The sequence below is a fragment of the Passer montanus genome, unplaced genomic scaffold, assembly GCF_014805655.1.
Source record: "Passer montanus isolate IOZ18808 unplaced genomic scaffold, ASM1480565v1 scaffold2, whole genome shotgun sequence".
NCBI lineage: Eukaryota > Metazoa > Chordata > Aves > Passeriformes > Passeridae > Passer > Passer montanus.
In genome coordinates this window covers 24,418,615-24,562,793 of record NW_024366591.1, presented here as the reverse complement: position 1 = coordinate 24,562,793, position 144,179 = coordinate 24,418,615, and the positions used below count along the sequence as shown (strand labels likewise).

At 37.7% G+C, this 144,179-nt stretch overlaps 2 protein-coding genes across 17 annotated transcripts; one reads left to right on the top strand and one right to left on the bottom strand.

Annotated features, from left to right (window-relative positions):
* The first annotated feature begins 22,142 nt into the window (after positions 1 to 22,142).
* Positions 22,143 to 27,146, top strand: SMLR1 (small leucine rich protein 1). The gene is made up of 2 exons (XM_039707246.1): positions 22,143 to 22,385; positions 26,090 to 27,146. Exons 1-2 carry the CDS (start codon positions 22,253 to 22,255, stop codon positions 26,242 to 26,244), a joined length of 288 nt encoding a protein of 95 aa, XP_039563180.1. The 5' UTR covers positions 22,143 to 22,252; the 3' UTR covers positions 26,245 to 27,146.
* A 3,486-nt stretch (positions 27,147 to 30,632) lies between these two features.
* On the bottom strand, positions 30,633 to 142,094 carry EPB41L2 (erythrocyte membrane protein band 4.1 like 2). Of its 16 annotated transcripts, none has more exons than XM_039707793.1 (25): positions 142,013 to 142,094; positions 138,346 to 138,427; positions 93,611 to 94,086; positions 92,399 to 92,605; positions 79,260 to 79,364; positions 74,663 to 74,705; positions 68,498 to 68,573; positions 66,812 to 67,030; positions 66,274 to 66,361; positions 64,875 to 65,027; positions 64,398 to 64,495; positions 59,859 to 60,031; positions 56,743 to 56,921; positions 54,558 to 55,208; positions 52,597 to 52,629; positions 49,427 to 49,573; positions 47,947 to 48,051; positions 45,149 to 45,292; positions 44,119 to 44,172; positions 43,350 to 43,910; positions 41,372 to 41,494; positions 40,792 to 40,890; positions 38,686 to 38,766; positions 35,952 to 36,090; positions 30,633 to 31,866 (listed from the first exon to the last, which is right to left on the bottom strand). In XM_039707793.1, the coding sequence occupies exons 3-24, from the start codon at positions 94,070 to 94,072 to the stop codon at positions 35,983 to 35,985; spliced, it is 3,909 nt and encodes a 1,302-aa protein (XP_039563727.1). In that variant the 5' UTR covers positions 94,073 to 94,086; positions 138,346 to 138,427; positions 142,013 to 142,094; the 3' UTR covers positions 30,633 to 31,866; positions 35,952 to 35,982. The 16 variants fall into 16 exon arrangements, with proteins under 16 accessions (XP_039563727.1, XP_039563721.1, XP_039563733.1 ...); XM_039707787.1 differs by having other exon boundaries at positions 56,743 to 56,903; positions 142,013 to 142,050; XM_039707799.1 differs by lacking the exons at positions 52,597 to 52,629; positions 54,558 to 55,208 and adding an exon at positions 52,298 to 52,360 and having other exon boundaries at positions 142,013 to 142,087.
* Between the last annotated feature and the right edge of the window lie 2,085 nt (positions 142,095 to 144,179).

Here is a 144,179-nt window from a genome sequence, read left to right as displayed (position 1 = left end):
TGGAATCAGTAACTTAAAATACTGCTCTTGCTTCAAGCAAGAGCAGACTACAAGGAGGTGTTGTGCCACATAAGTTGCCTTCATTCTCTACACCTATTGTCTTCTGAAGATTTTTCAAGTTTATATCAACCAGAAATACATCGCTGGAAAGCATACATCTTTTTGTAAGAGCTGCATTGTCTGAGTTATGTTTGTTTTCCCTTTTTTTTTAAGTTCCAAGTATCCAGATTCTTTTGTGTATGAGAGTCCTAGAAAAAAAATTTAATTTCAAGAATGCCTTTTATGCTCTGGCTGCCAGATACCACAGAGAAAACTGGATTACAAACAGACTAAGCAGCTGTGTGTATTTAATCCCAGAGCAGCTTTTTTTTTAGCTCTGAGATTTATGCTAATTTAATAATTTATTTTTCAAAACATGTTTAGGAGGTTGACATCTTAGGTTTACCGAGTTGCTGTGGTTGCACTTTGATATCTTGAAAACAAATCTTGAAAAGAAGAAAAATGGTTTAAGACAGAGTTGTGCTGTGACTCTACCTGGCATTGTTCCACTAAGGATAAGTTAAGGGGGGCTGGGCAGATCTCTTAGGCTCTTTAATGGCAACAGGAGATTCTCTGCCCCTTCACTGGGACTGAGCTTTGACTCAGATTTAGGGATCATCATTAGGAAATGTACATTCAAACACACATTTTGTCCTCCTTGTTGAATCAACACACAAGACTACAGACGTGTGTCTGCTTCACAATAGCTTTTGTAATAGAGAATACAGCCAGAGAGGCCCTCTGTGGAAAAGCACTATCATTCCCTGGATCCAGGAACTGGTTTTGCATGACTCCAGGACACATGTCATATGGTAAATTTCCCAAATCAACTTGAAACTATGATGTCAATGTACTAATGTTGCTCTGAGAATTTGTTTAGAGCATAAGAGCAATTATTACAGCATTCCAAATTTATTCAGACATTATGACCTGTTTGCCCAGAAGTACTAAAAGAAAATGTGCAATGTGATCATTGCAAGGAAATTATAACAGCATTTAATCCCCTTAGTATTTTCTATACTACTTAACGATGACAAATCACATATTCCCTTGAAGTCACCATGCCCAACAGCATGCCTGGAAGACATACCATTCCACTCTTACAAATGGCAGAACATGTCAAGTCAGAGCAGAAACACAGTGGAAATACACAGCAGTCTTTTCAGGGACAGAGCCCTACTTTCTCTGTGGAAAAAGTTATTGTCACCAGTTCGTGCATCCATTGCTATTTTTGGCACTTAGCAGTGACAGTAGCGGAATAAATTCCCCTTCCTCAATTTTAAGACCACAGCATGACACTCATCTCCTCACTAATCCTGATGGATTTGTAAAGTCACTTGGACTCCTCTTGGGGGCTGATCCTTCTGAGCAGGAGTTTCTGAAGGAGAGCAGAGTTATTGCTCCTGTGTTGCCCCACATACACCTTGTGCCATGCAGCATCTCTGGTTCACCAAGAGAGCACAGAGACTGCAGAGACGAGCCGTCCCATTTTTTCGGCAGTAAACACATCAAGATTTCCTATCCCCACACATACAGCACAGCCAAGAGCTGCTGAGAGCTGCTGGGTGAGCTAAAGTGGAACAAATGGACAAACTAAGATTTCTCCAGACAGTTGAGATACCAAGAAGAAGAGAGCCAAAGAAGGGGACTCGTGAAAATCCCCAGAACTGCTGCTGCCATTGAAGTGGCAAGGGTTAATTTGCACAGAGCCCTGTTGGATATGTTGACTTTTGCTTTCAGTTTTCAGCTTGAGCCTGGAAACAGCCAAGGAAAGCATCGTCTCAGGGCTCTCCCTGTGAGATGAACAAGTATGAAGTTAGGGCAGAGTGAAAGGAAAACTTTGCCATAAGAGTCAGGGATTCAGAACAGGGTCAACCTTGGGCAGTGGAGGACCAGAGCTCTCCTTGCATCCAGCTTCCAGGCACTTCCTTCTCAGGCTGAAAGTATTTCCTCTGCTCTCAAGGGCTGATTTTCCAGACCCTGTACCACATTTTCCCTGTACACTGTCACATTAAGATACAGACTGGGTGGGCATGTGCCCAAAGAGGGAAACACAAAGCAAGCAAGGTCTTGGGCAATAGTGAGTAAGGTGGAATTAATGGCGGGTAGCCATATTTCCTGCACAAAAACCCCCTCTTTGCTTCAGTGCTGTATTTCTCAGTACATTTAGAAGGATAAGTAAGAACAGTCAAGACCACTTTGAGTTTTGATAGGTACCCAAAACACGTTCAGAGAACCACACAAACATACTTCACTACTGTGATCTAAATATGAAATTTTGTGCTGCATTCCCGGGTTGTAACTTGTTAAGGAACCTTCCTCCACGATAGTGTTTCAACGTTTTGTTAAGTTGGAATTTCACATAATTATGCTGACTTCTTGTTAGCCTACCTTTCTGTTACTGATGTAAATCCCCAAAAAAATAAATAGAAGCTGGAGTAACATTTAATAAGCAATTATTGCTGCTGATAAAGACATAATAAACTCCTCAACAGCAATAAAAATAGTTTCATAGTTCATACAAGACATGTGACTCATAGTTCATGCCAAGATGTGATTTCAAAGACCAACTTTCTGTGTCATCTGACAACTGTTAGATCAGAGGCCAGGGGAAGGAGCTTCTCTCTTGGATTAGGATAACACACAGCTGTGGGTGGGCAGAGCTCTCCTTAGGAAGCTCACTCTATAGTTGCAGACTTTTTAGTAGAGCAGATCTCTGTGGGTCTACAATTTATTAAGGGATGATGAGCTTCAGCTTTCACTGCAGTCATAAAAAAAAATCAAAGGGATAATTCACTGATTCAGGAAGCATCTGTCTAACAGCAACTTATTAAGTAAAAGAAATCTCTTTTTTAAGTCAAACTCCAGTCCTTGTCTGCTTAATTGTCTGTGAATAACCTTGCTTGCTCTTCAGGTGATACATCAGAAGAATGAGATGTACTAACAGTGTAATTGCTAACACCTGTCTGAGGCAAAGGATATTATTTAAACACAGAAATACTATGGGGTTTTTTGCATGTAAAAAATTGAAAGGTGATAGAGGGGAAAGAGGTTCTGCAGCAGTTACGTCATTGCCAAAGAGTGTTGTATTTCCCTTTAAACATTCACCAGAAGGTGAGGGTAACTCAGGCTCTTGTTAATAGAGCCCTTGGGGCAGATTAGAGTGAAACGACTCTAAATTATTTATGGATTTAAAAAAAAAAAAAGTAAGGCTTATTTTAGAACAATTTGGTTGCAATGGAAAGCAAGTATGTAACCATTTAAATTATTATTATATATAGCAATATTGCAATATGAAAGCATAAAAATGTCCCTTTAGAAAATGTGTAAGGGGAGAGGAAGGGAGGATCCCACCTTGCAGGATCTGCCTCTTATCAGCCTCAAAGCCCGGTTTTCAGAACCCCCTCTGTCTTATGCAAATGGCCACCACACAAAAACTCACCTCCTCCCCCCACTAAGGGTGCAAATCTGGCCTCAGCAAAGCACCCTGGAGCCTTCACAAATAGGCAATTGGTTTGAGCCATTAACTATTACCAATCCAGTCTCTCACAACATGCAGAGTTTATACAGTGTCATGGCATGAATTTATGGTTTTAGTCATTTAAATGTACTTGTGTTACAATAAACCATGGGGCCTTGACCACAGAGAAGGAGCATTTAACATCCCATAAGTCTGTACCCAGAAATACAACTATCAAATAAGATATTTCAGACATAATCAAAGGAGATCTTGGCATTCAAAGGACAGAAAAGGCAAAGAAGCATTTTAAGGTTATTTTTAAGGCCAGTGCTCAGTAAGGATAGTAAAGAAAAAGCAATCATTAGAGCACATCTAATTTCGATATTCCCAAAGGCTTTGTGGAGGAAGATTCTTTTTCTGCACATGTAGAAACCATATCTGACCAAGACACTTCCCCTAAGAGAAATTTGCAGACAAAAAATTCCTCAGAGTCCCATCCCTACCCAAGAAAACTCACAGCCTTCCACAGGCTATCACTAAATACGATGCGAATGGAAATGAGCGGGTGAGTAAGAAGAGATCTATGAGGACTGGACAACCGGACTGAACTAATGTTACCCAAAAATCAGAGAGTGATACCCAGTTCTTCCTGTAGTTTGACTGGCAGAGAAGGAATGCAGTGCAGTCATGCTACAACCCTTAAGGAAATCCTGCCAGGAGCAGTTCAGCTGAAAATGAACAACAGCAATGGAAAATAAATGGCTCATATTAGACAGCCTCTTTCAGCAGATGCTGCACTCAAACACACCAACTCATCTCTGCATCTCTCTCATAAGTGGCTTTTGTTCTTGTCCCTCCCTAGCAGTCTGCCTTAGAAATGTCTTCCAGATATTTTGGCATTATGGCATTTCTGATGCCTAACAAGAGGGGTGAGGGTGTTTTGAGACAAGGTAGGAAAGTTAAGTTTAAACCCACCAATGAGCAGGACGTGAGTGTTTGCTTTGTGCTGGAGCAGAACAGAACAGGTTCAGCAAATCGCGGTCTCTGGTTGCTGCATCCTGCAGTAGGAGCCCATCCCCAGTGCATGATGGCCTTTTGCTGAGACTTCATTGGGTGAAAGAACCTTTCTTCCCACGTCCCATCAAGACATCTTGGACAACACTACTTTACAAGCCAAGGAGGATAACAGCTCACCAAAGAGAGGCAGGAAAAGCGCTCAATTTCTTTCCAGTGCAAGGGGGGAAGTAAAAAAAGTGAAACCAGAGTAACTTTCACCAAAATCTGACAGATCAAATCATAATGGTGTTTGAAATTTAGTTTATTCACTTCACATTATCTTTCATTTTCATCCCTGTTAGCTTGCTCTCCAGTTTGTTTCCAACTGGATTTTAAAATACAGAAACATTTTTTAAAAAGTTCTTGCAAGACATCCCCTTTGCAGGCTCAGAAGAGCCAGGAAGTTTGAGTTAGGCTGAGATAAGCTCTCAGAAGAATGAATGCTTATCTGAACCAACATTTCTGAGGTTTTTCATGTAACAAACAAATGCCTTAGCTGCAATCAGGATTATAAGAGAGCACAGATGGCCTTGAGACTGGATGGTCCAGCCATCGTGCTTCTATTTCTGGTTCTCACTAAAGTCCACCTATCTCACCTTTGGCCAGTCAGGTAGTCTCCCTCCCCCATTCATTGCCCTTAAAAGGAGATAGCAGTGCTTCCTTTTCCTTCAAATATTGGTGTCTGCTATCTGTCCTTCATGCAGCTGGAATGGGACAGCTGTTAACTGCTTAATATGGAGAATTTCCCAACTCTGCTGGACCTTCCCCAAGACATTGCTGTAATATTAAAACCATAGTTAATTAACAGTGTGGAAAATTGCAAGACCATTCCCTTCCTTGGGGAGTTCCTTAATTTCCTTCACAAGTCTGTTTGCAAAATGTTTGGGTGGGTTTTTTTAAGTGACAAACCATGCTTAATAAGGCCATTCAGCAGAGACTTTAGAATTTTATATTCAATTAGAAATAAATTCTTGAGAGTTTTGGGCACTGTTTTTTTTAAGTGACAAACCATGCTTAATACGGCCATTCAGCAGAGACTTTAGAATTATATATTCAATTAGAAATAAATTCTTGAGAGTTTTGGGCACTGTTTTTTTTTTCAAAGGAAAACATCAAACATGGTCAGGAAAGTGGTAGTAAATTGTGTAGTGTCTTTTCATGTCATTTGATCATTACATGTATGCAAGCTCATGTCTCAAAGTGGTGGTTGCCAGAAATTTAGGAAAGTCTAAAGATATGTTTGAATGCCTAATTTGTGAGAGCATCAATTAGAAGAGATGTGTGCTGAATTTCCCTCTCCTAGAATTCCTACCAAATTTTACTGATTTTTTTTGTTCTCGTTCCAAACATTTTAAGTGTTTTGGAAGCCAATGCAAAGTAACTAGTGGTTGAAGCTAAACTGAGCTTAACATTAAGCTTTCATACTGCCTCTTGATTTGACACATGTTCCAATAGTCATAGGAAGACTGACTGATGTGACAACGATGGGAGTACTTGCTGTTCCAAGACATATATTCAGGATTTTGGCATATGGATACCATGAAGAAAAGTCTTAACTTTCAGCTTCTCACGTGTGTTTTATACTTTATCTAGGTCAATAATCTGAGACAGGGTATGTGTCCATTCAAAAATACATCATTGGAAATATTAGGTCAATGCAGGTTTTCGGACACATGTTTATTTTAAAGCCAAGACCTTAGCAGAGCATAATAAAAAAAAATTGCAAAACCAGCTTTTTTTTAAACCAACTGTATGTATGAATATGAAATTCTCTATTAACTGTGGTGCATTTTTTATTTTAGAGGTAGTAAAGTAGGTTGATGCCACTGGGATAAAGAAAAAAAGAAGCAGATTGTCAGAGTTCCATAATTTACCACCAACTTCTTTGCATGGCAATGAAAAGCTCTGCTGGTGATTGAAAGCAATATGCACATCATGTGGGAGCTGACAAAATTACCCAAATAAAAGCATGAAAACAGGAATTTAGTCAGAAATTGTACTTAATAGCAAATTTTCTTTAATTCTTGGGTTTTCATTCACAAAGCATTTTTTTTCACAGATTGTGCAGCTTCAATGAGCAGTCAGAGGGAGGGTTCTTTTCCTTCCTACCACACGTGCTGCCTTTCAGCACAGCAGTTGGTGAACTTTTATGGGGTAAGTGCAATGTGAAATTAACTCCTCCTATGCTGGGGAAGCCTCAAATCCACTTTGTCACTAGAACTTCATTCAGGAAAATTTGTATCCTCTGAGGAAAACAAAGTCTGTAACACAGAAAGCTAGCAAAGTAAACTTTGCAATTTGCTTTGCAAAAGAATGTAGATATTGTGCACAATTTACATTTTTCAAGAGATCTTTTCTTTGTGAATCTCTAAAGAGAAAAGTCCAAAATATCCCACTATGAAATCTCAACTTGTTTATGGTTTAAAAGTAAAGTGTAAATACAACATTGTGATCTCATCTTGGCGTTAATTGTCTCTCTGGTGACAGAGGTTTAATCCATGAAAGATTACTGAGACAGCTGAAGTCTACACTTTAAGCCATGAAAATCTAACTAGGTATTTGTAAGTGTGTGTTTAGGACTGGAGGGAGAGGTTTTCATTTCCGTGCCTCTGTTTCTGCAGCATCCTCCTCCCTGGCTCAGAGAGACACAGCCATGCTCTCTTCCCCATCTGCTTGTGTCCCTGCAGAGCACACCTGCAAAATCTGCTTTTCCAGACCATCAGTTTGGAATCTCTAGAATCATCTAGAATCTTGCAATCTATCCATGCTGCTGCTTCTGTATGCTACAGAGCATCCAGTCTTGACTACTTCTTTTCTCTTCCAAGACTTCCCATATTCTGACTCACCTGATTGACCTGTTTTTCTGAACGCTGAGACTGAGAGGCTCACACTGCCAGTTTGTATCACATACCCACTGAGTTTGAAATTACTATGGTTCTGTGTCTGGGAGGTGACCAGAAAGTAGCAACTTAAAACGGCCTCAATGACTGAGTTCAGATTACTTCTGAAAACTTTCCTTGCTAAAACAACCACCACAAGCCATGGTCTTCGTGCTGTTTGTTAATTATTACAATTATTACAATGACTACTGTGGTCTGCTCTTTGGGGTTTTTTTCCTCTTGCTTGGGTTATGCAGTCCCCAAGGCTGCTTTTCATTTAGCTCTATTTAAAGCTTCCAGAACTATGTATATATAGTCTATGATGGGCAGTAGATTGATGCAATCAGTAGAATGTTTTTAACTAATGTTGCAAGCTGTGTTATTGGTGTTGGTGTAAAAAGGCAGTATGACCCACCTATAAAGTTTTTAAAAAGTAAAGCTCTGCTGTTTATGGGTAAGAACACTTTTCTTTACAATACTGGAGAGAAAAATAAAATACTCAATTTCCCACAGCACGTATTTCAAAAAGAGATGAAACTAAGAATTGAGAAGGGGATCACTACAAAACTAAGAACTGAGAATGGAATCACTCTGTGCATAGAAAACAACCCAATAAAGAAAATTAAACAATAAAATATTACTAAAATATTTCTCACGATTTTACCAGATGTTGGATATCGTGGCCATGTTTCAGCTCATAGCTGTCTCATACTTGGCTTTTAGGAGAAGGTGACCACATGCCTATATGGAAATACCTAACCAATTTTTTTTTTTATTTGCAGGGCAAGGCACATTTCCATGGCAAGTTTGAAATTAACTGAACTTTGCAAGATACACCATATAATTCTATTATTATACTTTTAGATTTTCTTTTTATTTGTTTGTTTTTGTTTTTTTTTTTTAATTCCTAGTGTATTACTAAAAAAGTTTTAGATTTTCTTTTTATTTGTTTGTTTGTTTTTTTTTAATTCCTAGTGTATTACTAAAAAAAACCTTCCAGTTTTATGATGAAGGGATGAATAAAGGGAGCCAATGGGGATAACTGGAGACCTAGAAACTAGAGCACACACTATGTTCTTGCAAATACTAGCACTTAATTTAAGAGCATCCTATGCCATCAAAGGTGGTGTTGGAAGGCCAATGTTCCTCCTAACAACTGTGATTGCAGACAAAGGATAAATATTATGCAGGAAAGCATAACAGTAACACAACCCATTAGGAAAGGAGAAACAGGAGGCACTCCAAGCAGCAGTGTGCTCTTTGGCAGGAAGATAGGCTTGCCCTGGAACTCAGCCTTGCCTAGAAAAGTTCACAAGCTACCTGAGCTTCACCCCTTAGGTCTATCTTGAAAATAGACATTGTTGTCCTCCAAAGCGCACAAACACACTGCAGACTTTATATTTCACCTCAAAGTGAGGTTGAATAGACACACAATTAATTTTCAGTGTTAATGACCTGTACCAGATAGTTCCAGTCCATTCACACTCCCTGGCAACACAGACCCTGACCAGATGGTACCTACATCCAGGAGCGATGAGAAAGCCCCAAAAGCCCCTGAGAAGCCAAAAGCCACTTCCTGCACCAGAGGGGCCAGAAGAAGTTGCACCATGAAAGCATCAGCTTTTGAGAGCAGCCCACACCCCAACATACACAAGAGCATTTGGGCTCTTCTACCCTCCACTGGCTGTAGGATAAACCCTGCAACCTTACTGCCAGCTGAGCCATTCCTCCAGCTCCTGGTACTTCCTTTCCTGCCACTGTGCCAGACCAGGAACAGACCACAGCCAATCCACTTAACTGAAAAACAAGAGGATGAGAAGGGAAGAGAAACTAAACAAAGCAACCCCTAAACAACAACAACGAAAACAACAAAAAGGTGAATGGAAAATATATGAGAAAGTTTTTTTATATTTAAGAACTGCCTGGGCTTTGATGTTGCATTCTGCCATACAAACTGGACAGCCAATGCTATCACATGGGCTAATGGAGAACAGGAAAAGCGTGTAAAGTTACTTTAATTCTTTGCTTACTTGCTTTTATTGCTAGAATATCTCTAATATAAAAAGATGTATTTTCAGTTCATTTGTATTATTTATATAGTTTAATATCAAGGCCAAAATAGCTTCAAAACCGTTTTAGTTACCGCAAGATAAAATAACTATTAACTGAACCCATATAGGCTAAGATAGAGTAGAGCTACAGGGTTCAGCTGCAGCTGCCAGGATGTAATATTTGCTGAGTGCCACTATTGTTTGTGCTGGCATGGAAACTGCTTTCAGCTGTAGCCAGCTAGGCTTCTGGCCAATTATGGCAATAGAAAATCCCCCGTTAATGTCAACGGGCTAGCTAACTTATTCACAAAATGGTTGTAGTTCAGCTAGCATATGTATTTGACAAGAAATTAAATAGAAAGAGCATGTCAAAACTGCATCTGTCAAAAGACATGAGTGAAGAAAAAAACCCACTATCTTTACATCAAGGGAGCTGATGCTGTACAATTTTGACTGATGTCACTGCAGAGTTTCCAACCCCGAAAGCAGGTCCTTCCTCAACAACACTGCATTTGTCAGGAACAAGCTGTAAGAAATCTCTTCATCTTTTTCTCTGAAAAAAAAGAGAACATGGTCTCATGTAGGGAAAGAGACTATTGATGCAGTATGTCTTGATGTTAGCACACCTTTGATGCAGTCCCATTTCTGTTCCCAGAAAAGAGCTTGAAGTAAAGCCTATAAGGTAAATGCACATTTATATGTTAGACTATCTGCTTTAAATGAGAGGGTCATTCAAGGCAGGTCACACAGTCTGTCCCAAGACAAATCTATTTCATATCTTTATCAATGACTTGGGTGATGAGTTAGCATGTAGGTCATGCTGAGATGAAAAGATTAGGATTTAAAATGAATGTGAACAATTGGAGCGATAGTCTGAAAATTATAAAATTCAAAGTACAAAGGACCATGCCACAAGTAAAACTGAATGATTCACATACACCCTGGAAAATAGCCAAGGTATGTTCCAGTCTGGCAGCTTTTGTGGCTCAAAACCTGAAAGTGAAGAGACACAGCTGCAAAAAAAAGGATATACTGGAAGTATATCCTAAATGAACAGTTCCATCCTGGGTAAGTCCTCTATGAGAAAAAAACATTGCCAGACAGAAAAAGACATTACAGTCTGGAGAACACTTAAGACCTCCAGCTGGAGTTTGAATGGGTTATTCCCAAAAAGTTGGGCATAATTCAGAGAAGGACAGACACAACTATAAATCTTTCAAAAACTAGGTAGGGAAATAACAACAAAAAATGGCAGGGGGGAGGTAAGAATGGCTTTTCCATAAATGGAATGAAAGAACACATAAACCAGAGGACAAAACTACAGAAGGTGTCCAAAACAGGGAATAGGACTGCTGTTGAAAGATGGAACAATAATTCACTTAATTTGCAGTAAGAGCCGCTTAGGCTAGACAGCAGTCTAGAAGTCTCAGTGTACCACTCATTACCTGGTGCCCCAGGGAAGCAGTACCTCAGGAGGTTACTGGAACCTCAGCCTCAAGGGGTTTTAAGGACAGGTTATTTTGACATGTTCAAGAGACACAGCTGCTCCTGACCCTTCCCCAGAGGAGGGATATTGGCTAGACAGCTTCCTGAAAACGTTTCCAGTGATATTTCTTTGATTTCTTGTGTTACTTCCAAATGCTGGAAAATACCTACAGTGAGAATTATGGCTGTCCAGGGATTGTTATCTATGTGCTCATAGCAGAGGGACAGTGAATGACAAAGACCATCTGGGGTGTTTGTGAAGCAGTTAAAAGAAGAAATATTCTTAGGCAGCACAAAATAATTCAGCAAGTAAAAAGAGCAGATCTCCAAATGGTTACTAGAGAAACTGAATGTTCATCTCAGCCTCCCTTCAGCAGTAACCTCCATAAAATTTTTAATGCAACAGGAGAAAGAGTCTTTGATCTTTATTTCAGCACCATCAGTAATTTTATAAAGAGAGAAGAGTATTTCATATTCTCTGAGACAACAAGCCAGTGAGAAGGTAACAATACCACCTTTTAAGAGTGTTTTCAAATTAAGCCTAATGTTTATGAGTAATTTTTTTTCTCTAAGACACTCTTGTAGCCTGAAAATCTTTCAATACTTTGTGAACTTTTATAATGGTACAGAAAATTACTTCAATTAAGTCTTTTTTTAGCCCGATGATGCTAACTTCATTCTGTAAAACACAATCAACAGTCACAGAGGACTTGGCATTCAGGTAAATTTCCCTAAGTTATACTGGAATATTGCTAATATCTGGAACAGAGTAATCATCCCACATTTTTGGTAGTGCTTCTCCCAGTAACTCCAAATAATGGCTAGAGCAGTAAACTGAGTGATTTACTTTCACTTTTCCTGCTTTTTTTCCTTGTAATTTTGGCTACTAGGGTTTAAACCCCATTTTCTTACTCCCAGAGTTTCTTACTTCTGTTAACTTAACAGAGTTAAGTTAACAGGAGCAGCATATGAGCTCCTTATCCTCTTTTACCAAGTAGGTTATAGGATACACTCTTTCTGTCTCTTTACACTTCAGCTGGTACTGAACACTTCCAAGCTACATTATTATTTAGAGTAGTGAAGTAGGGATAAAAATGTTTATTTATATTTGAGAAACATCACCCTTTTTAGTAATCAAAAGATAAGTGGACTTTGCTTTTCCAAATTCCTGGTAGCCAACAGTGCCACTAACACAGTTTCTCTCAGACTTAAGAGACTAAAATTTCTTCCAATTCATCTTCCCAGTTTGCCTACTACCTTCTGCTTTTGTTCTTCCTCGCTCAGGCAGAGGAAGAAAAAAACTCCCCTAGACAGAACATTCGCAGTAATTATTTTAAATCACCAACCCAAGTAACCTGCAGCCATTACCCTCCCTTGTGTTCAGAGCCCAGAGAAAGCCCCAGCTCTTTTCTGTCATTGTGCCATCCCACCTTTTTCCCACTGATCTTTGGTATGGGAGATGTTTCTTAGTTCTTTGGGTATGACCAAAGATACACGAAGTTACTCTGCTACTGATTAAATGAGATGATACTCTGCCTCCATCCAGCTCAGGGAAATCTGCCAACTACAGCTGTCCATCAAGGCAACCTCAGAAAATGCTTAGAAGATAAAGCAGTTGCTTTCTTACTAAAAATTTTTGAAGACGGGGTAAAAATCTTAACTTCTGTTGCTGTAAAATCAGAATTGTGAGTTCCAGCATTCCCAGGAGGTGCTGAAATCCCAGCACGTTTAAGGGAGAGAATTCATCAGTGCTTTGCACACTGCCTGGGGACCCTTGGATAGAAAGCCCCATTAGAACTTCAAATGTCGATATCATGGCTCTGCCAAATGTGCAAATAAGCACTGCAGAAAGACAGGAGAACTCATCTCTCTAACGTTGTTTGATTGTAACCCATTATCTGAGTATCCCTGAGTGCACTGTACTTCTGCAATCCACTGATTGAAGAAGAGTGCTAGATAATAAGTGCTGTTGGAAGCCATTGAAAAATCAGCAGGTCGCTGTCACACAACTAACTATAAGTGAAAACAGATAATGCCACCAAGATAAAAACAGCATGAATGAAAGAAACAGTGTGTGAGTGATTGGAAAAGAAAATTAATCAAAAAACTTTTAAAAATGTATTTTCACTAATTTCTCTCCAGCCTTTCAACCTACCAAAGAAGAGGCATGCTGCAAAAATAATTACAGATGATTGCAGCTCTGCAGATGCCATGTTGTTTCTGTTTTTGTAAACAATAAAACTGCCCAGATATTCAAGATTGATAAATCATAGCCTTCAGATCCATGCATGCACACACCATAACACAAAAATATGTCTCCAGGCAGAGTAGGCTATGAGTTCACAGCTACTCCCTGATTACTGCCCAGGCAGGCACAAGCTCACCAGGAGAGTGATTAGCCACCACATGTTGACAGGGCAGGTAAAAATCTGCTTGGGGCACATACCTACTGAGTAGCCAGAGTGCTACTCTGTGTTCATACACTTTTCAGTCCATACAAATGAAAATTTTCTTGATAGCACACTGTGAGGTAGAGTCCTCAGTGTGTTTAATACATTAAACATACCTGCAGCTCTTCCTGCCCATCTGTTTTATTTGGTTTTCTGGACATTTGTGACTTCTATTTTTTCAAGGAGTCAAAGTACTAAATGTATTTTTTGAACAAGGATCAGACATCTGTACAAGGCCAACCCCTGGCAAAGCCACTGCAGGGAAGCTAAATGAATTCCTTTAGTAAATATTCACTTTAGAATAAAGTGGGGAGACTCCCATGCTGGAATTCCTAGGTGGAGAATAATGGGGAGCAAATATCTGAAATTTGAAGTGACTGTAGACAAAGTTGCTGATCTGTCTGTGAAAATGAACCCTAATGTATCCCTTCTATTCCCTGAAGACATCTAAGAGAAATCAAGGATGAAGTAGGTGAGGCACCAACAGTGGTGGATAACTGTTTAAAACTGTCTTTGCTATCTCAGAGCTTGATGATGTAAAAAACACAGTGAGCTTTATAAGAGACATTGGGAACTCCAGTGTAAAAGGCAAATTAGTAAAATCGCTATTTTAAGCAAAAGAGATTTCATTTTCTCTCACTTCAGGATCAACTATGCCATCAATACCTTGAGGTACCTACACAAATCAGCTTAAGAGTCTTGCCCCCTCTTACAGACATACTGGCCATCATATCAGTCAAGTCTTATAGGGTCTATCAGCATTCTCAATACAATGTGAAAAGTCAGCAAGTTGGGGCAGCAGATGCTGAGAGCAGCCATACCTTTTTCAAATAGAAATTATTGTCTCATTTCCCTTCTTTCTATTTTACCAGTTTGAAGCTCGTTTTATTCCATTTCCATGACTCTGCATGGTTTAACATTCATGCTAGAGAAGCTGCTGCCTATGGGGCAGTTTTCTGAAGAGGATAGACTCTCTTTGCCTTATCTTTCTCATAAGTAAAAGACCTTAGAATGCATTCCTCATTCAGGAAAAAAAATCAGTTATTGTTCTCTTAAAACACTACATAAAACTCCCCAAGACAGAACATCCACAATAATTATTTTAAATTATCAAACAAGGCAGGATTAAAAACTCTTTCCTTGGTTTTACATGCTTGCATGTGTAAATTAGCATTTGTTGATGCTAATGTCAGTATTAAGCATAAGGTTTTCTGGATATGTTAGAGTATAAGGAAAAACATGAAAGGTGGTCTGTCTATCTCCTTTCTGGGAAGAGGAAAAAAAAAAAAAAGATCATTTCATGCCAGCAGATGGCTACAACTCATTACTGTGTAAATGTTCAGTGTGGAAAGTGGAATGACAATTAGCACTCACCAGAAATACATAACAGAATGATATGTGCTCATGCCATTTCATTTCATGTCACATTAATTGAGTACTAGATAGCTGACAAAATGTGTTAAACTAACCATAGCTTTTCCTGGCAGCAGCTGAAAATTTGTCTCACACAGAGATTTCATTTCCTTCCAGATGCTGTGACAGAGGAGGCAGCTTTGCACACACACTCACTTCCCCAGTGCTGCTGATGGCTGCTCTGTTCATTTCACTGTCAGGTATTTTCACCCAGTTTTTGATTGCCCCTATTCAACCAGCAGCTCGGATCTCTCTCTGGAGGAATCCTTTTTCTCCAGAGAAGGAGCCTGTGCTACAGGAGGTGGTCACAGCTCAGTTTCCTATGAGGGAATCTCGCAGGGAAAACCCACATAAAACGTCTGCCAAACCTGTAATGAACAACTTGACACAACTTGGCTTACTGGCAATAGGGGCACAGACACTTTTAACACAGATCTTGCGTTGTCTACAGCTCTATCTACTCTATTAAACTCGGGCTATTTCTTAAGTATGTCTAATAAGGTACACACAGATACTGCAAAATCCTCAGGTGCCCTGCAAAGTAGCTGAAGTGTTGTGGCTCCAACCACTAAGGGCACACAAGTAGGCACAAATAAGCCAACATGCTCTAGAAATCACTCTGAGGAAGATGCCAATTTCATACTTTGCAGAGCCGTGCTTCAAATTCAATATAGCTACACATTTGTTCATGTTTAGCCACCAAATAAAATGCTTCTGCATTAGTCCCACCCTATAGCTTGCTCACAGGGTTCAAAACCTACCTGTGGTGCTGAGCAGCCTCCCTCACTGTCCACACTGCAGCTGCCCCAGCCCCATGCTGGGTCATGGAACCATAGAATATCCTGAGCTCCAACCCTGCACAGGACAACCCCAAAAATCAGCTGGGGCTGGGGTCAGGCTGCCCGAGAAGCAGAATCTGGGGAATTTCCTGTTCAGCCTCTTGAGCTGGATGGGCACAGCCACTTGCCACTGTAGCCTGCTATCCATCATCTTTTACTACGGGGAAGTGGGAAAAGAAACAGTGCATTACTCCACAGCTACATGGTAACTCAAAACTCCCTGAGGTATGGTAGGGTAGCAACACTAGGGCAGCAGACATGTTGTAAAGTAATATAATGAGGTATTAGGTAACCAAGAGGCAACAAATGGCATAATTCAATTGAAACAACAAAGAGCATAACGCATTGGGAATCAAGCCAGGTAAAAAAAAGCCAGCTTAGATTTTACAACTGCTGTGATCACTTCTCTGGACCTTTACCTAGTGGTTTCAGGATCAGTTACACATCAGGACACCAACTAAAAGTTGAGCCTCTCCTAGTTTCTAGAAGCACATCTTCTTGCTTTGTTTGTTGCTGTGTGAAAAGTGAGCTGGCAGTGAGCAAACAGTGATACACCAAACTGCCATCACAGCTGGGGCCATGGGATATGGGTAAGACAAAAATACAGCCCTGTGTTACCACTGTACAACCACTCCCAGGTCAACCTGGCTCTGTCCTTCCAGCATATCACAGCAGCACCGTTTTTCATCACTCACTCACTTATCCACACTGCCTAAAGGTTACATTGATTTTATCTTTACTAATTAAGGAGAAAAGCACACTGACAGGCAGCCATGAGCTGTCTGAGGGATGAGACAGAAAGAGATTCAGTTTATTTTGCATTGTTTAATTAAAAAGAAAAAGATACCCTTCAATTAAATACACTGCTTGAAGTCTCATGCAGAGAGCATTCATCATATGGCTTCTAAAGATCCATGATCTTCCAACAGAAAGGGATTCAGCTGTCAGGAGGGATGCTGCAGGACTAGGTTATGCCAGGTACAGCTGAAAGAGTCTCTGTGCTGGAACTGGTGAAGAGCAGCTGGTTGCAGAGACTCATTGGGAACCAGGCTCATTAGATACAGGTGAACAGTGGGCAGCTCGAACAAGAAACTGTACACACACACACACACACACACAAAGTGGGTAATAGAAATCAACTCATTTCCAAAAATTTCACCTAAATTGTTCAGTGGAGTGAGTCAATATTTATTAACTTACAATATCTGACACAGTTTAAAATTTGTATTTAACAGAGATACAAATAATAATTCCAAAAGAAAAATTTACTGGCTCTCTGCCTGGTCATATTTCAAGTCAAGGACAAGCATGACAAGCCATGAATATAAAATATGGACTCTATGGAAAATGCCATAGTCAGAGGATTAGGAACAATCAGATTTTTTATTCTCTCAAAATTGTACTAGAAGCAAGAAAGATGTTGGCAGCAGCTCATATCAGGGTGGTTTAAGCAATAATGTGTAGAATGCATTACTCTCAATGAATATTTTGGTTTGTGCACAAAGAAAAGCCTCATCCATTTGTACCACTGCCAGATGTCTGGGCAGAGGTAGATTACTATTCACCTGTACAGGTGATTAACTACAAAACTAAAATTTAAATAACCTGTACTGAACTTTGAAAATCAAGAAGCCTGAAAGAGGCCTGGAAGTTGGCCAAGAAGGTCTTTGGCATTTTTTTCACTTTAGCTAATTTTTCATAAATCTTAATCATAATATTGAGAAGCCTAGAAACCCATTATTTTCATGCCAACACTCAAATGATCTGGCCTAGTTATAGGTAAAAAAACTAAATACAAGCCATGAAGAATGCAAAGATTGTTCAAAGAGATATAAAATTAGAATATAAATAAGCTACTTAGCATAGTTTATACAAAATAGATGTTACTTTGTTAACGAGATTACAAGTCGCTTTGATAAAGTCAACCACAGCTTCAATACACCTAGAAGTCCTAAGGCACTTGAATCAATAGCACAAGATGTGCTCATTAAAAAGTAATCACTTTTCTATATGAATAGAGCACACAAGTAATGAATTAGGAATTGCTGCAGGGGTCTTAAAAGTCATATCCACAGGGTAGCTACTGCAGTGCTCCCAGTGAGGTGGTGGTTACACATCTGGCAGCAAAGCCATCTCCAAACTCAACCAGAAAATGGATCCAGTTTCACAATAATCTCATTAACACTTTGAGGGATCAAAGTCCAGAAACAGTTTATGCAGCTTTTCAGCTGGATCAATAACTTAAAGCAGTTTACACCATGTAGACACAAATACTTGTATTAGAAATGCAACAAAGTAGAAAATCAGCAAAGTAGGAGAGGCGAAAAAAAAACCCCTCAGGTAGAAATTTTTCCAAAATCATCATTTCTAAAAGATGCAGATAATCAAAGGCTTGATGCTAAGGAGTAAGGAGAAGTAACAAGCAGTTAGGCTGTGTGATCTGGATCATTTGTTGGGTTTATCATGACATAAGCCCATTATAACATTGTCAGACAAAAATTTTCCATCTAGAAACAAGCTTAAAAGGTCATCTCTAAAACTTGCCCTGGGCAACCACAGTCCTGAAAAGGACTGAGACAGTGAGGAGGTGTGTAATCCAAGTGCCTCCAAAAGCTCTAGCAATCAGGGCCTCACAAGCCCACCCAGTGAGTGAAAAACTGATTAGCAAGTCAGAATAGAGACATGAATTTACCTCTAGGAGTGTCTCAGGTGACACTGCTATGAGATTGCAATTGTCAGCATGCCCACATTTCAAAAGATACCTTTAAAAATTAGACAAAGAACAGAAAACCTGCAAGGAAGTTTGGTGCATGGGCGAAACCCCCATATTTCTTGCTGTAAGGAATTAAGAGACCAGAATGGGTAGCTTAACAGGAAAGAGATTGAGACATGATACTTCAAGGCATAAGTACTTTCACACGTGAAAAGTAACAGGTCTCCCAAAACTCCCTGATGCCCTGAGGAAGGCACAGGCAGAACAAGTGGCTGAAAGCAGAGCCATGAAAAACTCTAGACCAGACATGAAGTGGGTGTTTTACATCATTTACATCATGGAGAGGGACAGATGATTCTCTGTCTCCTGATGTTTTCAAACAAAGGCTAAGTGCTTTTTGGGAAAACAAGCTTCAATCAATTTATTGGATTCTGTGAAGGACATGGGAGGAAATGAAATTGCCTGTAGTAATAAAGATATCAAACTACCCGATCTAATAACCTTTATTGAATTTATGTTGGAAAGGAGAACAGACAATTTTGATGTTCTATCAGAACATCCAGGAGAAAGATAGATCTAAATGCTCATTTAGCACTTAAATTTAATAACCTTAATATACATTTCAGGAAACCTTGTGCCTTGAAACCCCCAGGAACTAAAGACCTTTTTCATCCAAAATGTTTTAGGAGCTGTGCAAACATATCAATTTACCAACAACCTTACCCAGCTTACCAACACCCATCCTGGGCTAGGGACGCTTCTGGGAACATCCACTCCTCTGGGGCCAGTTCCAGCCCTGCTTCAGGGAGGAACAAGAGTTTTGACCCACTGGTGTGTGCTGGAAGGCTCTGTCCTTACTGAGCCAGGACCGAACTCCTGCTTCCTCTTTCCACCATAATGACAGAAATATTGGTTTTTTTACAAAAAGTTTCAGTCTTACAGCAAATTTTACAGGGTCTTCTCTAATAAAGAGCAACCTCAGCTCTGCCAGATCATCTGCTGTGCATGTTGGCAATTTGCCTGTACAAAACTTGAGTATCTTGGCTTATGCCATGGCTCTTGAGCACCTGCAATAACCAGGTTTTCTTTATTTATTATGGTGCAGTCTTCCCAGGCACATCTTACTCTTTCCCCTTAGCACCAATAGGTACTTCTTTGCCTTTTTATATTCCCTACTAAAGCCATCTAGAAATTTTAAGAGAACATTTTCTTTTGGAAACTGTGATTGAAATGAAATATTCAACAAGAATGTGTGTGAAAATGTGTGTCCTTAATGCACACACACAAAGATGAGCAGTAAAAGTAATTCCTTCCAACAATGTAGGTGTGATGTTTGTAATTTCTGGTGTTAGTTGGCAAGTTTGGAAAATAGAAAGTCATTTGAAGTTTGAGTTAATTCATTTGTGTTCACATTTCTTGCAAATAATCAAAATGACACAGCTGAAATAAGAGTTTTATTGGCTGTAAAATTAATGTTCCTTAAATTCCTTCTCACAGGAAATTAGGTTTCTGATTCAAGCCAAGAGACAAACTTTGAAATGGCTGAAATCCCTGTTAACCATAAAGCAAACTTTGGGCAGGCCCACCCTGCAGTGTCCCAGGGGTAACAAGCAATCAGTTCTGTTTTTCCAGTGGGTGAACAGTCAGTGGCAAGTTCACAAAGCCTGTGAATCCATCTATTTTCCCAAACACACCCAAGCTCCACAGAGCAGCCAGGAAACCGTATGTTCCTGTGTTGGTAATCCATGCCTGGCCCATATTTCCCAGTTTTCCCTGGCTGTGGCAGACGACACGCGAGGCATCGCTGCTGCTGCTGCTGCAAACACCACTGCCTGCCCTGCAGCAGAGCTCCCCTTGCCTTTACACAAACCATCCCAGCCTACCCAGGTAGGAAATCAACTGCCTTCATGGCAAAAATGCATTTGACCTCCTTTCCACGGCATTTGTCCTGCTTCAATATGGAAACTTGCATTACATGTCAGCCGCACTGAGCAGCCACCAGCCAAGTTTTGTTCCTCACTGCTGAGACCAGCGCTGGCAGCTGCCATTTCACAAGGAGGTTGTACAAATGTGGAGAGTTGAGAATTTTCTTATTTTTCCTCAGCAAAAATTAACCACTTTCAATCCACCAAGCGCCTGAAACCACCAGAGGCAGGGTGTGACAAGCAAGTCAATCTACTTACTTCACCTCACCTAACTCGTATTTGACAGAAAGAAATTGTGTCACAGGCACACAAAGTAACCCAATTTTAAAACATCCAAGTATTTTGCCCTTGAATGCAGGTATTTAGTGCCCATAAATGTCATTATGGTCCATACCAGGTGTACCAAAGAGAAGTATCCCCCAGATCATTTTGTAATGTCACAGTGCTCGGAATTCAGTCACAGAATTCAAAGAGCTCTCTGACTACTCATGATATTTTTATATAAGGACATCAGTTAGGGAGGAATTTAAAAAATGTGCCAGAAGCATGTTCATCAATTACTGCAACTGTTTTGCAAAACCGAACAATAACAATCACAATAGTCTAAAAAAAACAGAATTAACTTTTCATGCACAAAGAATAAAAGCCTAAGGAATTTATTGATCACAGCTGACAGGTATCTATTCAAGGAAGGAATTATTTGGCAACAGATGGGTCTATAATAATATTAATATCTTCACCATCTGGCTTTTAATCCATTCTTTTCATCAGTAGATCATAAAGCACTTCATGAATGAGGTCAAACATCTTGTAGATAAAGGCAGAATAAGATACAACGAAGCTGAAGCTGAACAAGGATAAGCAAGAAATAAGACACATTCCATTTGCTCTTTTACCAGTTACAACAGCAGGTAATTAATAAAACAACGAATTCTCCTTGTTTTGTTAATTATCTGCTGTTTTCTAAACATTATATTGTCCATCACTTGTTAAAAAGATATCAAATATCTTACAGTACCTCAAATATCTTACAGTTCAAAAAACTTCAAATGGTTTTTAGGTGAGGTTGTTTGCCTCTTGAAAACAATAGGTGAAGAAAACAAGGTGAACACAGAAATACCTCTTTGTCTTGAAAGTCTAAAAATCTACTGCATTTCCCCTTGGTTCCAGCCTACCCACCTACCCAATTAGTGAAGCAAACCTTGTACAGTCTTTCTGGATGCTTGGACAGAACTGCTTAGAATATGATTACAAATCTGAAGGTGTAGAGGACTATAAAATGACTAATCATCTTTAAAAAATTGATTAAGAAGATCAATGCACAGTTTTGCCATAGGCTGGTGATCAGATGGGAAAAACAGAACTACTTGAACATTTAAAAGGTTTTTGAATTCTCTGGCACATCTGCCTCCCCAAAAATCGTACATTTTCAACTTCACTAAGAAAGAAACCTTCCTGAGTTTCACTGCTCTGCAGCTGATCTTAGGAAAGAATGCTGTTAGCACCACATCACCACAGCTCCTTGCCTCACTGGTTTGGTCTGAAAACTCTTCAGAGCTGAGACCACACGTGTGCCTATCTAGAAGAAGGTGCTTATTATTCAGAATGGCCTGTACAGTGTTAACAGATGACAGAACCCACACTGCACAAAAGGCAGCAGCAGCCTCACATATTGAGCCCTGCCTAGCCCAACATCCAAAGGTTTCAAAGCTCTGTGTTACTTCAACACATACTTTTAAACTTTGTTGTTGAGTAACTTTGTGAGTGAACTCCAGCACTACTGGGATCACAGACGCACACAAACAAACCAAAGTCCAAAAAGAGATAATGGCCTGAGCAAAGGGCAGAATGCCCATCAGGGAAAAAAGGAAGAAAGCAGAATAAATAAGGTCCAAACCTGGAAACCTTAAAGATCTGTCTTGGCACAGTTTCCGAGAGGAAAATGACTGCAGGTTACGTATTGTCAGTGTTTGTGAGGGAGCTACCTGCTTCTGTTCTCTTTGCTGGGATCTTTATGCCCGTGACATTACTCCTGCTGCTGCTAATTGTCTACTTCAGGATCAAACTAAGAGAAGGTGAGTCAGGACTTGGGGACAAAGACTGGGGAGGGAGACAACATTCAACAGGCAACTTGGGCTTGTACCATTAACTAAACTGAAGACAACTATGATCAGAAACAATTTTATAAAATTGTACTGTGTTTTAGACCATTTTCTGTTTGAAAAACACTACCAGTATTTGTTTAGAACTTGAATTGACCCTCATTTAAAATACAATAGTTTTATATACTATACTATAGGAGATTTTACTGTTTTACGCTATAGACAGGGCAACCAGAATACAAAGAAAGGCAGTTGAAGTACAGATAATTTTCTTCTGTGCTTACACCGTGCAAGTCTTCAGTGAGACAGGTAGCAGCAGTAACACCCTATAAGTAATTGGGCTTTGAGTATGTGTCTGTGTCCTTTCAAAAGTACGCATCTGCTCTTACTTTGTACCTAACTGCACATTTGCCAGGTTGCCTTTTCTATTTTAAAATCAGTTTAAACTCACTTCAAAAATCCATCTTCTGAGTAAAACAAAAACAAACCCTGATCCCAATGCAAATGTGCAGTGATTCTAACACATCTGTGTACTGAGAATTAAGGCTGCTCACCTGGCCCAACTGGGCTACCCTTGTAGAAGTAGGGAGTTTCTTTTAGACAGGAACATTCTGTAGTTCAGACCATCCAGTCTTGATGGGATGATCTCCATGTCCTCCAGATTCGGGTCCCAGCTGCAGCAGCAGATCCCCACATGCTCTTGCTTTAGGGCTCCAGCTGCCAGTGCCAGCCTAGGGGCACATTCAAATCCGAGGCCTCAACCACTCTATCCTGTGGCTCTTTGAAAGCACTCTTGCTGACACTGGGCTAAAATTTTCTGTCTTTTGAACATTTTCTCCATATGGAGTGCCAGGAGAGCTAAGAGGACATCCCAGGTTTTCTCTGTAAGCTGCAGATGCTCCTTGATACAGCTTGGTGAGAACCCTACCTGGCAGAATGTTTCTCCCACTGCAGGTTTCAGCTCTGGCAGGCCAGACTGGGGCAGACAAGCCAGTCCTGTCCACAGGGCTCTGCAGATCAGCTGAGGCCTCACACCGAGCTGGCCTGGGGTGCATCAGCCCAGCAGGAGAAGGGTTTACCCACCAGTGCAAGGCCAGGAAAGAAATCTCACTTAGAAATCTCACAAGCCAAACACTGTAATTTGTACACTCAGATTTTACTCCATCATGAAAATTTGGCCACTTAACATAAGAAAGGTCATATGCAGCCAGAAATGGCCTGGCAGAATGTTTCACTAATGTTTCTCCCACTGCAGGTTTCAGCTCTGGCAGGCCAGGCTGGGGCAGACAAGCCAGTCCTGTCCACAGGGCTCTGCAGATCAGCTGAGGCCTCACACCGAGCTGGCCTGGGGTGCATCAGCCCAGCAGGAGAAGGGTTTACCCACCAGTGCAAGGCCAGGAAAGAAATCTCACTTAGAAATCTCACAAGCCAAACACTGTAATTTGTACACTCAGATTTTACTCCATCATGAAAATTTGGCCACTTAACATAAGAAAGGTCATATGCAGCCAGAAATGTAAAATAAACAAACTTTCTGTTTTGTATAACATCTCCAGGCATTTAGATCCAAGGTTTAACAGAGGAAAGGTGTTTGCATATGAGCACAGACCTCAAGTTACCTTCAGGCTGCTAAAACTCGAACATTTCCTCTTCAAGATGTGCTTTCAGATGCTGAATTAATCTGCAAGGGAAGCCTGCTCCACACGCCCAACCCAGCCCTGCCCTAGGTTATAGATTATTCTTAGAGTAAGGTGCTGATGGTTTTTCACATGCTGATAAAACAACAACAAAAAACAGTGCAATGCCAAAACATTGTGCAATTCAATATCTGTAAGAAAATAGGAAGGCTAAGTAATAGGAAAGTACTTTTCTTACTTGAAAGTGGTTGAAATGAAAGCTAGTGACATTATTGCATTTGACATCAGATAAAAGCAGGGATTTTCCCTTTCAGTAAATTATCAGTAAATTACGTGAGCTCTGTGCCCATATAAAGTCAGACATTAGTTATTATGAAGTAATACTGAGCTGCTACTGAACTCCCTGTTACATGGTGATGCTCTCACTTTTCTATTCCAGCTAGGATGAAGCAAGCCAGGAAAAACAGGTGGGCTATTGATCCCATCAGTTCAGGTATTTTGCTGGGGCTCAGACAATACTTTCATTAAGCCAGATGAACCCATCTGAAAAAACCCCACAGACATTTGTATTTGTGATGCATGATCAACTGCTGAAACAGACTGTCCTGCCTTTTTCCTCAGCACTCATATCCTCCTTAGACACACTTTCTGCAGGTCTGTAAATAATCTACAGCACCAGATGTTAAATTCTGCTTCTCTTACAGCACAGAAAATTTAGCCTTGGATTTGTAATGAGTTTAAGCAAGCAATGGTTTCATAAATTTTCTGAGATTAGTAATCAAGGGTGTAAGAGAGAGGTGAATGAGGTAGTTGGCAGACTAATTTGCCAAAGGAATATTGCTGCTGTGCTTCTCTCTTTCAAAACCAAGAAGGATGCTTGAAGGGACTCATCTGGCTTTTCAACGCCTCAGGAAAGGAGACACTTTAGTTTGCAGATCACAGGTGTTCTGGCTGGGATTCTCAAGAGGATGTGAGATGAATTCCTGTCTATGTAATACTTCAGGCATTGCATTCCCAGCTCTGTCTCCAAGATCTTCTTTTTTCTTGAGCTGAGACTGTCAGAGACCAACCTACTGTTTTGGCCTCCAGCCAACTTACACAAAACATCCTGAGCAGCTCTCCCTGTACAAGCAAGTGGAGCCAGCTTTAGCTTAAGACCATCAGGTGAGAGAAACAGATAAGCCTGAGAACAGACTCCTTCAAATGCTATCTCTCCTACAAAACAACAGAAATTCTGCAGGTTTCAGCTGCCTATTTTCCTAGATCTCTTTTACTGAAAAAAAAGAAAAAAGAAAAAAGAAGAAAAAAGGAGAGAATTTTTTTGTTACTGAAATCAAGGCTGATTGCTTTGTTGTTAAATAAGAATTTAATTTTTCTCTGTGAAGCGAGAGAGAAGTTCTGCCTAAAAATATCAATATATAAATACCTTATAAATAAAATGAAATTATCTAACAAAACCAGCCCACATTTCTTCTGAACAATTAGCAATGACAAGTATTTTATAGGGTTGTTTTTTTTTTTATTTTCTCTGTTTCTCCATCCTTCTTCAAATAATCTCCAAGCCTACAACAGCACAGTTGTGTTCTGAAGATGTCCAGTTATGTGGGCAGCAAGCATTTTTCTGGTCTGTCTGTACCACAGGCAGCATCAGGACAATCAGGCCAGATCAAGGTTTTCACAGCCCAGTCACAGTTCTGTAAAGCAGAACATGAATTTCCAGTATAAACTAACTATGCTCTCTGCTGCTCTTTAAGGGTTTTATTCTGATTGAAAGCTGCAGAGGCAAATGAAAACAGAGCATTTCTGCTGATGTCAATAGTCTGTGTTAGCGCTTCACTGGGCATACCAACAGCCCCAGACCCACACTCAGATTTCCTCTAGGATCATGAGCCAACTAATAACAGTGTGCTCTTTAGACACCTTCACCTTAGCAAGATTAGTTTTTATTAATGTAAGCTAGCTCTTTTTCTTTATCAAAACTCACCATAAGAAATCAGCATATTCTTATGGAATATTTGTGTTGTTTGGATTATGTTTCAGTTGAGGAGGAAATAGCCATGGCACAAGATTCTAGGAACACCGTCATGAATCACCGTGGCCAGTGGAAGAAACCCAGGAGATCTGGACAAAAAGAGAACAGATACAGGAACTCGAGGACATTTAAGGGAGCTTCACGTCTCAGGAAGCAAGCTTAAACCCAGTACTCAGGCCTGCAGGTTTAACAAGAACCAGCTGTAAATAAATACCACACATGAAAACAAACTGGAGAGCGGAAGCCAGTGCTGAGCTGTCCTAATGAAACAGCTGCTGCCATCCAGAGCTCTTGCAAGTGGCCTCCTACGTTGGTTCCCTTGTGTGACCCGGGATTTGGGGGGAGGGTCCTGCTCACCAGCCCCTCCCTGGCCTACCAAGGAGAAAGGACATAATGAGCTCCTGAGAGAGCTGGCACAGCCAAGGCAGGCAGCCTTATGAAATCCACATGCATAAGTAACAAGTTGATATCAAGCACTGACATCTGGGAAAATTGAAAAGGGTTTTGAAGGGGAACTGACATTTATTAGCTTGTACACTTCGGGAAAGATTGTGGGCTTTGTAAAGTATCCTTTCCACAGAATTTGGAAGCAAAATGTAACAGTAGCAGGAAACAAAAGGATTTCTCTCTGTTGACCAAAATTTTGAAACCATGGAAAGATTTACTCAGTATTCTGTAAAACAGCTCTTACGCTACTTTAAGGAGAAATTGATGACTTTTGCAAATAAAAAACTGCAGAAGCACGGAGTTATCTTTTATCTTTTTTGTGTGTCACTTGACATACATTTTTTTAAAAAATCTTCCTCCCTGCTCCCCTGCAGCTGTAGCTGTACAGTTTTTAGTGCATCTCAGATTGCCTGTGGCAGATGGCCCACAACAACGCAACTCAAATTGTTTGCAAGTACTACTGGCTGTTAGCTTCTCTGATTTTGACTCTCAAGTTTAAACCCAAACTGGCAAGGAATGAGAAGTGACTGTCATTACTGTCCTCAGTGTTTACTGTCTCTGTCTGCTAATGATTGCTGTCTGCATTTACCTTTCATTAAAGCTGTTTGTCATTACTCATCCTGCGAGAGTGGATAATGCCTTTTCTGAGATTGTGTGGTTTGCACAGTTTCAGTTCTCACAGACTTTTAAGAACTCCTTGGAATCATTTTATAGAAATACTAATAGGGCCATGACCACAGGTTTAAAAAAACACTGTAATTTATCAAAGTCCGTGGAGAAAAAAAGAATTTAAACAGCAAGTACCCTTACACCCTCTCCCCCACTTTAATACTACCCAAACTAAAAAAGACATAATTCATCACACTGGCTTACATCTGTACAAATAACACAGAATACATTGCACAGGTAAAGAGGCAATTTTTTGGAAATGGAAACACAATCTTTTGCAAGGAAGTTGAGACAGCTGCTGCAAAGAATTTACTTTCTACATTTAAGAAGGATGCTACTTTCTTAAAGCAGTGATCTGGGATATTGATCAGATGCTAAAGGAATTCTAACATACAGAATTGCAAACACTCACTCTCTCACTGCCCAAGAAAAGATTGGCCAGGACCACATGTAAAAAATACAGAATGAAAATTGGTTTTGTTAATTCCACAGTGTGTCTGAGAATGGGGAAATTTGAAATGTCAAGTGGTAACAACTCTTAAACAGCACTTCATTGTAAAATAGTGGTAATGGATACCAAAAATAATACTATATACATACACTCTGTGCCTTTGACAGAACTGCTTATTGAGCTGTAACTGCTAACATGTAGGAGGATCTGACACTCACGACGTAGTAACATGCAAATGAAAATTCTAATTTTTCCTTCTCGTTTTCAGTTCCATTACTGAACAGTGTCAAGAAATAAGTTTTCATGCTACCAGCATGAAATACACCATAATACCCCATACAACTCCTTCAAAAAGGGACAATACATATTTAAATGACACCATAGAACAAAACCTTTGTCTAGATAAATTGTACAAGCACTAGCTAAATATATATGGAGAGTAATTGCAAGTGAGCATTCTAAACACATGTCTTCAATTACTGCTGTCAATGAAGAGTCCTCTCTCTTCCTGTCTCTAGCAATGTGAAGTTAGACTGTACTCCATCTACAACCAGTAAGCACATTTAAAACCTTCCTGCCTGGGACTGCTTCCCCTTTGCTTCCCAGAACAGAATTTCAAGTCTCAACATTTAAGTTGGAAAGGTACTGACAGAGATGGTAAAGTGATAAGGAACTGAGAAAGCACTTTTGGCTGGGAAATGACTGAAGAGAAAGATTGACAGGTGTCTATTCCAAAGTCTGCAGTGATGCTGTCCAAGGATGCTAGAGCAGGGGCAGGTTCAAAAGACACACAGAAGGGTTAAAATACCTGCCAGGAATTTTTAAAAAGCAATTAGCTAAAAATCCAGAGGCAGAGAAATACTAATAAAGACTGATACACCAGCAAGTATTTGAAAATCGCTCAAGGCTGGAAGAATATTTGGGAAAGCACTACTTTCTAATGTAGTAATCACAGTTACACACACCCCAAGGCAAACACCACTAGCCTCAGAGATCTGGGAGAGTTAGTCACTTAGCCTGGCCCAGCAGATACCAGTAGCTTCAGAGACAGAGATCTGGAAGAGTTAGTCACTTAGCCTGGCCCAGCAGAGACATTCATATAGACTTACCTCCAAAAACTCTGGTAGGATTTGCCTCAAACCAAACAGAATATTTTAACACTACATGAATTATCATAGCATTTCCAATGCTTGTAATTTGTATTAATATTACTGCTCTATCTTTTTTCAAGTACAATGTGAAAGCCCCAAACAACTGAGCAGCCTGAAAATCAAAAGTTTCAAATCTTCCAAAGGTGTAGTCAGTATTTTATTCCATCTGTTTGATGTCTTCTGTGGCCCAATTAAAAGTTGCTATTCAGCTAGACTGTCAAATAGAAGAACACTTCAAGAAACACTTGATACTATAGTTCCTCATTGCTCTGAGCAATAAATCTTTTGTTTAAAGTTTTTCATTGGAGCTACATACCTGCCATTTACAAAAGCTTTATCTGGGAAATAATCTGTAGAACAAGTCCAACGTTCATTATGAACCCTGAGGTTATCATTATTAAAAAGGAAGATGTATTAAGTGTTTTTTGTAAGACCCACATGACTCACTGTTCTAAGTATTTAAGCAGAATTAATTACTGTAATTGTATTTGAAATTGCCCATGTATTATAAAGCTGTTTTGTGAAGTGCCTTGAGAACAATTTCTTTTTTTTTTTTGCATGTTACAGTTTTTGCTGTAGATATATTATATATAAAAAGGTAACAATGAGACTTCAGAATTGCACAATATTCCAGATAATTTGAGTAACTAAAATCAACCTATTTTTACGACTGATCACACTTAGGGCTTAGGTTTTTCTGCACAACAATGGCTGTTTAATTAGTACATATTTAATCAATGCAAGTGGTAGCTATGCACAAGCTATGCTGACCTGAAAATACTATTAATTTTTCATTGACAAAAGGTTCTATTAGTATTTGAAGAAAGACATATCTCAATGAAAATAATATTGTTTCAAGAATACCATATTTGCAGTTTTAAGGATTAAATACAAGTGCAATTAAACCAATATTGATCTACTGTCTAACTAATCAGACCAATCCAAAATCAATGAATTCAAACATCATGCTGTCTACCCACCAAACGAGATCTACAATTAATACTACACCATATAAAAAATACATTAAAGATTTTTATATAGCTTTTTCTATACACTTTTGTAAGAAAAATCCACTGAGACATTCTTCTAAATGTGTGTGTGTCCATTTTGACCTACATTTACATATCCCAAACTTGCCACTTTGACAACCTCCCTACTCACCCAGTGTTGTGGCAGTGTTATAAAGCTGGATGGGGTTTTCTTCCCCTTTTTGAAAAGCAGTATACCTCTGGTTTTGAAGGAAAGCAGGTAAGACTGTTACCTACTAATTCTCCAGGTAATGTGGATGCAGTTGAGAACGACTACATACATATAGAAATTAACATTTCTGTTACTGTTGTCATATGTTATCCAAACCATGCAGAGCCAAAGCCAACGAGAACTTCTGTTACACAAGTGTGCTGACAGATGGCAGCCATCTAAACTGAGAATAGCACCAAAAATACACTGCTCAGAAGTGAAGGAGAACGTAGTGAGAAGTTTTATGATTTGTTTTGTTATCTGAAAACCACAGTAGGTCCTATCTCAATGAACTCAGCAGAACCACTTGTGGACTGAGGGGCATTTCAACTTCCAGTGTGATGTTCAAATCTCCTCTGTTCTGGCAGCTGAAGATTTCTTCTTTTAACTACAGAAATCAGGAGTTTATTGGAAGATGTTTAGAAAACACTGGTACTTAAGTACCAGGCAATTGTGCCACTCTTCTGCATCCCTGCAGACCACTTGCACTAATTCCTTTTTTTTAAGGTTCTATGACCTCTAGAATTGCAGTTCTCAGAAGTAATCTGCTCAATTCAAATATCCTCCAAGCTTAGGTCTGAGTGCCAAAAGTCGTACAGAGAATAAACAACTTTATTTTATAACAGAATTACAGAAAGCAAAATATCACTTAATACAACTTTAAGCTACTATAAATCTAATTTGGCATTTTAACTATACACAGCGTCAACAGCAAAAAAAACCCCAAACAACCCCCCAGCAAGAACAAATTAAAAATAAACCCCAATATAATTAACAGGTTTTTCCCATGGCAGTCTCAACTGATGGTAACTCTCGTACTACTTTATGAGTGGAGTTCATTTTACATCTTTTATTCAGTAGCCTAAAAACCTGCATTAACCATTAGAGGAAGCATGTGAAATATATACCTTCTCTGTAACAGAAATGTCAGTTCTAACATGGAGACACAGTGAGGTTTAATAGCAAGCGAGCATTCTACACATGTATCCAAATAATGAAAGTACTGAAATTGGGACACAGTAAGAAAAAAAAGCACTACGGTTTTAAGCTGCCTAGATCATCTCTTGTTGGAAAAAGAGAAAGATATTTTGTTCTTCCTTCTTTCCTTATCTGGAATGCTGCAGACAGCAAAAAGTCTGCAAAAAGTTGAGCATTGGCACCAAAGTGCAAAAAGAACACAGTGCTCAGTCAGAAGAAATCTGTCTGCAACTCCTTCTCCTCTACAGACTGCCACACCATCTCTGCTCCGCAGAGAGAACCTTGGAAAAGAAAGAGTTACAGAGATACCAGTATAAAATTTATCCAAAGAAATATATTTTTTCAAATTTTAGCAAATGTTTTATTTTTATAAAAAACTTCATTATGTGATATCATATATTTACCTGAATAATCTGAAAAAAATTCTGTAAATTACTCCAGTAAGAGATTTCACATGAAATATCTGAAAAAAACTATATCTAAATTAGTAAAGACCCTCCTTCCTGCACAATTACCACCTGCTCCAGTGAACAATGATTTCCAGACTTTTTTTGTTCACTTTCATATAATTAAGAATCAGTTTCAAAAATACAAGTATTTGTGCAAAAGAAGATAATACCCTCTAGAACTTCATTTAAGAAAACCCAAAACTCTAAGATTGTTAAGAAGTGGTTATAAAAATAAACAAGAAAGACTGTAAGGGAATATAGACCAAAAATGTTAAAATGGAGTTTGGTATTGGCATTTAAGTTGTGAACATCTGGTCATTGTTGCTAGTCCTGGTGGATTCAGTGGAGTCATGATGACTTGGAATGACTACAGTTCTTCGTGGTCAGTGACATTTTTATTTCTGGAAGAAAAAAAAAAATATATGGAAGGTTACATAAGCATTTGTAACAGATACTATGTCAGTGTCACATCAGAGTCAGAAAGTAATTTTCTCTATGCAGGGTTCTTTAGGTTTTTTTACAAAGGAAGGTTATTTCATTTTAAAAAATGTTGCATTGCCTAAAACTCCCTTCAGTCATTAGGCATACAGTACCACACTTTGTCAAAGTACTCACTTTATAGCTTTTTTTCCCTTCCAATATTCTCATGTTATTTTAATTGCAGGCCCTTGCAGTTTACTGAAAATTTTAATCCACAACTCAGCACATAAATAAAAAAGGAAGGTATTTGTTCAATTCAGTAATCCTTCAGAATCAGAATCCTTTATTAGAGAAAACAAGTCTACACCAAGAATACTGCTGTAGTCATCAAAGCTTTCATCTCCTCAGAAACAAGTATGCAAAATTCATTGCATGACTCCATTGCCTTAGCACAGGAGAGAAAAGGCTCTTGACAGATACTCAAGGCACTTCAGGTGGCTTTCTTTTGTTCAGATGACTAAATTTTTTCCTTAAATTTTAACTGAAAGGCATCATCAGCCAAACAAGTCTCCAGGTCTGACACAAAAGTAGCATGGAGAAATGTCCTCCTTTATTCTCTCACAAGCATCGAAGACCAGGAACCTGTAAAGCAACTGACAAACTCAGACATGAACAACTGACACACTCCAATCCTTTGCAAATAAGCATTCCACAATGTGTATGTTTCTCTAAAATGCAAAAAAAAACCCCAAAAAACCCTCAGACAATGGAAGGAATTCTTTGAATGTTTTTTCCCTAAATAAAATTTTTACAAAGTAGTTAATTTTTGATGAAGGAATAGAATCAACTTTGCAGCTGGTCACCAATGTAGAAACGTAGTGCAAACCTGCCAAAATTTTTTTTTTCCTCCCATACACCAGTTGCCTCTGAAAAGATGTCATTACTTCTATGGGATATATTGTGTTGAACACTGATTCAGGATTAAGGTAGCATAAAGAACCTGACACATTCTACACACATATAAGAGAAGAGGCAATCCCTGCTTCCAAGACCTTTAAATTCACACTGATTAATAATGAATTCAAAATATGATGGTAGCACATAGAATAGTAAAACCCTGCAAATCCAAACCATCTGTTCTGCTGTCTCAGTGTATCTTTATACCTTAGTTCCTATGATGGAAGTGCTGAAAATATGCAAGGGGTGGTTTGAGAGTGCATGTTGAATGTTGCTGTGTACCAATGGACCAGTGAAACCACCCAAAGCACAGGCATTCTCCTTACTGCAAACAGCTCTCACAAAACTGATGTGCATTTTTCCAAGCCTTCTAGAACATTTATGTGATGTGGACACTCATCAACACCCCCCTATCTCACAGTTCAGTACAGTTCCCTGTCTTCCCCTGTGCTTTTAAACCAAAACTGGTGCATAAATGTTATATTCATTTTCAGTGAAAATGGCTAAGCAACGAAGCCATGAAACAAACCCAACCGAATGCTGAAATACAGGTACAATGAAAAACCAGACATTTGTGCAGTGTTCCTTATTTTTGGTGCTTTTCCCCAACTGTCCCTCATAAGCAAACCCACCTCTAGTGTTATTTTTGGTTTCCAGCATTATCTAATGTGAAAATAATTTTTAACAGTATTAATGCTACAACATGAATATCCAGGTGAGTGCTCATCTAGCACTTCCTAATGTGATTCATGTTTTCTCCTGGTTTGTACATTTATACACAACAAAAATATTAATTTCTTTTTCAAACACAGAATAATCTGACCAAATCTGAAGAAATTTTCTGGAGGCAGCCCAAACTCAGTTCTACTGTGTTTTACATCCTGAAAAATTATGCGAATTTACATGCTGAAAAGCTCAGAGAAAAACCAGGCAGAAAATATTGTATGAACACACATGACCAAAACAAACACCGCAGTTCTAGCACAATCTGTACAAGGTCAGGAAGGGAATTGGAACCACCTTGACAAAGATGGATAAACTTCCTGTCTGCAGACAGAGGGCAGGCCATCCTACTCTCATGCTCGTATTCTCCACGGCACTCAACATTGCTGCTCTATGCAGTACTGCACACAGCAGGAGTTCAGGACAAACTCTCAGGAGGGTTATGTGTACAGTAATGAGACCCAACAACTCTGCCAGCAGATGTAAAAAAGTCTTGCCCCAACACCCCACCACAGGCAGTCTCTTAACTGACCATATCCATGTCAACTTCTGGCAATGGATATTAGTCCTCCCCTTCCTCAGCCACACACAGGTACCCTCACTACTACACAGTTGTTAAGAAAAGAGACACTTGTAGGTAGATTAAATAAACTAAAGCTTTAGTCTATGTCTTTCAGCTGAAAATATGCATCTGTGATCAGACTAGCTCAGGAAGAATCCAATTCCTTGATAACAGTCATGGTCCATGGAACAGCATTCAATAGATGCACTTCATAGACTCTCAACTGATACTTGAATTTTTTCTCTTCTGGATCCCAGAAGTGGTACTCAACAGTTAAATCTACAGCTTTTAGGAAATTCAGGCACAGCAATAAAATTGATCTTTTTAACACAACAGATTATCAGGCTTATGTGGAAAACACCCTCCCCTCTAGTAGCTTACACCAAATTTGGAATCAAGTCAGTATCTCATTTTTCATATATTCTGGCCCTTCAGGGCTGTGCTCAAGTCTGCTAAAGCCACAGGCTGAAATGTATAATGGCTAGTTTCCTTGGGTAAAGAATTTTGTTCCATACTAGGGGAATGCTTGCCTCCACAGGACATAGAAGTCTCCCGTCCATGGGGCCACAACCACCGTTGTATAAAATACTGAACCAGGGAAATAAGAATCATGACTACTCCCATTTCTTTAAAACGTATAAAATGTATTTCTTTTACCTTGTTTGAACCTACATCAACATTGATCAAAGTGCATATTAAAAGCTCGAAGTTGTACTAAAACAATTTTCCTTCTTGAGATGTTCCAGTAACACTGCTGCTCTTCTAGCTAGATACAGAGGCTGGTCAGTAAAAAATCAGAGGTCTCCTAGTGAAGATTTAAACCACTGGTTTTTACATTTCTTTATAAATCTCTCCCACTGATATACCCATTTATCCATTAACAAAACCTTCTTCTTGGATCTGAAGCTACCATTTACAAAACCATCAGTTTTGAAAAAACCCGAAGCTTGAGTTTCATACCAAGAGCATGACAAGCACAGGAAATCTGAAGCTTTACACCCCCAAATAGTTACAGAGCTTTAAGACATTAATCTATAATGAGTGCAAGGGCAGATTTATTGAGTGTTCATCCTGCTCCTTCTATTGAATACATGAAGGAGAACCATACTGTGTTTTTTTCCTTTTTTTTCCTCAGCCTAGGAAGGAGAGTCTAATAAATGACTCCAAGCAGCTTTTTCAACTGATAAAGGGCTTTAAAACTTGAGCTTCCAATACATGTACCTTATTGACTGGGAAAATGATAAAAGGCTAAAAATTTCAGTGTGTTTAGGATTAAGGATTAGCTGACTAAACTGAAACGTCAAGTGTGTCCTTTCGCTACTGAAAACTACACAGTCTTCCCACTAAACAAGCAAGATGTTAGGGAACTATAATTGTGCAGGTAAACAGAGAAGTGTGACACATCCCTCATATTTTGCAGAAATAGCCCAAACCCACTTCAATATAAACTATAACAACTTGATCAGACATTGTAGAAAATGCTGTGTGAGTACTGTGACAAAGCTGGGAGACATTTGCAACTGAAATTAATGTCAGATTAGACCTAAGATAAAAATTCCTATACTAATAGTTTTCCATTAGCACTGTGTGAGTACTGTGACAAAACTGGGAGACATATATAGGAACATTTGCAACTGAAATTAATGTCAGATTAGACCTAAGATAAAAATTCCTATACTAATAGTTTTCCATTAGCATCTGTTTCAACTCAACCTTCTCAGAATCCCTATCTTAAAGGTGTCCATATTTTTCAGCTGAAAAAACATGAATGCAACAGCAAACTGATGCCATGTTTTCCTGTGTTAATTACCTCCATAAGCTTACCTGAAGTATTTGCTTGAGGGCATTTTTGATTTTAGTCTTCATCTTCCTCAGCAAGTTCAGTTTCTTTGTGCACCACCACTCTCGTCACAGACATGTCAGGGTGCTGTTCTTTGGCTTCTTTGATTGCCTGTGCCAGGGCCTGCAAACATATTTGAAATATGGAACTTAACAAAACCAAGAAGGCATTCATGTGGGGCCAGAGAATGGGAGAGTGTCTTTGGAGAATTTGGTTATAATTTTTCAGAACCGTAAATTCCTGAACTTGAGATCAAAGATAAAAAAATGAACCAAACCAATTCCCAAAACACAAAACCCAAACGAAAGAAAAAAAAACCAAACACCCCAATCAACCATCCCCACCCCCCCCTACCCCAACCACCACTATGTTAAAAATTTACCAAGATTTCCAGGAAGTAACAAGTAACCATAAAGTTTTAAGATAAGTTTCTAGCTCATCTTAGGTAAAAAAAAAAAAAGTATTTCTAGATCCCAGAACTTTGTGAACTTTTGTGAAGGATCTAACAAATACGCCTTAAGAAGAGTTTAAGATAGTACAGAAAAACAAGAGAGCCCTTCAGTTTCCTGAACAAAACAGAAAGATACTTTGGAACGTATACTACGTGTGGTACTGAAACCCTGGATTAAGATCATAATAAATTTCTCAGCATAAGAATCCCATTTTTCTCCGTGTACTAGTTTAAGAGAAATTTCTCTAGCTTAATTCAGGGAAGTGTAAATGCAAGTATCATTCAGTTGCTTATAATCCCTCCCCATTTTAAGAAATTTTATTATTTAAGAGATGTACCAATATAGCCAGTTGGATCAGATAACCATCAAAAGTCCCTTACAACTGAAATGTAATATTTTATTCTACATCATAGTAAACCATATAAGAGCACACTCTGAATCATCACAGGTGAAATAGCACCTGGAGCCTTCTCTTTCTTGCCCACATCTTAGTACACATCTTATTTCAGTGAGCTGTATTACTGCTGGAACCTAACACAAGAAAAAAAAAACAAACAGAAGACATGGGAAGAAATTCAGAAGCAACTAAATACAACTAAACATCTCCCCGCCACAAAATACTAGAAGGAGCAATAAAAAATAATGCAACAAAAAGGTTTATCATAATTTAGAAAAGTGACTATTTCCTGAGCTACCTACAGGTATTGAGAGAAGATATAACTAACTCTGAAGAGAGACTGAAAACACCAGCACCCTATTATGTGACACTGAATTTGAAATCCTATTAAGGGAATATGTACAGGACACATGATGTGCATTGGTACAATACTGACATTTGATGTTTGTTAGCAATCAAACCATAAACCCATAAACAATGAAAAAACCCTAAGACGCTAAGCAAGTAATAAAAACATTCCTATTCTGAAAATTCACACTGAAATATTGTTTTCTTGTTGAAAACTGTATTAATGATATAGGGAGCTAATAGACAAAATAAAAAACATGCAGCATTTAGTTTGGGCATTTAAGTAGCTCCACATTCACTTAAGAAAATGTGATAGATCTTTCTTAAAACTTTTAAAAGCTGCTCACTGCTGTTTTAAACAGTGATTAAAATTGTATTTTGTATTTCCTTTTTTATAATTTCACTTTTTACTTCATTATTCACTTATCCCAAATTAAAGAAGGGCTTTGAAAATTGTCTGGTATACTAAAGCTATTTTGTGACCTTTCCAGACATTTGAAGTGCACTGAATGTGTGTCAAGGCAAACAAGATCCATCCATGCCTGATGCTAAGCAGCCCTGTCATTTAATTATGAATTTCAAGAAGAGATTCAACTTGCCAAAAGACACTTCCTGGACACATATCAAAACATGAAAATAAATGCCTCGAAAACTCTTGATATATTACAATTCATAAGTTAAACTGAACCCTATTATGCTGATTTGTGAAGCCTTCACAAAATTAGAAATGTACTCACTGCAAGGTAGGTTTTTCCATTTGTATTAACCAATGACTGTTGATTGCCTTTGTTACTCTAGTTTCTTAGATGAAAAAAACACCTGTGTAATCATCACTACAAAGACTAGATAATTGAGCTTTCTCAATTATTCTTCTGTGTAGTGCTCAAATTCAGCCTTAGTAATTTGGCACATAGAAGTGATCTTAACCTTAGTTACTAAGATATTGTAAAATACTACTTTAGTACTGATGGAGATAAAAGGTACATACAATTACAGCAGATCAACAATTACTTTTTTTACACATAATTCTACAAATATTGGCCAAAACCTAATTTTTAAATTCAAGCAGTTAATGTTCTAATGTATTTCAAAGCTTTCAATCAAAATGAGCACTGCACTCAGATGTTGTTGAAACAATGCAGTAGAGACTCCCATCTATCCAGATCAGTGTATCAAAATAAGATTATTTCAGTAATGCTTTTCCTCCCAGTACAAAAGCTGCACTAAATAAACTGGGTGTCTTCCAAAAAGAGTAATCCCTCTAAAAATAGCAAAAACCACATTCACATGATCTATGATGCAAATTTACAAATGCTGGTTTTCTTTCACATATATTCAAAAGGCTTCTTAACAGCAAAACACAACTGCTTAATAACTATGCCACAATAAATAGTCTCAGGTTCTTTCTATATTGTTTTATTCAATTTTTCTACCTTTTTCTTACTTCAGATTTCTGAAACATCATATAGATCTCACCAGAGTACAAACCCCACATTTTAAGTGTTAAGTTTGTATACTCACCTCATCATGGTCAATATCTGCATCTCCAGTAATGACAATGCGCTTCTCAATTCTTGTTTCTGATACTCCACCTTTTACCATCTACAGATGTCAGAAAAAGAGAAAAATAAAAAAACCCAACAGAATAAATCCCTGTAGTTATTCCATATTTCCACAAAGCACAGCCTTCTGCTGCACTGAAGCAAATAGATTTCTGCATCTGAGTTGCATCAGTAGTAAATGTGTTCAGTGCTAAATCATCCTCTCCTTTTTCAGCTATGCAGTTGGTCACCTTCTAGCAATTGTTAAACTTGATAAAAATCAAGCAATAGAGAATTACTCCTGTTGCTAGAGCCCATCTTTGGTAAACTGTAATTTCAGTTTTGTCTGCCATATAAATCTGGCAACATGGAAATTCCAAGAGTCTTTTATTTCAACCCATCTATCATGGGCCTCTCCAAAGTCTTATCATAGTCTCCACTAAATACAAAGATAATCTGATTTTCAGTTTTGTCATTCAAGGACCTTTATCAGATATTTTCAACATATTTCACACTGCTGAACAGTTTTGTGCTTTTTTTCTTCACTTCTTATTCTAATGATTAAAACACTTCAGCTTATAAAAAATTCTCAGAAAATAACATTATTTCCCATTTAAATCAGTCTGAGTATGAGGAAAGAATAAACTACTACTTAAATACACTGACCAGGTAAGAGCCAAGATGACTCCATTAGGAACACCATAAGAATATTAAAACTATTTTGGAAGGTCCCTTTATCAGTAATGAACAGTTTGCAATGTAAAATAAAAAGTCAGCTTAGAAAATTCAAATAATATTGTTACTAACTGTTTATCATCAATTAAAAAAACACAAGGTTCTGCGGCATCATGGTAATTCCAGTAATTTTTCAGTAGAAGACAAGACTGAAACCATTTTCTTTAATTGCTTCCAAGAAGCAACACTATTTGACATCTGGACTTGACAAGAAAATGTACACTTCCAGTCAAAACTGTGATTCAGTTAATTGAATAAAGATTTTTTCCTAAAATGATGGTGCCTTAATGATTCCAAAAAGGAGCAGGAGTCTGAAAAGGATCTGCTGACTAGTCTTTATAACATTTTTAACATATATATTTTTAATTCTGAGCTTACTTTATTTCATGTGACTCACTTTCCAACATTATTCTTCCACTATCATTTTGTGCATATAACTTTCAATCTTCAGAATATTTCAATCTTTAGAAAATATATCCAGTGAGCAGTGAATTATTACTCAATTCTGTCATGTTGTAAAAAATCCTGAATTCACACTTTGTTTCCCTCTTCCATTTTTCTTTACCCTAAACAATGCTTTCTATAATTTTCTTCGAAAAAGATGCTAGGAGTTCAAAGAGGAGTTGAAAACTGTGTTGTTTAGACATGCCGAAAATCTGAGAAATATTTACATAAATTAGCTGTAACAACAATCATCATCATGCTTTGGTAGTTTTGACACGCTCTGGCATGAAACATCACACGTTTCATGTTTTCCATGAAACAGATGTGATGTCCTGTTCACACTGAGTTTTCCTTTCCTTTTCAAGCATGGAATGCAGAGGAAATAATTCAGCATCCAAACACGCTTGCCAAGTTGTGTAACAGAATGATCTGTTTTTAAATATACCCTAAACCTAGAAGCAAGAGGACGAAAGTCTGGGAAACATTGTTTCAGTTCATCATGTTTTCATTAACAGGTCTCCCGTGGACCTCAGACAACTTAGTCACACTAGCAAAGATTCTGTAGGATATCAGTGGGTGAGGACAGGACTGAACCTGTAAAAATTTAGTTACATACTCATTTGTGAAATACTGAAATAAGGCCTATATGAACTACTGAAAAACCACGTGTCATATTTTTCCCCCCTCCCATGTCCTATTCCCAGATATTCCTGCTTATTTATTAGGACTTCTGTCTTCAAAATCTGCACAGAAAGATTTAATTCTCACACATGCCTGGAATGAATCCCTTCCATTTCAAGTTAGTTTTCCTCAATAAATTAGCAGATGTAAAAGAAACTTCATGTAAAATTGTGTTTTGAGGGTCTGGTGTCTTTTTTGATTAAGAAAGACATGAAATATAATTTACCTTTGTGATGTGTGTAGTTGTGGTAGTAGAAATAGACTCTGATGTAATTGTCTGTGCACTCACCAGCACACCAGTATCACCAACAGCATTGCCATCAAGCTATAAGAAAATAAAGGTATTATTGTATATTGGCATTTAAAAAACTTTGTTTTCACAGGAGAAAAGCCTAGTTTTCTTGCCAAACACATTCTTTAATTCAGCTAGAACTGAAATCTAAACAGAAGCCAGGCAAGTTTACAGAGTCAGGTAAGGCTATTATTATGGTCCATTCCTGTGGAGAATTCATGCTCACAGTTACATGTTCCTTTCAGGAGAAATGAGATATTTTAATCAAGTTTCAAAACTGGATTAAAGTGAGTTATACTTTTGCAGTCAGAAACTAAGTCTTTATATAACAAAAGAAAATTAAAACTTAAGTAATATGGTTTTGTAACACTTCACTTACCTAATTCATAGCCAAAGTATAATCTTATCTGCTAGGAAAAAGGTATATGCTTTTGAAAAGCATTTTTTGACATTATCTATGTTGATCCACATAACTGTAATAAAAACAAGATTGCAAACAAACCCGCCACCGTACCTGTGAAGATTCATACGTGATAGTTTTAGTTTCTGTTTGAACAATTGGAATTTCCTTAGTGGAGATTTCAGTTCTCTGCGTGGCATCTGAAATGGTTACCATCTCTGTTTTCACTACTGGAGGCTGTGATGCAAGAAATAAACAATCAATTCAAAAGACAGAAGAAGTTTTGTAAAATGGCCCAAGAAAACACAACCAAAAGCTCAAGAAAAGCATAACAGTAAGATAAGTATTTGACTGACTTCCCATACAAAAAGCATGCAATAAATAAGCAAAATAAAATGAAGATTAATACATCAGCCCTCTAGGATATCCATAACATTGTAGGAAAATTTAATCTCCTAATAATATTGTCAAAGTTCAGTGTTTCAGTTAACAGTACATACCAAAGAGCAATTGCTAAAACAAAGCTGCAACATGTGTACTGAAAATGTGTAAAAGCATGACTATGAAAAAAGAAAAATCTTCATTTGCATAAAGAAATTGACAGCTAGATCAGACAGATAAACTTTGTATTAGAACTAATCTGGGAAAACACCTATCACTTGTCAGTCTGCAAATCAGGACTAGAAATTCCATAAAGATTTAACTTTCTAATATGTATTATACTTCTGGAAAAGAAAAGCTTTTGCAAACTGGTTTTTAAGCAGTCTAAATTTATATCTAAATCAATGGCTTCTTTTGGCAAACATTCTAAAAAGCTACTTCAACAATTCAGAGTAAACTAGTGGTGTTCTCTGCAATATCACAAAAAAAGCAATTAACCTGGGGTCTGTAAGCTAGTGAACTCATTACTTATCTTATTGGAGCAGATTTTCATTAGATTTAAGAACTAAAGCCTTTTGATATTTCCTTATCTAATAAGAAAATTTCTTATATATTTTCTTAGCTTCTGTCTTATATTGATTTTGAATACACATAGGGTAAAATCCCAGGAAAAAGCCCCAAATTCCTTTTCACGCTTGCACACACAGCAGCACTTCTTCCCCTTTCTCCAAACTATCTATGCTTTTAGGAAGTGTGGGAACTTGCAAATTTTAAAAGTCTGATAAACTAATTCTTTCACATCATTAATCAGAACAGCTGTGTATGCAAAAGACAACAAAAGAAAGAATATGAGTTATTTCAATTAAAAAAGTGAAGAAAAAAAATTTGCCACCATTACAAGAACAAGCAGGTAGAGAACTACAAAAACTCACCAAACTGGTAAAAAACTCAGCAGAAGATCATGACAAATTTACTAAGACATACATGCCTGCCTTTCATTTTTTCCCTTTCTGCTTCTTTATCACTTGCCCAGTAATGAACTCTTCAGCCTTGTGTGGCTTAAAACAACTGGCTGTGACAGGAACTCATGCGTGCTCCCTAAGTACCTACTGCACTAGAAGACTTCACAGAAACATAGTGATACGAGCCTCACCACTTAACAGTGCAGTGCTCTCACCTCTGCAATTTCTAGCCATACATATTCTGACCTACAAATCCATAATGCTTTATTGAAGGAGGGAAAAAAGGCAAGAAAAGTAGTAAGTGAGTACGGGGAAAAAGGAACAAAAATTTCTGATAGGTGCCTTCTGATTTCAATTTGCAATAGTTTTCCAATCACAATTACATGTCATGGACTTGTCAAAAACAGTTGACAGACAAGACAAGACTTAAAACACTGGAAACATGCAAATAGTAAATACACATTATGTATGTGCATATAAAATACGGAGGAGTTAAAAAAAAAAGAGATCTCAGTCTTCGGAAGGTTTGCCTTTACTGGTGATTTTCACTCAGTTCTAGCAAAAAGTCAGAAACCATAACTGAGGGAGACAGAATTTCACTGCTCATCAATGGTTTCCCCTTCCAAATGATCTGAATCTTGTTGGATGCCAGAAGACGTGGAGGAATAGGAGAAGAAGAAAGGCAGGTATATTTTCACCCCAAGAAATAGCTCTGCTTAATCTAGTTGTCATACTGTTCTACCATTTACCTCAGAACAACAAATTAATTGTGGTGCAACATCAATGTCAACATGAGACACATCTCCATTGAGTTTCAGCTGTTCCTCCTCTTTTTCTTCACCTACATCTTGCTTAATTTGCTCTGACAAATTCTTCTCTTCTGTAGCTACAGTAATTGTATTTTCCTGGACCAAATCTTCAGCTGTAACTTGTGTGTGCTCAACTGGTACATTTATTTTACTGCCTTCTGGTATGGCTTCCACATGCTGCGTGTTTTCTTCATGTTCTTTCCTTTTCATGTCTTCCTCTTCTTCCTGTTCTTCCCTGATGACTTCCTCAATTGCCCTATGATGTGGATGGTATTCTCCCACTTCTTCATCCTCACTCTCACTACTACTGCTGCTGCTGCTACTATCTGATGGCAATGATGAAGAGTCCTTTTTTGACACATGCTCCACCTTACATGTCTCCCCAGCATCAGTGGCAACTTGCATTTTCCCTTTGTTGGTTTCGTCTACGACTAGTGTTTCTTCTATCCCAAACTCTGCCTGCTTCTTCTCCTCCACTATGTCCAGAGTCTCATGTGAACTCTGCACAAAAAACATGGATGAGGATAAACAAAAGAAGAGTATATGAATAAATTAAAATGATGAAAATAACATTAGCTGATAGCTGGTTCATGTCATGTGGAAGACAAAAGATGATTGTGATGGTTAACTGAAAAAAGAAGGAAGGAAAGAATGAAGATGGATCGGAAGAGTTAGAGCCAAATTTAGTCATGGAAAAAATCTGCAGAACCTTATCAGCATCGCTGACTCCAGTACAAGGCCCTTCTGCTCTGGAAGCATGTCTCTGTGAAACAAAAAGCAATCAGAGGACAAAAATCAATGCATAATCCTTTTCAACAGTGCGACATCCTCCAAGCAAGCTTTTAAGAATATATACGCAAGATACTAGAGAGATACTACATATTCACTGCAAGATGCTAGTTGCTTTACACTTCATCTAAAAATTCAATCAAAAGTAGGTAAGAATTATAGAATTTATTATTGATGTAAGAATTGAATTATGAAAGCCTGAAAATGAAAAGCATGAATGTACTAGCCAGTGATGCTACCAAGGCAGTTATTTATCTCAGTGAAATCAAGAATTAAGAATAAATAATATTAAACAAAAGTAAACAGAAAAAAGATGCTCTACTACCAGTTTGCCATAATTTAAAAAAACAGTAAAAAGGCATTATTGCAGGGTTTTATTAGTTTTTTGTCTTTGGTCTGTTATTTTATGCAACTTAATAGACAATGAGAGGAAGACTGCTTAGGGTAGTGTGTTGTCAGAATAGCAATATATGATTACAAAAGAAGGTCCTATAGGAATGCAGTTTGGAGCCAAAAGGATGCTATTAAAGCAGCTTTACTAGTATTTGTTCCATAACAAACTAATGACAGCTATCTGAAAGCCTGCAGTAAATGATGTATTAAGGTGTCAGGTTTTTTTTTAATCGAACATACATTTAGTGAAGAGTCTGCAGCAAAATTAAGAGCCCAAATGAAAAGAATACAAAAATCAACACACCATCTGTGACTTAATCCTAGCTTTTATTGCTGTTTACCCAGCGCAGCACCTACGGAGCGTTAGCCTAGCCAAGCACTGATTCCTCCCTGCTTCTGGCGTGCTGCAGATGCAGAGTTACGCTGTGAGCAGGCACGCCGCTCTGAGGCAGGCCGGGACGTACGGGAGCAGCCCGGACCTGTCCCTGTCCGTGTCCCTGTCCTTGTCCCTGTGGGATCCCGTCCCCGGCGGGCCCCGGCCCGCGCCCGAGCAGCACCTGCGGCCGCGGCGCGGCGGCGCCCGTCTGCTCCCCCGCAGCGCCCTCTGCTGGGCCCGGGCTGGCGGCGGCGAAGGGCCCGCTGGTGCCGGCGCCGAAGCGCTCCTTACTAAACAAAATGGAGGTTATCTCCTCTTCCAGGCTCTAGACGGGTCAGAGAAGCGAAAGGAAAGAATTAGACAGCGGCGAACGGAGCGGCAGCCACCTACAGTGGGAGAGGATGGGCAAGAGAGAGACGTGACAAAGGCAGCGGCTCGGCAGGAGCAGGGGGCGCGGACAGGGGGACAACACACCGTGCAAACGGAACACATCGACATTTACACATCGACATTCACACGGACCTCCCAAACAGCACAGTTTACTTAGCTGCTAACTCCGTGTTTACTACTGGGATTTTTTTTCCCCTTTTAAAATCCATTTGTGATACCGTCTAAAGCCCAGCTGGATCAGAGCTCTAGGGCTGTCAGACATACTTGCTTAGAATACATACCCACAGCGCTGAAATGTTAAAATATTTCTTACTTCTTTATAATAAATTATATATATATATTTAAATATTTAAATATGCTAAGCAAATTAATGTTGATCAAAAATCTGTTTTCAAAAAGCCTTTCCCATTTCAGTGGGAAAACTTGTATTTTTCAAACATACATGAAAGGTGACACACTGCTTTAAAGCATATGTTCATAATCTGGTCTATTTTCTGTAGGGCTATAAATCTGTATGGTTAAGCAGACTTTGAAAGTTCACATGGGTGCATGACTGAAAAGGCTACAATTCTTTACTCCAGATTTCATCCCACAAGCTCTGGTAAGAAGTTAGAAGTGAAAGTGGTTAAAATAAAAAGCCAACAACGTACAAATATATAACACAGACATAACACACATGTTGACAACATTTCATGAGATACATTTCAGCCTTTCCGGAGGGCACTACAGGGAATCATGCCAGAAGCAGGTGCCAGAGGAAAGCCGAGGTGCCAGGCACACAAGTGCAGCCCTGGTGATGGAGAGTGTGAACTGACAGAGGTGACACCATGCTACTGCACGGACACTACAACGCGTATGGCATGCAGAAGAACAGAGAAGGGAAAAGAAAAAGACCCCCTAACTCGGTTTTTTCTTTTCCTACGCTAAAATTCCAAGTTTATTTCAATGGTGGCTAAGAAGAGTTAATAGGAATGCAAGTGTTTAAATCTGCCTTCATGCAACATTGAATATCTAATGGGGGAATATGTTTCTTACTCCTACTTTCTTTCCCTAGATAACTCCACCCAAAAAAACATTCATCTATTAACAGATTACATCAAAAAGCAAAAATGTTCATGATCCTCTTTTCATTGTACTCTGGTACCTTGTTTTCTTCTCTCTCAAAGCAGTAAAAAAACAAAAACAAACCCCAAAAACACTGCAGGGGAAGACCAAAATCTTTATGTGGTAGGTGGTCTGACAGTGTGCATCTCTTTATATCCCTGCTCCCCCTTATATGTATATAATTAAAGACAGGCACGTATCACCCATCTTTTAGCATTTTCCCACCTTCAACTTATTGGGTCTTCCAGTCTTTTAAAATGAAAACCCCAGTCACATAATTTGTTTGATAATGTAACCCCTGTCCCCTGGATCATTTAGTAAAAAGGATTAAATGTATAGATAGAATTAATAAATTTTTTATCAGCCTGTGTTTAAATTCTTGGCAAATTCTTCTGGTAAACAGTCATACACTCTAACATGAAATACACTTTACAAGCTGTGGGGGATGGATTAAAGAAAAAAAATATTGTGAGTATCCATAAAATAGAAATATTTCTCCTATTTGCAATATATATCAATGTGTTGGTTTTTGTTTAATTAAGTCACAGATGCTGTGCACTTGCAGGAGTATGGTGGATCTAGAAGTATAGTGACACAAATGAGATGTACCCAAAATAACATTTCTAGGACACAGAAAATTACTTGTAAGCATTTTTGCTGAAGCAAAAGAAGAAAAAGAATATTAGCAGTGGTATCCCTGCTATATTCTCATTTATCCTGAAGGACAGGCAAGGATTAACAGGCATCCATCAACAAATAATTCAGGATGGAAACACAGTTCCCCAAATGTCGTATTTATATACGTTAGTAAAATAGCACTGCCAGCTTCACATTAACCTAGTAGACCAAAAGTGACGTAAAAAAGCAACATCACAATTGCTACTCCTCATCACTATCACACTGCTACTAGTCCCACTGGTTAGAGTGCTTTTCATTGCATATATGTTACCAGGGACAACACCTCCCTCTTTTCCTTAATGAAAAGAGAGGTACAGGAGTGCAGACGTTTTCAGAACAGGTTGCTTTTGAAATGAAGCTGCTTACACAGCATTACTGATTTGAATAATCATTACATAGTGAACATACAAAGCAAAAGTTCTTGTGTGAAGTGTCAAATAACTGCAAGCAATTACTTCTGTACAGAATGAAAATACATGTTTTGCCATCATCCTAGGCACATCAAATACAGTAATTTTCCAGTATTGAACAGTAAGGAAATGCTGGGTTTCTTTTCAGTGGCCATTCAGAACTTCAAGGTTAGTTTGATGTTTAAAGTAAAACATTGCTGGCATTCATATATATGTGTATCTATACACATATACATACAGAAATCCTGGTTTACAACTCAACATTCTCCTTTCAGTATTGACTTTAAAAAGTTTTTTCCTTCAAGGGAAAAAAAAAAGAAAAAGAAAGAAGTGCTCAAGCCACCAAGCTAGCCCACAGCAGATACAGCGAAAAAGCAGCAGGTTTCAGGGCAGCCACCTTATCAGTTTCCTCTGGTTTTGCTCCAGCAATCCACGGCATTGCACTCCATTGTTTCTCCTTCCCAGGCAGTGTTTTCACTTGGAAAATGTGGTCTCCTTTTTTCTATTTGGTTTTCATTTTATAAAGCCAGTGTAAATCAACAAGCAATGAGACAGACATACACTATACATAAACATAAAACCAAATCATCTGGAAGTGACAGAACATATTAGATGAGCAAAAAAAAAAAAAACCAAACTGAACCACCGGATATAAAGTAACTTGCAGGGGTCTCAACTTCAAGAGAAAGAAATCAACACAGAAAATACACACAACCACATAATAAAAATTAACTTACACTTTTACATAAATGTCTGTTTCAACCAAAAATATATTTATAGTTACTAAATGAATCACTGTGTCATGAACGTTTGAAAACATGACGAATATTTGTACCTGCGCATATACCACTGTAGGTAGAAATATTAAGGTACTACTCAGAAATTTGAGGAATTTCTTGTCAGTAACCACAAATTAACAAAATAAAGAAGTGATGCATAGTTAGTTGCTGTGTTCTCTGTATGAACATACTCACAGTTCAGATCGCTTACAGATCTTACTGAAATAATGTCCTATTATCAAAAATAATTTTGTAGCATCAGGCCTGCTTAATTGAAAGCTCACTTTTCTGTGGACTAAAAGAAAGCTGGAGAATTTAAGGGGATAGGACAACAATACATTTAAGGAAGAAAAGGTGGGAACCACGGTGATAGACAAGTACAAAAACACAACAAACTGATTTCTTTGAAAGACCAATGTACTCATCTACTGTATGAAAGAAACAGTTAATAACCCAATAGAACTAAAAGTTTCACAACTTGAGAAATTTGGGTAGGTTTCTTGCTACAGGCATTGTGGGTGATATTTGTAGAAAACTGTATTCCATACTGCTGTTTCAAGGTTCAGTCAGAAAGGAGAGGTAGAGAGAAGTAGATAAATTCATTTTACAGACTTTTAAAGACTAAGACAGGTAAATTTTAACAACTGCATTAAATGTGTCCTGAAGTCAACACTGTAAATTAACTGATCACATAAAGTCCTTCTGAAACAAAACACAGACTGTGTGTGTATTTATGCACAAGCTGTCTATGAAGAGATAAAGATACAGAAAAGGAAGGAAAAGTTCTACTGTCACTGAAAAATTATTTCTATCAATCTGTGTAAATCAGCATGAAATTGAAAATATCCATAACATACTGGAAAATGCTGCCATCACTTCTATTTTCTTCTAATTCAGTTGTTCATGAAGAAGAATAAAATTCCACCCACTCATTAAAGTTATGTCCAATAATAATGGTAAAAAAGTTAATGCATACTTAGTATAAACAAATATTACATCAGACAAATAAAGTGTTAACCTGAAGAACAAACTGCATTTGCTGTACGACACAGAGGGTTGTATGGGAAGGCATGCAGACAGGTGTGTGCAGTGACATACCCCTTGTGTCTGTAGGGACAGAGGTGTGATACGCCGCTTTTCCCACTCATTTGGGCGTGGTTCGGGTGTGGATTCCATGAAATTGCGCTTGAGCTCACTAATGCTAGCCTGGTGTTTCAGTAAGTCGTCCTGGGTCTTATCCAGGTCCTAGCAACCCGCAACATAAAACAAAGTAGGACAAAACACGACAACAAAAGCAAACTTAACTGGAAAAAAAAAATAAATAAAAGCAGCCAAGCCAAGAAAAGTGCCTTGTATCTAAATTGGTGACCTTCTTTGTAGTGCCTCAAAATAAAAATGCTTAAGACTATAAGGGATCAAAGATTTTCTGGTTTTGTTTTTGTAGTGAAGGTCTTCGTCATGCACTGTTTCTTCCATATTTTAAAGCAAAGGAAAATAATGCTGTACATGGTTTTAGCAAAGAGCTACTTTCATCAAAAACATGACACTGCTAGTTCTTTGAAGCAGTAATTTCCAGGAGCTGTTTATTTTCGCCTAAAAGTTGTAAAACCGGGTGCAAATATTTCAGGATACTGTGCAGCTAACTTAACTGATGGTAGCTGTAAGAAAGAATAGTTTAACCCAAGGAGTATAAAAATGCATCTTCTTTGCTATTACAAGCTTCATGAAAAATACTTACATCTGTGAACACAATACTACAAGGCCAAATATCCAAGCAGCTAACACCTGCTTAGCTTCAGAGAGACAACATCATCTCTCATGCAGGCTTAAACTTACTGGAAGAATCAGATTTAAAGACTTAAAACCTGTAATTTCACTTTTCAGAACCTGACAGTAGACAGTCAAGTAGGAATAGTTTTTGTGCATGCCAGTACCAAGAAAATGTTCAAAATTGCACCTCATCAGTGCCAAAGGGGACACCACAGTGGGAACTGGATTTTATCATGACCATTGAAGCCAAACTGCAGCACCTTGGATCAAATAACTGCAAGGTATTCTTTCACTTTTGACCAGGTACAGGGCAGAAGTAAAGTTCAGGAGCTATGCCAAAATGTAATTGCTCTAGTAACCAAACAAAAATATATATGCTTAGCTTTCTTATGAATTGTCTTCTAAATACAGTGGCTGGGATTTGGTGAGGGAAGCAGATTTCACCCTGCTTTCACAATTTGTCCTCCTTCCAGCATTCCAGTCTCAAGCCCATGTTGCTTATGCTCACTTTAACATAAGAATATTTTTTCGGTAGTATTCTATAGTTATATTCAAGTTTAAGCCTGGGATCCATTTTTAGTAAAGAACTAAAAGACTGAAGATTGAAGTGAAATATTATCAATTCAGACATAATAATAAGGAAGTTTTGTCAAAATAATGTAATCAGAAATAATTATGTAGGTATAGAATCTGGATTTTTTACAAGGATTTTAAACACTTTTTACCAGAATATTTTGAAATCTACCATTTAGGTTAGGATTTTTATTGTCAGTGATAGCAATGCAAAGATTCTTCACATTGAGTCATAAAAAACCCACACCCCAAACTCCTCAGTTTCTAATTTCTTTTCACTTGCATGTTGAGCGCCAGTAAGGGTATGGTGCTGCACATCTATTTCCTAACCTTGTGGATAAACCTGAATGCATTTTGAACATTTGAACCTCTTCCCTTCTGGCAACTCTGTAGGTTTGTATTGTCATAGGACCACTTTTCATCCTGAACTAACAAATGAGATATTAAATATGTCCCCCTAAAGTTTGTATTTTCGGAGTGAAGTAAAATGTTATGCCAAAGGCATACCACTGAAGCTTGTAACAATCCTGTCATTATTTTAAGACCTGTCTTGGCTTGACACAAGGCACATTTCTTGGACTTGATCAAAGCACAGTTATGCAATGCACACTTTCAGTGCTTCAGTCAGTTATACACAAGCAAAGTTTCAATAGTGATCAAAAAGCTGCAAAAAGCCATAAAACATTAGTTGGGTTACTGCGATCCACACATCTCCTTATTACTGAACAAAACCAATGATTTTTTAAAAAACTGTTTTTGTGACAAAGGGAATTATTTATAGCCCCATCTGGATGAATGAAATAAAGATAGCAGTAAGATTTTTTAATATCTTCGGTTAGCTTAGGTTATTGACCACAACTTAAATGATACTAATAATAACTACAGTGACTGATAAAATAATTGAGATCAACAATCCATACAAAAATTCTTATAATAAAAATCTCTACTTCAGTGACAATGCACTACACATGAACATACCATTCAAAGCTCTTTGCTATTGCTCATCTGCAATAAAAACCAACATTCAAGAAGCAAAATTTACTTCCATTTGAAAAGGAAGAAAACCCAGAAAATATTTCCAAAGATATCCAAACATTCCCTTTGAATATCCGATCCTTGCATCATTTTTCAATATTCCTAAAACCAGTCTCAGAACCAGAATTAGTTTTCTATACTTCTACTGCTTGTCCCTTATGAACTCTATTTATTCAGCTGATGTATTTGAGGAAGGTTGATTAAACTGGCAAAAGCTGAAAACTCTACTCAACTGAAGATGCAAACATTGAGGTGCAATGTACAAAAAAATCTATTTAGAATTATGAATTGCACCCATGTGTCTGCTGTATCTAAATAGGGCTATTATTCCCAGTTGCCACCTTGAAAACATTTAGCAAAAATACACTAATTTACATTCAGTGTTCAAGCTGAGGGTTGGTTGTGGGTATTTTGCATTTGTTTGGTTTTTGCTTAAACTCAGATACTAGAATGGTAACATGCAACATTTCCAAGCCAGTTTTCCCCATGCGCTTCATGCAGTGTGACCGCAACAGCCTGCAGGTGACCTCCCATCCCATGCAGCCTGGCAGCCCGTGAGAATGGAGAGCACTTTTTGTATTACATACAAACCTCCAACATTAAATTGCTATGTCTGACATAAATATTTTCCCCGTCTACTCTCAAGGAATTGATCTGTGAAATTGAGCCACAGAAACAAAAAGAAAACAAAAACGAAACAAAACATAAAGAACATAAAATGGACCAGCAGCAAGCAAATAAAAAAGGACCCTTACAATCAGACAGTTAAATAAAGGAAATAAAATGGTGAGGTGAAAAGGCACTATTCAGACAAAACCCACAGCAAATTTAGGGTGCTAACAAGGCAGGCAGCCACAGCCGGGTTCAATTGTAAAAGAACAACCAAGCACCTTCTGCTGTGCTTCCTCCTCTTCGCATTCCACCTGTGCGAGCGCATGACAAATTATCAAGAAAGGGAAGTGTCAACATTGGCTTACAGACTAACACAGAGCCTTCATCTCTTTGTAAATGCTGCAAAGCGTGCTGGATTTTACAGACCTTTACTTTTTCGGCCCCAGATGTTGAAATTAAGCGACTTGGGTCTTCTTGCACCTACATTGTTGTAGAATGGCTGAAGTAATTTTTGGCATAAGTGGCATGAAAAATGGACGTTTCACACTGTGTCCCTTTCTTGCTGTACTTTTTATTGTTTCCCAGGTGAAAATTTAAGAATGAGTAACAAACAAAAATGATATGCATAATTTCTATGGTAGGTGACTCAAATTCTCTAACAAATTGATGGGAAAATGGTATCTAACCCAGGAGTTCTTTTGGGAAAAAAGTTTAGGGTTCAAGTCAAATACTTAAACACTGTATTTACAAACTGTCTTAAATTTTAGGAACATTGTTGTCTTGGGATGAATTATTTGCACACACACACATATACCCCTTTTTAAGTGAATATATTTGTTCTTAAACTGCAATTCATTGTGTTGATAATTTTCTGTAGCTAATCTTCATATCTCATCTCCAATTATTCTGAATGCCTTAAGGAACAGCATTCTTTAAAAAGTGAACCACTTCCCAGTTATCTTTCCAAAAGCACAAATATCAACTGGTAATCTTAGGAAAAGATGCATTTACAAGTCAACACTGTGCAAATCCATAAATTTGAAGATGGATTTACTGCTCATACTGTTGCATTTTGGATTCTGTGTGAATGATGTGGTACGTGTAACATTTTTATTATTTTCTGACTTATCTGAGGTTGCATCTTCTGTAACTACACTAAAAATTATTGATTGGATTAGGCTATGGAAAAATGGAGAAAATCTTACAGTCATATGTTTTTCATTATTTTATACTTAGTCAGGTATTATAATGGCATTGTGTGAAATTTAACAAGTCTTTAATATGTACATCGGTTTAGAAGACTTTGTTAAATGAAACATTAAACAGATCCTCCTCCATTTTGATTCTGTAATAATTGGTTTAATATTTTCTTTCAGGATCAAAATAGAAGACCTTTTTCTAGTGGTATTGCTGTAACATGTGCAGCAGACATAAGGAAAGGAGGCAGTTTGTCAGCCACTCCAGATGATCAGAGCAACATGCTGGTGTGACTGAGGCTTCTGTACATTTTAGCAGTGTATTCCAAAGAATGCTCAGATTTCAGTGATACAGTCTGACATAACCTGCAATCCCAGCTAATGAATGAAATCGTCTCAACTGCTGCTAGAGATTAATCAAAGCATGTAAAAAAGAAAAAGTGCCTCGGACAGACTCAGCTTTGCACACATCCTTGTACAGCTGAAACATCTGAAATCAAAACACTGATTTTAAAGTATCTGTGGTTTTCTGAATTCAGCTTTTAGGAACTTCGTTTTTCATATCTAAACAGAACTTCAGAGATGTGCATTCCAGTCAATGCATGCGGGAGACAGGCATTTTAAAAGCAATTGACAGTGCAAATAGAACTTGCAAATAGTATCAAATAACATCTCTATTGTTACATAGCGCACTTTCAGTATTCAGTTTTATGTGCTCTTTAACGTTTTGAATTACAATGCAAGTCCACCTGCAGGTCAGTATCCGTGGAATTTCATGAGATTATGCATGCTGTAGGAAATCAGGCAGAAAAACCATAAACTATCTATTGACTAAAAACCCCACAATGGCAATTTTTCACAAATGAGAAATGCTAAAAAGATACAGATATACACATGTGCATTTGTGTATTTATATATGTATTTACAGGCATGTACACAGACACACCTCTAAACCAGGAAGTGTGCAAAACTGAGCAAGCCTCTTGAGAACAAGCATAAATGCAATGTGCAAGTGTCAACATTTAAGCAGCAAAATTACACACCTCCTCTTCCTCTGCTTTGTCATTCAGGTCATTGCCATTAGAGCTACTAAAGGAAGTCACCTTAGGCTCCAGGTAGCAGAGGGACAGAGCGAGAGGAAGGGAAAATGTGAGTGAAAAAGGAATAGACTGGAAAGCAGACAGAAGCAGGACAAAGACAAGGAGAAAAGAGGGGATGAAGGAAGGAGAGGTAATAGGAATATAGTGCTGAAGGCCAGGTGGGAGGAAAGAAATGCAAACATCAGGAAGGCTAGGTAAAGTAATATAGCCATCCTCATCAAGCAGCGAACGGAAACTAAAAGAAAGGCATCTGAAGAAGCTGAATGAGACGCACAACTCGGTGCTTTTGTAGTCATTTGCATGGATTCTTCCCTCAACAGCAGGGGAGCCTCGACTAGCTAGGGGTCTCATAGAGGTATCAAAGGTATTAATTGGTGAAGCTGTTCTGGTTTTATTATGATCTGATGTTTGTTCCATGGAATTGCACTCTGAAATGTCTGGAATGGTAAGGAAGGGCTCTTCAAAGGGATCTTCCTCTGAAATATCTGAAAGCATGTCGATCTCGGGGACAAGTGACAAGTTTGTGAGATGGGATGACACAGAATGGATGGGCAGTGATGACGGGTGTACGTGAGTGAGCTGAAGAAAAAAATTCTGTGCACAGTGGAAAATGAAAGCACAACAAAAATGCAAGTTTGAAGGCACATGAAGAGGGGAAAAAAGAGAAATTATTAGTTAGTGAAAACATTTACTAAGAAGAAGGGATAGTTTTACTAACGCAATAGAAATAAAAATAAAAATCCCACTGTGTTTTACAAGCAGCCAACTTGTTTACTTCTGTGGATTATGAAAGGAACCCATTACAAATGTTTTGTTCTCAGGCTGTAAAGAACTGTGCACTTTTGAACTGTAGTAGTCAATTAAAACAGATGGAAGCAGACAGACATTCAGAGCTTTGGCAGAAAGGTCAGAGGACAGTGCAGTGTACGAAAGACAAGCTGGCACTTATTGGGTTTATAACTGTTTTCTCTAAGACTTAAAGAGAACCAGAAAGGAAAAGAAGCATCTGCATTAGGGGAAAGAGGAAAAGCTGTTCACAGAATAAGCATGTGTAACGAAACTGTACTGAACAGCTTCCTGGAACAACCTTCTGAAATACTGCCTTCCCCTCCAGCACTGTTTTGGTTAAAATATTTAAAGTTACACCACTTTGAAAACACGGGAGAATCATCATTTTACCAAGCCCAAAGGCAAAACATCATGATTTATTTTACCACTTTTCTCCCATAAAGAAACAGTGTGTGCCTTTTTTCTCATCTATTTCAAAATTATTTCAAGTTGCCAGCAAACAAAAAAATGCAGCTGTGGTACTTGTTCTCTTCCTACACTTGAATGCAGTGGGAACACATGAACTGCACAGAGAAACTCAGCAGTCTCACCAAGAATAAAATGGGTAGCTAACTTGCAAAAATGTTTAAGGACAAAATTACTCTTTAAATATTAAACTAAGTTCTAGAGAATTGCTAAAATAGATATGATCTCCAAGAGAGAAAAAGCAGCAGATTTTACCTGGCACTTTGGGAGGGAACTTTGACATCAAATCATACTGAATATTATTTTTTTTTACCTATTCCCTCAGTAGCTCAAACAAACAAGACAAGCAAACATTTGCAACAGGAACAGATCACAGTACTTAACCTTTCACAGAAATCTATACCTTAGTCAACATACAAGTTTTTAAAGGATGCAATAGTTCAGCAATGGCTACTAAAACAAAATTGTTACCTATGGTAATTAAACTGAATCATAATATACCCAACTTTGCAAAGTGTACACAACCATGGTATATTAGCATTTTTATTCAAGTCTAAACAAACTAAGGAAGTGAATAAAACATGATTTACCCTTTGAAACATTTTTTCAAGAACTCATGCAAGCTTATTGAACATTTAAATTAGATTTCCAGCAATAAAAGAAACTCTAGGTCAGTGCCATTTAGAAGTTTGTATTGTCTTTTGCTTACATATGCTTACACTAAGTTAAACACACAGAAAGCACTTGACAATTTTCCTTTAATATTTTAATAGAGTGTTCTATATGATACTCACAACTGATAGACACTAAATAACCTCACATGGATGCACACATTCAGATGAATAAATAATTTTCGTGTGAAAGTCAGACATACCTTTCCATCCTGAGTCAATTCTAGTTGTGGAGTTTTGAGTGGACTTTCATCTTCTTCTCTGCCTTCTTTTAACTTGGCCTGACCAGCAGCTTCAAGATCAATGATTTTATCTCCAGCAGCCTGCCCTCCAGTAGCAGAGAAGTCTCTTACAAGACTTTGGTCTGAAATACCCATGGGAGCTATTATAGAACAAAATAATTTTGGCTAATTTGGATAAGCTCAAACATTTTGGTTTTACATCTTAGGAAAAACACTTTATGATTATATCAGCAATGATCAATACAGGCTAGTATTGATACACTGTGGGTGATACAGTATTTTTCAGCTTCTTGGCTTTACAAAATCACTCCATCATAAAACTTGCATTTATTATGTATGGAAAAGACCCTCATGGTATCAGACAAGTATTTATCAACTTCTTGATTAGTCTTGGAAGAGAAATTGAAGGTATTGCTCTTTTGAGTGTATAAATCACCATGAAAAAAAAGAGAGAAATATGAAAGAGTATTCTGTGGAAATTCACTATTTGAGAGGACTACTTCAATGCAATCTAGAAATAGCTATGCATATAACTGTCACAGTATTCTTCACTGTAATCTTAGCACAACTGCCCAAACAGCTCAGTGGAAGTAAGAACTTTCCTCCCAATATGCTTGTAAAAAATGGAGGGGTAAATACTAAGGAAGTATACTTGAATACAGTCAAAGCACAAGAGAGTGAAAGGACTTAAATTATCTTCCTCTTATTTGACTCAGCCTACCAGGACTCATGAGCAGGATGGCTCTTTTTTAAAATCATGATGACTGGCTTGATCAAAATAATAGTAATGAAGTAGAAGAGAATACATTAAATGAAGGAGTTTTAATAAATAATACTTTGATACAAACTTAATTCATTTAGTAATATTCTGTAATACCTCCACATGCCTTGGCTTTACAAAGCTGAGGTGGAGAAAGTTGAGAGGAAGATGTTTCTTGAGTACATTTGAGGGGTATCCTCTTTTAAAAAGTGTAAGCTTCACACCAGAGACTCCCTTAAGATGCTAAGAAGCCAAGCCAAGCTAATGGGAAATGTGGTATTTGGGATGTAGGGCTTTTGGGGAGCCTCTGTAAGTTCTGTAACTTAATCTTCTGATCCCTTCATGGGTGGCAAATAGAGCATTTCTTGGCTATACACCACTCAGGTTCCACAAGTCAGTTTCAGAGTAACTTAGGTTGGAAGGGACATCCAGAAGTCAGCTAGTCCAAACCCCTGCTCAGAGAAGGTCAAAGTAGACTAAGCTGCTCAAGGGCTTGTCCAGTTGAGTTTTAAGTACCTCCACGGTCTTTTTAAATAAGCAAAAATTTGTTACTTGTAACTGAAATCTGCTGTGTCTCAACTTGCAGGCACACCCCACTGCCTTATCACCAGGTGCCTCTGAGAAACACATGGCTCTTTTTTTCTATAGGTCCCCTGTCAGCAGCTGTGGACAGCAATACCTCATTGCAGCCTTCTTTTAAAGCTGAAGGACCACAGCTTCCTCAGCTTCTTCTGATATATCACAGGCCCCCAGGCCTCTGGTCAGCTTGCTGCTCCTTACTGGGCTCTTTGCAGTATGTCACTGGCATCTAGTACTGTGGAGCCCAAAGACGAACACAGTATTTCAGGCACAGTCTCAGAAAGTACTGAATAGAGAGGAACAAGAATTTCTTCTGATGTGCTGGCTATGCTTTTGCTAATATAGCCCAGGATAGCGTAGGCATTCTCACGTTGACTCGTGTTCAACATGTTCCACAGGAGTCTCCAGATCCTTTTGTGCAAAGCTACTTTCAGAACAATGTTTTATCATGCGCAAAATTTTGACCCTGATGCTTCTGTAAGAGTGAAAGTTAGGGCCTGAATACACATGCCTGCTTGCCTGTATTCTGTAGATTATACACAAGGGATGCCAGAGAGGCTTCATTATAAACCAGTTGAGAGTTGTGAAGCATTCAAATTGTTTCTAGCCAGAAGAAGAAGGGGAACAAACAGGCTCAGTAACACTGATGTGGTGATGGGTTTTTTGGTTGACACAAGAAGTCATCATATGTTATACTGGTGCAAGGACTTTTGCCTCATATTTTTACTTCAGTTCTTAGAATGTAAGACTTGGTAGGTTTCTCAAGCAAGTGTCACAGTTTAGTCATTTGTTGTAGTACAGAGAATGAATATTTGCAGAAGTAAAACTTTTCTAAGTAAAAGATTTTTTAAGAAAAAAAGATAAAGTTGACAGTTCAGTTGTATCTAAACTCACTGTCATGGTTCACTTTTATTCCAGTAAGGTTGTGCATGCCTAAATCTAAGTCAAGCTTCCTGTTATTTTGCTGAAGTTTTTTTTTTCTATTACACATTATTGCACAAGTGATTTTGAGTAAGACATATGCTTTTACGTCTCTCACACACAGTGCTGCTATACCTGCCTTTGGACAGGATGCCTGTTTCCAGTAAAGGAAACCAGAAGGTATTTCTGCTAAAAAAGACCAAATACCAGTAATGACAAAAAAACCTTTAGCTATTCAAAGTGAACATAAAAATGTTTAACTAAACACTGAAGTACTGAATAAATATACTAGGATACTTTAGCTATTCAAAGTGAACGTAAAAATAAATGTTTAAAAAAAAATGTTTAACTAAACACTGAAGTACTGAATAAATATACTAGGATAGCAATATACTGAACAAAATGATGGAAAACTCTAAGAAACAAGTCGTTCAGCCTTTTCTGTTTAGAGAAGCTCAGGCCAGCCCACATTTCAAAAAGATGCCACAGACCCAACAATTTTATCAAGAGCTTGTAGTGTGTGCCTATGCCTTCAAAAAGGTATGGGTAGTGTGTACAGATGCTACATACCCAATATAATGAACTCCATATATCCACAGCAGTGCCATGCCATTTAGGCAGTGACTGAACTTAATGTTTAGGTCACCTAAACATTACACTGACAAGTACCTAAAGTGGCTTTAGAAATTGAAATTCATAAATCTGCCAAATGACCTTCTGGCCATCCTTAATGTTAACATTTCTGAATGTTGGTCAGGTCAGAGTGACAACACATAATGTAATCACAACACTGAAAAAAATAACTGGAATTTTGTACCTCCATCAAGGCTTCTGGAAACACGTTTGCTGGAGGTGCGTTCGAAGTACGGAGCTGGTCTGTCTATGAGGTTGCTGGCCTGTCGTGTCTGCGCCTGCGTACGGCCGCTGTAGCGGAACTTGGAACCCAAGGTCAGAAACTTCGCTTTTGGAGGCTGTTCTGGTGATAGAAGTCTGAAAGGGAAATATGAGGAAAGTCAGTTTTAAAGGCTTTATTTTAAGTATTTAATGAGGCAATTTGAACCTACTTATTGTACTTCAGCTTGTGCTCTCTAAGAGCACAAGCTGAAGTAAGCTCTTCAAAGACCTTTCAAACAATGCATGTTATTTATTGTTTGCAGTTGGAGTGATGCTGATAACCATCACATTCTTCCACAGTATGACTAAGCATCTGGGACTCCATTATTTTGGTGCTATCTTGGTTAAATTTTAATTTTTTGTAGAAAGCTGAAGCTAATATAGGTCATGTAGAATACCTCTCAGATCTCTCCTTAGAATTCTACTTCTAGTAAAAGCTATACATTCCACTACCACTGCCTTTCCTATATTCCGAGGTACCAACACAGCAGCTGCTCTTCCTTAACATTGGGAAATAGTATCTCAAAGCTGTATAAAAGGGAGTATCGAGTGAAAAGAGATTGAGGAGACTGGAGAGTTGTTACCCAACAGCAACAAGTTTAGCAGTTTACATTCAGACTCTAGTTTCTTTGCAATGCCATTGGTAAAATTATATAGGTTGATGTTTGCTGGATATAAGGAGTGGGGTGAAGAACGATATTGTGAAAAGGGTGAGAAAGAGGGTTACATGTACTGTTAATGCTGGCTATGTGTGTTTGTACTGTAAGTGTTGGAGTTCTTGTCAGAAAGTTCAGAATGGGGTACCCAGGGAGCTGGTGATGTCACTGTCCCTGGAGGTGTTTAAAGAAATACTGGATGTGGCACTTAGTGGTTTAGTTGATAAGGTGATGTTAGGTCACAGGTTTGACTTGATGATCTCCAAGGTCTTTTCCAACCAGGTTGGTTCTGTGATTCTGTACCGCCATCACATGAGTTTGAAGACAGGTACTTTCTACATCCCTGAATTTCCTTCAGTATGAGGACTTCAAGTTTATACTCATCTAACCCTATTGCTTGTACTTTGTTTCTGAAATCTGACCATCAGCTGCAACAGAGGGTCCACTGCCATCCTTGCTGATAAGGCAAACAGTCATCACTGCAAGAACTCTTCCCAGTCCCCACTTCTCTGGAAAGGTCTTTGAAGTTGTTTCCTGGATCAATGTAATGCTGCAAATACACGTTCACCCATCATGGCCTACTTCCTCTCTGTATAAAACTATCAGATTATTGCAGACAAAGCTTCTTGATTTGAGAATTTGCAAAGAATGAGCAGCTCACTGAACATCAACTTCTTTGAAGCAGAACCAGCAATTCACATGTCATTTGTACTGAGAATGGCACAGATGGGCACACAAGAGTTCAAACTTGCTGACTTAGTTCTCCTCTTCTGAGCACTTGCACAGAAATATTTGCGTCAGCGGAATCCAATCCAATATATGTTAAGGCAGTATCCAGTACTGGGTCCTGAAGACTACAACAATCATTCTAAATGTGTTTCAGCAAAACTGAAGAATTTTCAGATACCTAGCAAACAGAACAGTGAGCTGACCCTGGCTGATTAACAGGGCCCCCCCAAAGACACTCTCCTTTCCCAGCTGGACAAAAGAGAGATAAATGTAACAAGCAGCTTATGGGTGAGATGAGGACAGGGAGACATCATTCACCAATTGCCCTCATGAGCAAAACAGACTAGACTTGGGAATAAATTAATTTAATTTTTTATCAGTCAAATCAGAGTAGGAAATGAGAAGTAAACCTAAATCTTAAAAACACCTTCCCCCTTTTTCCCCAAGAGGGGATGTTTACTAGGACACTAAATCTTAATTTGTTTCAATATTTATAAAGAAAAGGAATTCAAGACGGTCCTTCTCCCCAATATTTCCAAAAGGAAGTGCATTATGTACTAAGACAAAGAAGGCTAAAAGGGTTTTTCCAAGGTTTCTTCAGTTCTTGATTTTCCATTATTGGCAAGGTTGCAGTATTAACTGCCATTTTTATCTTCCACCCTGCTGAGATAAACTTTTAATCTCTTAATGTGGAAAAAACAAGAGAACTAATTACTTCCTGATTAAGGGCATTTGAATGGATTTTTGTATTACATGTTTAATTACATAAATAACTGAAAACTGTGCTTTTACCACTTTAAGACATTCTGAGGAGACACTGAAAAAATCATGAAAATATCAAATAAAATATCATAGAGCAGAAATAAAACCACATTTCTGCAGACACTGGTTAAGATCCAGAGCTGCCAACTAAGCTTACCTCAAATTTTTTATGCAGATACATGGTTTGACTGCATTTTTTATGTAGATTGCTGCTCTTTGAAAATGCTACTGGAATCCTCTAAGTTTGAGCTGATAACAAGTGAATACAATGCCCTTTGGTAGTCATTTTCAATACAGTTCATTACAATTTTTATAAATAACTTCATTTACTAGTGAATTTCCTATACATCATAAGAAAACAGATCTTAATGTGGTTATTTGAGATAAACTGAAACATTACATAAGACAACACAAGGAATCTTACCATGTTATATAGGGCATGCTAAGAGATTTGGAAGCTAAAAATATGCATCTAAACTGTATACAATTTACTGTGGCATCATACACAAGCTTTACACAGGCTCTGGATGAGCTACAGTCTCTTGAACTGTAGCAATTGCTTTCTGCTGTTTATCTTTGAAGGGAGATAGAGCTGGCTTTATTTTACTGTTTTTAAATCAGGATGAGAGGTTCTGAGGATTTTCTCCCTGATGACATCAGTGGAGTATATAGATTTACAGAATGGTTCAAGTATTTGTTACATAATTCTTGTTATAATGTCATTCCTGGTAAGGAAAAGCCATTTCTGATTGGAATAAAATCCAATTATTTTTATTATGTCAGTATTTCTATAGTAAGGTTATTTCATAGCTATTAATGCTCCTGAAAGCTTTCAGACTTGCAAATGGTAGTTGTCAGTTTAGGATTTTTGACTTTCGTAAGATTTGCTTTTTCCTTATTCAGGTCTATTTTATTACTATAAAACTAGGAAATACATCTTACCAGCAAAGAAAATCACTGCATGAGTTATTTGAAGAATATTAATAAACTTTTCACTGTGGACAGAACTGCATGCTATTTGTGGTAATAGACACCACCAGCCAAAGCAGACTTCAAATTTTCAAAAAGAATAGAATGCTGGATTGTGTTAATGAATGAATTCTATCAACATGGAAAAAAAATCTCTGATCAGGATTTAAAAATAAGGGCTTCTAAATTAAGCATTTGGAGACTGATTTATGCTGAGATTTAGCAATTTCAGCATAAGTTCTGCCTTTGCATTCAAGAACATGCTACAATCAGTGCAAATCTGAATATGGAAAACCATCCAGTGAGAGAGTTCCAGTAATCATCTGCTTAGGTCTCCTGGTCCCCAAGTTCTCTGAAGTTCTGTCTAGCAAGTATGCTCAGCAACAGGATTGCATCTACTTTAAAACACAACTGTTTTTTTTAAAAAACAGGCTACTGAAGGAGAAAGCTTACCATTACACACCCTTGGTACCTTGAAGAAAAAACTCAGATTCAATCCCTATCCAATTCATAGGAGATTCGACCTAAATCTGTGACTCCTAGGCTGCAGGGGGCATAGGTACACCCTCATGGAATGTGTGTTATAACAATCAAACTATGTCAAAATCCTTTTCAGTGAAGGAAGTAGAGGAACAATGCTTGGCCACTTGTTAAGGTGCTCCTTTAGAAACAGATGATCGTTTCAATGACCAATTCAGAATTCTGTGTTCCTCAGTTGATGGAGAAAAAAATGCAGAGGATGTTATAGATTATTACATAAACAAATAGTCTGTTTAAAGTTTTTTTGAAGAATGACTGTGAACTCAACCTAGTTCATAAATAATGAAAAATTCAGCTAGAAGCATTTACACTCAGCAGAATGTTGAAATTAATTGAATGAAGATTACTGTAAAGCTCTAAGAGCTTCTGTGATGATGTATAAGGGCTTTTTAGATGGTCATTCTGAAAAGTCAGCCTTTCAGGAAATTTTACCACAAATCACAGAATGTATCAGGTTGGAAGGGACCACTGTGGGTCATCTGGTCCAACCTCCCTACTCAAGCAGGGTAATTCCAGAGCACATGGCACAGGACTGAGGCCTAACAGTTCTTGCACACCTCCAGTGCTCCGTGACCACTTGTTTAGTTCCATCCTCTTAGCTCTCTCAAAGTTTTGATAAAGCAGTTAATTGTACTTGAGACTTTAGGAATTAGTAATTTGGGGTCAATTATTGTCAGGGTATCTTCTATCTAAGAGGTGATACTGTAAGGGGCAAAGAAGGGAGAAATCTTTACTTTCCTCCATCCTTTAAAAGAAATATAGGAGTATACCTTGCAAAGTGGGGGAAGAAGAGAATTATCATTTACCTGAAGAAAGTATGGTGCTCCACACAAACCTTCCATAACCTTTTAGCAGCACGATGGTTTGGCAGTTTGAACCCAATAGTGCTCTCAAACTGTTCCAGCTAGAAAGAATCCACAAATAAATTAATCCATTTGCTTAAGCTGGCTATTAATTAAGAGGTAGAGTTCAGATAGTTCCATTACTGTATCATGCTGTAATATTCCTGCCATAAGATTTTTTAAATTTTTTTTAAAAATATCAGAATTTCCAGCCTTTTAAAATAATTATACTTAAATAAAATAGATCTTCTTGGTTTGCCTTTACTAATCAAGACAGGTGTTTAATAGACTCATTGGAATCTGAAGAGAAAAAACATTCATAAGTTCTGTTTGAATATATCATAAGCATATAAGGACAGCTGTGGAAAAAATGAGGATGTTTTCTTACTGCTGGACAGAAATGATCTCACAAAAGAAACAAGACCGAAAGGTGCTACTTACTTCTGCTGGCCTGACTTTGATGTAGAAATTACTTCGCTTGTAGGAAATCTTCAGAATTTTTGGCCAAGCGAAGCGGTTGATCCGGAGTCTGTCTTTGTAAATCAGCAGGCCATTAGCACAGACACCCAGCATGATATCCACACCTTCAGAATCCTACCAGGTGTGAGACAATTTCAATAAAAATCACTTCAATAAGATTCCAAACAAGTAATTATTGCTGACATACCTTGAGGGAATGTTGTAACTGGGGCATGTTTCATATTCAAACCTGACTCTGACAATGAGATTCTTAAATCAGAAATAGCCAAGTATATTCATTTTATAGGAAAGACTTTGGACTCCAAGTAATGGTTTTGGCATTCATATGCCACAGTTCTGGGAAATTCTTCAATATTCTGGTAATAGGGACTAAGTTAACAACTTACAAGCAGGAAAGGTATGGCCAGTGTGTGTGCTAGCAATAATTTCAACAAATATTAAAAAAAGAAAAATGAAAACCAGGCCTGTCCCACTTAAAGCAGTCAGTGGCAGTCTGAACAAGCTGGTGATCAAGGTGATCTTTTACGGTCATGTACTATTCCAGCAAAGATAGAGGAGGTAATGGACAGGTTTCTGAGCATTCTCTTTCACTGACAGCATTTGATGCAAGTTTTACAGGCTACAAAACTAATCACTTACTGATACACTATACAAGACAGTGGAATCTCATGTCCTCCCCAACAACTGATCAACTACATCAAATGCCAATACAGTCATTATGTAGTTGCTTCACTGGCAAAATTAACAAACAAAATTTAACCATGTTTCTCCAATATTTAAAAGTCTTGGTTTTCTTTTTTAAATGCGAGACAGATATGCTTATAATACTTTAAATTTCCTAATGATTTGAGATTCTGGATTTATGAGAGGGAGTGGGAGGAGGTTATTAGTTTGTCTTCTGAGGTTTTAACAAAAAAAAAAGAAAAAAAAAATCCCATTTGAAATTAAAATTTCATTTGACCTACCCCAGGAAGTGGAAAAAGCACCAAAATCATCCCCCCCATATTGTTTTTAACTCTCATGGTACTATGAAAACAATTACATGTTCTTTTAGGCTTTACTTTATTGGCCCCACATCTCCTTGGCATAGAAAATATGACATTTTAAATGTTTTTATTTGCTCGTAAGAGTGAAATGTTAGTTCCAAGTTGCACATGTCTATGCACTAAATAAAGTTATATATAAATTCTACTGACGTTAGAGTTGTAAATTGAGTAATTATCATAACCAAGAGATAAAGGCCTACAGCTAAAAATTAAGCATATGGCCTTTTAAAAATAATCTATATATAGATAGTATTTTCTTTAGTACTTAGCATGTCTCTCCTAAAACAAAACCAAACAAACCCAATCCCCAATACCTTGGCATGATGTAAATCCACTCCATACATGGAGAGTCTCTTTGCATTTTCTAGGAACTGGGAATCCGCCTGTGCTGGAGTCAAGCCCCTAAAACCATTGAACAAGCTTTGAGTTTATTGGCAAAAAAACGAGTGTCAAAACTGAGTGGAATCCTGGAATTCAGACTGATAGAAAAACCTCAGTTTATAAGGTATCGAGAGCACTTTTGCTCTACATGAAAATTGTTCTTTCACAGCGTATTATTTTACTTGAATACAGATTTCCACCTTCACTCATTCAAACAGATGCATGCTGCTTAAACTAATTCATATAAAAATACTTTTTTCCAAAAGTTCTCTAACAAGACCTTAGTGCAACTACTATTTTCAAACTCAACTTTCTAAACACACCAAACTAAGAGCTTTTAGTTACATAAGAAATTATTTCCAAAGTAGCAGTAAGTTTACCTCAGCAGATTTACACATACTCCTAAGGGAGAATCGACATAAACGTGACAAAGCATGAGGACTTCTTTTAATCCCACTGAATCTGACATACCTGTGTGTTTTGTGTAGCTCAGCCACTTTCTCTTCCATTTCTTGAGTCTGATTGGGTGCAAACTGGAATTCACTGATATAATCACTGCTGTGCTCCTCTGGGTCATGATCACCCAGCTCAGCCTGCAGGGTATATGAACCAAGGAGGGCGTGAGTCACAAAAGAACATGGCAGTCGGCCAGATACAATATCCTGGCGAAGCTGTAGGCACAAGAAATACCTGCAGGACAAAGGAGAAAAAAACAACCAAACAGAAAGAAGAACAAAGAAAGGGTTACCTATGACAGATAATGAGAAATATGGCAGAATTCATCAAGATGCATGTAACTGGGTAAGCATGTTTTAAAGTAAGCAAATGCATTAATAATGACATTATATTATTTGAGCATTATTACCACGCAGTAAATTTCACTTAATTTTTAAGGGTCAATATAACTTTCATTAAAAATGTGAAAAGCAGGAAGAATTCTGATTTCCAATACAAATGAATAAAAAGCTATCTAGTTTTAAACAAAAGATGACTTAGGAACTCATTTAGTTCACATTGTAGCCTGTAGGTATCTATGGTTTAAAAATATAAGCTGTGCATTTCTTTGACATTTCCCTTTGGCTTTGAAATTCCAACTTTTATATCCCTTGCAGTTCACATGCTAATCATGTCATGTAATGCACAAGAGAAATCCAGTCTAGCACTGAAACCATAATTACATTTCTTAAACCACGTTTGTAGTAGAATTCAGTCTTTCAGGTACTGTATACAGCCTTCCACCAAATTTACCAAGTTAAACATCAGCAAACATGCTCACATTAGCAGAGATTTTTTTTAAAATGTAAGTGAAATAAATTCTTACTAGTGAAACTTAGATTGAAGATGTAACCAAAAAATGTTTTTGTGAGTTGAACATGCAATTGAAAAACCAACTCACTGAAAATTTTTAAAGAAAATACACACAACTTCTTGTAAATGCACTTTGTAGTAAATGCCTTTGATGATGCTACAAATCCCCTTAGCTGCACACTTGCATAGCTATCTTATTGTGTGCAGAAGACTGATCCAATGCAACATGCAGTAGTAACATATATCCTGCCTCAGCAGAGTCAGCTAACTCCAAACCAAAGTATTTAGGATTCCTGTAACTTGTGAGAAAAATGAATCAGTTCCCTGCACTCTATCCTCAGTTATCAGCCTTGCAATGCTACTTTTAAATGCTTAGTATCCACTGCACTCCAAGTATTTTCTATCTAAGTTTGGAAGACAATTATTTTCAGGTTCTATTGTGTTTCATGGCTTTATTTAAAGCACATGTGTAAATCCACATTTTCATCCACCTAGTCTGGATTATTACTGAAGTATCTTGGATCCCTTGAGCTTTGCTCAAGACCCACATGCCCTCATTTGTTTCATAATAAAGCAGCAGTCTGGCAATAAACCACCAGCTTCCTTCATATACTATCACTCACACCTTACCTGCTGCCCAAATCATATCCCCACTTAACATTAAATTCTTCTTGCTCAGTTTTTTTCAAGAAGTTTTCATTTTAACTTTTGAAACTTGTTCCAAAAAGTAGTTGATGTATGTAAGAATATCTATAGTGTACAGTACCCAGAAACTGAAGAAGAAATTCTATGTGGCTTTTAAATTAGACTAACAGTAATTTAAAGTTTAAAATTAGGACCTGTGCATACCTAGTGATGTCTTCAGTCAACTGTGACGGATCAGGGGGATAAAACTTCACATTAAAGGTGAATATCCAGGGTAGACCTAAACATGGGAAATATCTGATTGTTAATCTCAATTAAGTCCAAGTAAACAAAGAAAAAACTTTATTGAAAAATGTTAGAAAGAAGAATAAATCCTAATTGCTGAAATCACAAAGGAAGTTTTTTCCTGTTTTTTACTGTACATTACTAGGAACCATAGATTATTTTCATTAGCAAGTAAAGCCCCACAGATATAATGAAAGATTGGCATGTTAAAATTATTTTTAAATCATGTTTTACAGTAAGTTACACAAATATCAGAAGACATTTTTAACTTGAAAATGACCATAATATATTAACACTTCTAAGATATTATGTGTTCAAAGGCACTTGCATCAAATTTATGTTTATTTCCAACTCCTCCAAAGCTAACAGTCTCCTCCTGTCTCAACTTAGTTTGAGAGACTGTACAGTAACTGTCAACATGAGATATCAAAATGAGCTCTTTGTTGTTGTATGTAACAGAAATATAATAAATTGTTCATTGAGAATGTGTGGAAGACAAAAATATTAGCCATTCCTACTTTAAAATATTTTTCTGGTAAACACCACATTAAACAACTACAATAACAGTGATATTTCAATCCTTATATGTTACACTTGTTAATAATACATGCATTTTTAAGCAAAACATGACTAAAAGTAGATTAATAATTTGAAAAAGCATAAAATGTTGCCTTTAGTCATAGCTCTGTTTTAAAAAAAATTTTAAGATTTGAAAGCTAAATCGCACATCAATAATTAAAATACATTTTCAGAATGTTAGTATTTTGGACAGTAAATTATTTTAGAGCTCTGCATTACACAAATAAATAATGCTTTGAAAAATGTGTCTTTCTACAGCCACACAAAAAGACTGAAATCCCACTTTCAACACAATGCGAGAAAAAAGTGCTGACATTATTTAAGGTTACTTTCTTAAAAAAAACTGTTCTGAAATTCCATATATATTAAAGGTAAAGAGGTGTGTCAAATTTCTAATGTTTCCAACATTTCAAAAATTATTTTGGTTTTTCAGACATGGCTATTCACTGAAGCACTTCAATTTTTATTTAAGTGTGAACCTCATTCTACACCTGATTGCTAAGCCACTATTTCTCTTTGAGAGCTCTGGGTTTTAGTGTATCTTAACATTCCCAGTTATCAAGATTTTGTACAATTTTGTGTACAAAATAAGGCAGGACCCTTAAATGAGGTCTCATTTATCATTGCATTGCCTATTGTGAAGCAGTGCAAAAGAGAATTAAGACAAAAATATCTTGGAAATCAAGTCTAACAATAATGAACACATACAGCATAACAAACAAAAGTTAAAGATGGATTAGACTAACCTACTTCCATCATCTCCCAGGGAATCAGCGTAATTTAAAGGAAAGACACTGATACTGGGTAAACCAAAGTGATGAGTATGAGCAGTAGGGCCAAAATATCTACGCAAAAAGCATTCAAGGAGAGCTGTCATGTTAACAGAGCTGGAGAAATGGATGAAGGATGTGTCCTTCCACACTGGTACTAAACCAGTCTTCAAATTTTTCCTGGTCTAAAATTGCAGTTAAACTAGTCACATATGAATTCCTGTTTTACTATTGCTCTTTCTGGTCAGCATTTCTATGGCTAACTTTCAGAAAGCACTGCAGCCAGGAGACTTAGGTGTGGTTTAAAGAAAAAAAAAACCTGAAAAATCTATATTCTCTATAAAAAAGTGCAAAAATCCTCTGAGTGAGCAGGCTTTGTAAAAAAACCAATAATATCTCTACTTACATTGATTAAATTGCGAATTTATTGAAAAAAATATTGAGGTTGATTTCGTCTGGACAGCTGGTGACCATGTATTTTACCTGATCAGTGAAAACACATTTATCCCCTAAATACAGAGTAGCAAGTTTATTACAATTCTACTACATTTCTACTTCACATTAAAGCAGACTTTTTATAGCTGCACAAATGAGGCATATAATCATAGTTGTCCTCACATAATAATGCACATTATTGCTGGCTCTTCATAGAGTTGGTAGTCAAAACAAAAAAAAACAACCCCAAAGCTGATTTAAAATTGTATTTAGCATTCTGTCCCTGATAAGGCTCTCTGTTTTGATTTTCAGTTGTATGGGCTACAGAAATGTCAACAATTTTTCTAGCCAGCTTGTTACATCAAAAATGCTTCTGTGGCAACTTTAGGCCCATTCTTAGAGCAAAGAATGCAATATAACCAACCAGCTAGCAGCATACAATTACCATGATTCATCCCGTTTAAACTGGGAAAAATCAGTGAGGGTTTTTTTTTTCCAGTAAAGGCTTTTTCTGGCTTTTACTCATGATCTCTTGTATGTCCGCTTTTGCAAGGAAACCCTTCTCTTGACACAGGTACTTAATTCTCTTCAATAATAACAATCTACACTCTAGTGTAATCAGCTTAGATGAAAGGTAGCTACAACTCTTACAGATATCTAGCTAAATATATATAAAATAGAAGAATATAAAATAAAGTGAACCTGCAGGAAGTGACCACCATATTTTGATGCCTGAGCATACCCATACATTTGTAAGCATTAAAATCAGACAGCCAGAGCTGTGCACCTAAAACGCAAGCTCTTTCCTAATTAATTAAAACTTCTCTTAGTTCTCCAGCCTATTCTGTCCTCAGAACATCTGAACTCTCTCCATTTCTTACAACATACAGAACACAAAATATGTGATGTGGGAGTATTTTTTGCAGTAAAAATACTAACCATGCTGCAGGTTAGAAAAACATTAAATTGACATAATATTACCTTTGGTTTAAACAGATAAATTCTCAAATTGCATTTCATGTAAGGGTGACCCAACACACCCTCTGTGTAATCTAAGATTTGACTATTTCAAGGTAATTTGCTGTTGCCTGTACCATCATAATATTCTAGCTGTGTTTCTCAGCTTTGAAAAAGCCTGAATCCACTTGAGATGTACCAATTTTCAAAAAGATAGTGACAGAAATGTAATTACCTACCTGTCCCTGAAAGAAGTAATTAGAGGTTTTAACACATGCCAGTGGATAGCCAAGTACATGAGTTAAAAAAAGTCAAGAATTCACTTTCCTGAAGAGATCAGGCTGGCTGAAAGCAAACAAGATTTTTGTCACCTTTGTAGCCCTGAGAACAGAGACAGTAATTTGTGGATCATGTTCATTAGCTGAAGTAACATCAGTAATTGCTGAGATCCAACATAATTGCCCAGCCAAAGGCCAACCTGTACAAGTAAGAGATCTCACAGAGGGGCTGAGGACTGTGTCACAGCAAGAGACAGCCTGCAGAACATGACTTGGGGGAGACTACAGGATTCTTATTTCATCTTTCCCAGTCACAGGTGGCACATACATCCCCAATGTGCAGAGTATTCGTGTTGCTCACATTTAAGAGAGACAGAGATTATTATAAATATTATGTTGCAAACTGTGTGTTGAACTACATTTCTGAAAGTGTCACCTTTATGTGTTCAGATCAATGTATTTGTCCAAATATACTTATCTAGCATGTTAGTGCTTCAGTTTGTGCCATACAAGAGAAAAAGAAATCACCAAATATTCAGAGTTGGAAGGGAACCACAAAGATCAGAAAGCCCAGCTCTTAAGTGAATGGCCCATGGAGGGGATTGAACCCACAACCTTGGCTTGATTTTTTTAGCACCAGGCTCTATCCAACTGAGCTAATCTCAGATTGAAAAGTTCATTTAATCAATGGTCGTTTTCAACTTTCAAATGGACTAATAAGTTTTACAGGTATCTTAAATTTAATGAGTGTTTTTGTACACAGGATTTCCATTCTTGATTAAAGACAAATATATTTAGAATTAAGTCTGAAAAGAAAAAAGTTTCATTACTTGATGCTTATGTAGCTGGAGGATTAAATGTGCCTGCAGTAAGATTCCAATTTCTGGAAACTTTAATAGACTAATGCTGAGGAACACAGCTAACACTATACTAATTACTTGCACATAGGTGTAAGCAAGCACCATTTTAAAATCCTTTAAATCATGTTCTTACTTCACTGTTTATTTTATTATGCCTTTAAACTTCGAAATACTACAGACCAGAGAAGAAAAAAACATCCCATCATGATTCCTTATACAATAACTTGCTCTCCAGTATAAAATGTAGGTCTACATGCTGTATGGAAAATCAAACCCCCTTAACATATATTTCTGTAGTGCATATGATACAGTATTAAAAAGAACTTCATCTAGTGCATCCAAAAAATGTTCAGGTCAGTTCTTACACTTCAAATTTGTGACACTAACTGGTAGGCTAGATAGCACGCAAAGTGCTACAGAATACAAAAAGATATCAACATTTGAATTAGCAAAGTTGATACAAAAGGTATCAACATCCTCCATCTTTTTTCATTTATTAAAACCAAACCAAACAGCCTTTAGCCTGCAAAGTGCTACAGAATACAAAAAAGATATCAACATTTGAATCAGCAAAGTTGATACAAAAAGCATCAACATCCTCCATCTTTTTTTCATTTATTAAAACCAAACCAAACAGCCTTTAGCCTGCATCTTTGGACAACTAATAGATTTTCACTGAAGACCTGCAGAAGTTCTACTACCAGTAACTTTTCCTCAATTAAAAGTGTGGGTGCTACTTGCATATTAGTACATTCACTGTTTTAATAGGTCTAGTTTGCTTACACAAGAGCATGTTGGATCAAAAAAACAGCTTCCAAGGATGTTTCTGTAACTTCCATTTCTATAATGAGAATATAAACCACACCTTCCTATTAATGGATTTCATCAATGGGCAAAGATGTGAAGAAAAAGGAATTGACACCACTACGACTTCTGGAAAAAACGAGTATTGCCTTAAAATGTGGAGTTACCAGCAGTAAAGAAACCATCTATTTATCATTATAAATAACACATTGCTGTTCTTAATTACAAGTACGGTCAGTTTCCTAGCTTAAATTCTCATGTTGTAAGTCTAGCCTTGTAACTATTATCATCAGCCTCTTCTCCCCACTATTCTATCAGGTACTATCAAAAGGTTTCCATTAAAAACAAAACAACAAAAACCCTAGTTTGGCCACAAATGAGTAAGGCAACGACAATAACTTCAGTAAGGGCAGGGGTTGTCTAGCATGTTTTAATGGCCACTTATTTTGCGATATGCAGACTCAAGCAGAGTATCACCTAGATTTACTCTCCATACCTGTCTAGCATGTTTTAATGACCACTTACTTTTGTGATATGCAGACTCAAGCAGAGTATCACCTAGATTTACTCTCCATACACTCCCTAGCTAGTGAAGAGCTCTGACAGAGCTTTATGCAAACAGAGTAAAATAAATTACTCATCATGTACTAAGTATAGCAAGTAAAAAGGCATTTCAAGCAGATTCAGTCTGAAAAGTACTGTAGTGAGACGTTCCAAGATTATGCTCTCTATTCCATCTCCATTCTGAAAATGATGGACATTATCAAAAAAGTCAATGGTGGACTGATCAGTACTGAAGAATATTCATTTTCTGTAAAACATATTAATTCTCTTTTTGTAGATTCTTCTGGTGATTCTTTAAAGTAAGAAAGTTCTATGACAACAATCATGACCATGCTTTGCGTGATCGCATTCTCCATCCAACAACCAACCATCAGCACAAAGTTGAAAAACATCTACAGTTTCAGGATGCAAAAACATTGGCTATTACTCACAAAAGAAGGGATTTTTTGGGGCATTAATATATTTGATTAGTTTCTAATATAATATAACGATTAATTATCGGCTATTACTCACAAAACAAGGGAATTTTTTTGAGCATTAATATATTTGATTAGTTTCTAATATAATATAATGATTAATCATAATAATATAGTAATGTAATATTAACAACATGTAAAAAAGTGTAATCATTAAGTTCTACAGCATAATGCTAACCTCCCCTACTTGGACAGGACATGGAAATAGAAGATTTGCTTCCTGTTTTAAGGTGAATACATCACTATCAGATAGAAATTATTTTAAAGCTATAAGCAACTGACATCCAGGCCACTAAATTTATGAAGAATATTTCTGTGAGGAAAAAAAAGGAGCATAACATCTGAATATAGAAGTACTTACTTCGAATTTGTCTCTTAATTTCCTTCGAAGGATCTAGCCAGTTCTGGAAAAAAAAAAGAACAAGCAAACGACAGCCAGCATTTAAAATCCTCAATACCAAAAATACTTTGGTATAATCTGTGCAACATATTAATTAGCTTTTACATTTCAGTTACTACTGATGCGTGCAAAGAGACTGTTTTGTGGCAGATCATCCAAAAATTAACTTTTGGAAGTGAAACTAAGGAATCTGTAACATATATTCATTGGTAACTCAGACAATCCTCTTCACTAGTTTTACCTATACATGTTAAAAAAAAATAAAAAAAAAAAAACAGGTTAAGAGACTAGGAACATAAAGCTTTTAACTATAATTACTGAGACTTTTGTTCATTGAGTTTGAACCTTTTCTTCTCATGGTCACACACACACACAAGCACATTCATGGAAGAAACATGCATAAAGCCAGCCTGATAGCAGGTCTTGCAACATTTCAGACAGATGTGAAATGCAGGGAAGAGTTGGATACTGCCTTGTGAGGCCATCTGCTTTTTCACAGGCCACTGCAGGTACATGCAGTTTTGATGTCTAAGGGAATACCTCAGTGCCAGCACAAATGTTGCCAAAGACTTATTTCTACCAATGTTTCTCACCCAACTTAGCAAAGTAGAGCATCCTGGGTATAATGTGACCCGCCTTTTTCAGTCTGTGGTAGCAAACAAATTCCAGATGTAACAATGTTTCCCAATACCACATCCCTCAGTCTCTATTGGGGGCTTTTGCACCCAAAGTCCATCTTCCTTCAAGAAGGCAAAAATGCTAGTCTAGTTTCACAGATCTGTGTGAATTAGGAGGATGTGGAACTACGTTTCTGCAGCAGTGCAAATCTTTAACATAGATTACCCCTGCTGACAGAGAACGTGTCTCCTATGAATATGGACCAACACACCAAGTTGCCTGTTGTAAATAAGCTTGGTCCGAGTAGATTTCATCTCCAGTGCACCATGTGTATATTAGATTAATATTATTTACAAATTAAAATCAAAACCCCATTTTTATAATTTATTACAATTGTAATGTTTTAAAAAAAGACAATAATTTCACATTTCTTGCTTTATCTGTGATCTCTACTTTTCCATAGCTATGACAATTTTTCCAGAGAAGGCAAAGTCCATAACATTTTTACAAAGGAAGAGTTAGAAAGCACTTCTCCAAAATCCTGGATACCATTTATACTGCTCAAGTCAGAAAAATTGCTTTCTGTTAGAAGAACCTTGACATGACAAGGCCCTGGAAGACATGTAAGTCTTCAAATAATTTTAACTGAGACTCACTTCAGCTAGAGCTATCATCCGAGGTTTTCCGTTCTGGGAAGGATTCCATTCTGAAATTACCCACAGCCATATTCTTGCAACTACAATAACTAGAAGCATCTTAAATCCTTACATTTTAGACACAGCATCAAGTAAATAAACTACAACAGAAAAATAGGATTTCTGAGTACATAATACTTTCAGTGCTTCATCTTTTATCACTACAAAGTAGGAGAAAAGAACATACAATACAAACTATGCTGCAAGATGATAAGAATAATCCCTTCTTTACACAAGTTACACAGTTCATTTTCTGATTTTTCCATGCCTGAAATAAGCTTATTGGAAGCAGACTTAGCCACCAACTTTCATTACTGCTCTGCCAAATAAAATCAGATGCTGATATTCCATTTATAGGCACAATTACAGGGGTGGGGTTTTTTTTTGCATCTGTGCGTTTGTCATGGATAAAAACAAACACCACAAAAGAATCTACCCTAAATTAGAGCTCTTAATGCAGAATAGACAGGTCTGTCTTTTAAAACAAAAGACAAAGCGTATACATACTACTACTGTCTAGTAGGCAGACATCTATTTGTTTAGTTTGTGAATGGTAAGGTTATAGATGAGACAAAGTAATGTATTGTCGAAGAACAAAATGTTCTCTACCAGTACAAAAGTATTTTGTACAAATCCAGAAAAGCAGCATTTCCAGCTGGCACCCAAAACATAAGAGCAGGAGCTTTCTAACACTTCTACAGACCAATTACAGTGTGAATGGAGCATTCATGAACTTCTGAGGGTGCAATGCAACAAAATCTCTAACTAAACTTCAGGCTAATAAATTTAACATTTGCAAAAAATGAAAGAAATCATTAATTACTAATTTGTCCTAAGTAGTTTTAAAATGTGTATTAAAGCTAACAAAAATCAGTCTGATTGGAAGCCATCACCTCTCTCCCAGCTGCACAGAACGCCCATGGAGAAGAGTTAATGGGACTCCTCCTCCAATGGTACCCCGATGGTGCATTGGGGAGCAGCTCTAATTCAACAGAGTGCCTGGCATTCAGTTGCCACGCGCCACAGCTGCCGTCGCATTCAACAGCTGGCTCATAAATGAGTGGCTGTGATGAGTGCACAAGAAAGGGAAAAACACATCATTCAGCATTTAGTACTGACTGGCCTGGAGGGCAGGGATTTGTGGCATTTTAATCTAAAAAGGCAACAGTAATAACTGGAAAAAAAAAGATCCGGTACCAAAATTAAAAAGTAACTCAATACAGAGGTGAACAAAAAAGAGGGCCCTAAACCCAGCAAAAGTTCTGAGAAAGTAGGAGATGTGAAACATAAATTTGCTAGGAAAGAGGTTTTTTAAGTTTCTCCAAATAAGACTAGGAATGCATTGGTATGAAGAAGACAAAATCCAGCAACTCAGGTTGTTTAGTCTTCATAACAAAAAGAACCAGATTTCTCCAGAAGTTTTTAAATACAAACCTGGTGCTGTCCATAACTCAGGTGAGAAGTGATCTATTCTACTTCTGAATAAGGACCCCATTATCAGATATTTCTCAATTTATGTAAATGCCTCTTAATTTATGTAAATATTTATGAGTGTTGCTAGAGTACCACCGTCACAGTCAATAGATAAGGAATTCAAGGACTCATTCACACTTAAAGAGACCTCTGGACATAACTGGTCCAAGTGTGATTCAAGAGCCAGTTTTGAATTAGGTCATTGCCCAGGTTCATATCCAGTCAAGTTTTTAGAATCTCCAAGGAAAAAGACATATGAAAAACCAGATAAAACAGATGGAGTCTTTCTAAAGAGTGGACCTCAGTTTCTCTATTCCAATGACTGAAGAATACCAAGAAAGTCTTAGTCTAACGAGAGGAAAGAAAAAGAAAAAAAAAGAGGAGGGAAAAAAACCCCAAAAAAACGACATGACCGTACACCAATCCAGACTTTATTGCTCAATTTCCAAAAACCCGAAGCTCCCTATTTTACCTCCCAGAATCTACTCAGTGGGCTCCCCCAAAAAACGACATAACTGTACACCAATCCAGACTTTATTGCTCAACTTCCAAAAACCCGAAGCTCCCTATTTTACCTCCCAGAATCTACTCAGTGGGCTATTTTCTGGTAGAGGCCAAGGATCCCAGGTCTAGTATTAGACCTTTTCTCTCTTGCCAGAGATCAGAGTGCTGTTTGATGTTATTTTGTTGTGTATATACAGTACAGTTTTTCAATAGTGAGAAGCACAAATAAAGCAACAAGTGAAAATAACAAATAAGATTATTATATTAATGAGAAGATCAACAGAGATGTTCTTCATCATGACATCAAAGTTCTTATGTCTGGAAATGGTTTAGAAATCAAGAACAAAAATTAAGTATCTAAGTAATTATATAACAAGCTCATTCTGTATATGGGGATTTTTAATATAGAGGAATTGAGTATTTTGTTCAATACTACACAGAAAGCTTTGCACCAAAGCAACTAACTCTAGTAAAGAGCTTTATCAGAATGGAAGCTGTCAAAAATTCAGATTTATTCAGATAATGAAATTACACTATTTTTTTTAATAGTGTTAAAAGGAAGATGACAGAAAAAAAAGCAATAACTTTTAGATGCAGTATGATGTAATGAAGCTTTTACTACAAATTCAGATTAAAATAAATGCAATTTTCCCAGTTTCACGTTGCAATTATTCATCTGATTTTTTTCTGAAGAAAAAGATGAAAACACATAACAACACATAAATCTTTAGTTCATGGAGAAAGCAACAGGCAGTCCAGCCCAAAATTGTAAATGTTAAGATGTTAAAAAGATAAATTGGGTTTTGGTACTTAATGGAGCACTTGCCACTGACTGATTTAATATTTTCTTCAGCTGAGCAATCTAGATACGCTCAACCACCCAACAAAAAAGCAAGTGCAAAAGAAGATGGAAGTTACCAAATGGTATTTAAGAAATCCTTTCAAATGCAGTCATCTCAAATGCCATTCATTTGTAAAATTGGCATCCAATACCAGTGATGGACCAGCTTCAGCCTCTTTACAAAGGCTAAAGATTTTCTTTAAACTTAAAATTAATAATAACGGAACTCAAAGGCTTAGTTGTAACAGACTTATGGGCTAGATTCCTTTCATGCTCACAAACAAAGCATTCTTACACATCTATGGGAAAAGGCTGCAAAATTTACTGAAGTGTTTGAAATGGTAAACATTTAATATAATATACCTCACTGAACTATTGAAGTGAGTGGCAGTGATGAAAAACAAACAAAACCCTCATAGAGGCTTACCTTCTGCTCCGAATTCTCATAAAACAACAGCCCAAAATAGTCCTTTTCCAGTAAATTGAGGTGTTCACATACTTTATCAAACAGCACTTGTCCTCTTGCTCTTTTCTGAGTGGTGGGAGGGTAGGAAAAGAAGCAAAAAAAAAAAAAAAAGAGAAAATTAAGATAAGTAAATCAGTATGGTCCTTAACAACAGGTGCTGTTATTCAAAGATATTATTCAGGAAAATTTAAAACATACATACAGCAGATTATAAAACTACAAGCTTTCTTACACCGACTGTTCACCATATTTCAAATCTATACATATCCTTGAAAAAAAAAGAGAAATTTCAATGTTTTATTCAATACACCAGAAAAAAACCCGAAACAAAAACAACATAAGTACACAAGGAAAATTCAGTACCTGAAAAATTTAAATATTTTGCACTATTATGTGTCACTAGTCTTGTTTTTTCTGGATTTTTATTTTTTAAATAGCAGAAGGCTTCTTTATGTGAGACAACTTTTTCTCTATTATCTTCTAAAAATTAATATGGTTTCTACAATGTTAACTTTAGCATTTTTATCGTTTTGGTATACATCTCAGTGGCTGATTAATCCCATTATATGACTGTACTGAAAAATAAACTGTGTTATCTTCAAAAGACAAAAAGAACAAGCAGACCACTAAGAGCTGATGCTCAGATCAGCAGAAGCAGCAAGGAAGCAGAAGCTGAACATAATGCAACATGTATAGTTGTCTGTATCCTGCAGTGGTTTGTTTCGAGGGGCAGAAAATAAGATGGCTGCTTTCTATCCATGTATTTCTGGAATTTCAGTACCCAAAATTTCATTAGATAAATAATAATAAATCTTCAAGAAGTTTATTTTTCAAAAAAATATTATTTTGGAAGTCAGTAACAAAAGAAAAAAACCTGATGGTTTTATTTGAGGTTACTTTACATATCACAGTCTGCTCTTTTATAAATATAGTAATTGAAGACTGATCATCATTTTATCATAGTCTTAAAAAGCATTTTAAAATGGCCACTTTCAAGATCACTTGGTGAGCTCAGTATTACTAGAGCTGAAGCAAATGGCAGTCAGTACCTAAGTCTGATCTGTTCTTCTTGTGACCTTTCCAGAAGCCTTCCAGTATCTAAAGGGGGCTTAAGAGAGAAGGGAAGGAAAGGGTATGTAGTGCCAGGACAAGAGATAAAGGCTTTAAAGAGAGTAGGTGCAGATTAGGTATTAGAAAGAAATCTTTTACTGTGAAGGTGGTGAGGCACTGGAACAGGTTGCTCAGTGAAGCTGTGGATGTCCCAACCGCGGAAATGTTCAAGGCCAGTTTTGATGGGGCTCTGAGCAACCTGCCCAGGTGAAAGGTGTCCTGGCCTAAGCAGGGGGTTTAAAAACTAGAAGTTCTTTAAGGAACCTGCCAACCCAGACCACTCCATCATTCTGTGATTCTTGTACCTGAAACTGGGAATGTAAACATTCCTATGTCTGTAGTGCCAGTAATGAAAACAGGCTCTACTTCTGTGTGCCAGGTTTTAAGGCAAATCTTTGTCTCCTGCTGACAGGAGACAAAGATTCAGAGCAGATGGCTCACACCACATGCTCAGGGGTGGGAAGATGAGAAGTTCTTTCCACAGTTCAAATCTGACCATGACTGGCATGCAGCCTCCAGTTTGAACCAACTCCTTCAAGACAGCTCTGCTATTTGTGGCATTTACCATAGAGGCCACAACATGGCCTTTTCAAAGGCCTGCCAGCTTATAGGAATTTTTGCATTTGCTTATCCTACAGATTTCAGCAGATGCCACACACCACTGCCATTCCACAGAAACGCCATCGGCAGCCCCTGTGTAGGCCTGGGTGACACTGTGGCCATTGTCCCTGCAGACTGTGGCGGGCACTCCCCGGGCCCCATTCCGGCACTCCCGCAGCTCGGCAAAGGCCAAAGGGAGAGGGGAGAAAAGAAGGTATGCACTGAGCAAAGAGTGAAGGCATTGTTGATTTATTCCCCAAGAATCCAGAGATTTATTCAAAATCGCATTGTCCAGCAGCCATTCTACTCAGGAAGATCAGAAAGCTTTCACAGTTTCTAAAACAACCACATTTAGTAGCCCAAGTAGCAAGGCTATATCAAGAAAGTAGAAGTCAGAGTGACTTCTGAAATGGGAAGCAGGGAATTTTCAGTCTGTTTCATACTTTCAAAAAACTTTACTCCTCAAGAAAGATGACTACTTCCTCTAGGCATCTGAAGTAACCACTTAATTTTCTTGACAGATTCACCTTCAGCTTAATAAGAAAAATCACCAATATAGAGAAGCAGTAAATTGAAAGCAGAAAAAATATAAGCAAGAGAGAGTTCAAAGAATCTTAGACGCATGTAATAGATACCAATTTTTTTCCAAAGTTGACATGCAGGTCATATCTTGCAAATGCAAGTTTGAGTTATACACATTTCAGTAAAGGCAATCTATAGATTAGTGCAAAATAATATATGCTGTCATATCAAGCCCACCTCTGAAATCAGATGCTTTTTATAAAGTTTATATACTAAAATCCACAGTTAATATCAAGTCTTTGACATCTAGAAACATAAAGCAGGCAAATCTACAGGAAATATATTGCAAGTATAACTGAAAATATATTAAACAGCTTCTTATTAGGAAGTCATAATAAACAAAGAGCTTGGATACACTAAGCAGTGCCCACTGTATCTTTTAACATCTTTTTGTCAGTGCATGTTCTTTCACATAATGAAAAACACTACCATGTCACAAAGCCCAAGTTTGTGAGTCTACATTCTAGACAGCAGCAAAATGAAAAGACATTATGCCATCAGCAACCAGTATTTATAGAGCTCTGTTATGGATTCAAAAGCATAAGAAGCCTCTCAGTACGAGTAATGGTCTTCATTATAAGATCCTACTTGCAGAATTGAAAGACTCTGTTATTTCATATATATATATATGTGTGTGTGTGTGTATAGAGAGAGAACGATATAGTGATATAGTTTTAAAAATCTAAAAGAATATTTAATTTGCAAAACCAAACTTTTCAAGTGCAATTTCTTTGTAAGCCATTTGGGGACAGGCATTACTACACAGTTTAAATTACATGATAACATAACTTTTCTGGAAAAATTCATGTTCCTAGTAGAATGTCTTTAAACATGAAGTTAACTATTGTGATCCAGTCAGTTCAGAAACTATAAATATTTTAATAGAGCAGGGCACTTTTAAGAAGGCAGCATCATGGTTTGCACAGTTTGTTATGTTTCAAAAAAAGATTTAATTTCCTTTTCTACCAGGTGTTTGAGGTGTCAACTGATAGTCACAACCAATGTGTAAATTAAAATCAATATTCTTATTATTCCTATGCATAAGTATACATTTACACATCCATATATATGTTTATGTGTTTATAGCACAACAAATATTCATGTTCCAAATTATGATGCAGAAATGCCAGTGAAAGTCCATCCTTGCTTCCACAAGAAGAGGAGCACATTCAACCAAAAGGCTGAGAAGGGAGGAGATGCTCACAGAGCCAGCAGTTTAAAACACAAGAGTACTCAGATCAGCAGTATTCTGTATTGCTGCCAAGTTATGCTTGCTTTTAAGTGAGAACATAAAAAGAACACATGTAACCAAGGTTATTCTAGTACCAATTTCAAGCCTGTATTTAGACTCTGCAGATGCCACCTCATAATACAACCACCTCATAAAACTAGAGGTAGCATTTTCCTGTCCTTTACATCCTTCTCAAAAAAAGAGCAAACCAGAGCAAAGCAATTGCAGCTGACATACACAATGGAAATTTCTATGCAACTGGGAATTAGGATATCATGGATCTGTTTGGCTTTATAAGAGCTGCCAACTACTGATGCAATATAAACATTCACAGCTACCAGTTCTGTTCAATACATTTATCTATGATAGGCATGCAGGAGTTGAATGTACCATTAGCAAGTTTGCTGGTGATACTCAAGTGGAAGGTACTACTCACTCCCTTAAGGGATGAGAAACCCTACAGTACAATGGGGATAGATCAGAGCACAGGGCAGTCAGTGGCCTAAAGTTTAGCAAATGCCAGATTCTGTACCTGGGACAGAAATGCTGGGCACAGGTATAAACGGGGAGAGGAGTGGCTGGAAACCAGCCCTGCAGAAATGGATCTAGGAGTGCTGGTCAGCAGCAGCTCAGTGTGAGCCAGTAGGGAGAGCCCAGGCAGCCAGGAGGGCAAATCCCATCCTGGGATGCATCAAACCCTGTGTTCAACTATTCAGATAAAAGAGGTGATTATCCTGCTGCACTCAGCTCTAGTAAACCCACACCTCAACTACTGTGAGCAGTTCTGGGGCCCACAAATTAAGAAGGATGTGAAGGTCCCTGAATATGTCCAGAAGGCAATAACAAAGCTGGGGAAACGGCTGGAAGGAATGTCCTATGAGGACTGCCTTAGGACTTTGGGCTTGTCTATGTTAGAAAAAAGGAGGCTGAGGGGTGGCCTCATTGCTCCCTACAGCTTCCTGAAGAAGGTAAAGAAGCAGATGCTGAGCTCTTCTCCCTGTGATCAGTAATAGGACATGTGAAAACAGGTCAAAGCTGCACCAGGGAAGGTTTAGATGTGACATTAGGAAGCATTTCTTTACCACAAGGGTGATCAACCAGTGTAATAGCTTCCTAGGAGGTGGCTGATGCCCCAAGCATTTCAGTGTTTAAAAGTCATTTGGACAAGACCTTTAGGTCAGCCCTTGTGGCATGGGTGCTTCCTTACCCTTAAAGGGTTGGTCATCAGGCAGCTGAACTCGATGACCACTGGAGGTCCTTTCCACCTGAAACAATCTATCCTATTCCTTCCTTCTCATTTCTGTAGCAGTACAGGCAGGGGGAAATCTCAACACTTCTTCCCAGCCCTGCACTAGCAAGAAAGGACTGAATGGGCAATTATGTCCCAGCCTAGGCATTGAATGTCTCTATCTGGGAAGGAGACATTTACTGTCTGAGGGTATGAGAGGTGTGGATTATCTCAAGCTAATTAAACGATTTGAAAAATTTTTTTTTTTTGGGGGGGGGGGGGTAAGCAAACAAAAACAAGTCAAGTACAGTTTTTAAGTTCCCTGTATTTATTCAGTTAATCTGAGTTTCCACAGAATGACAGAATTCCACATATCTCTTCAGATATCAAACTCTTCGCCAAATGCAGGACACGCTTCCAAATGGCGTGACTTTTTGAATTGTTCAATACCTATTATTTCCCCAGAGATTTTTTTTCTTCTTATACTCATTTTCAGAAATTATTGAGCCATTTTCCTTAGAGAAATGTAATAAATAATTTTATTACATCTGAGAACAACAGTTCCCCATCAGAGTGAGGGTCCATCTCCAAAGTGGCTAACCACAAGTGTCTACAGGCAAGCACAGGAGCAGTACCCAGAACCTGAGTAACTATGAGACTGGTATTTGCCTGAAATGCCAGGATTTTTTCAGCTCCAAAAACATTTTCAAAGTCACATATTTACAGGAGGAAAAAAGATTCAATTTCATTTTATTTTTCTGAATCGGTTTAAGACCCAGTGCTCAGAGGCATTAACACATTGCAATTCTGTAGCCAGGCCCAGGCTAAAGCATTCCTCAGTTTTGTTTAAAAAACCAAAACATCCTTTGCAGCCTAGCAAAGGCAAGACCACAGAAAGGAGAAGTTGGAATATGAACAAGGCACTCCCTGTTGCCTAAGACTTGAAGAATAAGGATTGGTACTGGTCACACACAAAAGAGGAGGCGATGTGCAACAGCCTGGGTTGTTTTCAAAAGTATGATGCATATCGATGACAAGCAAGTTTTTTGGCCGCAAAAAATTGCTTTGCTGTGCTTCCTGGCCAGTGATGCATGAAAAGTGCTCTCATGCCTGGCCTGCACTTGTATTTCATGCAGGGAGAGCTGTAAAGTTCCAGCTCCTGATGTTGCAGCAAACCAGAGTACCTTGTACAAACAAGAACCCTGGGGAAAACCAAAACAAGGGGATACAGGAGTTCACTCCTGCTACACACTTGGAGTGGCAAAGAAAGGCAGAGAGGAAGGGCATGAGTGGTGCCTTGGAGGCACAAAAGCAGCAGGAGAGAACACAGGCAGAATGGCCCAAAGAAGCCCTTGGCAAGGAGCCGTGCTCAATGGTGCAGAACAAGGCAAAAAATCCCCAGGGACTGAGGTGACTTCACTTATAAACATTACTTTCAGTGGTGTCTGTTGAATCTAGACAAATATTTTAAGAATGTGTCAAATTTAACATCATCCCTATTTTCCTTTTTCTAAATAAAAGATGTCATACTTTAAACAGACCACTTAGTACTTGAATAAACCTAGACTAGACATCTGAGCAGTCAGAAAAAGATTTGCAAATCAAAACTCAGCTACAATTAAACATCTGTTCCTTATCAGCTTCATTCAGAGTTTTCTTAATTCAGGGTTAAAGACTGATCTTAATTGTACATTGAGCAAACATATTTTTACTTTGTATTAGCAAACTGTAAGTAACCACAGAGTCTGTGTCAACTCTGATATATTTCACTTGTTCATACGTGCATAAAATACGGTCAGTGCTGGCATCCTTTAAATGCCTTTTGTCATAAATATTTAATTAGACCACTGACTGAATGCAGTAAACAGACCAAATAAGATCTTCGTTTGCTTCTAACTAGCAATCATTATGCACTTAGCACTTCTTTTTGTTTCTTTGAACTGTTATTCTCTATTAAAACACAGTTTATATTTCAAACAGAAAATCTAAACTAATCCTTACTGCAGATCCCAAATTCAGTGACGGAATTTCTTCACAACTCTCTAGAAAAGCACAGAATGAGAAGAAAAAAGCAAGTTTATTTCCTCCACAAAAGCAAGAGATACAAGTAGTTCACAGTAACATATTAGTAATTTGTACCTCCCACAGAGATCAATTATCAGGAAATGAGTAGGTCAAAATTACATCATTTGCACTGTGTTAAAAAATTTAAATTGCTCCTAAAAATTAAGTCTTAAAATATTCCAATAGTCTGCACATTCAAGCTATTAAAACTCAACTGCCATTACATCTCAAATATTACAATACTGAATCATGAACCAAGGTCATTTTATCCTTTAATATGGTTCTGTCATTTCAAGCAAGCACAAATGTTCAGTCACAGTCTTTGGCAAATACCACTCATTAACTTTCATCCTCAGTACCTTGAGAACTGTGTGTCATAAACTTACAGGCTGTTATTCCTTTAACTCTCTTTAAAGTAATGAAAGGAAACTGCAAGTTTTTTAACAATACACAGCCTGTGAAAGCTGTTTTAAGTCATGCTCCTCCTGAACTATTCAACAATAGCTTCTTCCTCTTTCCATCTCTCCAGGTATTCACATATTACTCTGAAGATTCTTAGGCTAAATAGGTGTTATCTTTAAGAGTTACAATAGTTTTAAGCTTAAAATAATTAAATTAATTGCTCATGCTCTATGAATGCACATATTGTGTACATGTAACTCCTGTTGTTTAGTAAAGTACTTGCCTGCAATATTATTTTGTGATTTATTTCAGAAGATTCTTTTAAAGCAACAGAGCACAGAAAATCAATCAATTATATTAATATGGAACCTATGGACTTCAGGAAGTAAAATACTAAAGGAATTTAATATAACATTGTAATGGAGGATATTTTTCTGCCTTATAAAACTTTACAGGTTCCAAAATAACAATATAAAGCAAGTTTGAAGAGTGACTGGTACAAATGTTCATAATACTACTCCCACTCAAATTTTAGTTCCCCAGAGCAAGTAGCCAAGATGCAGAGTAATTATTTACAGACCACATTTTATCAACCGTGAAAGATTAAAATCAGCATCTCTGCCTTGGTGAACTGAATGCAGTTCATTTCTGGGAAAGATGAAAAACCGCAAAACACTACAGTGAGAATTTCAAATTACAAAGAACTGATGAACAGGTTTCACCTAGCACAAGGTTTAGCTCTCAAGTCGTGGACTTCTCTAGGCAACAGTGGAGTACCTCATGTGTTGCAGCTACACTGGCATTCACACAAGGATATTTGGAGAAGCTATACTCCAGAAAGATTACAAACCAGGTCCTTCAAATTTGCATCTTCAAAAGTAATGAAAGTACAAAGACAGGTGAGAAATAAAAAGAAATAATCACAAAAGAAACTGAAATATCTGTTCAAACAGTTCCACAGATAAAGAATTATTCACTTTAAGTTCAAACTGTCAAGTTCATATCACTCAGAAGATCTATTAAGGCAAAATAAAGAGTTCTCAGGGAAAAGAATAGATGACACTCAGAGATGATAAATCAATTTACAAAGTAACATCAAAAAAGACAAACATCTGAGATTTTCTTTATACTGAAATCTAAAGATCAACCATGTCAGGCATGCCTGGGGCAATGGGAAAGACATGCAAAAACAAGCCAGAAGAAATAACTCCACTGTCAAATAATACTAGGTGGCTGCAAAAAAGAACTTAAATTACCAATACGTAAAACCCAAGTGGCAAAGAAACAAAGAAAGGTTCAAATGTACCTGTAGTCTTACAGCAATATTTAATAACAAATTCTGAACTACGGAAGAACAGCATCAAATTACAGTCATTTGAAAAGATGTTTTAATATCCCATTATAAACATGCTAATTCTCCAGGAGTGAATTTTTCTTTTTTTCCCCTGCAATTTCATATATAAGTATACTATCTCAACATTTTAAAGCTATATTCTTCCCAACTGAGCACTTCCCACCCGTTTCTATTCTGTAACATTCACCACAGGAATTCACTTTCAGAATATTTTGTCACAGAAACTGGCTTTTGTTCACTCTGATATATTTCTCAATGCAACTTGTATGTCACATATACTTCTTTTTTCCAAAAGGTGCTTTAACTCAGTATAGATTCCAAGAAATTGTCTCATTAGGCAGAAGTTACAGCAACTTCATATTAACTAGACTTTAAATTGTAATAAATCCCTTTTTATTAATAATAGATAATTTAATATAATATACAAAATATATATATAATATGTTTATATAATAGATATATAATTTTATATAATAGATAATTTTATAATAGATGTTAAGTTTGCACATGTACCTAATTCATTCAAAATAAACTGATCTAGTTCAAGTTAGAATAAAATGCACATACATGCAAATTTTTAGTGCTGTAATTAAACATTAAACTGGATTGCAATTTTTGCTGGTTTGTAATTTTTTTCTTAAATAGTACATATATATTCAATTTCTTACATATATTTGCTTGAAAAACTCCCATCTGAAGATGAGAGTACAAAAAAATAAAAAAAAAAAATAAACAAACAAAAAACCCACCAAAAAAAACCCCATGTCTTTTTCAGCTGACAATAACGCAGCATTAACCTCTTGCTTATAGGGATCTTGCCATACCAAGACAAGAAGATCCTTCAGAAAATAAAGATTATTATTACAAGACCCAATCTGTGGTAGCCAGGACAGAAAACAAGTATGTCAACAGACACCAATTTGCTTCAGCCACATTACAATTACAGGACTTCACCAACTCACTTAAACTAATCCCTCTGCCTGTCTCAGATTCATACTATGGAACTGAAATGTTTCAGAATATAGCTGAACTCAATTCACAGCAAGTTAGTATATCCACTTGTCACTTGGTAAACATTAAATTTCTAGAAATGTTTAGTGGAGCATGGAGAGCTTGGTTCAGAAAAATCTCTACAGAGCTTTTGCTGCCTAGTCTAAGTCTCAGAGATGATACATTTTTAAAAAACCCAATTCCAGATGAACTGTCATTAAACACCAACCTTAAGCAAAAACTGTAGCCTCCTCTTTTCTAATACAACTGTTTTACATATTCTGTAAAAGCTCACCAATATTTTCCGGAATTTAAATATCAATTTTTTAAGCTTGAAAAAACCCCTATTTCAGTCATCTTTGAGAAGTTCTTCTAATTTAATATGTACTAAATGTTACTTTGCAAAATAAGAAACAAAATTGGCTTTAGTGCTGGAGGGGAATGGAAAGTGGGGAAGGGGTGGTTTTGTATGTGCAAAAACTGGGTTTTGTACAAGACATTATATGAAACAAGGTTTCCTTCTTTCCCTATTCAAAATCATGTTATGAAAAATTAAGTATGTTGAAATGTTTTAAATCACTGGAGCTGAAGAAGCATAACCACAAATATGTCTAAAACTAAATTAAGCTCACAAAGCAAAAGGGAATATAAGCAGGATAGAAATCTAACCATCACGTGGACAGGAGTTTAGAGAGCAGTTTCTGGTCTACTGAAATGGCATTTCTTCCTAAGCCCACAGACTATTGTCAGTGGATATTCTGTTCTCTCAGGAAAAATTATGAACAGGTTGGACAGAAAACAGAATGGAAATAAAGTAAAAAAAACTGTCAGGATTCTTCATCTAGCATCTCAATCTAGATGCTGCTTTTTAAAAGAAGGGAAAACAGAAGGAAATGAAGAAAGAGGCGTCAGACTAAACAACTGGCATATATCATGGAATTCAATGAGCAGTAACAGAAAAGCTGCTATTTTAGAATCTGTTAATAGGAAATGCTAGGGATATTATACCTGAACTCATCTGCCCTTCCAGACAGTATGAAGTCTTAAAGTGCAGGCTTGCAATTGTACAAGTGCAGAACAAGCCTAAGAGATCTCAATTACTTAGGGATTCATCTTTAAAAAAACAAAACAAAACAACAACAACAAAAAACCAAAAAGCTAATCCAAAAAAATAAAAATCCCACTAAAAAACCCCAGGGTAAAACAGGTACTTGTACAACCATTACAAACGGGTGAGATTTCATGCAACTGCTTTTTTCTACAAGCAAAAAGTAAGTGAGATCTAACCATATTGGCTAAAAGGGCCATACAAAAAACTATGAATTTTAAGAACATAAGATGGCATTAAAAAAAGCGTTTCTCAAAAATAGGAATGACATTTGCTTCCCCTCCCCCAAAAAAGAAAATCCCAGGAAGATCCCCTAACTGCTGGGACATTTCCAATGTGGTCAAGTTTGGCCTTGAAGGAACATCAGCCAGCTCACTGAGTACTGGTGAGTGTATTCCGTAAAGTCCCATGGGACTTGTCTCTCCATCTCAAATGTTTTCACATGTAACTATAACCCTCCCTTTTTCCATTCGTTTTCAAATCACATCTCCAAGCTTTTGCCATTAACCATTTACTGATTAGAACATGCACAAGCTGGAAGAATAAAGTTTTTCTGACTGAAAGAGTTTATGTTCTAAGAATTATGCATCAACACTTATTTTTTAAGAAAAAAAGCATTACTATTAATTCAAGATTTTCTATTTAGATTTTAGTGAATCTAATGTATAAAATAGCTGAACTCAAGTATTAAGTTCTCATATTATGATTCATCACTGTGACTAATTAATTGTATAATATTTTATATACTAATTGGCCACAAAATGCTCCGTATTTAGTTACTGCTGCAAATCCTGATCAGCCTTGATCTGTGTGCTGACACTGAAGCTACTGCATCATGGCTTTCCTTCTTCTTATGCCTGTTCCCAGCTATTACCTTACATAAAGACACATACAGTAGGAATGAACAACTGGCAAAATTTAACAGAGACTAAATTAATGAAGTTTGATTTTCATATTTCGTCTTCTTTCACACTCCTTTTAGTTTATGTGAATACAAATTGATGCAGTTCTAAAAGAAAAAAGGAATAGGACTGCAAGTCAAACAGAAAAATCCCCAATAGTGTATTAGCTCAGATTTTATTCCTGATTACCATGAAGGTTTAGAATGACTATTAGAAAAAGACAGGGTTTTACCAAAAGCCATCAAATAACAGTAATGAAAGCAAGGTGTTTTTCAGTTTTACTTTGCCATTAGCAAGTATATATATTTTAAATACAAATAAGCTGGTCTACAATCCATAGTAAACTGGAAGAGGCATCAGGAATGTGAAAATCATGACAATTGCCCAAAACTAAAACCTAATTTACTTGAAAGTCAACCAACTGGACTTTGACTGCAAAAATTTTGTTTCTTTGCTTTTTGGTAACTCTTGTATCATTTCAGTAACTTTGTAAAAGCAGAAATAAACCAACATTTACCCAAACACTAAATATTGAACCAAGACTAAAAAAGAGTATCAGAAATCTACTAGGATCTTTTGCAGAAAGCACAAACTGAAATTTCAGTTATCAGTTGATAAAGCTTTCTGAGACTTTAAGTATTTTGATATGGTAGTAGAGCATAAAAAACTCTACATGTATTTAAGAACACGAATTCATCCAGAAAATTGCAGTCAGCACTGCTCATGTCCTATAAATAATTCAAGTGAACATATAAAACAAATTGTTTCTTCATTACTTTTTTCCCCTCCTAAATTACTTTTACTATTGTTCTTACAGGAAACTCTTGCTGCAAATAATGCGAAAACTTATTTCTTGGCAAATGACTTAACTGGATCATGACAGACTTAAAATACTGCAGTTATAAATACAAAATGGCATATTAGACCTGTGGTATGCCACCACTTCATTTAAGTCTCATTTTAGGATGGGGAAAAAGCCCAGGAAGATAAAACTTACATAACCTTCAATTAAAACAGAGATGCTATTCAGATTTAAACATCCTGATTTATGTGGAAAAAAAATCCCAAACCAACAACTACTCCAGGGTTACTACCCTGCAGTCAATTTTTGTGAAAATGTGGAATTAGAACAGAACTTTGAACATAAATATATCTTTTATAGCTGTAATGGAGTTTTTCTTTCTGAAGAAAATTTATTTTAAACTTTAAAGTTTAAAAAGTTTAAATTTATCTCCAGCTGAGATAACTTAAAAAAAATTAAGGAACTCAAGAAAACTTTATTAGCACATGCCCCACTACCTTCAGGAAAACCTTAATGTTTTAGAAAAATAATCAAGTTTGAGCTGTGAAATAGCAGCTAGTGTACTGCAGAGGGAATTTTAAGAATAAAGTGATACAGTTTTAAAGATGGAATTTTAAACTGGAACATTAACTTAGTCCTAGTGATAATGTTAAACACTCAGTACAATGAAAGCAAGTTTTCTTTTCCCTACAGAAAAAGCTCTTTATGTAACAACTTGATGCCTTACCTCTAGGTCACAGCTGTATTCCGTGCCATCCAGAAGCATCACCTTACACTGCACAGTTTTGATTTTCTTTGGAGACTTCTGAGGAATGTTATCTATTTTAATTTCAGCTGTCTGCACTTCTTTTGTCTCCCTTTTTTCTTCTTGTTTTTCTTCCTTTTTCCCTGCAACTTCCTCTACTTCTGTTTCTTTACCATCTTCTTTGGAAGGCTATATAAAATACAGTTAAACAAACTCAGAAAGGAGGATATTTTAAACTTGTTCATTCCTTTTATAAGATACTAATAAATAAGACAGTAACCATTCATTAAAGTTATACACATACTGGAATCACAATAACCAGCATAAGCATTAGGGTCTTAATTTAGGGACCAGATATTCTTGCTCTCAAACCAGAAAAGGTGCCTTTTTTTCCCTTTCCTTGAAATGAGGTTTGGTTTTTATAAATATGAGTTATTGGCTTTCTTCAAAAGAGAAACAAATTTATTAAGAATCTCCAGGAATTATACTAAACTAAACCCCAGTGTTTATGAAAGTCAAGTGATACAGAATCATAGAATGGTTGAGGAAGGAAGGGATCTCTTGAGATCTAGTCCAATGCCCCTAGGGCCACGGAGGGCAATTTGCCCAGGACCATATCCAGCTGGGTTTTGGATATTTTAATAGGGGAACACTCCACAATATCTCTGGTTGATCTGTTTCAATGTCTGACTCAGCCCTTTACCACCCCAGGAGGCCTATCATCTGCCCTACCACCACCTGGCCACGTCCCTTGCCAAGGAAAGATCCTATCAGCATCAGAGTAAAAAACATTTTCTTGTGTTTTGAGATGTAATTTCATGGGTTTAATTTGAGTCCCTTGCCTTTTGTCAGCTAACTGCATACCACTGAGAAGGGTCTGGCTACTCTGCATTCCTTCCTTTCAGGTATTAATACATACTTGTAAGATTCCCCTTCCTCCTTCTCTTCCTCAGTGACCAGTGTCAACTGTCCCAGCCCCTCCTCATACAAAGCATTCTCTGTGTACCTTCGCCACCCTAGAATATGAATGTTAAGAGCGGACATGCAACTTCACAAAAAGTAGGACTGGAACCTAGCAACTGGAATAGCTGTCATTTTTTTCCCTAATATGATCCTATCAAAGCTTTACATGAATTACATAATTCATTAATCAGGTAATTACACCAAAGTACCTATGAGCCTTCCCACACATACCTGTATTTCAGCACTGCTAATGGAGTGTTTTTCTTTGTCATCTGCTTTAGCATTCTGCCGGTTTTCAGTTGCTTCTTCCAAGCTCTTTCTTGGCTGAGCCACCCCCTCTAGTGCCTGGCTTTCACTTTCTTCAACTACTTGCTCTTCCCCCGTGGCCCTCTTCTTGGGCTCATCTCTGGGCTCTGCCAAGGTGTATGACTTTTGTTTCTTAAGCCAAGGGGGAAGGAAACGAGAAATACCCTTGCTTTCAGGTGAAGATTTTTCCTTCTTCTGGCTACTTGGACTACTTTGGTTAGTTGGTGCTGGGACAGAAGAATCTTGAGCCTCTCCAGAGGATGTTTCCCTGGACTTTTGATCTCCTGGAGTCTCTGATGCTTCCTCAGGTTTGTCCTTGGCTTTGTCTTGTCCCAGCTGCTCAGAATCCTTCTTTACTTCAGTCTCTGACCCAACTTCAGTTGTCATTATCACAACTGACACTAAAAGAAGCAACAATAAAGATAGTTTTGGTATGTAGCATCACTACTTTTACTGACTAATTATTTGCAGTAATTTGTAGTAATTCATAAACTCTCGTAGATTATTAAATTTATTAGGGTTAAAAAAATACTTCTTTCCAAATTTCGAGTTCACAAGTAAGACCAGTAAGCTAAAACTTAGTGCTCTGCAGGTAAGATCTATGGTTTCCTTCTCCTTAATAAAATTTCAAGTGTGCTCGCTGAAAGGCAATTTTTATTATTAGGTTCTCCTAATGTTATTAGCCAAGATTATTTCAGAAGTAACTTCAGTTCTCTTTCTACTGAGCTCCTTAGCAGACCCAGAAAATGAATTTTCAGAATAGCAACGACCTTCTGTAAAACTAGTAGGTACAACCCCCCTACTATCTGGTGACACTTATGAACTTAAAATAAATTATTGGAAGTGAAAGAGCAAGATTACCAAAGAATAGGACAAAAGGAAGGTGAGCATGATAGCGAGTATAAAAAATTGGGAAATTATAAGTCAGTGATACTGTTGAAATTACTAATAATGCTGGGGAGCATACGTTTTTAATTAAGGTAAGATTGGGTTCTTAATAAGAAGTTAATACTAATCAACATAAAATCATATATAACTCTTATACTCTCATCACTTCTGCTTACTCTTCCTTCAGTGAAGTTAAAGATAAATCACAGTATTGTAACAACAGGATACACAATAATAACCTTTCAACTTAACATTATTGGTATTTATTGAAAAAAATTAACTAGATAAACAAATGGTGTTATTTGTGTGGCACTGTACTGTGCTGCATTGTTTCAAAAGTTTAATATAACTACTTTTTTCCAATTTGTTGAAGTGAGCTAACAAAAATAAGCATACAAGAGCCAGACAAAAGTTTATAATGGTTAGAATTCATTATTCTTCTGAAAACAATTAATTTAAGATTGACGGTCTGTTTTTCTGGCCTAAAGTTTAGCAGTCAGTTACAATCACATTTATATCTTTATAACATGGGAACCCTCTCTGTTATGATTGACTTCAGTGGATGCCATTAGAGGCAGGAGGCTCTTAGGTTCAGAACTCTTGCTGAACTCCACTGCTCCCACCAGTGCCCAAAAAGAGTTAAGGTTATTTAGCTCAGACTTGATGCAATTAATCTGCACAGCACTTTAAACTGCATTTGAAGCCGACTGAGAACCAGTTTCGATCACAGGGCAGCAGCAACACTTTGCCTCCAGGTTTCCAAAGCACATACACAGGCAATCAGAAATAGTTAAGCTAAACCAATCCCTAATGTGAAAGAAAGAAAAAAGGAAGCTAATAGAGACCTAAACATACAAGAGAAGCCATTCTGGCCAAAGAGATGAGCAATACTGAGCCAAAGGAAACACCATTTTCACAGTTCTCTTACTAAGAAGCCTAGACATAGGAGCCTTGAACTAGCTAAAGGCAAATTCACATTAAGCATCTTGAAACCAAAGCAGCTACAATGGTGTGTGGGGTTTTTTTGTTCATCATTTAACACTTCACTATCTAAAATTAAAGCATTCCCCAATCAGGAATTAAATTAAAAGTTAGTACCTTTATGCTACACTAGAGACTTCTGAATACATTTCAACCTTAAATATTACAGTTATGCAGCCATTTCTACAATTTTTTATAAAACCCTTCAAGTTTCAATACTACTATTAAAGCTTGTGATAGACTATTACACATTATGTAAGCACTATTTATTTCAGAGGTAACAGGCCTCTGAAAGGCAGGTTTCTATTTGACCATTGAAATGAAAGAATTTGCTATTTAAATCCATGTATTAGTATGCTAGTTCTCAGGCTGCTACAGATCAAATTACATTTTTCTATCACCCTTGCATCTCACACAGAAATGCTCCTGTTTGTTCCAAATGGTAGGTATCTTATTAACATAACAATGTAAAACTTTATTATTAAAATGAAAAATGAACAATATCTAGACAACCAAACTCAACTTTCCCTGAGAAAAATTGAAACTTCTGCTGATCAGAGAATAACAATCCACACTGCTTAATGAATTCATAAGGGAGGTTTCATAAGTAACAGAGATGGTGGTGATTTTTTTTTCATATATCTCTAAGAAAGAACCATTTTTTTCTCAGAAAGTAGCTAAAACAATTTTATAATACTTGATATACAAATCTTCAAAGAAGTTATAGAGAAGCCACTATATTTCCTGCACTTTTTGTTTTACTTTTCAAAATATGCAGAAATGCATGAAATACATGAGCAAGCTAATTAAAAAATCATTACATACCACTCTCAAAATTAATATCGCAATTTGATTATACAGCCAAAAAGGAGACATCTCCAGAAAATGCTTTAGAACTAAGCAAAATCAGTCACCCTGCAAACACCTCCCCATGATATTGTTCTAACAATAAAAGAAACTGAGGATATCAAGTCACACATCTTAACTGATTAAATTTAGACAGAATAGCAGTGGGTGGTACAAACTTGCTCAATGGAAAACAAGGAAGGTTTTGCGTTTCCAAGTATCCAGGTTTTCATAATCAAAGTTATAAGGAGAACTTGGCTTTATACTGCAGAAGCAAGGGAAACTTGTTACAACCCCTGTCTGAAGAGGTCTGTCCGTGTTCACTCAATGCCTTTATTTGATGCCCACAGCAGGAGGGATTTCTTTCATTAGCTCCATTTCCCACAAGCTTGTAACTACAGTGCTTTTTGGGGAGGGGAGAGGGAGAGAAGAGGAATAGACAGGATAACCCTACAAAAGGAAGCACACCTCTCTGCTGAGCCTGTATATTTCTTTATACTCCCAGTAGTGTCTGAATTAACAGTGAAGAGGTGGATGAGTTAACCACACAAGGGCACTGACCAAGAGTGTAAGTTATAATCTTCCCAAAACACCTACCCTTCTCTACCACATTAGCTTGATACATTTCTTTTTTCCAGAGCTGCATGTTAGGACAAGAACTAGCTATCCCTTGAGAAACACAAACTGAGTCTCACATTCCCTATCTCAGTGCTCTGTTAGATCCTCCACTTTTGTAGTTCATGGAAAAAACAGAGATAGGGAGGAAACCAGGTTTTCTGAAAGTGGCTTTTTCCTGATTCCCTCCTGCCCTGATAGGGAAGACCTCACCTGATCTCACACAGCTCTGGTGTAACAGCCAACAGTGTGCCGGACAGCATTTGTCTCACAAGTGATATAGGGAAGAAATAAATCGAATCAGATTGCAAATCTAGAATTCTCAACTTCAACTGCATGTTTTCTTGCTTTCCTGTCTTCAAGTAAATTCTCATTTATTCTTACTATGTAGTATGAGCTCACTAAATAGTTTTGCCCCTATAATCTTTTGTAAGCTCTGTAACAAGTGCAGCAGGATGGGGTCCTCCTTATCTCTCCTTTCTTGTATTGCAAGGTAACATTAAATCCGTGTTTCATTGGAATTGAGAAAGGAGAGTAACAATCTTGCAGCAAGAGTAGACTAACGGAGAAGGAACCTTACAGTGATGCTCAAATAAAGAATTGCCAATGTCTGAATGGAGAAAAGAATAATCTTAGTAGATTTTGCAATTGACATTAAGCCGATGCACATTAAACCACAAGTGGTAACAGATTTATCTTTTGTAATCCTCCCAAAAACTTGGCTCATGCCAACTGAATGACTACCTAAACTGCAAGGATGAAGTTGGGAGTGGGATGGCAAAAAGTACTGCAAAACACTTTGCACTTTCTGAAGAGAAGGTGAGTTTGTTAAAACCGATCCCCCTTTTACAGGAAGCAGATGATCTGCCCCATTTATAACTCTACCAACTTCCCCAAGCAAGGGTGCTGACCAGGAAGCAACTAAGACAACAGATATTCTCACTCCTCTCCATTCTTCCCTTTCTCTCTCTTTTTATTGCACTGAGAAGAAACTTAGTGCTGGCCCAAGTTCACAGCTGAAAGCAGAAAAGGATGTTACATTCTTTCCTGACACTCTTTCAGGTGTACAGATTGTCAGCTGGTTGACACCTTTCTTCCAGTTTCTAGCATAAATTCTTGAAATGTAGTTTTCTGACCAAAAGGATTCCTGGCACCCTCGATAAACTAGAAACAGAACACATATCAAATATATAATGAAGTTTAAAAATAAAAAAAAAAAGGGGAAAAAGAGAAGGAAAGAAAAAAGTAGGGTAGCTCAAAGGTCACAGACAACATTGAAACCAACTGCAATAAAATAAAGTTTTCTTTGATGATGCATGCTTTAATTCACTGCTTCTGTTACAGTATTTCTTATTTATCAGCACAGACAAACAAATCCAGGTCCTTTTTCCATACATTTCTGGATCTTATTTTACTTATTTTCTGAGTACGTAAAAGTAGAAAATGCAGCCCTAAACTTGTTTCTTCCTTTTTCAGTTTGTTACTGAAATTCCTAGCAAACTCAAGAAATAAAAATGGCTTTGATAGTTTTATCTCCATCAGTCTACTAGTATTCACAGAGAAATCGTCATAGAAACAAAAGGGGAAAAAAAATCAACCTACTTCTACAGAAATAAATTACAGCTCAGTGCACTAAAAGCCAATGTGTGTCTGTGCAAGTCAGGTAATTTTCTGGATCACCATACTATTAATAATTTATTTTTTAAATCTCTACTTTCATAAATATTCCAAATATTTATCTCACATGGGCTACAAACAAAAAAATCCAAAAATATATCAAAGAAAATTTCTAATATCTGAAAAAATATACATGAAAACCTGAAACAAGGTCATGTATATTTCAACTGCCTAAAACAAAGCAAAAAATATTCCCAAATAAAGTTGTTTATTTCTTGTCATATTATTGATCTGAAGCTCAGCAGTAGCCTGATCTGCATTTCACAGTTGGTTGGGACACATCATTCATGCTTGCTGCTTTCAACATGTAAGATTTGTTGATATAAAAGCTATAAAGAAGTAAAATCCCAGCCAGAACAGTTATTCATATTTTAGAATGTAGAAGAATCTGGTTTATACAGTAGGTAATATCTGAGAAACTTGGTACTACAACTACATTTTTTCAAAAACATAAATCAGTTCTTTTCTGTAGAGCACAATAATTTATATTTCAAATTTGGCTGAAAGTAGTAACTAATTAACTTTATTTTAGATTTCTGCTAATTTTGAAACTTGTATTTTATCATTGGTATATAAACAACAAAACTCGTGGTATATCATGATTCTGTGTAGCATTGTTTTGCTGAAGGTGCCAATATAACCTGCACACATTCTATTAGCAGACAAAGCAAAAAGTAAATAAAATTTCTCCTTTTAGTCATTATTTAAATGTATTACTACAATTGAAAAGACATGGAATGCTCTGAACACCAAGGAATGAATTCTACCAAAGAATCAAGTTTTCAATTTTGAGATCCTTAAGAAAGAGAAAACATCTCTAAAGTTAGCTTAGATCAATTTGCAACATTCACATCATACAGTTCTCAACTAAATACTATCCTGCTGTCAAATATCAACCCAAAACCACCCCAGTTCTCCCACAGGAACTTGCATCCTTCTCTAACTGTATAAATACACAGAAGTGTTTATACATACAAACATGCTTTGAAACCTGAATCTGGTAATTTGGATAACATTCATTTTTAAGCACATTCCTAAAACAAAATAGATCATACAGAAATCAAAGATCAAGTTCAGCAATCTAGTGAGTATGATAAAAAAGTTACAACAGAAAAAGCAGAGGAAATGGGTACATGTTTTATACATATAAAATCCAACCACCTATTTTAAAATTATTAATCAATGATGATATCTAGTAATTGCACCCAAACCTAGGTATTTACACACACTGAACGTGACAAGCACTGCTCCAGCCTGCTCCTTCCCTGACGATCACTGTGCACAAAAATCAAGGTTAACTGCAGAGCCTGAAGAGACAGACTGCAGACTCGGCTTCTTTGTGAGTCCCTGCAGTAGCCACAGGGCAGAAGCCTGTCACAGTCCATTGGCTTCCCAGGCTGTGACAAGACAGCCAGAGCTGGGCCCTGGACAGATCTCTTGCTGTCATGGCTCTTCATCGCAGGCTCAGAAGGTAACACATTGAAAAACAGACTACCAAGAACAATCCTGTGCCATACATAGCCAAAAAACCCCCCCCAAATTCCTTCTTATAAAGCTTCACAGTTCATGGAGGAAGCTTAAGGAATAATTCAAGTGAGTAGACAACCAAATCTCTATTGATACAGACTTTGCCTTTGTAATAATATCTCCTAATGAAAGTTTTTCCTAAATGTAAGCCCATAAAAAAATTACCCTTTCTCCTCATGATTCTGCTTTGGCTTTCTCCTAAACTGGGAGCTCATTCTCAAGGAGGTAACCAGGTGAGCAAACTGACATTGCCAGTCTGTGTATTGGTCAGCAGATGGTGCCATAATAGTTGGGAAAGTCAGTAGCACATTTAAAGGCCAAACTTTAAACAGCAACAATACTGCAATTTCAAGTGTAATTCCCAGATTATGACAAGTGATGGAATGTTTTCATAGAAGAATTAGCATAACATATTTTAATAAATATAACTTCAGAGCCAGACAGTGAATCATGACTCCATAACAATAAAAATTAGTTTCACGTGTACATGAACACGTGTGTGTCTGAATACATTCACATATTCACATAACGTCTATGCTTATCTCCAAGAGTAGAAATGGCACACAGTGGTTTCCTCCCAAAGAATCCTATGCCTATCAAATATAGTTTCCATGGAATTATAGGCATGTCGCAGTGCCTAACAGTCCCTAAGCTAAAAGAAGCTACACTCATAAGCATCCTTTTATCTAGATAATGAAGTCACTATTCAAAGTAACAGGTATTTTATTATCCTTCATGTTATACCCATGCCATTATACACTTAATGACTTCCAAACATGTAGTATTTCCCTCCCAAACACATTCTTGTCCTGATTTAAATAGTAAAGTTTCTAGAACTCATTTTTATACTGTGATAAAATTATTGTAGTTGCATAACCATTCCTTGCAATGCACAGAACACAGAAAACACATCATAAAAACACTGGCAAGTTCCTACCTAGGATACAGAGAATTTATAAAGTGTAACCATTCCTTGCAATGCACAGAACATCATAAAAACACTGGCAAGTTCCTACCTAGGATACAGAGAATTTATAAAGTAGCTCTGCAACAACAATGAAAGACAAATACTAGTGTAATTCTGTAGATTGCTGTGAAGATGAAGAAAAAAAATCAAGGACATAGACAAAAAATTGAATGTGACAGAAAAAACTACTTCTGTCTAAAACTGCAAAGTGAGTATCTGTAGTTTCGATAGAATATTTTCACAATAAAACTATTATGTTGACAAATTTCTGTAAAGCAACTCTGGGGAAGTCACCTCTACTCTCTGTAAACTCAAATTACATCCTGGAACATTACTATTTCTCAAAACCCTTTTTCCTGTTAAAGCAGCACAACACGTACCTATTATTTATCACCCAAGTGCCTCAACTTTTCATAGAACATCCGCCACAGGCCATCTCCATTTTGCCTGGTGCATAACTTGGTTAATGAAATCCATATACAACTTTAAAGGTTTAGTTTTAATGGATAAGTCAGTTGAAGGAAAACTCCAGAAAGGAAAGATATACTACAAGACATGAAAACCAGTGAGGATTCTTTAAAAGCTATTTTTGTTAAAATTTATCTCCTGACACCGTGCAGCAGCCTAAAAATGTCTAATAAAACCAAGAAAATAATGTTGGAAAGTGCTGTTTTCCAAACCAAATGAAATTCAGTGAAAACTGCATCATGTTTGTAACAGCACCTATAGAACATGTAAAACTCAACCCCAAGGCCTTCAAGAAAATCAGAACATAAATACTACACTTAGCCAAGTTGCAATGCCCACATTGGAAACTCAGATCACATTTAAGCAAATATACAACCCTCAACTCTCTTTGTGCTATCTCTGCCATTCCCAGAGATAATAGAAATCTGTTCCTTCTGTATTTTCAATCCACAAATACACTACTATATCAAGGCAAAGAATAAGTCTCAAACAGCAAATTCATTTAAATCAAGAAATTTGTCTTTGCCAAAGTACCTATGCACAAATATAATCTTTTGAAGATAGCTTTGTGCTCTTCCCCAGCACTGAAGAGAATGTTGTAATCTGATGAGAATCCAACAGTCATTCTGAAAAGCTGTATTGAACAAGTGACCCCACCCAGGCCCTGACACTGCTAGAGAAGTACATGCTCGAGTGGAAAAACGGGATTTAGTTCCAAATTCATTCCAGCAGACAGAAAATGAACATGGGTCAAGAGACAGCTCTGTTTTCCTGTTATCTGTCCAACAAACTAAGATCAACACAGATTTTGAGAAAAAACTCTGCCTTGTTTTTAAAATCAACTCTGCAAGTTCACAGTGGGTTTTGGCTGCTCACATTAAACCCTGATGATAACCACAATTTTAGAGATTAAAACCAGCAGTGAGTATTCATTTGTTCCAAGCAATGCTGTCCCTCCAATCTCCATTCCTATCCTTCCACCCTATCCCACCTTGCCAAATGGCTGGTTCTTTGACAGTCACAAAATTTCACTGAAGGCAAACATTTACATTTTTCAATTCTTAATAAAGAAGCTGTGGGGGGGTGGGGGCGGACAATGACAACCCCATTTGGTTGATTTGGAGGTGATTGATTTTTAGATGCCACAATAAAAAATTCCATTTCCAACTAGCATTCTTTCTATTTATAATGTATTGGCAAGATTAAAACCAGGCTCTTTTTATACTGACAACATTATGTTCACTCTTGCATGCAGTATGCTTACAAGGCAATTACAATAACATAGTTAATCAAAACACTCGCCAACTTGGTGAAAAATAATGTACTAGTACCTGAGAATTTTTTGTACTGCAAACTGGAAGACACCAGTGTAATAAAGTTCCTGAATGGTGGAATTCCAGATGCACATCATTGTTTGGACAAGTATCCATTTCCTCTTCAGTGGAAGTCATATAGAGAATTATTACCCTCTCACATGGTTCAGGAAGTGTACAACAGTGTGCAAAAAGAGAAACTTCTGCAATACTAGGATTCAATGTCAGGGAAAAAAAGAAAAGCAACTAGTCTGTGCTTTCAGTAGAGAAAGGGACCAGTACACACACATTTAAAATTAACTTTCATAAGCAGATGCAACCATTTACTTTTTTTCACAAGCACATTGAAGCTGAATGTCATACAGATGTGGATGCTACTGAGATCACATTCAAAATGCCTGCTAGCTTTTTATTTCAGCTCATCCAACTTAGGAACCATAGCCAAAACACAACTGACAAATGTATTAAGACAGTTTGCTCTGGCATGTGTAAGACTAGAGTTGAATGAACAAATGTTTACAAAGCTTTAGGGTCTAAACATAACCACAAAAAGTGACTTCTTTGGCAGCAATGTCAGTTCTATATTTCCACTTTAAGGCATTTCATTTTTGCTATTGCCAAATATAAGCACCACAGAGGGCACAGTTCTCTTGGGCAAGCCACTTGAACAATACTGGTAGATGTTTGCCATTCCTGAGGGAAACAGAGTTGAAAAAAGTGACAATAAAATTATAACACTTTTTATGCAAATGACAGGAAAATCATCTCCTGCCACAATTATTTTTTTAGTGTCTGTTTTCCTGAATCAGGATTCAAGTCACAATACAGAAATTGACTCTGCCACACTTTCCACCAATGATAAATTCAGTTTTAAATACTTGATTAAATAACATGCCTGGTAATTAATCTTAAACAAGCTTAGTCCAAATTCCAAGTAAGTGCAATGTCTCAAGGTATACGGTTAAGTATTTCTGCACTTCTGCTGGAACGTTGCAGCTGTGTCTTTTCTGGGTAGGTTGTTACCAGTATATGAATCATCTCTTGAAGAACCTGTAGAGAGCTTAATGCACATGCAAGTAAGCACACCCAGATTATTCACTGTATAACATCATTTACAAAAAAGAAACCCAAACCAAACAAAAAACAACTACCACAAATTAGAAGTACAATAGTTAAAGCCAGGATAATTCTCTCCTCCTGCTTCAATAAATAAAAGCTATCCAGTATTCCCTGACTGTTCTCTCACATTCTCCAAACCTCAGAGGTTAGCCACCTGACAGGTCATGTTTTGCTATTTTAGTTTTTATGTTTGCAGCTAGCACAAGCTAATTGGGTCTTTCATGTGCTACTGGAACAGAAGTAGTCCCTTGAAAAAACAGAACCAATTTGCTGTTTCCCACCTACTCAAAATAATTATATTGCACATTAAATTATATATGTAAAGCACAACACTGCAAACTATTTCCTACGTACTTATGCTTACTGAATATATAAGAAGTACTGAAACTAGAGATAACAGTGCTCTTCTACAAAGTATGCATCTATTGCTCCTGTGGGAGCTAGCTCTGCCAATCCCAAGCAACAAAAAGCAGTGGAGATGCCTCTTCGCTGAGCAAATAAAACTGGCAGCCAAAACTTCATCACTCCCATGGGCTCTTCTGAATGCTGATATTTGATTAGAAGAGTGAAAACATGAGCAACTTTCTAAAAGTTTCCTACTTTTCATGGCAGTGGGTTCACAACTAACAACACTGCAACCACTGCAACATCTCTGGGCGAGACAAAGTGAAAGGAGCCTAGTTCATGTCTGAATCTAGAGGTCAGAAACAAGTTTAATGGAGAAAAAAGGCAAAAAGCAATGCTAATAATGCTGGTTTTGTGCCTAGACTTCAGCACTTAACATGTTTATTAGTCATCTAAGTGCTTTAGCTGTTTTGTGCTTTTTGGAAGGACATTCCTAGCATGAAAGATTGTAATATAAAACAGATAACAGGATATGCATGAAAGTCCCAAGGGAGTAACTATTTAAACAAAGTTTTCTTTGGAGAGTTAGGGAATGACAGTACATAATAAGGATTTAAAGGAATAATTCATTTGTGAACCCCAAGAACAAGGTGGAGAGGAGTATTTAGAACTGTCCTGCAGACAAGGAAAAAAGAATGTTGTCCTGCCAAACCACAAATTTAATTACACTCCCATATGAATATAAGAATATACATCACAAACTGCAGTTTACCAAAGCAGCCTCACCCATTGCAGAAAAGTCTTTCAATGACCACATACAAATGAGGATGATGTGTTGTCACAGTAAGCTTCCAGGCCAAGTAGAGGCTTTATTCTGCCTTCATAGGCTGTACTTCCAGTTCTCATTCTGTACGTGCCGAAAAGTTTCAAAGCTTTGAAGCAGTCCCAAGCAAACACAGCTTCAAGATGACAGTAATTTATGATTTACAATTTTATTATCACAAACACATACAGTGCGATACCATGAACTCTGCCCTGAAAAGACTCGGAGTGACACTCCCAGTGTGCATTGGCTGAGGGGTTTCTTGCTTCCTTTTGGGCTCATCATTTAACACGCTGACTGAAGAAATGCTTGAAAGCATATTTACCCAGCTGTTCTCTATGGGTATGATTCTTAAGCATTTAATGTTAAATCCAAAATCATATTTGAGCTCACAGACATAGATTTCCCATGTCCTATCTAGATTTTTAAAATCTGAAGTACTTTGACATATGAAGCAATGAGAAAATTAAAACTGATGAAGTGTACAGACAATTTTTTTTTTATTTTTTTTTTACCATGGTATACTGGTTAATAACTGGAGTTTTTTGCAAGACCATACTCCTGTGTGTGGAAGCAAGAGACAGCATGCGTCGACCGAAAAGACAAGAGTCACAGTCTTGTGGCTCTATAAAATGACATCATGTTCTTTCACAAATCAGGAGTACTTGATTATTTTTCAAAGTGAGATCTCAGAGATGAAGAACTGGAGCTCTGGTCTGGATGAAGTCTGAGGCATGCTACTCTCAGAATTCTGCCCAAACATAAGAACCTCAACAAAACTGTGTGAAAACTTCTAGGACTTAGAAAAAAAACAGACTTGAATTTTGGAAGATAATATGAATACCATGCAAATTAACATTTAATAAATTCACTAAAAAGTGGATACAAAAACTGTCTAAAATGGAAGGATTGATGCTATTTATTGTTCTCTTATAGAGACAGAACTTGGAAAAAGCAAGCTAGCAATGAAATAAAGTAGACACCACTAGACAGAAAATCAGGAGTAAAAAAAAAAAAAGGGGTTTATAGAGACAACTTGGAAAAAGCAAGGTAGCAATGAAATAAAGTAGACACCACTGGACAGAAAGTCAGGAGTAAAAAAAAAAAATGGGGTGAGGAAGGGAAGGAAAAAACAGGAAACAGATGCTGAAGACAAAACAGGAAAGAAGGTCACAATTTGTCTAATAGCCAAAAAGCTGCAGTGAGGCCAGAGAGGGGGCAGGGTGGGAAGACACCAGAATTCCAGTACAGGCTATGTTATATCACAGATGCTACTGGTCAGCCCACAGGATCTCCAAGCTGTGGTCCTTCAAGTGCTAGGCTGCAGGGGATCCAGCATCTATATACACTTCACTTTCAAGGCTCTTCCAGAGTAGCTTCTTCACTTTTTTACATCAATTTTGTGACAAGTCTTAAGACTTGCTCCTCTGTTGCAAGATTTAAATAAGAATACTCCTTCCTTTGCTCTTGTAATTATTTCATGTATTTATTTTTAAGCAGGAAATGCTCGCTTTAGATTGCCTAATGAACTAAATGAAAAGCTGTACTTCCTGGAAAAACTGCATGACTGTATCTCCAAATCCATAAAATGACAGAATCCTGATTAGTTCACTTGTGTTTTTCAGGCTTATCTACACGTCCTTAAGTTCCATTCAACATCAAGATTAGAGGCACACTACCTCAACAATTCAACTGCATCTTTGGCTCACCAGTTCCTACAGAGTAAGCTTTGCTCTAGTTTAAAACAGATCATGAATTATATCTCGTTTACTTTCTATTGAAGACCTCCAAGACCAAACATCTGTGTAAAATATCAATCTGAAGATGAGCTAAGTGCTTTGCAGCAGTTATAAAATTGACCCATCTAAAGAAACCTTTCTGATTTTAGCAAAAAAAAAAAAAAAATTAGAGCGAGACAAACTGACCCATCTAAAGAAACCTTTTTGATTTCAGCAAAAAAAAAAAAAAAAAAAATTAGAGCGAGACAAACTTGAGCAGTAGAAGAGAAAGTGATACACGAGGCATGCTCACTGGGACAGTAGTAAAATCAAAACTAACATAGTTCTCAAGGCCTCTGTTCTCAAACACTGACATCAAGTACTTCTAATTGTTCCATTTAAGGAGACAAAATCATAGCCTTTCACTTATTTTCAGCTGAAACTCAGAGGTCACTTCTCTCCTAAAATATAGGGGTGTTAGTCCACAGTGGAAGCTTAATTTTCTTTAGGCAAAAGCAATCTTCCTACCTTCACACAGAAGAGAAAAAGTGGAGACAAGTCTTTTTGACCTGTTTACATCCTGAGGTCATCTAAACATGCCCAAAAATTGCATTATATGTACAGAGTGTCAGAACGGTTTACATGGGAGTTATGAAAGCTACAAAAAGTTATGAAATGAGCTTTTTTACTTTTAAAATTATAAACAATAACTATTCCCAGCTTAATTTCTACTGAAAACTATCACACAAGCTAAAAGTTTGTGGACATCAAGAGATACAACATTTTCATGCTGAATATTCCAAGCTAATTCATGCTGTATGACATCACTGAAAATTTGAAGTCCAGTTCAAGTCTGGAGGAAACAGACAATATTAACTATACATTCCAATTCAACAGAATTAAATTTCACCATATTTATGTACAAAATGAACCAATGCTCATCAGGTGAAGAATTCTGTGTTGGCAGATTCCTCCTGTGAGGAGCACTGCTGTCATCACATGATTCCTGGCAACTTCATTAATCACCATGACCACATTTGCACAGAAACAATTCAATACTTGGAGCAAAATGAATATGCAGTCTTCTTTCCGCACAGAGTAACTGCAGCATTTCTCATGCCAATTAAACAGTGTTTCATTGTCTTCTTTAACAAAGGAGAATGAATTTTACACTGCACATGTCTACAGAATACACTGAAACACTTGAAATAAAAATTTAAAATATTAAACTTACTGGAAAAGGGAAACAGAGAATGAAACTGAAGGCATTTCTTGTAAGATATACAGATAAGTAATACAGCATATTTGGTGTGACTTCCAAATAAGAGTTTAAAATTTTTAAAGAAAAAAAATATTTTTTGTCCCACAAAGATTATGTGAAATATACAAAATCTTGTGCAATACTTCACATAAAATGAAAAATTGAAATTAAAAAAAATTTGAGGTTACTCATATAATTCTTATTCTAAAAATGTATTACCAACTTGTGTTACTCAACACTAAAATGAATATTTAAGCCTTTTAAATATATTTATGTTAATAAGATCAGGAGACATTAAAGTAAAACAGTAAAGAAAGAATTGTGTTGGAGCACACAGTTCCATAATCCTCTAAGGGGAAACAGATCCTCTAAAATTTCCAAGACATAGAAACAAGGTTGTTTTCAGATATGATGTGTGGGCTTCACCATTTGTAACATGCTGAAACCCTTCTTACTTCATATTAGTTTCATGTATAAGCATCTCTTTCATCCTCTTTTCTTCTCCTTCCCCTCTAGTACCTTCACTTAATCTTACTTGCTTTTTTTAGAATCTTCCTGATTATCAATTAAGTACTATGTCTTCCACTCTTAATTCCATCACCATTGCTAGAAAGCCAGGGTGCCAAACTCTGTCAAGAGCCTGGCTTACATCCAGACAGTTTAGTGCCTCACCTGAACAAAAATAATATAAACAATTTAATATGCAAGCTGGACTTTTCTTTCAAATCTTATCCACAGAAGAAAAGTAATGTAAGCTGTTCACAAAATTATGTGAATCTCCTTATTTGCCAACTGATCAAAAGAAAAAAAAAATTCAAATGTAGTACTTAAAAGACATTCAAGTAATGACAAATTAAGCCACAGGCAAATACATAATATGAATGAAACAGCTTCAGAAATAAAGAATGCTTTCTGCAGCTAATTTTTTAATAAGAACTATACTACAATCTAGTATTGGGATTTTCTTTCTGTCCGAAGCAACTGGAAACCAGTTCAGCAAAAATATCACAGAGATATCCTTTGAAGCTGAAGAGATTCAGGTTTTCTTCTTCTGAGCAACACAAAATATGTTCCTGTGAGCATTTTCAACATCCCAAATAAATGGGGAAGTGACAGAAATACTCTTTAAACAAAGTGATAATAACATCTGAGAATGTTATAAATCACCATTTTTTTCTGCTCACATCTTCCAAGTATCAGGTTTTGAAAAGCATGGATTGATTATGTTCTTGATCCATAGCCTACGAAAGCCTTCATGTTCCCTAACCGAAGGGATTACAGGTATCAAAAATGAACACCAAACTTCCTTTCATATGGAATCTCTTCCAGAACAGCCCCTGAGTAACAGAGATGAAAGTGGCAGACCTAAATAGCTCTGATTCCGCCTGACAAAAACCACAAGGCAGAGCCTGTGTAGAAGAAAAGGATTGCATGCTCTGTTGACGTTGTCAGCGACCTCCTTTAAACTGTCATGGCTGGGATGAATAGCCTAAGTCACCAATCCATTTTGTGACTGCTCAATCTGAGCCAGGGTTTAAGCCCATGCTGTGCTGCACAGCCTACGTTAATCTCAGTACACGTTAAGATACACGGAGAGCTGCAATCTGCCTGGCAGACAAAGAATAGCCCTCATCTTCGCTCTAAAGGAGGACTGTGTTTATTTGAGGCGTAAATTTTCCAGTTCAAAGAATTAATATAAAGTTTTAGCAAAAATATATATTCTTCATTACTCAACCTGGAGCGGGTTTTACTGCTTGCAAACCTCCTACAGAGGCGGTAGAAACATCATAGTCTTCTTCTTCTCTCAATTTTGACCAGGACACTACTTTGAGAATTGGCTCTAACTAATCCGTAGTAATCCTGTGGTATATGAAAATAAATACATCCTTGAGTAAATGAAAATAAACCCAGCGGGAACAAAAATCAATTATCAAAAGAAAAACTTTAAGAGGGAAAATTGCCATTTGTCTTTTCATTAATTCTTAGCATTATGGTCCTGCTGAAAAAGAAAGAATACTGAAGTTTCTTGGAAGCTGTGCAATATTTCTTCTGCTTACTGTTTAATCCCTTCAGGAAACACAGCACGAATAAAAGGAATGCAAACAAATTTTAACAAGCTCTGTTACAGCAAGTTTTTCTTCTTCTAGCTCTGAGCACTTTGAGAATGATCCAAGAGAAGTTTTTAACATTTAGAAACTAAGTTCATTTTAAAAAGCTAACATTTATAAAAGACTTTTAGAGAACAAAACCAGGTTGTTTTGTATAGAAATTTGTATTCCTGTGTTTTACAAATTCTTTTAGGCTGCTTCAATTACAGATGGTAAAACGGATCTGACAACTAGTTTGGAAATGTTAAAATCTTCAAGTTCATTAATGAAGTAATTGCAATACTCCATAAAGCCACTTTCAAAAGAGTTTCAAGTTTTTATTTGAGACATCAGTGAAGCCCTTATAAAGTATTCAGTTTAATATTTCATAAATAAAGACAGGGGTTTTTTTTCCTAAAAAGAGTAACAAGGAATCCTAAGTTCTGTATATGGCAAAGCAACAAAAGCCCTCAAGGTTAAATACTAACTTTTAGGTACGTTCGAAACAGAGCTAGAACTGATCACATACTGAAATAGAGAAGTCGTATTGCTTAAACAACTAGAACAGGTATCCCACTGTGTTTCATATCCTACTCTTATATCAGTTGCCCTGTAGCCCATAATCATTGACCAAGTCCATCAATAAGGGGGTGAAAAACCTTTAATGCCAAAAGGTCAGCACAGTCTGCAGAAGGGTATTATTTCTGAGGATTTCTAAACATGCAGGTTGTACTGATTTGATGAAAAAGAATATCTTAAAGAATACATCCTCTGATTTCAATTGGTTGGCAGTACTTACTGTTCTGTCAAATTATGTGCATATGCCTGCACATAGGTATTTTCAGGATTTTTCTCAAAAAGCCTTTATTTCTTTTTGTTTGCTAGTTTTTAAAATGGAAATTTTTTTCAGCAGTAATGTAATCGTACATTTGGCATTGCTGTCGTGATACTCAATCACACACATGGTCATAAGGTCACCTACAGTACACAAAGCAGCAAGGTCTTTTCCCCAGTCCCACTCCCTAATCTTTTGTACACCTATCAGAAAATTCCAGTGATCCTTTACAGCCCTGCCATGGTGCTAATAGCCTGTTACTATATTTTGAAGAGAAAGAAGATGTGTCATAAGTTCTTCCAGGCACGGTAGAAGCTTGCTATGGGTTACTTTAATAGTACAAATGTATCCAACTGATGTTTGAAGTATCCCTCTTTTGAATTTAAGTTTGGTGTCCAAATATCTATATTTACATCAATTCTTAACAGGCAGCATTTAATTCCCAAACAAAATTACATACACCTTAAGACAGAAGATGCTCTACCACAATTCACAGTGCTATTCTTGTCACTTCCATCAGCACATAAACTTGTTGTTAGATTGGTAACTACTAAAGAGAATCAGTACTTGACATACTTCTTCTGCTTATCTAACCTATCACAAAATATGGTACTGCTGAAAAACATGGACTTCTTATCCAACATTTCCCTTTTTAAAATCATAAATCTCTAGAAAATGTATGTTCTCATAGCTGCTTTTCTCCAGTACCTCAAACCAGCAAGTATGTGCCTGTATCCACCCAAACTACTTCAGCAACTAACAGCAGCTAAAAAGGAATAATTGTAATACTCAGTGTGTTGGTTTGGCACATACCCAGTATATTTTGGGGCTGGAACCCCAAAGCTGCAGCATTTTTGGTACCTCATACTTAACTACATTACGAGTAGCTGCAGTCCCATTTCTGACCATACGATAAACATGTTCTGAAAACATACAAAAAAGAGTGTAAACAAAGTCGTTGGAAACAAAGTCTGTCAAATTTAATTTCCCTTATTAAACTCCATTCCTTACCTTTGTGAAACTAAAATTATATAATCAGCAAGCAGGCAAAGAATGTAATTCTAGGCAGAAGTAAGAGTATTTTGACTGAAATCTTGACTCAAAGGTGGTCTTAGTGAGCCAACAGATTTATTTCCAGTATGACTAAGAAGCATGTCTACTATACAAATAACACACCCTCCCTAGCTTTAACCTAGATATCACCAGTGCCAAAAAAGATACAGCAAGTTCTGATCCCCAGAGGATATATTACCAAATCTCCATATTGCTCTAACCCAAAATTTAAGAAAACATGACTCTAAGATTCATTATTCCATTCACACCTTAGGTAAGTTTAATAAATTGAACAGCACCATAATTTTTTCCCTAAACACATGGATTTCTTCTCATGTTTGAAATCATGTATGTACTCTTGGTGAATGAAATATTAAAGAAAAAATAATTACTAAACTACTAAAAAACCAAACTTTCTATTCTTAAAGTGTCTCAATAAACAGGATTGAGTTTCAAAAGAACTGTAAACTGATTTCCCAGTTAGGGCCCTTCATGCAAGTGCCACATGAATATCCAATGTATTTTGCTACTCCAGGATCAGGAGCCCCCCAAGGAAACTTTTCATACAAACTCTGCAGCTGAATAGCATAAAACCAAAATGAATGGCTTTGTCCACAACCATATATGGTAGTTCCACCTTGCCAAAATACTTCAAACAAATTACTCCCTTTGTATTGGAGCTGTATAACTATTTGATGAATTTAAGACTGAACACTAGCTTACTTTAAGCTTTTAACACTTTAAGCTTTTATTTTCTTGACTTCTCACTATCTGTTAAAATTTTTGGTGTTTTTTTGCAGATGAAATAGCTACAGCTAAATGAATCAACAATCTAGCTGGCTTAATGCTCTGCACAGTGCAGAGGGACCACCCAGATTAATCCGTCTTTACTGGCAATGTGCAGTACAATTTGAATTTTTCCAAACATTAATATCAATCTAGATTTTTAAACCACCAGATCTATCATTAAACATTTTAGACAAGAAGAGCTATGTGAGTGTTCCTCTCCTTGCTGTAATCCCTTCCTCCATTCATGACGCCTCAGCACTGTACGATACTGACTCCAGCACAGCCCTACACAAGGCTGGCAGCCTCTCTGCTCCAAGAACTTTGCTGGAGTGCCACACAGCCCCCACTTCTCAGGAACATAAGAAAGGCAAGATGCTGAGCAGCACAAATCAAAAGAGCTCAAGAAGTTTAAGGTGATTAATAGCAATTCTTACTGAAGTCTCTAAATACGCTTGACTTACCAAATATTCTGTATCTCATTACTTATGAATAAAATTGATATTATGTAAGAGTAAGGAAAGCAGGTTGCAAGCACACACATCTTATGCTCATTTGTTTGTTGTAATGCAAAAGCTACAACAGCTTTCAGAGTTCCCCTACCACTGGATGAGGAAATCTGAGCTATATAGTAGCACTACAGTGGAAAGAAATTGTCAACAATTTAATTGGGAAAATCTCATCTAAAAATGAATGTTATAAATTTCTGGACTAACCATTTTAAATACAAGTTAAGTAGTTTGGGTTTTTTTCATACAACAAGCAAATGAAATTTGGGGACCAGTTTCTCTAAAAGGCAACAGGATTAACAAGCCAAATGGTACTTGCAAGGTCTTGAAATCAGTGTTTATTTTCAATTCTTGATGTCCCGGGAGACCTGTTCCGACTTTTAGTATCTAACAATTCAAACCTCCTAACACTTACCAAAACTGAAAGTATGACTTTGTCAACTTACATTGCTATCACAGCACTCAGCATCTCCTTTATGCACCACTTTAGTTTTTCAGAATAGGAACACAGAAACCCAATGTCCTTTCTCTGCTGCTTTGAAGGGACAACTCTTTTTAGCCACTCAAGGAATGTGTTCTGCACTCTCTCATAATTTAATCACTGTCAGTCATAACAGCCTATTGAGAAAAATAATCCACTCATTCATTTTATCATCAGTGCACTCAAGCATGGTCAATTTATGAGCAACATAGTCACATGCATCAGCCACGAGAGATCCATTACAGACCTGCAGGAAAGCTTGTGAACAAACAAATTGCTTTCTTCTGATTATCCACATAGGCTAAATCTAGAAGCCTCAGTCTTTCATCATCCTAGTCTCATAGGAGAAACAAAAGAAAGTGTTCAAGTAATAGTGCTAGTATTGACTTCAAAACATGCTCACACAGCAGGCTAATTAAAACTTTAAATTTTAATATTAAATTACACTAATAATATATCATCCAAATCAGGTACTTATGGAAGAAAATGCCATTTTAAACCCATCACAGTAGCTCACAGGATATCTGACAGAAGCAGCTCTTTGTGCTGGAAGACCGAAAGCACAGCTGCCATCGAAAGTGCCTCAACAAAATCAGGTGCTTACGGAAGAAATGTCATTTTAAACCCATCATAGTAGCTCACAGGATATCTGACATAAGCAGCTCTTTGTGCTGAAAGACCGAAAGCACAGCTGCCATCGAAAGTGCAGGAACTATAGAAGGAATGCTAAAAGGCTTGGGAGCTACTGGGCCGTAGGACAATCGGGAATTGCCAAATAGCAGTCACGCCAATATACCTACATGCATTTAACAAGTCCTGCTCACAGTTCCAGGTTAATGAAGTCATGCAAGTAACATCCATGAGCTCTAAGAGACCCAGACATTGCTAATCCAAGAATTGTCACTAAGCATTAGCAGTTAAACAAGATGGAGGAGTTGGACCTGAGTATACACGTTTTTTTAAACGCTCACACACAAATGTATGTGTGCCACTCAGCAAGACCTGGACAGGTTTGAGAGCTGGGCAGAGGGGAGCCCAATAAAGTTCAACAAAACCCAGCAAGGAATAACCCTGTGCACCAGTAAAAGTTAGTAGTTGACCTGCAGCAGGTCTGCAGACAAGGACCTGAGGATCCTGGTGGACAGCAAGCTGTCCATGGACCAGCAGTGTGCCCTTGTGGCCAACAAGACCAATGCTACCCTGGGATGCATTAGAAAGAGCACTGCCAGCAGGTGGAGGGAGGTGATCCTCCCCCTCTACTCATCCTTAATGAGGCTGCACCTGGAGTTCTGTGTCCAGTTCTGAGCTTCCCAGTCCAAAAAAGACAAGGAACTACTGGAGAGAGTTAAAGTGAGGGCTGTGAAGGTGATCAAGGGACAGAAGCATTTCCTTCAGAGCTGTGACTGTTTGGCCTAGAGACAACCAAAGTGCTCTTACCAATGCGCACAAATATCTTGAGGACAGGTGTCAAGGAGATGGGGCCAGACTCTTCAGTGGTTCCCAGTGATACAACAAGGGACACAAACTCAAGGAAGTTCCATCCGAGTACGAGGAAAAACTTCTTTACTGTGAGGATGACAGAGCACTGGAACAGGCTACCCAACACAGGAAGTTCCATCCGAGTATGAGGAAAAACTTCTTTACTGTGAGGATGACAGAGCACTGGAACAGGCTACCCAGAAAGGTTGTGAAGCCTCCTGATCTGGAGATATTCAAAAGCTGTCTGTCCATGATCCTGTACAACCTGCTTAGGTGAATCTGCTTTAGCAGGAGGGTAGGACTATGTGATCACCAGGGGTCCCTTTCAACCCCAGCCATTCTGTAATTCTGTATACTATAGTCTTATCTGCCATCCAGCCAAGGATTCCTCAGGAAATACCCTCCTACATGTGGCATCATTTAAATTTCTGTTATAATAAAGATTGGTCAGAAAATCTTTCAGATATCATAAATGCTAAAGCCTTTTAAGAATTTCAACTGCTAATTGCTGAAACTGAGTATGTAATTTATTTTTTTTTAATCAGAGAAACTCATTGAATCCAGCCTTTTTTTGTACCATGTGCAGAACACTTGCACAATATCCAGCCTTACAGTTTTCTCATCTCTTTAATTTTAAAAGCAGGACATAATTAAAAATGTAGTGGTTAAAAAAGCCCAGATTTCCAGTGCAAACATTTTCAGTCAGGATATGCAGATAAACCTAGAAATTATCTACAACTAAGTTTAAAAAGAGACCCAACTAAAGAAGCCTTGCTTCAAGCAATCAGGCATTAAGTTCCTTGGCCAGGTACAGAAGCCTCACCCACCCATCCTTTTGGCAGCAGTAGGATGCTACAGGGCAACCTATGTGGGAGACATGGCAGACATCACTGTACAGTCTGCCAAAGCCTCACACATTTATCTAGAGAAAAATTGTGGAAGTACTGCATATGCTGACAATTTGGAATGCTCTGATTTGCATTACGTTTTGTTTTGCAATTCACCTGACCGAGCCAGCATTGCAATTCTCACAACATACAGAGATGAGGTACTTCTTTAACTCTGACAGTAAAGATTTCCAGACAAATAATAGGTAATTTTTTTCTTATTACAGCAAAATTTGCTTATGAGTCACAGTATATTTAATTCTCCACACGGACACTCAATCATGTAATACAAGGCACTCCAGTTAATTAACAGAGCCAATGTATTAGGCAGTTACTAAAGTATTCCTTGTCTTTAAGTGAATTTTTGGCTGCCAGAAGAAAATGTGATTTGAATGCAACTGCTTTTACAATTGAAATTAGTAAGTGACTTCCATAAGAAACCCACAGTATATCAGAGTTGTCTAAGAAAGTAAATATAAACATAAAAACTAGTATGAAGAGCATCATGCCTATTTCCCCATTTAATTTAATTTAAAATTTAGTTAAATTTTTTAATTTAATTTAGCCTCTAGAAATATTTTGTATCATGAAATATGACTTTTTCCAGATAAATGAAAATTTAAAATTTTGAGCTATTTCTTTATAAGCACAAAAATATTAGTATTGCAAAACTTATGGTTACTTTCCCACTAAGCTACAAATCACTATACCATTCAACTTGTAGGTGTCAAAACAGTAAAGCAAAACAAGAGCAGCACTACAACTACCCAAAAATAATGAAGTAACTAACCAAAGCCGATACCTTTCAAAACCTTTTCAAGCTCCAAAGGTTACCATTGTTGAATTTTCCAGAGTACTCGGTGAGAAGCAATTTTTCATGCAGCAATCAGTATTAAAGTCTGATGAGCTTTCAAAAAAAAAAGGCTGAGAACAAAAGCTGGAATTTATGACCCAATTATGTCAGACACACCAGTGCAGCAAAATAAGCAAATACACCAAGCCTGCAATGGTTAGAACCTCTAACTCAGCAATGTTCACATTTGGGACTCAGCCACTGAAAATGTAATTCTGCCACTTGTCAACTAATAGATGTAAATTCTAAACAAAACAAAGCGAGACAAAAGTCCACTCCAGCAATCTCATCCACAAAATTAGGCTATCAGCCTTCTCTTCAAAAAAAAGGTGGTTTGATCATTGGTTTGTTAACTGTTTAATTTGTGCCCCTGCTACCTCCCCAACTACAAGCTGTTTCCTATCAGAAAGCAAGGATGACAATGTCCCTCACATATACCCTTATACAGATACTTAATACAGGCTATTTATAAACTCCCAGAAACTTTCAGCTGTCACTTTCATAGAATTCAGTTTCAGAATTAAGTCTGAACTGTAATGTGTTTTTCAAATATTCTCTATGGACCTAAGCACAAGGCAAATGCATTTATATAAATAAGACTTACAGAAGCTAACTTTTACCCTTCAGCAACAGTGTGGTCCCAGACAGTCCACAACTACAGTAAATGTATCTTCTGGCAGCCTAGAAGAGGGTCCCCTTCCAAATTAATTATCAATATCAGGCTATCACAATGGCAGACAGGGTCACCTAAATCACCACTAGCCATAGGGACATCACAGGATCATCCTGAGGTAACAGTGAATACATGTGGACACTGTACTCAGCAGTCCCACTCATTAATTACTGCCAATGCTTCCCTCTCTAGAAAGAGTCTGCAAATCCTGGATTTCCAGCAAACAAAAATCTTAGTGGGAAATCATGGGACAATGAAGTTTACTGACACTTTAACAGCAGTGCTGCTTTAGGATGGCACTAAACAACTATGAACAACTATTTAGTTTCCTACTGACTGTTAAACCATTTCAATGTCCATTTAAAATTATGGCTATTTCTGAAAATTTCAATAAAATTGAAAGAATACTTGCTATAAGGAAAAAAAATGAAGTGATTGAATCTGTACTCAAGAGAGATTCTCCTAATCTCCTTTCCAAAATTTCTCTGGACTGACATAATACAATGGTTTGCATCTGACTACACACAACAATGAGAGTTATTCCACAGAAATAAGATTTTCAAGGAAAACTTGTTTCATCCAAGGACACACAGCACATTACTTTGAAATGACTGACTTGTCAATATCTCTAACCTGTGGCTGCCTTTGAAATATAATATAAAGATATCATCCATTCCAATTTCAAGCATAGTGTATTGCAGAAACTGAGAAATATCCTTCTTGGCACTACATGCATTAGAAGTTATAGGAGATACATTCAATCATCTCAGAACTCATTGTCAGGGCAAGTCTGAGACTGGCATCCAAGTAATATGTCAGGTACAATAAATATGAATGATAAACTCTTTCAAATGGTTATACTGTAAGTAGAAAACAGAAGGTGAATATTTCATAACTCCAGAAATATTAGAAAGAAGCAAATTTGAGAAGTGAAACCTTTAGTAGTAAAAGGTTTCCTATTGCCACGACACAAGCATCTTTATTCCAGTATAAGACTGGTTACTCTGCACTGACCCTTTTTTGAGAAACTGAAGACTTTCACAGTAGGTAAAACATTTGATTTATAAAGGATTGTTGAAGGTTTTTTCCGGAATACTGTTTTCTACACAGTGGATTTACTGGTTTGGCTAGTTCCTCCAATTCTAACAGCAAACTAGAGCAGTATCATAGGTCAAGCACCACATTTCTCAAATTACCTTAGCTTTAAGTTTTGTACACATTATTGAAACACTAAAGCTTTTCAAGGTTCCTTCAACCCTTTATTCTACCATCCTGATAAGCCAAAGAATAAAAAGGAAGCTTATTTTAAGAAAAGCTATCAGAGAGATGCATGATATCACTTATTATGAATGCATTTTCAAAAGCAAATCACAAAGATACTTTTAAGCATAGCTGATATTTAGTTTTAGTCTATTCTGTTAAGAGGCACCAGTCACATGACTGAGTAACACCATTCATTGGAAAGTTTGGGAACAAGGCAGCACAAATTAAGGAGTTCTAAGAAAACTAGCTTTTTCCAGTTAAATTCATCTTTGCTGCAGCATCAGTACCAGCTCCAACTTCCATCCTTTCTTCTATAGTTTAGTGACAACCCCACCCTCACTGTTGTTACTGTGCTCCTGACTTCTCTCTATCCAAATTACCAACCTCTGACAGCTTCCCAGGAACCTCACTACCTTCAACCAGAAAAGAAACAGAGCTAAGGATACCGCAGGAATTAGTCTTTGCTCTAGCTTGCTTCTGCCTTTCGCAACAGAGAGCTATTGCAACAACACGCAGTTGTCTTACCCTCCCTCACCATCATAAATCCAGGAACAGGACAGGATGCAGAGGCAAAGTGGGCTGCAGACCACACTCAACATTAGCACCCTCACCCATTCCTGCAGCCTTTGTGCCAAAGCAGACAAAACAGAGCCTCCACCCAGAGAATCTTATCCTTTAGTTTTAGACTTAAGTTTTGCTGCCCTTATCAACCCCACCTAGAGATAATTCAGTGACAAAAGCTGCTAAGCAAAGCATATAACAAAGGCAAATTTTGTTTATACCTCCTCCTTCCAAAAACATTAAAACTATGACTTTGCCCTCAACATTAACTTTTGGTTATAAAACCCCAGCTGTTTGGCAAACTTTTGTATAATCATTCCTATGAGCTGTCACAGGGGTTTAAACGAAGCATTTCAGTTAAACTTCATTATTTGAAGGGGTGAGAGTGGGTATAGAAATAAAGCAGGCTGCTACTACTACTACTGAAACAAAACAAGAAGTTAGTTTGTTTCCAGCTACTGCAAAATTCACTGTGAATTATTTCACTTGAACCTCTTGAAGTGCCTCAGGAAACATTCTTTTGCATTAAGCTTGCAATTACTCTACAAAGCTATGCTATAAATTCTTCATCCCTTTACAGCTGTCCCTCTGCTTACAGCTATACTTAACTGAACTGTTGCCATCAGCTACCTGCATTTTACAGAGACTCAGGGCATACATATATATTATAAAAACAATTGTAATAACATCTGCATTTCCCTTCAACACTCTTCTTGATATCTGCAGTATCTACAACTTGCCAGTACTTCTCAGCCATAGGCTCATTCTTAAAATGTTTAAAAATTGTACTCTGCAATCTGTCAGTCATTAAGAGCTTTGCAGCTTAGCCAGAATTATGTCATAGGCATAAAGTATTTTCAGTAATAATTTCAGGGAGTTATTTCTGTGCATTATTATAATGGTAAGTATTGTTACCTTCATTCAGGAATACCAAACAAGTGCATGATTGAATTGGTAGAAAGGATAGCACCATTTTTTAAACTATGGTATCCATCCAGTTAAATCTAGCCCCATTTGGTGCCCACCCCCCCCCAAAAAAAAAATCCTCTACCATGTTCTTTCACTAAATTTTTCATTGCAGTGCACATCAAGTGTTCCCATTCCTAACCAAGCTAATTTTTAACAAACGGAATGAACAGCAATTCCCTACCTGGAAGAAGGATGTTCCCTCTTCGTCTTCTAGGTACCACCTAGTAAGGCTACAACTGCCCATTACAATTTTGGTTTAATATGTGACTCCCCAGATGATATCCAAAATGAACTATTTCAAATATGTTGTTTAAGGAGAAGCCACCTAAAAAGCAAATGGAAATCAACAATAGACAATCTTTCTGTAGGATGTGTGAAGAAAGTTGAAGCAGCAGTCTGTTAATGTGGTAAGAAAAAGACAGAATACAAAACTGGGTACAGTGGCAGAGGCTTCCTAAATGAAGAACTGCTGCCAAAGGAATTATAACAAGTAATCAATCAAATCTTTCTGTTTGTTTTCATGCTATACACACAGTAGAGACTTAGTCTGAGAAATCACAATAACACTTTTCTGCTAATTAACATCAACTCCTTGAATGATCTATATGATACAATTAAGGCAAATAGTAACAATTTAAGTAATTTTCTTTCCTTGCCTAAGGTTACACTCTCTAGTGAAATACCAAGTCCTGAGAAATGAGATTCAAGATCCTTGACTCAAGATAGATACCTAGAGGTAAAGACCAATCTTGACAAGTTGCGGTACTGCCTTTGGGAATCCACTTCTCGAATCTCTGTACAGAGAAATCTGGTCTTGTAAAATATCTTCAGGAAACAGCTTTGACATGTTTGCGATGTTATTAACTCAATTTCAGATTCCATGCTAGACTAAAAAAAAACCCCTTCTTTATCTTCATGACAAAGTCTCCTTCAATACCTTGATTCTAAAAAGATACAAAACACTTCACATGTGGCAGACACAAGGAAACTGTGGAAGACTGCAGTTATTTCAAGAGTCCTTTTATTGGCAGCACTTCAGTTTGCCCTTGAGGAAAAAGCAATAATTTGTTTTGTTAAACCAATTCCTTTGTATTACAAAGAGTAGCTTCTATATGCATGGTAACCAAAGTTTTCACTCTTGGTAACTTCAGCTTTCCTTATTCCAGACTTAAAAAAGTTACACCCGAGATCAAACCACAGACCAACAGATATAATAAAACTAAGCTAAGAGCACCAACAATTTGTGTCAGGCATTTTACTCAACCAAATAGGTAGACAGGAAATTTACATGCCATAAAAACAGACCCCAATGTAGATAGCTTACATGAAGTTAAAAAGAATGTCAGTAGATAAGCTTCCATTTTTTGTTAAAATACTAACTTTAAATCTCCTTAAGTGTTAGAAGAAGCTGGCTGGCTTTAAAAAAAATATTTCCAGAAAAAAACCCATCTTAACCAAAACCCAAATATGTAATTTAATTGCTTCATAAAATCAGTTCACAATCAAAAAAAATTAGTAAAAATATTCCTTATACATTTCTCTTCCACTAAAAACATTAATTTCAATATTAAAGGGAATATCCTAGATTTTAATATGTAAGCTTTACTCATTTTAAAACAAGTTTTAAATGCAATAAAAGTTGCTTGTAGGCATAAGTTGGAAAAACATATGAAATTCCATTATTTGCTGCTCTCCATGTTCATTCCACAGAATGATGATAAAATAGATTTGTAGATGGAACGTTCCCATAAAATTTCAGAACTGCACTCTACTCAAATGACTTAGAAGAACAAGAACATAATACTCAAACTGTATTAATGTAACACTTTAGCTACCTTATTAAGCATGCTTATGTAATCACTTTGATTTTCTGAAAGAAACAAGCACTAAAGGTACTAATTTATTCTTGAAAACAAGAACATAGTTGGACATTCACCCTTTTCCTCAGAATCTTTCCCATACAAGGACATCTACTCTTCCTCAATTGCCTCCCTTCGTAATTCCATTTTATTTATTTATTTTATTTATTTAAAAAATGTAAGTTATTTCAGCAGCATGGCCATCACTCTCACAGAAAATCTTCACTATGAGCAAGCATAATGATGCTCAGCTATTTTTTTCTTCATTTTTGTGTAAATGGAGAAGACACTGCCACCTCAAATGGCAAAATTAGCAATACAGATCTGAGCACTGACGGAGGATTAAAGTTCACAACATTATGTTTGGTCCCAACAGAACTTTAAAAGATATTTACCCTTTAACTTTTCATTTGATAACCAAGAAAAGACTGTGTCCACAATTTCTGGAATGCCTGTGTGGGCAATGCCATTTGTAATTCTGGGGGTTGTTGCACTCAAACAATGGTTTATTGGAGATCTTCCAGACACAATTAGATTGCAGACCATCGGCTCCATCACAACAAGCCTGGACTCTCCTTAAATTTATACAGGATATTTACTCAGAGGATACTTAACTAGGATGCAGAGGGAGTTACCAGAAGCACGACCATCATCTTGCCTTCTCCATCTATCCCCTATCCCCTCTTTTCCCAGTGCACTTGGGTAGGAAAAGGAGCCAAGGAGACCAAACAGCTCTCTGCCCTGCTGCAGAGACTGGGATTTATAATCAAAACTGTCTGGGACAGACTGCTGCTAGTGCTGCCTGCAATGCTGGCAGGCTGTTAAAGTTACAAAGAGAAAAATGTGCCAAAATATGTACTCTTGCTTGCCAAGCATATAATCCTGATGCATACTTCCTGATAGGAAAAGGATTTAATAAATATGAGACAATTTCCTTTTCCCTTTGCTTAGAAATGATCTTCTTTCCCACATGCTTAAGGCCAGAGAAGAAGAAACAACACGCATTTCACATTTAAAAGAAGCTCAGTTAATTCTCTGACTGGAATACTCAGGTTCATTTCACTGAGCATATTCTGTATTTTCTTAATAACTCAGATGACAATCACCAGGACAAGTTTTGGAATCTAAGAGAGTCTCTGCCTCATGTCACTCATGAGACACTTCAAAGCATGTTGGAGGGCTGGATTTGTTGGTGGATGTGGTCTCAGTTGTTGCTGGGCTCACTCCACAGCGTGCTGTACTAGTAGCTTCTCTCCTGGGCAGAAACAGCAAGGGAACACCTGTGAAGGATTAGGGGTTTTACACTTGAATCATGGCATGCCCTTGCTTAAAATGAGGAGTAGGGAAGTTTGCTAGAAACTTTTCAGTCAGAAAGTTTAATTAGAAACATGGAGATATATACATACATACATATATATATATATAAGCAAATTGGTGGATCAGGGAATCAAATAACAGACAACAGTACAGGGCTGAGACTCTCAAGCTTACTTCATTACTGTAGCATGGCAAAGTTCAGTAATTTATTTAATATACTGCTATGAATGATACTTGTAAAATACTAGATAAAGCAAGGCTAGAATTTCAAAAGACTCCTCATTAATAAAAAACTAAAGGTAGCTAACAATACATTCAATAGATCTGTTGCAAAAACAATATGAGGAGATACTGATAATACTGATACAACATTAAAAAACTGTGTCAAAAATAATCTTAATACACTTATGAAAATTCTTACTTTCGTAATAAGGATTTCAAAGAAGAAACAAGTTGTCATTTAGGTCTAATACAGTTGAGTTTCCAAGTACTGAAAGATACCCAGCAAATTACTTAAGTGTTACTAAGGTAACAATCACAACTGTATTTTCCCTAACTTGCAATATCCTTCTGCTAGTTAACATCTTTTCCTATTTGCAAAAAAGGAGGAAATAAGACCTTTCACTCATAACAAGCTGTCAGAGACTTCAGTTTCTAAATTATATTCAGCAGCATGAACATAAAAATTTAGAGAGAATATAGGAAAACAGTTGACATGGTTTTTAGAACAGAGGTTGCAAGCAAGATGAGTGCCTGTCTCCCAAGTAACAACAAATAAAACAGGTTGCACCAGGGGAGGTTTTGATTGGATAGAAGGGATAATATCTTCGCTCAAAGGATGGCCAGGCACTGAAACAGGCTGTCCAGGGACGTGGTTGTCACCATCTCTGGAAGTATTTAAAAGACTTGGAGATGTGGTGCTTGGGGACATTGTTTAGTGGTGGATTTGGCAGTGTTAACCTAACAGTTGGATTTAATAATCCGAAAGGTCTTTTCCAACCTGAACAACTGTAAGATCCAATGAACAACAGAGCTTATATAGCAGCAAAACTTTGCCTGACAGCAAAAGGCAGTCTACAAACATTCGCTTTTACCAGAAGTATTAAGCATTCTTTAAAGTAAAAAAGCAGGCAAAAGGGCTAAAGATTTTCAGAAAACTATTAACTTAATCAAACTGAGAATAAGAAATATCAACCATCACCACATGTTAGGAACAGGTTGGAAAAGATTTTATTTAACTTCAACAAGAATGCTGTTTGAAACATTACAGTTGTTGGCCTAGTTTCCTACAGAAATAAGATCTATGCAAGCATACTGCCTGTTCATCTGTTTGTTATTCTTCTTTAGTAATGTTTAAGTTCAATGGTCAATTTGAACTAAATTTAGCAATGGTCCAGAGGTCTCAATAATACTTAATTTATACAGGACATGTAAAGCCAGTTTGGTAGGAAAGAAATCCCAATTAGTGAAGAGTGTCTAGTATAAACCCATAAGTAAACCTATTTTCTTTGCCTTACTAACTTTACTGTCAGCACCTACCAGCCACACAAAATAAATACTTATCTAGTGATCATTTGGATGGTTCTGCATCAAGAATACTCAGGGAATAATATAAGAAAACAAAGAAAAGAGATACTGACAGAACAAACATTTATAAGTGACAGGGAAAAAAGCTGATATTTTGTTATAAAGAAGAGCATGAAAAAGTCATGGAAGATCGTGCTTCCTAAGTTCTTCCACTGCAACTCAGTTTTAAATATGGAAAAATCTGATGGTTTCAGGTAAACCTGAAATGAATGCTGAGGATGATTACAAGAAGGTCAATAACATATTTGTTACCACTAGCTTTGAAAGGCTAGTATTCCAGTATTCACAGAATTATTTGGGTTGGAAGGGACCTAAAAGCTAGTTTCAAACCCCTGCCATGGGCAGGGATACCTCCCACTAGACCAGGCCACTCAGGGCCTCCTCCAACCTGACCCTGAACACTTCTAGGGATGGGACATGCATAACATCCTTGGGCAACAGCCACCAGTTCCAGTGCCTCATCATACTCACAGTAAAAAGTTCTTCCTAACATCTGAGCTATGCCTGTCCTCTTTCAATTTAAAGACATTATTCCCATATTACTACTTCTAGCTATTACTGCATATTGTATAGTGGAGCAAAAGAGCATGAAAAGAGGAAAAATGAGAAAGAACATAAGTGGAACAATATTTCAAACACATGAAAAATTATTGTTACCTAAAAACTCTACTGATCATCTCTTGCTTTTACCACAGTATTATCATTATTAAAAATCTTTTGAAATAAGTTAGCAGAAGAAAATCTAGCAATGTAAGAATTTCAGTGGATATTAGATAGGTGGGATCTCTAAATCCAGTTTATTCATCTTGCAGGACTTATGAGTTTGCATTCTGGGTTTCTTCCATCTCCTCCCTGACTGCACCAAATTCCATATATATTCTTTTGAAGAACATACCAAGTTCAGTACATCCACCACCATTACATGTTCAGAAAGCAAACTATTTTGTGCTTTTAACCCAAAGAATCTGCAACTCAAACATGTCAATAGTTAGCTGACCATAAAAGCAGAGATAGAGCTGCAAAGCTGTGCCTGTTGCAGGTGTATGAACTAATAATGCAAAGAAGATGATGTAGATTGAAAAAACCAAGCTCTGTCTCGTGAATTGCTAGTTTGACAGTTTTGGTCAAATATTCATGCTGGTTTTGCAAGTATTCAAACGAGTCTGCTTACACTGGTTATGACTGTACCCTAACACAAAACTTCAGAGAGTCACCCTGAAATTGTGGCAGCAACAATTCCTCAGATTACAAATAACTCATAACATCCTGTAGTTACAGGACTACATCTTTATAGTCCTGTCACAGAGACAGAGAATTTGTGGCATTTACTGGCATAGTCACCTCTTAGGCCTCGAAGCAAAGAACACATCAGTTGTGCATGGAAACAGAAGTATCATGCCCTAAATCAAATGATAACCTTTACTTACAGCTGGGTAATCTATCTACTTCCAATCTGCACACTAATAGACAGTTTTAAAATGCAGTGATGGCTTAGACAAAAATACCTTCAGATGTAAACAATATATAAAGCACTTTGGTGTCATCCAGGGAACTGACTACACCAAATTCCATATATATTCTTTTGAAGAACATACCAAGTTCAGTAAGCTATGCTAGAAGTATCTAACACAAAATACATCAGACAAGTTTGGTTGCCAGCTTTGTAGAACTTAGGCTGCTTAATTTTCTTAACTTGGTAGAAAATAAAAATATAAATCAAGTTATGGTATTTTTCAGACTCTGTGGGGAACAGAAAAAAGCCAAGGGTCTTTGACATCTTATTATGGGAATTTGCCAGATCTGATTTAGAATTCTCAATGGTATCTCAAACTCTTCTGAAAGGTCAGGAGACACCTCACACTTAACAACACTCTGGTCTCCTGAGCTCATGTAAGCTACAGAGCAAACGGAGATAATGCAGACCACCAAAAAGAAAATAATTATAAATCATTCAGAAATCTCTTAATGCATCCATCTCTACATTTTGAGGATAAAAGAATCATGATTTTCTTCACATTAAATTCCTCTCAAAAAGTTATTTTCCAGGTGCCTATCTACTGCTTTATTTCAGCATCCTGCCTTGTGTGAACTGCTAGTAATGACTCTAGAAAATCACTATAACTAACCATTTTGATGCAAGAACTTATTTAACTGAGAAGTCAGTTTAAAAACATGGTATTACTGTAGGCAATGACAGTATCATAATCAGAATAGATTAATTCCTCTAATTAAATACCGTCTAAGAAAAACAGGAGTATTAAGTCAACATCAACAACAATCAGTGAAGATGCTTTAGAAATATTTTAGCTTTATAGACCAAGTTAAATGTTTAAGTCAAAGTGTCACAATATTAAGAGGAAATAAAAACTATTTGCAGGAAACAAATCAATATTTTACTGATCACACATTGCTACACTGCCTCAAATGTTTTGCGAGCAGAAACCTGCAGCAATGCTGCTTTACTTCAGACTGCAAGTCTGATTACTTCTCACTTTCTCTACTTGATGCTATTCAGTAACTAGCTCTGAGTCAGACCTTTAAGTATCACCACTTGCACTAGGAAGCTCAAAAAACAGCCACAAAGCCCCACCAGCTCTGAGAGAAAAAGACTACAGGCATTAACTCATTAGGCCAAATAAATACAACTTATCCTACCAGGGTACAAAAGGCTGCAGAACAAAAAACATAGGTGACCCAAGAGGAAAAAAAAGACTACTTTAGATTCCTCCTTTTCTCATAGTTCTCACCACAAGAGTTAAGCCCTCTTTAGCAATCAGAAATGGAAAGTTAGTAGAAGTCAAAGCCCAGGATCCCTGTAACTATGCACTACATGCAGTGACTTTTCCCTTGTTACCACTTCTCCCTGTGTAACAGCAAGCTAAGAGTCTGAAGAATTTGATCTTTCTGTTCAGTTCTTCAAAATTTCCATGCTAAAATTTGCAAGTGTGTTTTGAAGAAGAACAGCAATACAACAAAGCGTAAAAATAATTTCAAACAATAACTACAAACAAATCAGTGGAAAAAACTTTAAATCTGAATACAGTAGTACACTCTCCTGGCTGAAAAGCACTGAATTACTCGTAAAATTCCTGCAGAGTATTCAAGTCCTTTGCAGAATGACCAGCCTTCAGGGTATCAGCAAAGACAGTTCTGTCATGTGAATTGATGCATACTATTGATAAGTAAGTGTAGCCTATGGCAGAGCTTTTCAAGTACAAAGACAGGTCAGAAAACTGGAAATTTTTCATGCAAAGAAAGATACACCTTAATAGCCTACCAGGCATCTCCTTTAGTCCAGGGGGGGTGAAAGAAGCAACAGCCGTTTTCAGAAGAAAAGGTCAGAAGCGCTGGCTGAATATGGGAGCACGTTAGACTTAGCTTGATTTCACGTAAGTCTTTATGTTACAATCATGTTGATGTAAGGCCTGTCTTACATTATCTCATTGTAGCAATAGTTATGTTGCCTATTTTTAATGAAAGAATTCTGAGGTGACTGTTCATTTCCAGCTAAAGCCCTGAATGTGATCACTTCCACATAAAGCAACAAGAAGATGTCCATACTAAAATAGTGTTGCATTTTAAAAATACAGCTGTGGATCAAGTAACATTTTATTGCTCACATCAGAGACAAAAAGTTTTGCATAACTTCACAGCATGTAACCATCAGACCACTCTCAACTCACTACAAATGTTTCTTTAGCGATGACTAGCAGAGCAAAAGCCATCTTCAATTCTTCAGCAGCACAGAACTTTGTAAACAACAGCAGTGTTTACTTTAATTCAAGGGGAAAGCAAAAAAGAACAGAAAAAAATCAAGTGGGGAGAAGAGGTTACAAAGGGCTTGTTTGGAGCCGAAAGGATGAAGGTGAGAAAATACAGTGAACCAGACATTTAGAGTGTAAAAACCATGCAACAGTACATCTACTGATGAAAACGAAAACCCAACGTCTGTCGTTTAACACAACCTCCATACAGACTAGAGATACTCAGCCTCCTAAGTGCATTCTTCTTTTTAATAGTTCCACAATAGGAGCAAATAGTTCAAAAGCATGATCCATGGACACAGAGCTGCCCACTGACATCACTACTTCAATTAGCTCAAAATTAGTACTGAAGAAAAAAGAATTACTGTCTAGTTAGTGACTGAATTTGCTGTTCAAATGTTTGCACATATAAGATAGACATGATCAAAGGTACAAAAGCCACACTCAAAGCTCTCCAAACCAGACAAAGAAATAATGAATCATAGTCAGAAACATCCCAAGTATCCCCAGTTCCAATTCACTCCTACGCAGTGGTACATTTTGCCTCTATGCTATCACAATTTACATGTGATTTCAGGCTAATAATGCTCTGCAAACATATGTTAAAGAAAAAATTCTGTAATTTTACTTTATGTTACTGAAAAATTGAAATAATTGTAACTTTAGGCTTGCAAAAAATCTAACAGCAGAATTGTTTTTTATAAAAAAGTGCTAATACCCAAGTAATAGCAAACAACTAGGAAAATGGTACAGGTGGAATTCCCATTATAGCAGAATCTTACTGTTCTAATAAGAATATTTAAAATTCATGAAGCTTTGCTTTGACAGATGACAAATTTGCTATTCTATGATTTTGTTTCTCTTTAGTTTTATTAAAGACACATACACTGCAAAAACTTTCCAACTTTGTTTCTGGATTAAAACCAAGCTAACTGTTCTGTCATGAAAGAGAGCCTTGGGAACACCCAAAAACCTCAGTAAGAAAATTTCCATACAGCTTTTCAAGTATCTGTTAGGTACTTGAACTTTACCTAAAATAATATGATACCTGAAGCATCTGACAAAGTAGTTTTTAAGGGTAAAACAGAAAGATGGACATTGTCAGATTCCAGTGGATGTGGTCAACAAAGCAGTAGCCATGTCCCCACCAAGCAGCAAGAAGGAAACACAAGCTTTCCTAGGCACTGTGGGTTTTTGGAGGATGCATATTCCAGATTACAGTCAGATCGTAAATCCCCTCAATTAAGTGACTCAGAAAAAGAATGATTCCAAGTGGGGTCCTGAACAACAAGAACCTTTTGAACAAATTAAACGGGAGATTGTTCATGCAGAAGCCTTTAGGTCAGTCAGGAAAGGACAAGATGCGGAAAATGTGCTTTACACTGCAGCCAGAAAAAAGATTCTTTCTGAAGTTTCTGGCAAAAGACACCCAGGGAGACTCAAAGACAAGCCTGTGATTTCTGCAGTCAGGGATGCAAAGGATCCCAGGCCTGTTACACCTCAACTGCTGGTATACCAGCAGTGTATGAAGGAGCTTGAGCTTCTCAGAAGGGGCTGGCACTGAATCCCATCTGCTTCTGGCACCCCAGCTGCCAATACTGGGCTGGATGTTCAAAAGGAAAGTCCCAGTCCCACATCATGTCACTTACACCACATGGAGTAGGCAGGTTGTGTTGATGACACAGCAAGGCCAAATAGGAAACCCCAATCACCGAGGGATCTTGGAAGTCAGCAAGAACTGGCATGAAGGTAAAAATTTCAGACTACCATCATCAAAGGAGAAGGTACCACATGTTGAAGAGGCCCTATCATATAATCAACCACAACAAAATGAAAAGCAATACACTCTTTACTGACAGTTCCTGCCACACACTCTGAAAATGGAAAGCTGCCAAATGAAATCCTACACAATGAGCTGGTAGAAGCTATTGAGGGACAAGGTGGATCAAGCCAGAGAGCAGACCTGAAAGCCACCCAGCAGACTTTAGATAATGCTGAAAGAAATAGCCAGTGCTCTATCTCTACACTGACTCATGCATGGCAGCAAATGATGGAAAAAGGTCAACTGGCAGCAGAGAGGGAAACCGCTTTAGATATTGCTGAAAGAGAAATGGCCAGTGCTCTACCTCTACAGTGACTCATGGATGGCAGCAAATGATGGAAAAAGGTCAACTGGCAGCAGAGAGGGAAACCCATCTGGGCTGCTGAAATGTGGCAAGACATCACTGCCTAAGCGAAGAAGTTGGCCATATACCCAAGAGCTGGGCTACCAAACAGCACTGCAACAATGGACAGGCAGATGAAACTGCCAAGATTAAAGTGTCTCAGGTGGATATGGACTGGCAACATAAAAGTGAGTAATTTCTGGCTTGGTGGGCCCATCATGCCTTACAGCATCAGGGAAACAATGCAGAGGCAGATGAAGCTGCCAAGATTAAAGTGCCTCAGGTGGATATGGCAACATAAAAGTGAGTAATTTCTGGCTTGGTGGGCCCATCATGCCTTACATCATCAGGGAAACAATGCAACACACAGATGGGCTTGTGACTGAGGGGTGGACTTAACCATGGATGCTATGTCCCAAGTTATCCATAACTGTGAAACATGGGCTGTGATCAAGCAGGCCAAGCAGGAAAGGCCTCTATGCTGTGGTGGATAATGGCTGAAATACAAATATGGGGAGGCCCTGCATATCACAGCATCACACTGCTGAAAATCCACCAAGGCAAGCGCTACATGCTTACAATGGTGGAAACAACCCCTGAAGGACTGGATTAATACCCTGTGCCTGATGCTACTGCCCAAAACACCATCTTGGGCCTTGTCCTGTGGCAACATGGCACCCCTGAGAACTGAGCTGGACAACAGGACTCATTTCAGAGCTACTCTCACAGACACCTGGGCCAGAGAGCACAGGACTGAGTGGGTGTACCCTATTCCCAATCATGTGCCAGCCTCTGGGAAAATTAAACAGAACAATGGACTCTTGGAATCCACACTAAAAGCAGTGGGCAATGGGGCCTTCAAACACCGGAATTCACACTTAGCAAAAGCTGCCTGGTTTAGTTAACTCCAGAGGCTCCAGCAATCAAACTGGTCCTGCACAATCAAAATTCCCACCTACCGTAGAAGGGGATGAAGTCTCCGTGGTGCATTTGAGGAATATCAGTTCAGACTGGTCCTGCCTAAAGCAAAGGCAAACCTGCCTGTGTGACTGTTTTTGCTCCAGCAGTTGCTGGGTAATGCAGAGGGATGGGGAAACACAATGTGTACCTCAAAGGGGTTTGATTTTTGGATGAGAACACCCTGTAATGTTGACTTTTATAACACTCCCATAACTACCATGGACAATGAATATGGTCTGCTCCAGATACATGAGACTCCTGATGTAGCTTACAACCACCTGGCAGCATTCCTGCCCTGGAAAACATCTAGGATGTACAGCCCAAAGTCATGGACACAACTCACTGGACATCTTGGAGGGACAGCCATTGACTATTGAAATCATACCTATGCTTATATGTATATATATGTACATATATAGCTAGTAGGTGTAGGATTTGTGCACTATATGAATGATATAGACTAAGGAGAGGATAATGGTTCAGTTCAAGAAAGGACAGGGTTAATTTTTTGCAGTAGCCAAGAGGGGGCCTGGCCAGAAGTCAAAGATTATTCTGTATCACCTCACATCATTTTCTGGGGACAGGGGAAGGAGTCCCTTCTGCATCGTGGAGGGTGGTAGTGCAGTCAGGCATTCACCAGGCCCTGCGTGGGGAGCACTCACATGTGAATTCACCTCCCTCATACACTCTGTTATTAATATGCTTGCTTTTACTGCTCCTTTTCTTATTTCATTGTTATTTCCAGTAAATTGCTCTTACCTCAACCCACAACCTCTACCTTTTGTACTTGTAATTCCCCTCTCTATCCAACCAAAAGGGAAAAGGGGCAGGGGGAAGTAAGTGAGCAGCACATGGTTTGGAGTTTTCTAATGGGAACACTAAATTGGGGAATTTCCTCCTTAAACCTCCTTTAGGATGCCTCACTGCTATACCAGAGTCTGCCCACAACCACATGTAGTGCCAATAACTGGAGCTAAGTGACTGGTTACAACAAATTGGTGGGAGGCATAACCTGAAACCAGTCAGCAGAAGCTGCTCTTCTCTAAAAGAAATTAAAAATTCCATACCCATAAAAAAACCCACACAAACCAACTTTGTTTCTCGAAAACAGAGGGATCATTTTTATTCCATTTTTTTTTACTGAAAAACTGGAGTATGACAAAAGAACAAGCAAGATTTGACAAGCTACAGAAACCACTTTTAATTAATTTTAATTAATCAATTAATAGAGTAACATTAAATAAGATCTCTGATAATATTAACTTCATTCTCCTTTAATTTGAGTTGCAACCTTCATGATCAGTTTACCAGGGCACACATACAAACATATTTCCTGAGTTACCTGAAACAAAGCATTAGACAGGCAGGTGTAAACAAAAACAACAACAACAAAAAAATCCAAAAAAATATACCACCAAACACCCAAAATGAACTAGCAGAGAAAAACCACACTTTTCCTGAAATAAGCACTTATGCTTTCACCTTCTTGATATAACCAAACATCTAAAAATAGTCACAGAACATAAAATCACTTTTAGTGTCTTGAGCTGTTAGTTTAACTGGTTACATACTGAGTCTTCCAGCAAGACACATACTTGTTAACCTTGAGAATAATAAAACATGAAAACCCACTCAGAATTTTAAAAATAACACTTGAAGTAGTTATGCAACAGATTTTTCTGCAAGTCTTAAAACATTTAATCAAAATCATTAAAGAAAATCTGACTTGGTTTAAATATAAGTAAAACAAGAAGACCCTTGTGAGCTATTGAACAGGAAGGATACAGACTTTTTTCTAAATGAGTATCCTTTACTAGCAAGCAATGGTCATTCAGCAGTAAAAGAATGAAGCAGGTTGATTTTGACTTCAATAGGCTTAACACGTGGACCACAACACACTAGCCTTTTTCCCTCTCCTTTTTTGCAAGTGACTCCACCAGGCAAATTAATCTTCCCACAGCATTCAACAGTTTATGGAGACAAGATGTTTTAAGACAGAAAATCAGGGCTCATGACAGTGACTAAACAGTTCACCCAATAAACACTGTTTGCATCTGGTCCCATTCCAAAGTGTTAACGTGCTACATACAGCACATGCTTTGCCCTTTATCCAAGGCACAATGTACCACCACTGAGTAATTTTATGGTAAGCCAACCAGTTTCATACTAGGTGTTGCCTTGGAATACAACTGTAGAAAATGTTGGGGTTTTTAAAATCAACAATCAGGGAAACTGAGCAGAAGATCTGAAAAATGCAAAGAAGCTGCACTTTTATCAAGGTGAAAAAATGGTTGAAGCAAACTTGCTCCCAATATACTGGGAACATATTTTGCCTTTCTCACACTAGCCTTTAAAAATCCAATTGCAAGCAGTAAATAAAACTCTTAAATCCCAGCCCAGTATATCAAATCTTATGATTTCTCAAGATACAGAATTGGATTTCTTAGATGTTTCAAACAAATCAGCTCAGACAAAATATGTGCTAATGTGTGAGTGTTTTTATAGAGCTTCATTATGCTTTTTGAAACAAAAGGAACAAAAGCCAGAACACAGGAAAAACAAGAACTAAAGCAGCTTCTAATCATCTTTTCATAACAGAGCTAAAATTGTACAAACTCCTCCTTCAGTGGTAACTGTCTCACATTTAATACCCAGTCTCTAGTCAAGACTGCAAATAATTGTTTCGATTTTGTAATGGTCTTTGGAAAGTACTGATCTTTGGATGGTCTAAGGATGAAAGTAGAATGTGAAGTCATTTACCTTTTACTAAATTTGCTAAAACCAGTGGGCATAAGAGGGAATATGAAGGGGACAGCAATGTTATATGTGGTTTTTTTTAAACTGGATTGACCACATCACCCTGCTACGCTCCCCAAGTCTGTAGCACAATTTCATTTTTACTCTGGGTTAGGTTTTCAAACCTAGAACTCCTGCAACTGAGCATTTCTATGGAAAAGGCACCTTTCCTCCAAGAATTTTCTCACCTACAACATAGGGCTGCAGTATTCCTAGCTTCACTTTTACACAGCTTAATTTCTTCTGCAGTACAAGAATAATGTGCTGGTAACAGGGTAAACTTTTCCCCAAAAAAACACTCAACTATTCAGCCTCAACACTAAGGTATTATTCTGCAGTTATGCCATGATACTTAAATAGCAGCCTTACTTTCTGAAATGTCTCTGGGACTAAATCCTGAAGTGACAAAAACCTATAATGTTTTAATCTGCTACATGTTTCACCTTACCAATTCAACACAGTAAAAAATCTGGAGACAATGAAATTTCAGTCTTCAGAAACATGTCTTACACTTCAGAATGAAAAAAAATTCAACATGCTTGGAAATACAATGGTCTTGGTATGAGCAAATACAAGGGTAGCAGGGAGTGGTGGGGAACAAAAAAACACAACTGTAAGTGCATATATTTCATTAAGCATTAATTTCTCTCTGTAATATATTCTCAAGCACACACAGAGTGAAGAAAGCACACTAGGAAAGCGTGTGAGGCCAAATACCCAACAGCTTAAGTTAACTAATGAGATAATTAGAGGTCCAAAACAGGTTTAATACTAAAATCACTTACAATTGGGATTTGTAAAGAAGGAGCAGTAACACTGCTATGTAGCAATCCCAGCCTTGTTTCAAGCAGCTGCCTCTAACCATAATATATGATGATCTTTGACAAATGTTGTCTACAGAGGGGAAAAGGCAGCCATAAGACAACATACGGACTTAAAAATTAATGCTACAGCCTTCTCTGGTTCTGGTTGTGGGTTCCCCACTCTGTCCACCCTCCCTCTACCTCCTTCCCTCCGAGACACTGAGTTTATCTCAGACTCATGATCAAATAATGAAATGCCCTACCAGGAAAAGTACCAAAAAAGCCATACAAGAAAAAAGGATTCAGTCCTCTATGAGAAGATCAATGACATGCAGGGCATACTTCTTTAACTGCTTGATGATGAAACAGCAGCAGTTACAGTATTAGTTAAACACAGCTTTTAAGTACAACTTCAAAAGGAGAAGCCAAATGGGATAAAACAGCTTCTTTCAGTTGAGGAAACAGCAAATAGATTGTTTACAAATAACGTCTACAAAGTACAAGACACTGTGTTTAGAAATTGAAAGTTTCAGATCCAAAACTGAAATGTTCAAAGAAGTTTGCAGGACAGACTTTGTATATTCTGACATATTTTAATTGATGAATCTCTGCTTTTGTGATAGACTGGAAGCAATAAAAGTGTTTCAACAAATGTGAAACCCAAGCACATTTTTATCACCAGATTTTAATTTTGGTTTGATTTTCAGAAGTAGGAGGATACATGCTGAATCAGTAGAATTCAAAGGTCTGCCTAGTATGAATTCAAAAACTTGAATTAAGATTATATATTTTAAATCCCATATACAGGATAACTGAGTATTTCAAATTGGAAAAAGCTGTTCCAATTTTCCAGTGCAGTAGGAGAGCACATCATGCATTTTAAATATATACTGAAGCATTTCATATTCTTAATAACATTCTGTGTTCTTGAAATGTTGTAGTCAAATTCTTATCCAGGCCACTATAAAGAATACCACAGTTATAGTCTATACTTCTCTACCCACAGTAAAGGGATAGCAGCAAATTACAGTAAAATCTGGTGTTACATTTAGCTGTACAACACTACTATTTAGAGAGTAATTTCAACAATAAATATTTGGTTAAACTCTGCTTTGTCATCAGTGCAAGCAATTTGAGATGAAACTGATCTTTCAGAGAGTCTGTGGGGGTTTTGAGTCTATTTTTATTTTCTGGTTACTGAGCATCTTTTCCTATGAAACAGTTTTCCAGAGCTACTGCTTAGCAAACAGAAAACCACATAGACAATGTTAGAAGTAAAAAGGAAGATTCAAGCCTACAGGCCTGGCAATCCACAGTTCTCTTTAAACTGTCCTTAGCTAACCCTATTTTACTACTCAATGGCAAGGTCTTCTAACAATGACCTTACAGAGCACACAAGCTGCATGGCTTAGTAACAGCAAGGTAAGATAAAAGATAGGCTTTATCACACCCTTCAGAAAGAATACAGGGAGGAGAAACCAAGATATGACAAATATGAGCCCCATGGTAGATACAATATCAAGTAAAACACCCAGTTAACCCTCTAGACACTGACAAGTCACCAGTTTTAAGAGAGGCTCTCCCTGCAATTCTTCACAAGAACTCTGATGAGCCATGCTACTATTAATAAAAGTACTACAAAGATGAACCGCAGCAGTACTTTATCTCCTTTAGAAAAAAAATCCAATCAAAGAAACACATAAGCAAAATACTACTACCTGCTTCTGAGAATCTGCAGAGACAATTATTCCTTACTCAAGAGGCCAACTTCACTGAGGTCAGGCCTTGAAAGCACCCCATACTTTAGTGCAGTCATGAAACATTATGCCATCAAAGGCAGCTGTGATGTGCACAGCAAAGGGCTGGCATCCAACATGCTCTTTTACAACACCAACTCAGAGTTGTTGTAATGCAGTGTTTGTGTAGTGCCTCTAAGACATCGGACTACAGCAAAAAAACCTTTTTCCCCCTAAGTCTATAAAAAAAATAAACCTGCATTCTTGCTGAGCTGTCCCACCTGCAGTACACGCAAGTCTATAATCTCACACTATACATGGAACATACTTTCCTGTTTTCACTAGCCAAACAGAACAGTTATTTTTGGATTACCCAATAGTAATTAATCAATATTCTGCTGATATGGCCTTCACTTAGGCTGTAAATCTTTACAAAGCTCTCAAAGACAAGGTGAAGTCTATGGAGAAAATAAGTTACCAGTAAAATTACCTTCACAGAAGAGTGCACACCACAAAGTTCTTAAGTAGAACTTTTCTATATAATATCACAAAACTGACAACTCAAGCCATGTAAATTTATCACATTGATAGCTAAAGTAAATGAGAAGTTGAAACAGAACACAAAAGGTTACCTATTTAGTAAATTCATGCAATGAATCTTCTGATCTAAAAAATAAACCACAACTTACCTTTCACTCCAGTAGGAATCTTGAAGATTTGTAGAGTGAAATCAACTATGACAACTGGATAACAGCACAATATCTTGCTTGCCTATAAGGGAATAATTCAGAGTCACATTATACCAAAAAAATTAACCCACCAAATAAATTAGAAAACCAGATAAGTGAAATTGAACAGTGCTGAAATGATAAACATTTTGAAAATGTGAACACCCTGATAAAGAGGAAGAGAAAGAAACCCTACACCCAATCATTTAATTTGCACTTTGATTTTTGTCTCTTAAAGTAGAATTGTGGCAGTTTATTTTAAAGTCTAACACACTTTAAGTAGTCTGCTTTCAAAACAGAAGGCCAGAAATAACTCCTTACAATGCACTTTGACTTATTGTATAGCCTAGACTACAACAATCGGATGCTTCCACATCCCCTTTTCTTGCTCCCATCCTCTTTGTGTCATTGTGTGAGTACACAATGAACAGTTTTCCAACACTGGTTTTCTTGGGTTAATTTTGCTTGCAATGAGGAAGACAGCCCACCTTCCCTCTTCTCACTCCCCCCTACTTAAGACCAATTCCAGAATGAAATCACAGTTTGACTTAGTACATCCTCTCCCCAGGAAAGCATTCAACCTTGCTTTAGAAATAGCCAGTGGCAAATATGTTACACACTACAATCTTCAGTAAAACGACTTTTAACCTACTGAAATTTACACAGTAAACTAAGATGTAGAACACTTCCTCTTTCAAAAATTAGAATAGAGCTACACATTACAAACACAACTATTAAAAATATAAATCATTTAGATCCTTTTTCTGCCAGTGAATACTTTCACAGCTGTTATCCATGTAACAGGTATATTCACCATCATTTTATTTTGTTCCCCCCCTTTTTAATCCTAAAAATAGATTAATCTTTTGTACTAAAACATGCTTCCCAGATTAATGCCAAAAGGAAACGCCAGTTCAAAAAGGAACCCCACAACCACCAATAACAGAATTATTTTTTTTTACTTTGTCATATATTTTAAACATTTCTTATAAACTTAGTTTGATTTTTTGAACATAAGCTTCAAGAGGACATATCTCCAAGTTATTTATCACAGCCCACAATACCTTCTTTACATGTCTGTACTTCCCAGAACACTTTTCCATTCTCCACCTATGATCCACATTCTTCATCCTTAATGGCATGACTTGGGAGCTGCTCCCATGAAAAATGAATGTTCTGTCTATACCCACACTCACAAACCAATTCAGATCATACTGGCTACTAGAAGCAATAGAGTTATTCTTCAGGTTAGCTTCTCTAAATGAGAGCTCTTCAGTGCTGTCACTGGATCCCCAGTAAGACACCAGGAAGCCAAACTAGCTTCAGAATGTTACCTGTGTTGGCCCTTGAATCTAAAAAAACTCATTAATTGACTGCAGTTACTGGAAAATTATCCAAGTAGAAGTTAAACAAAAGGTCTATTTCCACAAGAATAAAGTCTGGAAGTTTATTCCACACAGCCCCGGATGTTCAGAAGTTTGAACTCCCTCTCTTCTCCACTATCACCAAATGGGCAAATATTTTGAAATCTTGTCTAGACCATTTAAATTATATTTTTACAATGCAAGTTCATGTGCCACAGGTACAAACTGTTGATAGAAATTTTTGAGATAGAAATTGTTTTTGAGATCAATAACCTCAGAAAACATTGAAGGGAAGGTCATTTTCTAAGCCCAAAGGTAATGAAACTCAGCAGAATGTTGCAACTTAGGCAAAAGAAAGCAGCTCAACTTCCCACCAAGAGGTCAACAGCAGACAGAAAGCAGCATGGCCAGCAGAAATGGAAACTTGTAAGGGAGGAGAGCAGCAGCTGAAGCAGAGTGCTTCTGCTGAATGCCCTTCCAGGGCCACTGCTGCGTAACCCAGGAAGCCGCAAAACTGCTTCTGTTCTGTAACCGTTTGGCGCTGTAGCTTAGGGACTCAGTTTTTCTGCAGTTCATGATGCTTAAGGACACAGCTTTTCTTTTAGATAGTCTCTCAAAGAAGCATTTCTCATTTCAACCTCTGCAGGACTGGATACACACAAGTTGATGAAAATTTGCTGAAGGTGAAGTTCTGTAGAACCATGCTTGTTGCACTGCACTAACGCTCTGGAAGCACCCACGACAGCTGACAGAAAAGAAGCCCATAAAGCTAAGAAAATGAATACATGTTCTTTGAAACAAATATAGAATATATAATTTTAATTTAATCTGGTCTTTACTTCTTTTTACAAGAAGTAAAAAACACACCAAATAACTACTTGCCAGTTATTACTGGTATCAAAGCACCTTAAGTTTACTTTAGCTGGCTATTACTTGCTGTCTGGCAGCAATTTTTTTGGAAGGTGGAAATCATAATCATTAAGCTGACAAACCCACAAAACAGCTCCCTTCACAGCAATCAGCAATCCTTCCAGCCATACACATGTGTGGACAACACTATTAACATCAAAAGGGATTAAGTCCAACTCAGTGGGATCTTTACCTGTGGAAGAATGCTGCACACTAAAAAAATGTTAGCACAGCGTTAATAGCGCTTTTGAGTGTATTCAGACTTCAGACTACTGTAATCAAAGCCTTACAAGAGAACAATAATAGGAAAGGAACTTTAGACCTAAATCTATAAATAATTTTTTTTTTAAATCTCAGTGCATAATGCTCAGAGGCTAGGTCATCACATCTTGAAAGGGGGCCTTATTTTAAAACAGTAGGTACAAACCATATAAGAGGATTCTACACATAATTTTACCCTAATCCTGAAGGGAAGAGAAATTAGTGATGCGAAGTCTTCCTCGATTTCACCCCCTATCTGATTCTTGGCAAACAGCCTCAGTGCGGGGGCCTATTTACCTCATTTTTCTGCAGTTGCTAACTTACAGACGAAAGAAAGGAACAGCCCAAGATGCAAATAGATGAAGTTATCAGGAGGAGAGGAGTGGTGCTCCGGGAGGAAGGAAATTAGGAAACCAAACGCTTCTCTTCACACAGCATTCACGCGACGGGTGCGGGAAAAGCACCAACAGCCATCGGGACAGATTTTTCGGGGAAAGGGGGTGCCCTTTCATCTGGCCCCAGACTAGAGGCAGACGAGCCAAGAGCGCGGTAGATGCGGGCACAGCAGCGCCCGCGGGAGCCCGCGCAGCGCCGGCCGGCGTGCCCCGAGTCGCGGCCGCAGGCACCGCCCGCGCCGGCAGCCCGGCGAGGGAGGCTTGGAACCGAGCGGCGAGGAGCGGCCCCGCACGGCTCGCCTCGCCGGGAGCAGCGCCCGAGGCTGCGGGAAAAGCAGGGAAGGAGGGAGGGAGGAGCCAGCCCCACCGGCCGCTGCGCTGCCCGCCCGGGGCGGAGGGGCTGCGGCTGGAGCTGCCCCCCTCCGCCCGCCCCGCCGCCGCCCGGGGCCGGCACAGAAGGAGGGAAGGAAGAAGGGAGGGGGCAGCTCTACCCGATCCGCCGGGCCGGCCCCGCCCGCAGCCTCCGCATCCCGCGGCAAGCGCAGCGGACCAGTGAAAACGGCGACGGATACGCGGCAAAGCGGCCCCCAGCGCACCGCCAGCGCAGCGCCACGGCTGCCCGACCCCCTCCTCGCCGCCATTCCCCGCTGCCCATTGCCGGCGCAAGTCGCGCTCCCCCGGGACCGCTCCCGCTGGTACCTGCCGCTGGACCGGCCGCTGGCGCCGCACGCTCCCGAAGTTCCCGGCCGCGGCCGTCAGCCCAGCCCGGGAGAAAACCCCGCCGGCCCCGCCCCCCGGCCAATCCGCGCCCTCGCCATTGGTTGGCGCAGTCGTCAATCTCCGCGGGCAGCGCCTCGCCCCCGCCCGCTCTTCCTGGGCCGCTTTCGGCGGCCGCTGCCCGTCGGGGCTGCCGTTCTAGCCTGGGGCCGGGACGGGCTCTGGGAGCCGTGTCGCAGCGCGGGCGTCGCACCGGAGAGACACGGTCCGGCAGCGCCGCTGGCGAGCCATGGCCCCGGGCGAGTCCAGGCAGGGCGCTGGCCGCGCGGGCGGTGCGGTGTCGCTGTCCCGCGGTGTCTCCAAGTGGAATGAGCTCCTGCGGCACCGCGGGCTGCGCGGGCGCCGAGGGGAGGCGGTGATCCCTCCCGGCTCTCCGCAGCCCTCGGCAGGTGCCGCCTCCAGCCGGGCCCCCGCACGCGGTTGGAGCGGACACGGCAGCGGGAGCCCGGCGGGATGGATGCCTGCGGTGGCGGCGCCGGAGCGACCCTCCCGTGCCGGGAAGTGGAGGGTCGGGACTGCCGCGGCCTGCGGACGGGACACTGGTGGGGACCGGGTCCAGAAGAGGCAGCCAGGGGTTCGGTGTCCTGCTGAGGGACAAGGGGAGTGAGGTGAAATGAGAGCGTCAGGCAGGGTGTAAGGAAAAAGTTCCTCATGCTGCGGCCAGCTGGACCGAGGGAGTGGGTTCCTCTGGGATTTCCACTCCCAAGCAGATGCAGTCCTGAGCAACCTGGGCTGACCACGCAGCTGGCCTTGCTGTTGAGCTGGAGGTTAAGTGAGAGGCCTCCCTACAACCTGCATTTTCTAATGGCGCTTGACTTTCACTTGCCTGAGGTGTTTGGATGTGTGTGGATTCTGACTGCTAAAAGGCCTGGATATGAAAAACTCATGGCAACTGCTGTGCTGCACAGGCTGCAGGCCCTGGGAGTGCTATGGAAACAGACAATTATTTACATTGTGTGCAGTCATACCGATTTTGCAAAATCCAGCACATAATATATGTTGTCTGTACCAGTTCATGCCTTTTGTGCATTATAACCTAAAGTTAACTACAAATTTCTTGCCTAGCCTTCACGCGTACCAGGCCGTGCCTTCTGTAGTACACAGAACAGATTTTTCTACTTTGGAGCAGAGCTGTGTAGTAAAATGAGGCATTTTATATGTAATCCCTGTGTAATTTCTAGGAAAATTATCAGGCAGGGAACAGGATCATGACTGAGATTGTTGACTGTTCTTTACAGAATTCTGAAAAAAATTGTAAGACACCAAATTTTCTTTCTCAAAAATCTCTGTGTGATGCCATGTTACACATAGTTTTAGTCTGATTTTTTGTGAAGAGGTTGAGGGATGTGTTTTCACAATGCCAATCTTAAGATGCTGGGGTTTCATTTAGGGTAGCCCACTAGTGAAAATTAAGTCAACAGGCAATACACTAAATAATCTACATATTTCATAATGTGCAGCATCAAGAAATCAAGTCCTATTTGACATGGATTAATATTTTTTCTTTAATCTTAGTGCTTCAGAAGTAAAAGTAACCATGCAGCTCATAGGAGAGCTCTTAAAGGAAATTAATGTAAGCAGAGAGAAGCAATGAGTTGGCAATGAATAGAGAGCAGGCACCATTAGGTATCTGTGCTTAATTCCACATGTTCATTCTGCATCCACTGAAAGAGGTTAGGGACCAGTAATTAAAGAAGGAATTATAATGCATATGCACAAGCAGTTTTAATTTGTTCCAGCTATATTGCTTGATGTTGTAATCTTCATGTTTTATGTATTACACTGCATAATTTAAATAAATCTGATGAATTATTTTTAGTATCTCTTGCTCTGCATTCAAAAACAGCATTAAAAAAGCCTTTTGAGTCTTTCAAAGAGGAGATGGAGTATCATTTTTCTTTTTCATGAAAACTAGTCACTGCATTTTTTAATTTGATACAGCAGATGCTACAATTACCACAGCACTACTGGGTTATGGTTTTACCTCTAGATGCTTTCTATATGCAGAACAGACTCTAAAACTCAAATATTTTCTGGTTCATTCCTCAGATGCTGTAATATCACTAAGCATGAAGAATGATAAGAGAAT

What these genes read in the sequence shown, in the direction of transcription:
- SMLR1 (XM_039707246.1), top strand. Translation starts at nt 22,253, where the DNA reads ATGACTGCAGGTTACGTATTGTCAGTGTTTGTGAGGGAGCTACCTGCT. An exon ending in CAGGATCAAACTAAGAGAAG is followed by an intron (nt 22,386 to 26,089) that starts GTGAGTCAGGAC and finishes ATTATGTTTCAG; the next exon opens with TTGAGGAGGAAATAGCCATG.
- EPB41L2 (XM_039707793.1), bottom strand. Translation starts at nt 94,072, where the DNA reads ATGACAACTGAAGTTGGGTCAGAGACTGAAGTAAAGAAGGATTCTGAG. An exon ending in AACCAGAGGAAACTGATAAG is followed by an intron (nt 45,293 to 47,946) that starts GTGGCTGCCCTG and finishes TGACCCGTCTAG; the next exon opens with AGCCTGGAAGAGGAGATAAC. An exon ending in AATTAATTTGTTGTTCTGAG is followed by an intron (nt 41,495 to 43,349) that starts GTAAATGGTAGA and finishes CTTGCATCACAG; the next exon opens with CCTCCAGTAGTGAAAACAGA.